This window comes from Ostrea edulis, chromosome 4, assembly GCF_947568905.1.
Source record: "Ostrea edulis chromosome 4, xbOstEdul1.1, whole genome shotgun sequence".
Lineage (NCBI taxonomy): Eukaryota > Metazoa > Mollusca > Bivalvia > Ostreida > Ostreidae > Ostrea > Ostrea edulis.
The window spans coordinates 74646684-74790862 of NC_079167.1; the positions used below are offsets into that span (position 1 = coordinate 74646684).

A 144179-nucleotide genomic window follows, 5' to 3' on the forward strand; every position below is an offset into this window, starting at 1 on the left:
TCGCACAGCTAATGTGCCGTGGATGGTCACCTGGTAGTGATTGCGCATGCATAAAAGATATGAAAACGAATACTGCAAGTAAACCCTAGATTTATATACAGACACGCCTGATAAAAAGAATTACAAATAGTACTGAATACAGTTATAAATCTGGATTGGTTTATGTGCAAACATTAATCATATGATACTTACTGTTTCCTAAAGGTGAAACAAGAGTACATTGGCCCTTATTCTATCTAATTCTTAAGTGCATGTGCAAAACTGTTATCTTTCAAACATATTTCAATAAATAACATTGTAATATTGTACCGATTTTTACGACTTTGTTGAGATTTCCTTGGAATTTCCAGGCGTTGACCTTCCTCACTTCTGGCGTCTTTGTTTCCTTCAGACGGAGTCTTCATTGTAGAATAGCTGGATAAAGAACACAAAAAGTTTACAATATTGCATTTTTTGATCCGTAATAGAAACATTGAACAATTGTAATTCTACACACTATTCATGTAGATTTTCGAAAGATGTGAATAGCTTTTTTTTTTTTTGGTTTTTGGGGGTTGTTGATTTTTAAGAAAAACTGATGAAATTCTCATCAGGTTTGCATTGTATTTTCATTATCCAAATTTACCATAACAAAATCTTGCATTTTGCAAATTACGACAATATGTGTACTTCTAAAGTACTAGGATAACCTCCGTATTTGGCGCTAAAACTTGTATATGAAAGGTAAGATAACGAACAGTGATCTACACTTGTACCTTCAAAAGTTTGCAGTTATCAGATCATAATATACGCTAGAATTTAAAAGTTTGAATCATAAATAACGAGCTAAATAAATATTATGTCACTTATTAATAAAGCCCTAAATTTTGCAAACTTTCCTTCATAGATAAGGGACCTCAAGTATCCGCATTGTTAAAACAAATCTTCCTTTAAAATATGAATGTACGTATTGCAGTAACTTTATAGAGCATGTTTAAATAACTCACACTTACCTATAGAGAATCAGCTGAATACTATGCTGCTAAAGGTTTCACGCGCAATATATATGTATGTTTGTTCGCTGCCGTTAATTAATCATAATCTACAAATGTCAAGTGAATGATTTCTTTATGGAATCCAGCCTCTTTCGTGAAGAGGTGCTTGCAATCAATGCATTAAAAGTCCATGCAGAAAAATAACTGGCATGTTGAGTAATAAAACTAGAGAAAATGTGGTCTATTTATTTAAGTAGACGTAATACATTTTTGTGAGATGTGAGGAAAATTTGCAAATTCTTGATTGCTCGTTATTCAATTTAGGTTTGGTAAAGTAGGAGTCTTGTGGGGTTTTGACTTCGATAACCAGGACACAATCGGGTCTTAGGTGTGCTGCGTTCATGGCATGACTGAGATTCATCCAAATCATCTGTAGGAGGTTACATCGTGTACTCCATCAAGTGGCATAAACATACGGAAAAGTTAGTATCCGGTTCTGTTACTTATTCATTCAGCCAACCCCTATGGTAAACTGGTTCCCCGCTGATTGGTGCTACGTACATGATAGAAGCGAGGTCAACAGGGTACCAGTTTACCCCTATGGCTGAGCCGACACTTTTGGAATATTTTCAGTACAACGTAAGTGGGGGTTTCTGTTCTTTCTAAATTCAACAAAGCAATGCTTCATCAATGAATTTTGTAGTGCCATCCTTATAATATGCATAACGGCGTAACCGTTGAACCGAACAAAGCATACAATGATCATTGGCGTGTCCGAAGTGACGGTAAATTAGAAATATTCTCTCTTTCATTTTTCTCTCTTTACTACCATTAACTACGACATACTGTTTCCTATCATATAGGGCCTAGCCTTGTCATTGATACATGTACCTTGTCAGAATGAATTGAAAATATAAGAAAAATATTAAAATCCCATATTAGACTCACCAAAACAAAAGTAAATACCATCTATCCTTCTGCGTTTAGTAAACCAGAAGTTATCAAAAAATTAAATAGGATACATGGGGTATATGTTTTGGTTAAGTAATCGGAGAATTAGATAGGTTACATGGGGGAATATGTTTTGGTTCCAAGTGACAATACTTGTAACAGCATTCTCTTTGTAAGGCTCATCATTACAACTGTATTTTAAACGAACTTGGCATTGATTCTACATTTGGTAATCCAACTTATTCTTCTCCTACTTCCAATTCAGATCATGAAATTCTTCAAAACCATGCTTCATTTTTAGACACATTTAATATCCCAGACATTGGGATAGATGAATATGAGTTTCCGTACCTATACTAAATCCATAAATTTCACCAAGAACCCTTACAAAAAAGATACATTGCTGCATTGCGTAATATCAAGCCCCTACCTTTGCTTCTCGAAAATATTAACATCTGTGAAGGAGAAAATTCAAACGTACTGTACCACAACATACTCTGAAGTTGAAATTAAAAATATGCTGGAGTTCCTCATTGACAATATCTTCGTAGTCTTTGGTGATCAGGTCTTTAAACCGGTTGTTGGAATTCCAATGGGCAAGGATTGTGCTCTTTTGTTACCTGATCTGCTTTTATATTCTTATGAAGGAGAATCTATTCTAAAAACTTCTACGTGAGAAGAACAAATCTCTTCTTGTGGCCTTCAATGCGACATTAAGATACACTTAGATATTTTATTGAAAGTAGACATTAACGGCAAACTGACAACTCAACTATATGACAAACAGGATGATTTCAGCTTCTCCATCGTCAACTTCCCATATTTATGTAGCAATATTCCATTATCACCTGCATATGGTGTTTATATCTCTCAACTGATTCGATACGCAAGAGCTTGTTCGGCGTGTAGTAAGTTTTTAATCGAGGCAGGATACTGACAAACAGGTTGATGGTACAGGGGTTTCAACAGTCTCGATTGAAGTCAGCATTTCGCAAATTCTATGGTCGTTTTAACGATTTAGTTCGTCAATACAACCTATCATTTGGGTCAAATGCTGTCTGACATGTTTCATACCGATTGTTAGGCCGTTCTTGGCACACTGATTTTGACTACGAATAAGTCCGTTTACCTGATCAGGATATAGGGCTCACGGCGGATGTGACCGGTCAACAGGAGAGGCTTAATCCTCCTAGGCACCTGATCCCACCTCTTGTGTATCCAGGGGATCGAATAAAGAATAGATTAGCAAATCCAAATCCGCTCATTTTGATCAGTAAAACTGATTTGTGTCATATGACGACAGCTAGAGGTTGGCATAAAATTGCAAAAATGCCATTTTCAATGATAATATCCACAAATTCAGGTGGTTTTCCTTTCAGAAAACATACAGTGCATACGTCGAGTAAATTCATATTCAAGTATGTTTTCCATCCTAAAATAATACACAATATATATCATTTTCATTTTGCTCGACAAATACGCACACCTTTTACTGAGCAATAATCTGTATGACATTTGACACTTTTCAGGCTTATTTTGAGATAAAGGCGGGAAATGTTTTATTCATGATGTCATAATGCTATCCATTTAGGAATATCATTCTGATTTTGTTGACATATATTTTACTTTCTTAAAATGCTGATTAAGATTAATTCCAGACACATTTTATAGAGAGAAATTTTTGGGCCTTTTCATGTATACAATCATACAATCTATGCTTGCTATAACGATTTAGTTTGCCAATACAACCTACCATGGAGTCAAATGCTGTCTGAGCTTTTTCATATCGATTGTTAGGCCGTTCTTGGCACACTGATTTTGACTACGGATACCTCCGTTTACCTGATCAAGATTAGTGTTCACAGCGGGTGTGACTGGTCGGCAGTGCATGCTTACTCCTCCTATGCACCCGATCCCATCCCTGGTATATCCAGGGATCCATGTTTGCCCAACTCTCTATTTCGTATTGCTTCTAGGAGTTATGAAATTGATCACTATTCGTTATCTTCACCTTTCATGATATCAAAATAACACTTTCCCTCCATTTTAATACTTCTATGCTCAAAAAGCTATTTTTACGCACTTTTTCTTGCAGGTAATATCGGGTTCAAGCTTTGATAAACTTTGTGTCTGATATCGGGATCAAACTTTGATAAACTTCTTGTGTCTGACATTGGGATCAAGCTTTGATATAAACTTCATGCATCTGATATCGGGATCAAGCTTTGATAAACTTTATGTATCTGATATCGGGATCAAGCTTTGATAAACTTTATATATCTGATATCGGGATCAAGCTTTGATAAACTTCTTGTGTCTGATATTGGGATCAAGCTTTGATAAACTTCATGCATCTGATATCGGGATCAAGCTTTGATAAACTTTATGTATCTGATATCGGGATCAAGCTTTGATAAACTTTATATATCTGATATCGGGATCAAGCTTTGATAATCTTCATGCATCTGATATCGGGATCAAGCTTTGATAAACTTCTTTTGTCTGATATTGGGATCAAGCTTTAATCAACTTCATGCATCTGATATTGGGATCAAGCTTTGATAAACTTCATGCATCTAATATCGGGATCAAAGCTTTGATAAACTTCATGTGTCTGATATCGGGATCAAGCTTTGATAAACTTCATGTATCTGATATCGGGATCAAGCTTTGATAAACTTCATGTGTCTGATATCGGGATCAAGCTTGGATAAATTTGATGTGTCTTATTTCGGAATCAAGCTTTGATTAACTTCATGTGTATGTCACCTTCCTCGAGATTGTTATTCAACTTTACTGCAAATAACCATTAATCACACGAAACTGCGATGAGCCACTACATTTTCCGTCGTGTATGCTGATTGTGTTTAGTTTTACTGGTGACTGATTTAAAGGGGCATGGACACGGTTGAGCTGAAATTTGTATTTTTCTATTTTATTATAAAAAGCGCTTAACTAAGGTATTTCTAATTGTCAACCAAAATTTGTATGTAATTTGTTGAGTTAGAAGTGAGATACAGTACTCCAAATTCTTCGTTATATAAACAAGGCTCGTGCCATGTTTTTGTTTACATATAGATTGCTTAATATAGAAATAGCTTGTTTAAAACAAAATAAAATGTGCTAAACACTAGAAACTATTAATCATATTCAGAATTAACTTGTAAATTGAAAAATCTGCTTTAAACGAACTTTTACTGGTATATCTAGCTTATATGTAAACAAAAACAGGGCACGAATCTTGTTTACATAACAAAGAATTGTGAGCTCTGTATCTCCCATGTACCTCGACAATTGACATTCAAATTTTTGCCTAAATTTGAAGCCCATCACCGGTCTTGGTGACGTCTCCATATGACTGAAAATTCTCGAGCAAGATGTTAAGCAAGATACAATCAATCAATCAAAAGTTATTAGCAAGTTTCAGACAGAATTTGCTGAACATTAGATTAAGCATTATAAACATTGAAAATTGAAAAATAAAATTTGAATTTTTTTAGCTCAAATCGTGTCCATGCCCCTTTGAAGAACTTTTCGTGTTTCTCGATAATCTGGGTCATCACGATGCATAATCGTAGTTGCGTATCTTACCATGGGTATCAAAGTTTGCGTAATTGTCAAAACTTACAGTTTTGCTGATGAGAAAGAATTAAAATTAACGGCGAAAACTGATACCCAACGAATAATGTTCAAACCACGGTTTCCTAATGTAATATCGATCAACACACCACTACATAATAATGATTACTTAGTGACAAAGTATTTAATCACACAATACATCTATTACAACAATTATAAATATACACTATGCAGTTTTATACCAATTTGTCTTTTTTATTTACATACACGTTGTATCGGTAGGCTTCGCCCTGGCCGTATGCGTGGCCTCGACATTTCCAGCGTGGTCTTTTTCGCAAACTCAACATTTCTCCGAGTGAAAGCACTCCAGTAAAATCCTTTAAAAGCAATTTCACAGTCACATAATGGTCCACTCAAGTCCTAACAATACTCACTTTATCATCAAATAGACACATATATCACCAAATGTTCTAGACAAACTTTCTTTTTACATTTGCAGAGAAAGCAAACCAGACCCCAACTCTATTCTAAATAGAAAACCTAAATCTAAATTACTTGCTTCAAGATATTTTCGACAATGATTTCATATTTTGAAACACAGACAACTAATCTAAAACATTTTCTGACACGACATACTGATGATGTTGGTAGTATAAATTACTGGCGGAAAACATTACCAAAATCTCGTATCTAGTTTCCAAAGAAGCATTAGCTGACTGTTTTGGTAGTTCTACGATCTTTCACAAAATTTAGCATGTCCCTAATTATTCACAGAAATAGATGGAATAAATCTTCAATTCCGAGTTAGTTACTACAAACCTGTCAAGGAATATAAAATTTGCAGCTAATCATAAATACAAATAAAAAATCTTTTCATTATCTTCCAGTGCGGTACATTACATAGCTCCAATAAAAATAATCAATACACCTGTGGCGAAAATGTGAACATTGAAATACATAAAACATCACCACAGTAGTACGTGATTGCAATGAAGAAAGACAAATTAAGATGAAGCTGATGCAATCTCTCTCTCTCTCTCTCTCTCTCTCTCTCTCTCTCTCTCTCATAAAGAGATTGAGAATACTCTACTAGTTTCTTCAATTGGAGGCTTTGTGATATTAGTTTTATAAACTTAATCCTCGATTATATATATATATATATATATATATACATGATTCAATATTTGTATTCACCTGAGGATGGGTGTTAAAATCCAGAAAGCGCTAGTGATTTAAATATATTTTGGAACTGCATATTTTCCGGCTTTTTTATTGAATTATTTTGACTGTGTGATATCAACTCTTTCTATTTGGATTATATATATATATATATATATATATATATATATATATAATTATATAACGCTTAACAGAGAAGAACGTATCAACCCGCCTCCACGAAACCACGTAGATGTTCAATATTTTGTGATGTATATTCAATAATAATGCAAGACTGACGACTTATTTAATGGTAATGATCTGTTATTGAAACTGAATGGACCAGGAAACCCTTTGCCAAAATGGTAAATTTCATGATCCCATGGTAGGCTTTTGGAGCCAGGGTGGGGCCAAAATCGTTAGAGTGATTAAATGTCTTTATCATTTGAAGGTAATTAATTTTGCTGATATCTTTTAGGAGAAAAGAAAGAGATGTGCCAAACTTTTGAATTTCGAACCCCAAAGTACTGCTTGTAGGACAGATTTTAAATAGTCATACAGTGTTATAAAACACTAGTGTATCATATTTTGCATAATTGGATACTTTTGTTATTTCCAATCAAAGAAAACTGTCTTTACTTTAATAGAACGCTGGTGCGTCATATTACCTAAAATGTAAGTATTGCTTATACATCACAAAATTAACGAACACACATCGCAAGATATAGAATATGCATGACAAGGTTATCGAATATACATAACAAAATATTGAACAAACATTACAATATATGAGCATAAACCCCAAATCGAACTTTCGTTTTACACGCCATACTGGACACTTAACAAACTTTAATTCGTACCAATAATTAATAACAATAAAATTTTGATGATGATAACGTTCACAATGTAAGTTCATCATACTTATATTTTGGATTTGGCGTCCTACAGGTTAAAATTCTCTTCTCTTTAATTCCCAGCGACGACTTGTGTTCTGTACTTCAAGTGCTATTAATACAAAATAACATAATAATTTATAACTTAATGTAAAAATGCTTGTCCTACAAGCCAATTTTAAATTCTTCACACATGTACATCCTGAAAGTTAAACTTAAATGCTTCACTCGTGTATGTCCTGCAAGACTAACTTAAATGCCTCATACATGAATGTCCTGTAAGCCAATCTTAAATTATTTTCGCAACACACAGATCGGGCATGTTAAAGTTAAAGACCGTGATTCGTTATCAGCACGATATCGCCAGAAAGGGAAATTTAATCTTATATTAGTCCTCATACAACCATTATATAAACGATCATGATTCGATATCGACACAATATCGTCAGTAAAGGTATGCGATTATTAGAGTGGTATTTATCAATACTGGTACGATATCATGTTTGGTGTGTTGATATCGTCGAAATAAAATCTACATCGTCTCTTGGACATAACTCTTTGGAAAGTGGGAGGACAGCCGGAGTTGACTTTAAAATTGTCTGGAAATTTGGATCAAGGAATTATTTTTAAAAATTGATGTTCTAAAGTATGGGTTGATCCTTCATTTCAATTCTCATGTCAAATTTACATTTGAAGTATAATTCACACTTCTACTAGCGGTATTTGAAAAAGGCTGGGAACCAGCCTATCTATAGATCATAAAAACGAACAAATTTGCCTGTAATGATGTCGAACAAATTGTGAGCTTAGCCCCTCCTCCACCCTATTGCTACGAAACTGCAGTTTGAATCACAGATAAAAAAAACCCCACCATATTTCAACAAAAGTATTATATTAGATGTGAATCCGATACACATGTAATTAACTTGTTCCGTTCATTGTCCATAGTGAAACAATAACAAGTTCATAATTGAACATGCGTTAGTTTGAATGATTTGGATAAAGTAACATTCGTGATCAATTAGACGAGATACATCTCTCATCAAAGCTCCTACACACGTTTGAAATAAAATTGGCACAGATATTTGGTTATATTGTTAGTCCCCTACCGACGAAGTCGAGGGGACTTTATGTTTGCGCTCCGTCCGTCTGTCCGTCCGTCAGTCCAGTTTTACGCACTTTTTTCTCTGTTCTTGCAGATATTTATTTTATATTTGGTATGTGGCTTTGCCATAACAAGTTACAGATTAAGTTCGAACTTCGTCTCGGTCCGTTGATTTTTCACTTAGTTATGGCCCTTGGACTTAGAAATCTTGGACTTAATATGGATTGATTCGCAGCGAACAAGAATTTCATATTACACAGAAAGCATATAATTCGTCTGTTTTTGATTTCGTGTATTATATGTTCCCGTATAGATACAATAGTTCATGTTACTGGTGCGTGAATATTGATGAGTGTGAATTATGCCCTCTTTTGTTTTGGAAAATGTGCTCTGCTTAAAGCATGTGATATTGATGTAATGAAGTTGTATTCGTGAACATAATTATTGTTCCGGGTATGCTACAACTCAAATTCAATAAATTAGTGAAAATGAAGAGTGTCCCACTTTGACAGTTAAAACGCCGTCCCTATTTGGCAAACGTGTGTCATGTTGTGTGCGTGCGTGTGTGTAAACTTGAGAACAACTCAAATGTAGAAGCCTCCTTCATTATCAATAAAAAGAAAAGTCTAGACATTTTTTGCCCCATTTCTTTCCGTGGATGTCTTTAAAAAAAAAAGGTACAAGACGTATTTGATCTAACAGAAGACTCATTATAAAGGATCTGTAGGTAAATGAGCAACGAGGGAAAAACCAGAAATGAAAATAAAGACAAAGATACTATATCGAACATTTGCATGATGATTCTATATGGCAATAGAATAAACAGCACGAATGTATCTTCATTCAAAGAAGTAAATCTATGAAAATACTATCAAGGAAAAATGAAATGCTTTTTGCAGCAAAGGTAAATAGCTATGTTTAACTTTCAAATAAAATTGTCATATACTTACGAAGTAAATCGAAGCGCCACGTACTAGGATATGCCATCAACATTTCCGTTTGAACTCCAATTTCCGATGTTGAAATGTGACCTACAATTATAACAGGAGTGAAACCCCAAACGAAAAATGCATTCACAAAATGTATTCATCATTTACTTTTAGTTTTCATATTGATACAAGCCAACGACGACCTTGTATACAATATTTGTACTATTTTCTCTTACCAAGGGATTTCGGTTCCGTCCGTTACCACACGGAAAATCCATGGCTTGAGAAGATGTGACTTCACGTAAGTATAACTCACATGGAAAAGACACAAAATACATCACGGATCTTGCATTCACTGCTCCTGAAATTTCTTAAAGACCACTCTTAATATATGCGCATTTATTTTTAAATTTGATTTTATAAAGATGCTGGAGGTCTTCATTGACAATATTCACCTACTGGTAGTCTTTCGTGATCAGCTCTTTCAAGAGTATGTCGGGATACACATGGGCGCAGCTCTGTTCTTAGCTGACCAGTTTTTTGTATTTGTATGAGGCAGAATTTATTCCTTACTGATCCCACCTCTGGTATACATGTATCTAGGGTCCGTGTTTGTCCAACTCTCTATTTTGTATTGCTTATATGAGGTATGAGATTGATCACTATTCTCTATCTTCACCTTTCATTCGAAAGCTTCTACATGAGAAGAAAAAATTGCACCTCGACATTAAGACATATAGACGTTTTATCTCATAACAATACTCATTTTTATTCACATGTCGATTCGATATATCGCTGTGACCTCGATATAAAATTAAAGATATCACAGAGTCTTCCATATATGGTTCATATTTAGATATTATATTGAACATAAATGTCAACGGCAAACGAACAACTGAACTTTATGACAAACGGGATGGTTTCAGCTTCTCTATCGTCAACTTTTCATATTTATGTAGCAATATTCCATTATTACCTGTATATGATGTTTATATCCCTATATGACTCTGAACTGATTTGATATGCGAGAGCATGTTCTGCGTATGATTAATATTGAAATTAAGCCAGGCTACTGATAAAAACGTTCATGTTACAGGGGTTTCAAGAATTTGGTTTAAATTCAGCATTTCGCAGATTTTATGGTTATTGATATGATCCAATTTTGATATACAGCTCTTCTCTAGGTCGAATGTTGTCTGAGGTGTTCCTTACCAATGATTAGGTTGTTTTTTTTTTTTACATACTGTTCAAGATACAGGGCTCAGCACAGGTGTATCCGGTCAACAGGAGATGTGTACTCCTCCTAGGCATGACCAAGGGTCCGTGTTTGACCTTCTCTTAATGTTGTATTCTTTATGAGATTGATTACTCGGTGTTATCATCACTTGTTCATTCATGTATTTTATAATTCAAATCTACACTTTCAATGTAAATAATGCATGCCTGACCGGCCCTTGAGTCTGTTACGACGGGATAAAATTCCGTGTGTGATTAGCATATAATGTATTTAGAATGAATACTTACTTGTCTTTGCCGTGTCACCTGAAGGTGAAGACTGCGTAGAGTTCGTTCTGAAATGTTAATTTAAACAAGGTGTTAAAAATGTAATATTTAAGATGTTCCATTTTACTACTTTACATTACATGAATTTATTCTTAATGTAAAACTTATACGGTACCAATTTGGATGCACCAGATGCGCATTTCGACAAATAATGTCTCTTCAGTGATGCTCAACCGAAATGTTTGAAATCCGAAATAACTATGAATTTTAGAGCTAAATATAGCCAAAAACAGCGTGCCAAAAAAGTGGAGCCAAATTCATCCAAGGATAAGAGCTATGCATGAGGGAGATAACCTTAATTTTGAAATGAATTTCTAAATTTTGTAACAGCAATTAAATATACATCCGTATTTTCAAGCTAGTAACGAAGTACTTAGCTACTGGGCTGTAGAGACCCTCGGGGACTAACAGTCCACCAGCAGAGGCCTCGACCCAGGGGTCATAATGTAAAACTTATACGGTACCAATTTTGATGCACCAGATGCGCATTTCGACAAGTAATGTCTCTTCAGTGATGCTCAACCGAAATATCATATTTAAAATTATGTGATACAATCGTTACGCTACGATAGGATTACACAAAATACGATTCTAGGATTACACAAGATAGGATAGGAGTACACAAGATAGGATAGGAGTACACAAGATAGGATAGGATTACACATGGTACGATAAGATTACACAAGATATAATAGGATTACACAAGATAGGATAGTGTTACACATGGTACGATAAGATTACACAAGATAGGATAGGAGTACACAAGATACAACTTAAGTTTGTGATTTTTGATTTTGTACAAATTATGAATAGTATTGAATTTACCGTTCACAGCACAGGTTAATTTGTACGTATGTGAAATTACTCATTAAAATGAAACGATTAAAAAGGATATGAGATTTTTAAAAATACATTCTCTATTATTTTTTTTTAGTGATGATGGTTGGCAGGGGAAAGTGGTTGTAGATTTTTTTTAAAATTTCACATGCAAACTTAGTTGAATTTTTGGTAGATAGCAGGACGCCCCCTCTCCCTCCTACTGCAGGAATCATTCTTGATATCTGAGTCATATTCGGCATCGGATGTCGATAATTGCACGAAACAACGGGTACTGTTTGTATTACGTACATTGATGGCATTTGCGCACATCTAATTATCTGAACTACTCACAAAAACACTTATGTAACCATAGTAATAAACTTTTCTAAAGGTCTATGCTATTTATTGTCGCTGATTTTAAAATGATAACTACATGTATGCTGTCATTTCTATAAAAATGATCCAAGATTTAAACGTCATATCTCCATAAAGTTTGGCTTCATTTGATTTGGTTGATAACCAATCCCAAAGGTAACAAGAAAAGGATGGGGATGAGTGTTAATTTATTGGTTTTTTACAGGGTTTGTTGTCACGGGTTTCTACACTAGTAGGTGTTTTTTGTAAATGTCATCAAATCAACGATTTTGCATTGTCCGATTAAAACAAATATCTATTAACACAACTTGGAATACATATTGTTTTGAATATGAATTCAAGTGTTGCTACAAAAGAATTAATTTACTTTTAATCCAAAATATTGCAACATTAGCTTCACATATTTATTTTTTCTTTCAGATTTTCGTTTCGTTTTCCTTACCGCGTTTTAACGACATCGTGTTGGTTTCCATTTTCGTTTTCGACTAGCCCCATCCAAACAAACTATGTACTTTCAAAGTTATTTGTTTTATATCAAAGTCCTGTATTAACTATTCATAGGAATGCAATAACAAACGTCTTTGTCAAAAATCCATGGAAGATTACACGTGGCTTGTACAATCTCGCTACATAGTACAGTACAGTGCTCAGATTTACCGAGTAATAAATCTATGCATAGATGTCGAATAGTTTAATTCATAAAAGGTTTATACATTTGTATTCTTTTTTACGATTTTGCATTTGAAATTACAAAAAAGCAATAAACGCATCATATTTCCAACCAAATCAAGAACATAGTTTCTTACTATACTTCAATATGATGATTCCATGCAACGCATTATCTGATTGGTCTATATAGTCACGTACAAGGGAGACTAAAACTTCCTATTTCCTAGTCTCGTTCAACCAGACATTCAGCTGTCTCCGCAAATCTTCGTCGGATATTTACGGAGAAAGCAGAGCGTCTGGTTGCACGAGACTAAATATTTCCCTCAAACAACATATTTCTTTCTGGAGCGTCGTGCATTTGCCCTGAATTTTACGTCAACAGCTGGTCAAGGTAAACGTAATTCATATGACGACATAATAAGTCCGAGTCATTTCAAGTACGTGAACTGTTAAGGTTCCTACGGCACGTATACAATATATGCGGGATTCTGATTCAAGGTTAAATCGCCTGACTTTAGCTAAAACATTTAAGTATTCAGCATTCAAGGAGAAAGGAAACACGAGAAATGACTACCATATCCCTTTATTTCGTAGACGGCGCAATGTTATCATTAGAGCGATCTCATTTACACACAGTGCATAATTGAGCAGGTCCCAATTTCATATGCATTTCTGAAGTCTTGTTTAAAGTAAGTTGTAGATGTCTAACGCCATTTTCTCAATTATGACGTGACACTCAACAAGCCTGGCTTTGCCATGGCGATATATGCATAAAGGATTTCAAATTGAAAAGTAATAGCACAAAGCATATATGTATTCTACCATTAAAAGAATCGGCCCATATACACAGGCACTCGACGTTTTAAATATCTTTGATAAAAAATGTCTTGCTATAAACGGTATATCACACCGTTATATATGTATATTGGTTTTCTTTTACACCAGCTGCATTAATTGCGATTTTTCGCGAAAAGTTTGGTATAATATAATAGTTAGACCCTGCCGTTTCGAAGCAAATCTTGTCAAGATCTTACCTCTCGAATCGTAATGGTAAACTGACATAAAGTCGATTTATCGGCTACAATCAACCGTCAAACATCGTATACTGCTTCTCAAATGCGAAATACCGGTGAAGGAAGTTGACTTAATTTTGGAATAGTAATTTTTCATTGTTCGATAAAATCAAAGATAGTAAATAATGAAATAAATTATTTTAAAAGAAGATAGTAAATAGCATAATTAACAGTAAATATGTTAGATAGAAAGGTAAGTCATCTACAACTCTATTCTATTGGTAAATACTTTTTTTACAACGTTAAACATGATAACTTCACTTATTCATGCATTTCTTGTATCAAAATTAGTTGAAGGTCAATGTCATACATAATAAAAGAAAGTTTACAATATACTGAATTAACAACCACACACGCATACATGTGGGCATACTCTCAAACGTTCACAGTGACACGTATACAGCCAAACGTCTATACTTCTCCAGTGATTTCAGAATAGGTGACAAAACGTAGAGGGATGGAGTCGAAGAAAAAGGGGGGGGGGGGTGTCGAGCATTTCCAATGTTGTTTTGACATTGCGATAGATTTACTAAACTTCCCGTGCCAGCCTGTCCCAAAAGCACTCATATATGCCAGATTTTCATTGTTTTCAGGGCTACACACTACCCTGCATTCAGTACCACTCTCTTTTCCCCCGTACAAGCAGCAGAGGGTAAATTAGAAAGGGAATTCTTATTTCCACAATTATGCCAACTTCCGTCCCCCTTACCTTGAATAGTTTCTTTACAGGAAGATAATTTTTATCATAGATAGGCCTATTTAAAACGTCGAGCGCCTGTGCTCATATTTTATAAACTCAGACCCCTTTGCACAGCTAATGTGCCGTGGATGGTCACCTGGTAGTGATTGCGCATGCATAAAAGATATGAAAACGAATACTGCAAGTAAACCCTAGATTTATATACAGACACGCCTGATAAAAAGAATTACAAATAGTACTGGATACAGTTATAAATCTGGATTGGTTTATGTGCAAACATTAATCATATGATACTTACTGTTTCCTAAAGGTGAAACAAGAGTACAGTGGCCCTTATTCTATCTAATTCTTAAGTGCATGTGCAAAACTGTTATCTTTCAAACATATTTCAATAAATAATATTACAATATTGTACCGATTTTTACGACTTTGTTGAGATATCCTTGGATTTTCCAGGCGTTGACCTTCCCCACTTTTGGAGTCTTTGTTTTCTGCAGATTGAGTCTTCATTGTAGAATAGCTGGATAAAGAACACGAAAAGTTTACAATATTGCATTTTTTTTAATCCGTAATAGAAACATTGAACAATTGTAATTCTACACACTATTCATGTAGATTTTCAAAAGATGTGAATAGGTTTTTTTTTGTTTTGTTGATTTTGTTGTTGATTTTTAAGAAAAACTGATGAAATTCTCATCAGGTTTGCATTGTATTTTCATTATCCAAATTCACTGTAAAAAAATCTTGCATTTTGCAAATTACGACAATATGTGTACTTCTAAAGCACTAGGATAACCTCCGTATTTGGCGCTAAAACTTGTATATGAAAGGTAAAGATAACGAACAGTGATCTACACTTGTACCTTCAAAAGTTTGCAGTTATCAGATCATAATATACGCTAGAATTTAAAAGTTTGAATCATAAATAACGAGCTAAATAAATATAATGTCACTCATTAATAAAGCCCCAAATTTTGCAAACTTTCCTTCATAGATAAGGGACCTCAAGTATCCGCATTGTTAAAAAAAAATCTTCCTTTAAAATATGAATGTACGTATTGCAGTAACTGTATAGAGCATGTTTAAATAACTCGCACTTACCTATAGAGAATCAGCTGAATACTATGCTGCTAAAGGTTTCACGCGCAATATATATGTATGTTTGTTCGCTGCCGTTAATTAAGCATACTCTGCAAATGTCAAGTGGATGATTTGTTTGTGGAATCCAGTCTCTTTCGTGAAGAGGTGCTTGCAATCAATGCACTAAAGGCCAATGCAGAAAAATAACTGGCATGTTGAGTAATAAAACTAGAGAAAATGTGGTCTATTTGTTTAGGTAGACGTAATACATTTTTGTGACAATTTGTATAGCAATTCTTAATACTCTCTATTGTTATAATGTGTTCAATTGAGAAAAAAAAGTCTGTTATCTGCTTCTCATTTAAATACATGTATATTGATAATATGACAGAGGAGTTTAAATTACACAAGGAGTATAATGATATTCTCTATGATTCCTACATACACCATTCTAACTGCCAATGCACAGATGTGAGGAAAATTTGCAATTCTTGCAATTGATTGCTCGTTATTCAATTTAGGTTTGGTGAAGTAGGAGTCTTGTAGGGTTTTGACTTCGATAACCAGGACACAACCGGGTCTTAGGTGTGCTGCGTATACGGCATAAACATCCGGAAAAGTTAGTATCCGGTTCTGTTACTTATTCATTCAACCAACCCCTATTGTAAACTGGTTCCCCGCTGATTGGTGCTACGTACATGATAGAAGCGAGGTCAACAGGGTACCAGTTTACCCCTATGGCTGAGCCGACACTTTTGGAATATTTTCAGTACAACGTAAGTGGGGGTTTCTGTTCTTTCTAAATTCAACAAAGCAATGCTTCATCAATGAATTTTGTAGTGCCATCCTTATAATATGCATAACGGCGTAACCGTTGAACCGAACAAAGCATACAATGATCATTGGCGTGTCCGAAGTGACGGTAAATTAGAAATATTCTCTCTTTCATTTTTCTCTCTTTACTACCATTAACTACGACATACTGTTTCCTATCATATAGGGCCTATCCTTGTCATTGATACATGTACCTAGTTAGAATGGATAAAAAATATAAGAGAAATATTAAAATCCCGTATTAGACACACCAAAACAAAAGTACATACCATCTATCCTTCTGTGTTTAGTAAACCAGAAGTGATCGAAGAATTAAATAGGATACATGGGGAATATGTTTTGGTTCCTAGTGACAATACTTGTAACAGCATTGTCTTTGTAAGGCTCATCATTACAACTGTATTTTAAACGAACTTGGCATTGATTCTACATTTGGTAATCCAACTTATTCTTCTCCTACTTCCAATTCAGATCATGAAATTCTTCAAAACCATGCTTCAGTTCTGGTGTGTCCAGGGGTCCGTGTTTGCCTAACTATCTATTTTGTATTGATTATATGAGTTCATCGTCGGAAACCCACCGTTGTTCGCTCTACGATTACCTACCGTGGGTAGCGAACTCTTAGATTATTTCTGTATGATTTTTGTACACCTTTATACCATCTTATTGCGCAGCCAGGCCCCAGTACTAGTCGCATTCACTTGCTTAAAGCAGTATTAAGTCTTCTTAAACGGGTATCCCATGCTTTTTTGAAAGGCAGAATACACACAAACCCTGACCGAGTAAAGGACCATTTTCGTAAATATCATTCATCCTATGATAAATTGAGTATGCGTTATGAGATTGATCACTGTTCGTTATCCCCACCTCTCATTGTGATTAGGTACCAAATTAATGCAGACTTCAGTTCATTCTATTTCAGGACCAAAAATGAAATGTTAGGGAAACCAGTGCCCACTTAAACGAAGATAAGTGAAGTTTAATTGACAGTTAATTCCTAGTTAACGTTAGGTAAATATGAGAGTTAATGGTGAATTACTGAGTCCACCTATCCCATTCATACTATTTTCAGAATATCTATAAAAAATAAAATTTAAATTCTAAATTCATTGAAAATCAATAATTGATTGAATTCCAAAATTGTATCATTGTTTTATGAACAGGTGAAGATGACGAAAAATGATCAATATCATAAATTCTAGAAAGAATAGAAAAATCAAGAGAAGGCAAGCACGAATCCCTGGACATATTAGAGGTGGGTTCAGGTGTCTAGGAGGAGTAAGCATTCCCTGCCCATCGGTCACATCCACCGTGAACCCCACATGTATATCTTGATCAGGTAAAAGGAGTCAAAATCAATATGTAAAGAACGACCTAAAAATTGGTACTAAACATATCAGACAGCCATTGACCCAGTGATAGATTGTATTAGTAAATGTAGGCCATTGACCCAGTGATAGATTGTATTAGTAAATGTAGGCCATTGACCCAGTGATAGATTGTATTAGTAAATCTAATCATTACGACGACCATATCATTTGCGGAATGCAAACCTTGCAACATCTATCAATTTGTCAGTATCCTGTCCCTACTCAAAAAGTCGTTCATACCGATTTATGCTCATTTACATTTGCAGTAAATTACATGCCCTAAAATAAACAGTTATCAGGATAGCGTAAAAACACACCCCGCACATCTGTCGATTAATTATCACCAAAACTCATCCCTACGTCTTCTTCGTAGTTATACAACTAGAAAAATGAACACCTGTCAATTAATAAACGACGCGCCGATCCTCTAATGTTAGCTTTATCAATAAACAACAAAACATATTAGTGGTTATAAATTAATAAACACAAATGTATAAAATTCATTAATGCAGCATTTATCACAAATGAATTTGGCTACTATACAACGCATTTTCTTTTGTGAATAGTATTGATTTGTTACGTAGCATACTCACGTATATAGAATGGGATGCTTAGACAGCAACTGGACAGTTGTTTTATCATGAAAAAATATAGAAATATATGAAAACAATTTCATTCACCTTAATCAGGACACGAAAGTTCTCCGAGCTGCATGGGCATGATAGACCGGAGTGGTGAGTTAGTTTTATGTATAAGCCTTAAAAAATGATATCGTTAGATTGAGATTTAACATTATTTTAAAACCCATTGTGTAAAAAATGGGGGGGGGGGGTAACAGAATGCATTAGGTATTATCTATGTTTTATATGTATCAATGTACACGCGTAATAGCATTTTTTTTTAAAATGAGGATTAAAAAACCCGAGAAGGGTCAGACCGCCTTTTGAGGGGTCCCTGGCGCGGTCGTAAAGACTAAAAAAACCCGTCGGGGAATGTCTTCTAAAATAATGGTCCCTGGCGCGGTAGTAAAGACCCGTAAACCACTCGAGGACGTCCCCCCTCATCGATGATTGGGCTATTAACGCTGATCCGGTCGGTACGAAACCTAGCTTTGTGCTGCTGTGTGCCTAGGTCTGACTAATTCTTCTCGTTTAAAAAGTAGTAAACCCACCTGCCTTCGGGCAGCAGGTCCAAAGTCCTGGTAAAGGGTGATGGCTACTTTGCCGGAATGGCCGACCGGAAGCGGAAGGACTGCTATCTTGGCGGAAGGGTCGCCATCTTGGACCTGGTTCAGGGGGCCAAGTTTATGCACACTCTACTACTTATATAAACACTGTATTCAATCACAAATAATCCCGTGGGGATCCGGGTTAGAATAGGTCCTCAATACCCCCTTGCTTGTCGTAAGAGGCCACTAAATGGGGCGGTCCCTCGGATGAGACCGCAAAATCTGAGGTACCATTTCACAGCAAGATCCCTTCCTGCTCAAAGGCCGTAAGCGCCGAGCATAGGCCTAAATTTTGCAGCCTTTCACCGGTATTAACATTAATAAGTACGGATTCACATACAATGTAGCTCTTTATGTTTCAATATTAGAATTTCAGGTCTGCGGCTTTACAAAAATGAGTTCAAATTAATAAAATTGATAACAAATCACAAAAATGAATTTTGTGATACAAAATTATCTTTCAGTGGACAGAAGTCACTTTTGTCATGACAAAATTCATAAAAATTTTATTTTGTATCACAAATGAATTTTGTATGCAAATTAGTTTTATTTGGAATCTGAAAACTTTTGTTAGACGAAATTGAATTCTGTCATAACAAAATCACTTTTGTCTTACAAAACTATGTTTTTATAAATTATAACTTCAAATACGTAATGACCAAAATAAATTTTGTTATATAAAATTATCTTTCAGTGGACAAAAATCATTTTTGTCATGACAAAAGTCATTTTTGTCATGACAGAATTCATTTTTTGTCACCTTTACTTGTAAGCTGCTCACCGATTGTTGAAACGCTTTCATTTAGCTTATTCTTTGGTAAAGGTTAGTCGGACTTGAAAGGTGTGATAGTAAACAAATATTTGTTGACTATATACACGTAAATATTACGCTTATGATAATTCATGTGCCATTGAAAGAAAAAATTCATATATTTTCAAATACTTCAATCCCGATTCTTTGTAATATTTACGTGTATATTCAACAAATATTTGTTTACTATCATACCTTCCCAGTGGCGGATTTAAGGGGGGGGGGGGCGCAGCCGGTCCCCCCCCCCCCTAACAATTTTGAATCGTGGTATCTTGTTTTGAAAAATGTACTAATTGATAAAAGAAGCAATAATTTCTTCCACTCCCGGAGAAATAAATGACAAAATCTGTTGATTTCTTTAATAACTTTATTGGGAGAACTTAATTTTTTTCCAAAAACCTTTACATTTACAATTTGCGTCATTTTATTCATTTCTCCTTATACAAAATGATAGAAAATAGTACAAATGACTAAATAGGAGACATATTTCAAGCCCTATTAAATCTGTAAAATCCAGGAGCTTCTGGGGGTTTTGCCCTCTGGGCCCCCTCCAGGACTTTACCCTGGACCCACTGGGGGGCCTCATGGCGGCCCCCAGACCCCCAGCCTCATAAAGTGACGCCAACGTAACCGCACTTCGTGGATCCGTCCCTGCTTCCAAGTCCGACGAACCTTTAACAAAGAATTAACCAAATGATAGTGTTTCAACCAATCGTTGAGCAGCTCACAAGTAAAGGTGACAAAAATGAATTCAGTCATGACAAAAATGACTTTTGTGTACAAAAATGATTTTTGTCATGACAAAATGAATTTTGTCCACTGAACGATAATTTTATATAACAAAATTTATTTTGGTCATTACGTTATTGAAGTTATGATTTATAAAAACATAGTTTTGTAAGACAAAAGTGATTTTGTTATGACAGAATTCAATTTCGTCTAACAAATTCAATTTTGTCTTACAAATTCAATTTTGTCTCACAAAACTGATTTTTGTCGAAACAAAATTGAGTTTTGTTACCTAATTTGCAAATTAGATAAAAGAGAAGTCAATTTTGCATGCAAATAAGTTTATATTTGAATACCTGATTGACAAATATGAATTTTGTCCAGACAAAAATGAATTTTGTCCAGACAAAAATGAATTTTGTCCAGACAAAAATGAATTTTGTCCAGACAAAAAAGAATTTTGTTCAGACAAAAATGATTTTTGTCCACTGAGAGAGACTTTTGTATAACAAAATTTATTTTTGTCATAACAAAAACGAAGTTATCATAAAACAAGTATGAATAACTACGGAAGCGTATTGCTGCCAATTGATATAATTTTTTGCTATGTCGTACGTACGAAATAATAAGTCGTACGAACGAGATACTAAGTCGTACTTACGACATAATAAGTCGTTAGAACGAGATACATAGTCGTAATACGAGATAATATATCGTAATAACGAGATAATATATCGTAATAACGAAATACTAAATCGTAATAACGAGATACTAAATCATACGAACGAAATGATAAGTCGTACGGACGATATAATAAGTCGTACGAACGAGGTAGTAAGTCGTAATAACGAGATAATAAGTCGTACAAACGAGATATTAAGTCGTTATAACGATATAATAAGTTGTACAAACGACATACACTAAGTCGGACGTACGAGATAATATGTGGTTTTAACGAGATAATAAGCATAAAAAATACACTCATAAACACTTTAGTCTTTTACATTTACTAAAAGCTACAGATTCAAAGAGTAGGGTTTTTACTATACCAGAACAGAGCAAGAATTTAGCATTGTCCTGACCTTCATTCCCTATGTCTCCAAAGAAAACTGAATACTTTTGAGACCATTATTTAAAGCTTTTGTAATTTCTCCAACTTTGATGGAGAGCTTGTTCATTGGAATTTTTATACAGTGCATAGCCATATAACCAAGAGGCAGCAGTAACTCTTGCTTTTCATAAAAGCTTGTATGATACTTAATGATTTAATATGAACTTGTTACCAATTCTAATTTTTATCAAGGTCAAGGTCCTAGAATTTGATTAGTCATATTTTAGATTGAAAACTTTTACATTGACAGAAAATATCAAGCTCATACTTGCTTTGCTTATGATCTTGCAACTGGGGCTTTATCAAGATTATAAAACTTTCTCAAGATATATTCCTGAAACTGACAATATGCTTGACACAAAGTACGATTATGTTCTGACAGAGTATTATGAATCTCAACGTGTCTAGGTCAAAGTAATGTAATTCAAATTATAGATTGTACTCATGGGAGTTGATCAAAGAAAACTAGGGCAATGCTTCTTGCTGAACAGGAACTAGGTCTTCATTAGGTTTGAGCTCATTTGAAGCTAAAAGCTTTTTGCGTCACCTGTTGTCTGGTGTCCATTTATTTATGTCTATCTGTTCATCTGTAAACTTTATAATTTTAAACATATTTAGAACCAATGGGCCAATTTTCAACCAAACCTGGCACAAAACATTCATACGTGTAGGTTGAGTGGAATCTAATTTATTCAACTGAAGTGCCACACTTCTGTCAAAAGAAAGATGTGCAGAGAACAGTAAAAATAGGTTGGTTCTCAAGAACAATTGGTCCATAATTTACAAGACATGCAGTGTCTTCATTATACCGTATCATGAAATATTAAGTTTGTATAAACCACGACCTCTGGGTCCTCTGTCAAAGTCCAAAGTCAATGAATAAGAGTTTCACTGAGAAATTAATTTGCGCTTCGTTTAAGAATTCCGAATGATCAAATGGACCTTTATTTAAAGATACTAAATATAACCCATATTATCCAAAAGAATAATAATTAAGAAGGTGTTGCACGTCTCATGTTAATTTCTCTCAAGAAAGATCGAAAATTTTAAGTTATTCAAATATATGATAAAACCAATTGGAACGTATGTCTTGATTCAATAATTTTTTAAAATAAGTTTAAAAGATTTGTATTGACAAAATTAGCCAAAATATTTCGAGTTTAAATCGAGCAATAAGCAATTTATATGATTTTTAGCGTTGAAATGGAGGGTTATCCCCGAATTTCAGAAAAACTGCCTCCGTGAAACAAAATAAATTTAGCATGAACATGTTCTTCGAGTTTTCCTCTAAAACACTGTCGCTTTGAAACTTTGTTTCACGAGGGCATTTTTTTTTTTTTGTAAATTTAAAAAAATTGAAACGACTTCACTGTTATTATTTTCAACTTCACCTGTACGTGAATTTTCCATACTAATGTAGGGTCTAATGCGTGGTTCAGTGGATAAGGTCGTCGACTCTAAAACACTATTTTTAAAACGACCAGGTTCGACTCCCTCACGAACACATTTTTTTTCATATTACGTTTTCCATCTAGATAAAAAAAAATTCTCAATTGAAACACGCTTCTAGTTTTTATAAATGTTTCATGTCAAATCTCTGTTTATTACCGTGTGCCGAGTTTGAATTAACTTCCAACCTGGACACTGTTTAGTTTTCTCAACAAACACGCCGAATACAGTATGCAATACCTGTGTTTTAATAGTCAAGGCTGTTAACGAGAACTTGTATGTTTTTCGGAATGAAAGTGGTTCCTTTTACGAAAAACTGTTGTGAACTTTGCAAAGCTTTGGAAGAAAACTTTTAAGGCCAAACAAGGTAAATAATCGTTAAACATTTTGAGTTGATATGTATTCCAGTAGCAAATTGCTATGTTGAATCAATTTTTACAGGTGCATGTACTTCGAATATCGTTGAACTTTATCAATGCGCATTAAACTTCCCACATTTTGTTTTGTGGCTAGAGTCATGTACAGTTGCCAATTGTTGGTTGTAGAAAATAATACATACGAGTATAAGAGCTTTTGGACCGTAGTAGTATAGAATATTAAATATTTGATTCACTCGTAACATGTAACCGTATACATTGTATCTGATATTCAGGAAAAAAGAAGACAATTTAATTTTCACGATTTCAAAAATTATCTTGAGACTACATGTATAATGTATTGACACATAAAATGTATTAGGCTTGTCCCTGGTACTGGGGAATCCTCTTTAAATATGAATGAAGGTCAGTTCTACGTCACGAGTGCTGGCACGGAGCTCTGATTAGGGAAAATTCCCGCTTCGGTGCAACACCCTCTTTTTTAAAAATGTATCTGATAATTATATATATATATATATATATATATATATATAATATATATATATATATATATATAATTATATATATAAATATATATATATATATATATATTATATATATATATATATATATATATATATAATATATAATTATATTTCTCTTCGTTCTTTTAACTTTCATAACTACATTGTATAATTATGACACGCACTATCATTTTACACCTCGTGTTAAAACTTCGCGTATCTTTATGTCATAATTACTTAAGACGCCATAGTGTAGGATATGCCTAAGACAGCTTTGGTTTACATTCAAAGTTTGTCTAAAATGACCTTAAAATTTCCCTAGATTTCAGATATGTCATAGGAACTTTTTGAAGAAGAATCTTAGGAATTTCTGTAAACATGGCTGTTGAGGCATCGTAGTGTGCAAGAAGTGAATTCGCTATATACAGGTCCCAAAACATTTCATGTATACTTTTTATAGGATTAGAAGCTATTATGTATGCAGGCAACCAGAAGAAACTCATTCTTTATTACATATACTAGTAAACACTTTTGTTACATTGTTTACAATGTGAAAAAACCTGGACGAGAGATAAATGAATACATGCAGGCTACAGATAACATTGAAGGTTTATGTTAATTCATGTAAACTTCCAGTGATTTTCAAGTTGAAATTATTAATATCTACTGTTTATGTAAAATCCGTATGGCTTCAATTTATCATAAGAGTCTACGTGCCATACAGAATCTGGTCCACTGCATAAGTATTTTCACCTCTGAAGTCTGTTTCGCTGTCTAGTTTCAACGCCCTCTGGATCAATAACTTGAAGCAACAATCGAACACTCTCCTGATTTACAACAAAACCATTCTTGATACACTTCAAGTGTAACAGTTTATAACCTTGTAACTGACCTGATTTGTCAACTTGTTCCGTTAAAACATAGCCACATCAAGAATATTCGAATTACCCTTGCGGCGAAACAAACCCACTTTTGCCAAAAGACGTCTCCAGCTTCTAATACTAATAACGATCCCATTACAAAAAGCTAGCGACTGCAAAATTTCTTTGTGGTTAAATCTTAACTTCAAATAAAACTTCACAAGCACGTCAACTGTTTCTACATCGTCCATACGTGTTGTTTAATGAAATTATGTCATTCATACGGCTTAATTATGTCGTAATAACGACTTATTATCTAGTTATTACGACTTAGCATCTCGTTATTACGACTTAGTATCTCGTTATTACGACTTTGTATCTCGTAATTACGATTTATTATCTCGTTATTACGATTTATTATGTCGTACGTACAACTTACATGTAGTATCTTGTTATTACGACTTACTATGCCGTTCATACGACTTATTATCTCGTCATTACGACTTACTATGTCGTTCGTACGTCTTATCATCTCGTCCGTACGACTTACTATCTCGTTCGTATGATTAGTATCTCGTTATTACGACTTAGTATCTCGTTATTACGACATACATGTATTATCTCGGTATTACGACTTAGTATCTCGTAATAACGACTTATTATTTCGTTCGTACAACTTAGTGTTTCTCGTACGTACGAGTTATTATCTCGTTCGTACGACTTATTATCTCGTAAATACAACTTATTATCTCGTTATAACGACTTATTATGTCGTACCTACAACTTAGTATGTGTCGTTTATACGACTTATTATCTCGTAATTACGACTTATTATGTCATTCGTACGACTTAGTATCTCGTACGTACGACATATTATCTCATAATAACGACTTATTATCTCGTAAATTAGACTTAGTATCTCGTTCGTACGATTTAGTATCTGGTACGTACGACATAGCAAAAAATTATATCAATTGGCAGAAATACGCTTCCGTAAATAACATATTTTTGTGAGACAATAATGATTTTGTTATGACAGAATTTAAATTTTGTATACACAAAATTGATTTTGATTACAAAAGCATCAAGTCCCAATCGGCGCCCCGTAAATAGTAACAGAGAATGACAAAACAACAAAAAATATACAGACTGTATTGTGTAGCAATCTATGTGAGCGGATCAAAGGATCTTATTTTAATCAGATTGAATAAATTCTACATTATCTAGCACTAAATTAAAATTACACTAAATCTACAAGTTAACGTATTTACACCACAGACTACAATCTCTGTGGTTTTAGGCGATATATATATATATATATATATATCTGTGTGTGTGTGTGTGGTCTAGAGGTTAGAGCGTTCGCCCCCATGCGGAAGGCAAGGGTTTCGAATCCCGGCTGCGACAAACCTAAGTCGTTAGAACGAGTAGTGACAGTTCCATCGCCACACGCCCGGCATCAGGTGTGAATGTCTCAGGTCCTCGGGAGATAACCTCAATAACGGATGTCCCGTGTCACAGTAGGTCTGGCACGCTAAGAATGGCCTTCACCGGTCTTGGTGACGTCTCCATATTAGTGAAAAACAAGATACAATGTATGAAAAAGTAGAGGACCAAGTATACTCCCTTGGGCTTCTCCAGCCTTAATGAATCCCATGTGATTTACTAACATACCGTTATAAGTACGACTTAATTGTTTCCTATCATAAAGGTAACTCCTAAACCAATTCTTCACGTATTCCAAATTTTCAAGCTTGCATAATCGCCACCTATACAAGACTTTGTCGAAAGCTTTACTTATGTCGAACTTCTTTGATGGTATACCTTAAACACTGCTCTAACTGATTGACCGTGAGTCATTAGACCTAAAGGCATACTAATGTGATGCAAGATTGATTCATTGTACATATCGAGAATTTTCGCTCATATGGAGACGTCATCACTGCCGGTGAAGGGCTGCAAACTTTAGGACTATGTTTGACGCTTACGGCCTTTGACCAGGGAGGGATCTTTATCATGCCACACCTGCTGTGACACGGGACCTCGGTTTCTTTGGTCGTCTCTTACGACAAGCAAGAGGGTATTGAGGACCTATTCTAACCCGGATCCCCACGGGACAATGTGATGTAAGAATGACATAGGTATGAATAAAACTGTATAAATATTTAAATGCACTTTCACATGCATTTACCATGAACGCTTGATAGATATATTGGCCTCTAATTACTGACTGTTGCTGTTGTGTTTTTAAATACAGGAATAACATTTATTGTTATACACACCTTCAGTTTTTCCTATATAAAACCAATACAATTTCGAACCATTTTAACTGTTCAAACAACTTTCTCACCAATGGGCTATTGACAGGTCAACAGTTTACGAACTGCTAACCGGGAAATAGTCTGCTCCATTTCTATTGGCTACGCAAGTGAGGTGATTTTCGGTGTGCTGCTTTGTTTACGTAATGGCGAGGTTGACTGATTTGACTGATGAAAATACAGAATTTATTAGATGTGACGGAAAACAGAAATTTGAAAAATGTTATTATTGTTTATTAATTAGGATATTGGGTATGTTTTCTTTTAAACTAGTGGATACGTTGATAATTTTTCGCAATTACTCTGAATTGTTAAAAGTTCAAAGTCAACAAACCATGTACATCTATTAAATCAACCTAAAAATAAAGGTACGTTAATTTTCCATTGGTTCTTAAGTTCTACTGCTTGGTTCAGTGGATAAGATCGTAGACTTGAAAGTGTAAAGATGTTTCCTTTTTAACGACCGGGTTCGAATCCCTCACGGACACACGATTTTTTTTCAATATTACATTTTCCATCTAGATTTTTTCTGAATTGAAACACACTTGCAAAGTGCCGAGTTCGAAATAAAATTCCAACCTAGACACTGTTTAGTTTGTGAATGGGAGTTGCAACAAACACCGCATGTGATACCTGTGTTTTGAAAGTCAAGGCTGTTAACGAGAATTCTTAGGTTTTAAAGCTTTGAAAGAAAAATGTCAAACAAGGTAAATAACTGTTAAAAAGTTTGAATGGATAAGACAATATGTATTCCAGTAGAAAATTGCTATGGTAATCAATGTTTTCATGTGAATGTACTCGGAGTTTTGTTGAACTTTATTAATGCGTATTAAACTTCCCATATTTTGTTTTGTGGTAAAAGTTATGTACAGATGGTTGTAGAAAATAATGCATACGAGTATATAAAAATACATCCATATCCCCACACTTAACGTGTGAGCTTACATAATGTTTCCCTATTCAATAGCCCTATGTTCTAATCGTAAAGACATTTCATGCAAACAGGGGTTGCATGATACTTAATATTAGTACCCTTTCTTACCATCCAGTCAGGGGCTGGTGGTGTATTATTGTGTTTAGCAGTCAGGGGCTGCAACTTCAATGCATTGTTATTATTCTGCAACTGTTAGATTTGTTTGCTTTGTTTTTATGGGGCGTTAACAAGCTAGCCAATATTTGTGTTTTCATATGCTCAACAAATTTTACTATCTTGTTAAGGTGGCGATGTAACGCCCCATAACATATTTTGTCCGATGTTAGGATCATGATTTTTCTAGTCCCTTCAGTGTACTAGTCCAAATATTTTTTCGGTTAGACGTAAATATTTCCATGTTGTACATATCTTATTCTGAATATGCATAATATGTTCTATGCAACCATTTTATTAGTTGGACTGTTAGCCTAGTTGCATGCTGTTTGATTGAGCATATTGTGTAATTTTATGCAACAGGCTATTATGTATATTTCTATTTGTTTATTGTCATTTATGTTCAATAAATGACCTATTTTATCTTTAGCCAAGAGTTCTCTTTATTGTATTTGGTTGGAGGCAGACAGACATAAAGAATATTAAATATTTGATACACTCGTAACCCTATACATTGTGTCTAATACTCAGAAAAATTAAAACAATTTAATTTTCACGATTTCAAAAATCATGTTTAGACTATGTACGGACACATAAAATATTTTAGGTTTGCCCTTAGTACTGGGGAATCCCACAGGTATATGTAAATGGCAAATACGTAATAAGGGAAATAGGAATGAATTTAAGTTCTACGTCACTGGTGTTTAAATACCAGGCACAAAGCCCTGATTAGGGAAAATTACCGCTTTTGTGCAACACCTTCTTTATGCAGTTCTTTTTGTCGAAGTGAATGTCGGTAATTTTGCAACAGAATTATACTGTTGCAGCAATTCCCCTTTAAAAAGCACAAAAGAAAACCGCTCTTTCAAGGAATGAGATATCAAATGGTCTCTAACATCCCAGTCAACAGTTGACAGCAATTATCATTACGCATGCACTGGAGGGATGCATATTTTGAAATGAACACTGAACGCACTGACTTACTTACATTCTTGACCTTGGATGACTTCCAAGGTTAACATATTGTCATAATTTTACACACAGGATAAATTCAAAGACAGCTCACGAAAAATCCCAAACTTCTGTCTAACAAACCTGAGTGAAACACATTTACAGTGTGTATTTTTATGTCAGTAGCATCAAGATTAAAGACCAAGTTGGTTCTCCAATATCCGTGTAATGCGACTTTCATATGATCACAGTAATGTTTGCTATCATATTTAACACGTATCATCACGTGTCTGGAAGCTCCTATATGTATTTCTAGTCACTCCAATTTGGAGGCTTTGGATTAACAATATGCAAAATTGCTGAATTTCTTCTTGCGGCATGTCCAAATTCCTCTAGTGTAACTAACTTCTCGTTGTCGGCGTCCATTTCTTCAAAGAATTCTTTAGCAATCTGATCGCCCGTTTTCCCACCTTCAAATGGACTACCCATCATTTTCTCATAAGCCTACAAAAGGAAAGTAGGTGTATCATTTTTCTATTAGTATAGCTGGGTCTACCACAATTAAAAGAAATAAAGCCCATTTCCACAGATAGTACACACGTGAACTCTAACCTCCAGCATTTCTCTGACCTCAGTGTAAGTGACCGTCCCACTGTTGTCTTTATCGTAAAACCTAAAGGCGGCCTGAATTCTATCTTCAAGATCGTCGCTGTCACACAGACAAATATACCGAACAAATTCGGCAAAGTCAACCTTCCCATTGCCGTCCTCGTCCGACAATCGGAACATCTCGTCCGCATATTCAGAGGAATTCCCTGGAAATACCTTTTTGTACACTTCCCTAAATTTTGTCTTCGTGAGTGCTTTATGCTTCCCACCACTCCATTCTCGAAACAAATCCTTTAGAGCACAGAGTTCTTGCATACTTATTTTGTGACGCTCTATCAATTTAACGTCCGTCACACTGTCTCTATGGCTGTGGTTTTGTCCCATTTTCGGTATATTTCTATATAAAAAAAACCGCGTACTTTCGTGTCATACGTTTGAGGAAGTAAAATGAAAAATAATAACTACAACAAGCGGGTATTACGGACTGATACTCCATGAATGAATCAATGATTGACTAATCAAGCAATGTGGTCTATTTTCTCCTCGGTAATTTGATATTGAAAGTTAATAATAATAAAAAAGAATTACACAAAACAAAAGAATTCCTTCACTAATTCCCTTTAACTAACACATCGCATGAATGACATCGGGCCCTCTGCGAGCTAAATCAACATGGAATTAAAATGACAAGGAAACGCATTCCTAAGACGAAGAAAACAATACCTGACATTGTGTTGATAAGCAGGAGGGATAGGGAAGACCGTCAGAAATTATTTATCATATCTGCTCAACCATCTTTACGAGTTAAGGCTTTGTGATCCACCATATTTCGTAGTTCAGTGGTATAGTGTTCGCTTCGTAACCGGGAGGTCTTGAGTTCGAAACCGCTCGTACATGAACCCTATATAACTAGATGCTGTCATAAGACAGTAATACCCGTACGTATATTGTACATAAATGCCTTTAGATATACGCTTCGTCCAATAGGCGGACCAGAGAAGGATTCCGAGATTGGAACCCACCCACCCCACTCTCTGGGACATCTTTGTAGTTTTTTAACACCATACTACTAATATTTGTATGCAATCCTTTTAATGTTATGTTCAAGTTAAGTTCAAGATTAACGTAGTTCCACCCTTCTGTGACGTCATAAGATTTCACATTTCATAAGAGTTCACAATGCTTATTAAGATTTATATAAGCATGACAGGAACATAAATTTTGTTGGAATCTTTTTCAACTGTTAGTGTAAAATATCTTGTTCACCATAAAATATTTCAAAAGTATAAGTTTTATATAAATAATCAGTTAATATGTTTGAAAATATTGAATCCAAGGGCAATAAGTCTGTTTTTATATAATCCTTAATTATGTCCATTATGTAAAAGGATCACGTGAAGGAAGGGGATAAGGAACGACGTGCGTACTCAATGTTGCGTTGCTTGTGGACACCCACACCTTGAAGTTTGACATTAGACCTTGACGGTCAACCTCCTAATACCGTGTTGGCAGAAAGTGAGATTTTCATCTTGACCCACTTTCAAGGTCATTCAAGGTCAACAATCCTGTTCCAGTGGATTCCGGGTCTTTACGACCGGTAGTCTTTGAGTGATGACTTTCGGACTGTCGTTTTCGGATTTCTGAGATTCTTCTCTCACAGAAATGGGTTGTGAAGTGAATTCGTCAGCGAATGTCACAGCTCCTTTAATATCATGTGACTGCTCCTAAAGATGTAGGTGGAGTTTAAGTGGCAAGCTTTATGATAGAAAACGTCATTTTCGGCCCTTATTTGTCCCCTGGGGCCAATATAAAAATTCCGAAACCTTCTTGCACATCTACAGAACATTACTATTCAGCTCCTAGAATATCATGTGACTACTCCTAAAGATGTAGATGGAGTTTTTAAGTGACAAGCTGTATGGTAGAAAACGTCATTTTCGGCCCCTATTTGCCCCTGGGGCCAATGTGAAAATTTCAAAACCTTATTTCATATCCACAGGACATTACTATTCAGCTCCTAGAATATCATTTGGAAATTGCTATAAATGGGAACACCGATTTAGTGCCAACAACAGGGACGGACGGACGGACCGGGGTAAAAACAATATACCCGAACTATATTTAGAAAGTGCGGGTATTATCATTGTGGAGTTTGACTTTAGAGAAAAATTGAGTGGGAAAATGACATGAACAGTTCCCGAATGATGAAAAAATACTTTAATATACTAGGTTATTTTCTAATTTCCTTGAAATTATGATATTGTCGTCAGTGATTATTCAAATCTGAGATATCTGCGTCATCATGCTCTTACTGAAACCATATTCATTATTTTACGCGATGAAATAACACAAAATTATATGCAAAGTTTGAATTATGAAATTACAATGTATCTAATATCATTAAGTCACTTAATCATTTTTAGTATTTCACGCGATGAAGTAAATAAACTTATATGCGCAAACTAAAGTTTGAAATGGGTGGTTGTCGAGAGGTTAGAGCGTTCGCCCAGCATGCGGTAGGCCGAGGTTCGAATCCCGGCCGCGACAGACCCAAGTCGTTAAAACGGGTAGTGACAGTTCCATCGCCAAACGCTCGGCATCAGGTATGAAAGTCACGGGTCCTCGGAGATGACCTTAAAAACGGATGCCCCGTGTCACAGCAATCTAATTAAAATTAGATGTTAGATCTTCCCATAGTCATGTAGCCATATTCCATTATCACCTGTTTATGGTGTCTATATATCTCAATTGATTCGATACGCAAAACCATGAGTTTCCAAACGTTCTCTGTCATGTCTGTAAACACGTGCTTTCTCCAACGGTAAATTATTGACCATCTACAGTAAGTACGATAATTTAACGCATGCATTCCGATATCTAGAAGCACGTGTTTACAGAAAACGTGTAAGATATTTGATTTTTATACGAAGCAATAGTGATAATGATAATGACATGCTGAGAGACGACCTACTTCTTACATATTACCTACATAAACATTTATGAATACATACATGAAGTTCTCAAAGATTTGAATAGTGTATATACAACTTAGATAGAAGTAAATCATGTAGCATAAGAAAATCCGAATCAGTTTTACCTCACATGAAATGAAAGCTCAAGAGAGTGATAAAAATAAGGTGGAGTCATTCAGACATCCTTTTCTCAAGAACCTAAAGAACCACTGGGACAGAAAAGCTAAAATTTACATGAAAGCTTTCTAACATAGTGGATCCGGAGATTCAAGTTTATCAGAATCATGACCCCTTGGGGTAGGGTGGGGTCACAATAGGGGATCAAAGTTTTACATTCCAATATATAGGGAATCACTAGGCCATAAGATTCAAGTGAAAGCTTCCTGATATAGAGTAGATTTAAAGTTTAGATCATGGCACCCGATGGTAGGGTGAGGCCACATTTGGGGATCAAAGTTTTACATGCTGATGGTAGAGGAATTTTTTTATCCAGAACCACTAGACCAATTTCCACCAAACTTCATACAAATCATCCTTAGGTGAAGGGGATTCATTGTGTCTCATGTGCAGTTACTCGTCTCAACAAAAGAATGTTACAATTATTGTATACTTGGTAAACTTCTGTAATCAGTGGAGTTTTTCGCAGGGAAAATAAGCCGAGGCACACTGACTACAGGGATTATCTGGAATCGGTATTATCTGTAAACATTTGCATCAAGCATTTACACTAAACACAAGACTTTCTGCTCTTGCCACCGTGATATCACATGAATCTATAAATTGCGCATCATGTTATTTAACAAACACTACACAATCCATATTTATGTTTACTCATCGATGAAATATAAATATCGCTGAACATTTGGGTTTTCATTTTTATTAGACAACCCTTGTATATACAATAAGTATATACATTGTATTTTATTATGCCACCCTTCAAAGAAGAAGGACATTGCTTTGCATCTACATGTATCGGTGGGTAGACCTCACGTTGTCCTCTCAATATCTTGAGAACCATTCACTTGATCGTAATGATATTTCATATGTGGGTTGGTTATGAAAAGAAGAGGACCCCTATTGTTTTTCAGGTTAAAGGTCAAGGGTCAATCTACTCTGGACATAGGAATATACTGTCCGCTCAATATCTTAAGAACCCATTGCTTGACAAACATCAAACTTGGTACACTGGTACATCTTCAGGAGTTGATGACCCCTATTGATTTTTAGGTCACATGGTCAATCCAATCTTGACATAGGAAGATATTGTTCTGCTCAATATTTTGAATTGATGATACAACTCTCAATTAAATGATGTGTGTGTATAACCCTTTTCAATTTTGCACCATGGGGGGCATATGTGTTTTATAAAAATCTCCTGTTACTACTTGCTATCCATTAGTGAAATGCGAAGATAACGAACAGTGATCAATCTCATAACTCCTATAAGCCATACAACATGGGAAGTTGGACGATCACGGTCCATTAGATGAGGAGTAGGCTTCATCTGCCGACCTGTCACACCCGCCCTGGGCCCTTTATCTTGATCAAGTAATCGTAGTGTTATCCGTAGTTAAAATCAGTGTGCCAAGAATGGTCTAAGATCGGTGTGAAACACGTCAGACAACATTTGACCTAATGATAGGTTGTATTGGCAAACTAGATCGTTATAACGACCACAGAATTTGATAAATGCTGAATTTAAACGAGACTGTTGAAACCCCTGCACCATCACTTTGTCAGTAGCCTGCCTCAATTAAAAAAAAATGCCCATACGCAGAACGAGCTCTTGCGTATCGAATAAGTTGAGAGATATAAACAGCATATGCATGTGATAATGGAATATTGCTACATGAATTTGGAAAGTTTAGGATGGAGAAGCTGAAATCATTCCGCTTGTCATAAAGTTGAGTTGTTGGTAAGCCGTTAATATCTATTTTCAATAAAATATCTACGTATTAAGCAGAAGTGGACGAGTCTGTGGTATCTTTTATTTTGAGCTCGCAGGGATATATCGAATCGACATATAAATGGAAATTGTTATTGTTAATACGTCGTCGATGTATTTAATGTCGAATTGAAGGCCACAGCAAGATATTTTTCTTTCGTAGAAGTTTTGTTTTTAATAAATTCTGCTTCATATGAATATAAAAACAGGTCAACTAACAATGGAGAACAATTCGTGCCCATGGTAATTCTAACAGAATGTTGGAAGACCTGATCACCAAAGACTACAAAGATATTGTCAATGAGGAACTCCGGCATATTTTGGAAAGAAATTTAACGAATTACAATGACACGTTGCAAAAATAGAAAAAGCACAGAAACGTGGCTATTTCGATACGTTTTTTCTTTTTTAAACAAATATGCTATGTAACGGTTTAGTGGTACCGTTTCCACGATTTTAAATATGCTATGTAACGGTTTAGTGGTACCGTTTCCACGATTTTAAATATGCTATGTAACGGTTTAGTGGTACCGTTTCCACGATTTTAAATATGCTATGTAACGGTTTAGTGGTACCGTTTCCACGATTTTAAATATGCTATGTAACGGTTTAGTGGTACCGTTTCCACGATTTTAAATATGCTATGTAACGGTTTAGTGGTACCGTTTCCACGATTTTAATTGTGAACTCCAGCAAAATAAGTATTTTTTCTTTATAAAAAAATTCACGTTCACATGATATTTATTTTTTAAGAAAAAACAAATTTAACTTTCAAACAATAATATCAGAGATCGGCTGCAGATAACTTAAACAATATACAAGAAAAACACAAATACATCGTATGCATTTTCATTCAATCAATGAAATTATCTTTGAATAGAACCTAACATTAACTTGTTAAGTTAATTTTCTAATAAATTCAAAATGATAATTCTTAACCGAAAAATAATCTTCATCTCCTTCCTCTTAGCGAAACAATACGGAAGTTTCCGCCAGCAGACGTTGACAAGCTTATATACTTTTCCCAATCCAACGGAGAACGTACTTTTAGAAAGCAACTAAATACGTGCAAAATCAATGGATAACGAATTTCGTTACAATAAAACGTAAAATATTCCTAATTCTTAAATTACACGAATAAATAACACAAGTTTAATTCAATTTTTGTAAAAGAAAGACTGAATTTTTACCTTATTGACATTTCAACATTTCTGTCTATTTTCACAATAGCCGCAGTGTCAAAATACATACCTAGGACGGATCTATAAAAACGAAGTCGGCAGTACTCCGTCATTGAAGTGAAAGTAACTTTGTAAGCACCTGACATGTGGAAAAGAATAGTCTGCAGCCAATAAAACAATACATCAAGCAAAATGAAGACATGCGTATATTCCCAAAATTATATTTCAATAAAATTAGTAAACTTAATGAATCTATGTTACGATGACAATGTTACAATGTTATCGCTTGTTAACATCGCAATGTGAACATTCAACTCATAGCCATCATAACCCCGTCATGTCAGAAATATACAAAATATTCATGAAAAAGTGAAGGTAAAGAACAGTGATTAATCTCATAATACTTATACAAAATTAACAGAAGGGCAAAGACGGACCCCTGGACATACCGGAGGTGGATCAGGTGCCTCGGAGGTGTAAGCATCCCCTGTTGACCAGTCACACCTGCCGTGACCCCAATAACTTGATCAAGCAAACGTAGTAATCCGTAGTCAAATTAAGTATGCAAAGACCAGTCAAACAAGTTGTATGAAACATTCCAGACAGCAATTCGACCAAGCGACATGTTATATTTGTAAATTAGATAGTTATAATGACCAAATTATTTGCGAAATGCTGACTTTAAACGAGACGTAACATCAAATTATCTGACAATAGCTTCCTCAATTTAAAATTCCAACAAAGGTAGAACACGCCTATCAACTCATCATGCTAAACAAATTCGGCGGTCTTTCGGAGAAGACTAAAAAAAAAACACGAGGCATTGTGTAACAGTAGGTGTGGCACAATAAAGATCACTTCCTGTCCAAAGGCCGTAAGCGCGGAGCATGGCGACGCTCAACATGAGAAGACGACGCAATGAACAATTCAAACAAAGTCATTGTGAACCAACAAACAGATAATCCTCTAGCACCTGATCTGGTGCTTCAAGGGGTCAGTGTCTGTCCTGATCCCAATTTTTTTTTTATTCTTGTAAGGATTATGAGGTTGATCACTTTTCGTTATCTTCGCCTAAAACATAATTGCGTAACAGAACACCAATGTGATTCTCTTTCCGGAAACGACCGTTAGTAATGGTCCGGTGATTTCAAAACTGATAAATTGTTAAATATATTTCCATTAATGGCGGTAACGTGGTAGCTAGGACAGCTAGGATGGAACTTGATTGTCTTGTCCATAGTAAGAGAATCATAGCAGAAATGTAAAATTTGGCGGTTGTTTTCTTCCAAATAAACTGCGAAGGAGGAGAAGGCGCTTAGAAGAAGTTGAAAGAATGGATGTAGACGACTGCCACGTATAAAATAATTTATTTTCAGTAAATCGCTATTGACTGAAAATTAAAAAATAAAATAAAATACATACTCACATCCTTTACATGGAATATTAATCGAGAGTTGAAATTTGCGTTAAAAACCATCTTTCATTTAAGATTGAACTTATACGAGGGCCTCGTAGCTATGATTAGTATTTAATATCAATATTTGTAAGGCTAATGCTGTTTTCTGTCGACTTTCCATGTAGATAGCTGTTCAACTGGTCATTTAAATTTTAAGTAAATAATGAGACAAAATTGTTTAGAGAAGATATGGAACCGGTAATTTCACGTTGCACGGTATTTAACGTTCATTAGTCGCCCCAGTTTGGAGGTTTTGGATTAACGATGCTTAAGATGGCAGAGTTCCGTCGTGCTGCTTGTTGAAATTCATTGAACGTTACAAACGTGTCACCGTCGGCATCCATTTCCTCGAAGAATTCCTTAGCTATCTGGGCTCCTGTTTTTCCTCCCTCTAGCGGAACACCCAACATACTTGTATAAGCCTACAACAGAAAAATCAACTAGATGTCACTTCACTGTAGAAATATAACCTTAGATTCAATGGAAAGACATACTTCAATTAACGAAATAAGACATGAACTTAAAAAGTACACACGTGTTTTGACAATGTCCATACCTCTAGCATGGTTCTAACTTCTGTTTGTGTTATTGTCTTGCTATTATCCTTATCATATAAAGCAAAAGCGATCTCGATTTTCTCTTCAATATCGTCACTATCACACATGCAAATGTTCTGAACAAACTCCATAAAGTCCACTTCTCCATTCCCGTCCATGTCAAACAATCGAAACATTTCGTCCGCATACTGTGCAGATTTTCCTGGAAACAACTCACTGTAGACTTCACGGAACTTTGCCTTTGTTAGGGCTTTATGTTTTCCGCCACAGCGCTCGCGGAACAGTTTCCTCAACGATTCCAGCTCACTCTTATTAATTTGATGACGTTGCATTAACTGCCTCTCCCTTTCCTTGTCTGCACTGCTGCTTTGTTGACCCATTGGAACGGAGAATGTGGAAACTAAAAGCAATTCTATCGATTAAAATTGAAGATCAATGATGAAACAGACGTCGCACTTGGGTCGAGGAATCATTACGAGTTGTTACATTAAATGACGCAACAATCAAAGAATTAATGAAGAATAAGAACCCGTAAGTTTTTCCCAAGTTAAATGACACCTCCTGTAAGTTAAAAAAAAGGCTTACAAAACCACAGAAAGGCATTCACGACATCTTACCTTTACTGAGTACACGAGGTCTGATACCATCCGAGGCTTCATATGACAATTTAAACCACCACTGTCTCCCTAGCGCTTGACATTTGTAAATATTTATCATACATTTTGATTCAATATAAGAACCCTCCAAGACAAGATCTGGCAATCTTGTTAATCTTTTGAGCACAAAGCATGGCTTCTTTTAAACTTGTTTGTGTTTAAAGTGGAGTTTAGAATGAAGGTCCCTGTCTCCTTAACAATTACCTTATGCAGTATATCAAGACTTTAAAAAAAAAAAATACGCACCTTTGCACGCTGACGAGTAACCGTGTTCTCTTATCGGAGAATCAATACCGATCGAGTAACATTTGAATTATTGAATGAAGTGCGTATAAATGTTTGTTTTTTAAATTTGTTAATTGCAGGCTGACATTTAGACCACTAGAATATATGAATAATAGGTGTAAAATAATTAAAATGTCTTCGAATTCCTACATTAAGTTCTACGGGAATATATTTGAAGTAGAACGTATGCATGGAGCCCCATGTGATATGTGATGGCAGTTTTGTGGAGTTTTATACTGGATCTTCCAATAGGACTTCACCACCACATTCTGAACACGATTCTCGGGGTAGGTGAGGGACCGAGGGATTCCTTAGCTAGATGTTATTTATAAAGCGTATACCTCTTAACATGCTGTCACTTGAAAAATTTAAAGTAGAGGTAAATTTAAATACCTCCCCAATCGATCCGTTAAATATTGCACAGTGATCTATACGACCCCGAGGTTCTTTAACATGGAGAATTCAATGTTTACAGGTTTGTACAACTTTAAAGAAAAAACTGTCTCCTTTTTCGACAATAATTTCTAGTTCAGTTATATACTGTATAATCTATAACAAAAATGTTTCATAAATGTTACTGAACGTAAAGTTATACTAAAATCTCCATTCGCACTTGCGAATAAAATGACTTCCGGGTTTAATCAATAGTTGATTTATTATAGATACATGTGCCAAATGAATAGACTTTAAATAAAATTCCAAAATGGGGAACAAAACAGCGCGTTTAAAACCGTCTGCAATTGAGGATTTACAAAAAAGTGGCGTGGATTTTTCACCTGATGAGATACAAGAGTGGTATGAGGAGTACCAGCGAAGCTGCCGGTACGGCCGATTTCTCACCGTCAAGGAGTTCAAGGACGTTTATTCAAGGATATTTGGTGGAGACGCTTCAGCTTTTGCAGAGCATGTATTCAGAACCTTCGACACGGACAAAAATAAAAGAGTGGACTTCAAAGAATTTCTGATTGGTTTGAGTGTGACGTCAAGCAGTGACGTTGACAAAAAATTACACTGGGCATTCCGCATGTACGATATAGACGGCAATGGCTTCATTGATAAATCGGAAATGCTGTCGATGATGAAGGTAAGTTAAGATGTTGCTTAAGAAATCTTGCTTACGTGTTTTTATTTGTGTAGCATGGTCATCTACATGTTGTATAATTTAGATTAACTTGTTGGAATCGAGCAATTCATGATTTGGAGATGGTATATATATAAAATTTAAGCCCCGTTCACATGGGCCCATTTATTCATATTTTACCCTTATGCAAAAATTTAATTCTGGTGTGTAAATTAACAAAATTTCGTTACGGCATTCACTAGAAAACCGTGTAAAGGCACACACAGAATTTGAGAATTGCTTGCAAAATCTTAATAAAATATATGCGATTTTGTTTTTAGAATATAGCTCCAATCAAATGCGCCTTTTTACATAAATTGCATCAGTTTCGTAAAACAAAAACAAAATAAAACACAATTACGTCTTATCGTATATTAGAAAGAGCTGTTAACTTCTGCTTTGTCAGTCACTTTAGATATTATAATATTTAAATGGAAAATAATTCATAAAATACCCTTCAGAGTGACAAAAGATAGCAAAATACAATTGTTTCAATACAGAATTATGAACCGAATCTTAGCTACAAACTCTTTTTTATTCAAAGTATTGCAATCATTGTCATTCTGAAGAGGAAACAATAGAACATATTCTGTGGGAATGTGATTTTTTACAATTATTCCTAGCAGAATTTGAGTATTTTTTAGAAGATAAGACTCATTTACAGATAGCTATTACAAAAAAATCTTTTATTCTTGGTTTTATTGAAAATAATAGTCTGATACAAAACACTATTGTCTTATGGCTTAAATACTATGTGTACACAGCAAGATGCACTGAGAAGTCCTTGAGTGTGCGTGCTGCAATTTCACAAATGAATTTTTTTTATGAAACTCAAAAATTTATTTCATATAAAAATGGTAAAAAGGAAAAGTTTGATGCCCAATGGAATCGATGGAACCTTCTGTTTTCTTAACTTCTCTCTCTTCCTCTTCTTCTTTCTCTCTCAAATCCTACATACCTTCAGCTCATATGCTTTGTTGTTTTTGTTTTTTAGTTTTTTGTTTTTTTGTTTTTGTTTTTGTTTTTTCCTTCTTCTCTGGATATAATATTATTGTATATCTGATATACCGGTATGTGCACAAAAACAAAAAATTATAAAAAAAAAAAAAAAAAAAAAAAATATTTTAAGTGGCATTTGAGGAAGAAATGAAAAACCTAAGGAAATTCCCATCTCCACTTTCATCTTTAAAATAAAAAAAATTATACGGTACCAATTTTGATGCACCAGATGCGCATTTCGACAAATAATGTCTCTTCAGTGATGCTCAACCGATATTTTTCAAATCCGAAATACCAGTAAACTTGTAAGCCCCAAGAGCTAGTTTAGGTTAAAAAAAAAAGTGCCAAAAAAGTGGAGTCAAATTCGTCAAAGGATAAGAGCTATGCATGAGGGAGATAATCCTTAATTTTGAAATGAATTTCTAAATTTTATCACAGCGATTAAATATACATCCGTATTTTCAAGCTAGTAACGAAGTACTTAGCTATTGGGCTGTAGAGACCCTCGGGGACTAACAGTCCAACAGCAGAGGCCTCGACCCAGGGGTCATAATATAAAACTTATACGGTACCAATTTTGATACACCAGATGCGCATTTCGACAAATAATGTCTCTTCAGTGATGCTCAACCGATATTTTTCAAATCCGAAATACCAGTAAACTTGTAAGCCCCAAGAGCTAGTTTAGGTTAAAAAAAAAAAGTGCCAAAAAGGTGGTCAAATTCGTCAAAGGATAAGAGCTATGCATGAGGGAGATAATCCTTAATTTTGAAATGAATTTCTAAATTTTATTACAGCGATTAAATATACATCCGTATTTTCAAGCTAGTAACGAAGTACTTAGCTATTGGGCTGTAGAGACCCTCGGGGACTAACAGTCCAACAGCAGAGGCCTCGACCCAGGGGTCATAATATAAAACTTATACGGTACCAATTTTGATGCACCAGATGCGCATTTCGACAAATAATGTCTCTTCAGTGATGCTCAACCGATATTTTTCAAATCCGAAATACCAGTAAACTTGTAAGCCCCAAGAGCTAGTTTAGGTTAAAAAAAAAAGTGCCAAAAAGGTGGTCAAATTCGTCAAAGGATAAGAGCTATGCATGAGGGAGATAATCCTTAATTTTGAAATGAATTTCTAAATTTTATTACAGCGATTAAATATACATCCGTATTTTCAAGCTAGTAACGAAGTACTTAGCTACTGGGCTATAGAGACCCTCGGGACTAACAGTCCAACAGCAGAGGCCTCGATCCAGGGTTCATAATATAAAACTTATACGGTACAATTTTGATGCACCAGATGCGCATTTCGACAAATAATGTCTCTTCAGTGATGCTCAACTGCATCAAAATGCATCGATATTGTATGGAAAAGACCAACTAAATACTGATTAACACACTGTTTACTATTACACGTGAACGCATTGCAAATATTTCATTAACACAAAAGAGGTAAAATTTGCACATGTGTAGAATTTATTCCTCCTAGTAAATGGGCGCATGTGAACGGGACTTATCAACTAAATTGCACAAAAATGCCCTACGAATTGAATATTGTACATGTATGCTTGTTGAAATCCACCTGTGACGTCATTCTTTCCCTCAAACGTTCCATTATTTTTCAGGAATGGAGAGTTTCAGACAGCTATCTGTACTTGGTGATGTTTTGTTGAGTTAGTTATATGATTTTGTATATGAACAAGTTCCCCCTAATCCCCCTATGTCATTATGGAGCTTTTTTTTTTTTAACAAAATGTAGATAATTTTCAAATTTAAGCCCAAAGTGCACAAAAGGGAGTCAAACCGAAAACGATAGGCAGAAGCACTATCCATTGAGCCACTGGGGACAAAGACAGCCTTGGAAAAATCAAACAATAAATGGTTCATATGACAAAACTCTATACTAGTATTACATATAATTCTGATATCTAATAGTATTTTCATAATTTATTGAAAATTTTTCCTACTATGAGTTACATAAAGTTATAGTTTGATTTAAACTGGGGTTGGATTTTTAGTAAATCAGTATTATCTCGGGGCCTCGGCTCCATTACTTTTAAGGAATGGAGAGGTACTCGAACATTAACTTATGCATGATTATTTTTCAAATGGCGATGATACTCTAGCAACTGTCTGGTTAGTATTCTATGATGTCGATTCAAATTTCTTTCTCGATGTCATGTTTTATGAAAGTTTTATAATTCAAAATAAAAACAAAATACAGGTAACTGCGGATACAGTTTTTCATCGTATACATCCTGTAAATTCAAAATGGGGCCGTGTATGAGTAATTTCAAATTAGATAGTTTTTTCAATATTACAGGTTGTGAATAAATAATTTCAAAACTGGATTGTTTTTCAATATTTCAGGCTGTGTATAAGATGACTCCATCTATAACGAAACCCGATGACGTCAACACCCCAGAGAAAATGACCCAGAAATTGTTTGAAAAGATTGACGCCAACGGAGATGGTAACATTTCTTGGAAGGAATTTTATGACGGTGCAACGAAAGATTCTTTAGTTCTAGCTATGCTACAACTGAATCCGGACTGAAGCCATTCCAACATTTTGTGATCATGTTTCTTCACGTAAGGAGGAAATATGAAGCCAAGAAATGTGTACTGTGTCCCATGTTTTGATTTGAGCAAACAAAATTGCTTAGTGAATTTGGAAATGCTAAATTTTTGACAGCTGTAGAGTATATAGAACCCACTTTAGAATCAATATTTTGCTTGCAAAATCTCCTCACTGTACATGCCCATCCCTTAAAAAAAAAAAAACTTTTTAAACACACTGCAGTGTCCTCCGTTTTCATTAATTAAGACTGCCACAGGAGCTGACATTTTTAATTGCTATGTTTATTTTGTAACTGACTTGCCCTTCATTCTGTTTACAATAAATATCATGCATCTGGTTATTGGTATTCCTACAATATATCTTCAAAACCCCATAAAGAGTAAAATTATATTACCATTGCTTCGTGATTAACAAGCATTCTGAGAGTATTACATAGCAATGAGATAAACTCTACCGGTTGCAAAAATTACTGTACCACAACACTATTCAAAGTTCATTACGTAGGTTATGGTAAAAGGAAAATTGGGGAACCAGGATAGGAAATCAACTACTATTCGAGTAGAGACTAGACCAGGAAAAAAGACAAATTTATGATCAGGTTTAGGTCTTCAACCAAGTCAATAAACTGTGACATGTAGGTGATCATGAATAATTTAGCTATATTGTTGTATTACTATGCTAGAAGTTTTAATGAGTGTAGTACTCTTATCTACAGAGATAAGAAACTTCGATGTAAACTAACAATTCCTGCTATTTTTCTAAGTCCAAGGGCCATAACTTAATGAAAAATCAACGTACCGAGACGAAATTGTAACACAGAACAGAAGAAAGTCTGGAAAACTGATAATTCATGCTATTTTGCTATGTCTAAAGGTCATAACTAAGTGAAAAATCAACCGACCGAGACGAAATTCGAATTTGATCTGTAACTTCTTATGGCAAAGCAACGTACCAAATATAAAAAATAAATATCTGCAAGAACAGAGGAAAAAAGTGCGGGAAAACTGGACTGACGGACAGAGCGCAAACCTATAAAGTCCCCTTCGACTTCGTCGATAGGGGACTAATAATGATAATAATATTAATAGAGGGTAACTTCAAAGTACCAACATACTATGCACGGTAACAATTCTTCAGTTTATAGTCTGGTCCCCGCCCTCGCCACTCATTGATTACCCAAAACGAGTGATCAATGAGTGGGGGCGGGGACCAGACTAGTCAGTTTACGGCTTATTTTGAAATGTCCATCTAATGTCATCTCATGATAAAATTCTCAGAGAGAAGGCCTGGATTTCTCGGCATAACCTTAAAGGGAAATGCAACCCAAAAGATTTTTACATGATAAATGATATTGATTTTGATTTGATTTGATGTTTTCCGCCACACTCAACAATGTTTCAGTTATATGGTGGCGCCCAGTTTTTTGGGGTGGAAGAGAGAACCCAGATACAATGCACCAGGGAAGAGACCACCGACCTTCCGAAAGTAAACTGGGAAACTTTCTCACTTACCGGCGCGAGCAGGATTCGAACCCGATGCTCTAACCACTCGGCCATGGAGGCCCCATATGATAAATGATAGGATTAATCATATGATAAAGATTTGTCATACAATTATGTTCATATATGGCCTATATAAGCTTCAGTACTAATTTGAAAACGTCAAAAATTGAAATTCCCGCGATCTATAGAGGCTGCCATGATGTGTAACTCTTTTGTATTCAAGACCACAAAAATCAATAATTTTGACGTCACACCGTCTGTTCCCGTTTTTATGAGACTTTAAAATCATCCACAGGTGCTTGGTTTTAAAAAAATACCCTCACTCGTTATTATAACAGAACTTATAATAACCGGTGAGGGTATTTTTTAAAAGGGCTTATTTTGGACTTTATGGGTAGGCAAGACGTTGTTGACATGCATTAAAAATATTTTCAACAAAAAATTAATTAAATCAACTCATTATTCAGAGGGGGGGGGGGGTGTCCTGAACCCAAGCACCTGCGAGATCATCAAAGATGTGCATGTGGTTGATCTTACGAATAAATAGGTTGATGCCTTCCTGGCAAGCAGTTAATTACACTAATGCGAAGGGGAGATGTGAAAAAACGTTATTTTTTCGAAATTCCTGACCCAACCAAGTCATTTGAAAAGAAACGACTACGTAAACTGTGGATCCATCATTTGCGTAATGACAAGTTGAGGTTCAAGACATTTGTATGAAGAACGTTTATCGTCTGCCTTGTCTGCGACTCGACTGAACGTCTTCTTTTCTCAATTTCTTCTTGCGAAAGAACAGGCTCAAATCTATACGGCTCCAAACTTAACTGTTCGTGACTTGTCATGTTTGCAGTGCTGCTGATGAAATAAACTGGAACAGACAGTGTGACGTCATAAATTAAACTTCAATGACCAGTCTCTTAGCGACGGGTAATTTAAAATACATGATAGATTAATATTGATTTAATTGTTCAGCAAGGATTTTTGTTGTTAAAGACTGTCAATTACGATATCACTAAGTGATACTTTACTCATAAAGGCAACTATGTGGTTAGGGTTGCCTTTCTCTTTTAGTCAAAACTTGGACTTAAATCTGTTCAAATAAAATAAAACTCAAACTTAAGTTTGAATTATTTTCTCAAGAAATTGAAACCTGTTCTCGTAATAATGAAATAATTGCTTAAAAAATATTCGTCTTTCGTACAATTATCTTAAACATATAACATACAAAAGGCGAGTATTAGTTAAAACAAGAGATGTTTGTAAAACACATCCCCCCCCCCCCAATGGTGCAAAATTGAAAAGGGTTATACATACACATCATTTAATTGATAGTAGTATCATCAATTCAAAATATTGAGCAGGCAATATCTTCCTATGTCAAGAGTAAATTGACCATGTGACCTAAAAATCAATAGGGGTCATCTACTCTTTATGCTGTACCAGTGTACCAAGTTTGGTGTCAATCAAGCAAATACTTCTTAAAATATAGGAGACAATATATTACTATGTCCAGTTCAACAATTGACTTTTGACCTCAAAATCAATATGGGTCATCTTCTCCTGAAGATGTACCAGTGTACTAAGTTTGATGTCTGTCAAGCAAAAGGGTTATCAAGATATTGAGTGGACAGTATATTACTATGTTCAGTTTGACCTTTGACCATGTGACCTCAAAATCAATAGGAGTCATCTCCTCCTGAATATACACCACTGTACTAAGTTTGATGTCTGTCAAGCAAAGGGTTCTCAAGATATTGAACGGACAGTATATTCCAATGTCCAAGTTGACCCTTGACCTTTGACTTCAAAACCAATAGGGGTCATCTTCCCCTGAATACGTACCAGTGTACAAAGTTTGATGTCTGTCAAGCAAAGGGTTCTCAAGATATTGAACAGACAGTATATTCCTATGTCCAGTTTGACCCTTGACCTTTGATCATGTGACCTCAAAATCAATAGGAGTCATCTTCTCCTGAAGATATACCAGTGTACTAAGTTTAATGTCTGTCAAGCAAAGGGTTCTCAAGATATTGAGCGGACATTATATTCCTATGTCCAGAGTATATTGACCCTTGACCTTTTGACCTGAAAAACACTAGGGGTCCTCTTCTACTCATAACCAACCCACATATGAAATATCATTATCATCAAGTGAATGGTTCTCAAGATATTGAGCGGACAACACATGGTCTACAGACCGACAGTTGCAAAACAATATGCCCCCTCTTTTTCAAAGAGGGGCATAAATATCACTACCCCAAGGGCTATGAAATCCTATTCCACCCATCTAAGCTAAATTCTTATATCCAGCAACATGAAGGTGAAGATAACGAACAGTGATCAATCTCATAACTCCTATAAGCAATACAAAATACAGGTAGGTAGTTTGGCAAATACACACCAGAGGTGGGATCAAGTGCCTAGGAGAAGTAAGCATCCCCTGTCGACCGGTCACACCCGCCGTGAGCCCGCTATCTTGATCAGGTAAACGGAGTTATCCGCAGTCAAAATCAGTGTGCCAAGAACGGCCTAACAATCGATATGAAACACGTCAGACAGCAATTGACCCAATAATATGTTGTATTGACGAACTAGATCGTTATAACGACCATAGAATTTACGAAATGCTGCCTTCAATCGAGACTGTTGAAACCCCTGTACCATCAACTTGTTTGTCAGTAGCTTACCTCGATTTAAAAACTGACTATACGCAGAACAAGCTCTTGCATATCGAATCAGTTGAGATATATAAACACCATATGCAGGTGATAATGGAATATTGCTACATAAATATGGGAAGTTTATTTATTAGCATTGTCCATTGTACAAATAGAAATTAAGTGCATCATAATATATACTTTTAAAGGTAAGGTGTACAATGGATACTCATACCAACCATTCATACTCCACTCAAATATTTTAAAAATAGGGATTATAAATTTTGATTAGTGCAAAATTTGTTAATTTTTCTAAGGTCATCTCAAATCTTTTAAAATCAACTTAGTGACATTTTTGGGCAAAAACACCTGAAACACCTTTTAAGCCAAATGGTCCTGGTCAAGCATATTTTGCTTTTAGGCCAAAACTTTGTAAGATCATTTGTGCACTTTGACAATTATTTCTAACTATTCGGGCTAATATAATGAAGAAGTATGGATGTTTCAATTTTCATTACCATTTAATACCAAAACCATATCTCCTTTGCTTGACCAAAAAAGCCCCCCCCCCCCCCCCACACACACACGGTAAGGTTTAGATATTCCACTGTTTAATCTGTGATTTTGGGGCGAAGTTGATCATTTTCCTTTAATGAACAGGTTCAGTGGTACGATAGATTTTTCATTTTCAAGACAAATAGAAATATAAATTGTTTGCCTAAGTGACCAGTAAAAAGAAGTAATGATTTAAATCAGATACTTGGAACAGTGTTGATGTTAACTTATGAAATTTTTATATTGTATACAAGATATCATCCAACCAACAGACATACTTTTAAACTTTCCTGGTTCAGATTTTGATATAATTTTTATTTTGTGAACATAAATCAATATTTGTCTAATCACAGGAACCGGTAATTTTGTCAGTAATGATAATAATGAGTCTATACCATACCACCCCCGTGTTTTTATTAGGTGGTGGTATGGTATAGACCCTGTTTATCATTACAGACAAAATGGTAATATATTTACAAGTGCACTCTACGTATTGTTCTCCACGGACAAGGGCGCATCCAGAAATTTTTTAAAGGATGGGTGGATTGCGACCCAAGTTTGTGCCTATTCCGCCCCAAAGAGGGGTGAATGTCTCAAACTGGTAAAATGACCAATTTTGTTTAATGCTATGGAAGTAAAGTGGAGTGACTACACTGTACAACCCTCTCGATCCGCCACTGATGAACAAGAACTACATTGCGGGGATGAGGAAGCACAGGGTTCATTTAGAATAATTGTAATGTTTAAGGAAATCTTCTTATGGGAGGAATTATATTTTTTCTCCCATGGGATTTTGGTGGGAGTGAAAATCCCCCCAAGTGGGAGTGAAAATCCCATGGGATTGTTTGATTTCAGGTGAAATATCTTATAAACTACAATAATTACAAGTGTAAATGTTGGTGCATGTCTTGTGAACATAAAATCCCATCTTTTTTGTAAAGGGTTTATTTGTATCCTTAATAAAAGGGTTGGCGAAACTCCGGACTTTTGTCGTGTCTAGAGTTAAATGTGTAGAGCAGTATAGGACATGCATGCTCTTCTCTGCCTGCTTGTCTCTTCTCTGCCTGCTTGTCTCTTCTCGATCTGCTTATCTCTTCTCTGCCTGCTTGTCTCTTCCCTGCCTGCTTGTCCCTTCTCTGCATGCTTGTCTCTTCTCGATCTGCTTATCTCTTCTCGATTTGCTTGTCTATTCTCGATTTGCTCGTCTATTCTCGATTTGCTTGTCTCTTCTCGATCTGCTTATCTCTTCTCGATTTGCTTGTCTATTCTCGATTTGCTCGTCTATTCTCGATTTGCTTGTCTCTTCTCGATTTGTTCGTCTATTCTCGATTTGCTTGTCTCTTCTCGATCTGCTTGTCTATTCTCGATCTGCTTGTATTTTCTTTATATGTTTGTCATTTCCACACGATCTGATTTACAAGCTTTGTACGAGATACAGTTAGCGTTTATAATGAAAGTGTCTTATAGTTACTGTAACGAGTATACCTTTATACATTGATGTTCATATTGGACGTACATTTAGCCACTTAGTTGCAATAATTGTTTGGGGGAGGGGTATTTCTAATCATGCATTCTAAACATATGCTGGCTTTCTTTACGTAAATAAAATGATATTTTAGGTTAATAGTCAATATATAGATTTACAACAAGATTTGTGAGGCTCTATTCTACTGTTTTTAACAATTTCGATTTATTCCAATTTCTTAATTCATAATATTTGTGCGCCATGTTTGATGTGCTGAAGTTGAACTTCCGGTTGTCAAGTTATTTGCGCATACACATATAAAGTAGTGTTTACATCAATGGACGAGTACGGAGGGGAAAACGATTTCGTCGGTATTAAAAAGGTTTAAATTTGATATTAAGTTTAAAAAAACGAACGAACGCAGAGTATAAATGTTTTCTGCCACCATATCATTTTCCTTTCTATGTCGGAATGGCTCGAGTAATTAAATTTTCGTGCTGTTTGTCAATGTTTAGGTTTTTCGGTAGATCAACTTACGAGATCTCATGATAACAAGCATGGCGGAGCAGACGAAGAATTTTGCATGTTGTATTTGATATTTAATGAAAAACACCTTTATTAGACATACCCAAGCGCAAAGTTGGTACTTTTTTAGTGTAAACAACATTGAAGACAAATACACGGAGCTTATTACAGGTTATTCATAAAACATGTTGCACCATTATGAAGATCCTATTGAATTGTAGCCCTCTCCCGAAAATGTCAGGGGGGGGGGGGTGGAGAGGGCTACATTATTGCAGCTAGTAGCCACTATTTCAATGTCCCAGTGTTATAGGAGAAAATGACAACTATAACGTGAATCAATGCGAGGATTCATCGCTCCATCTACATGTAATATGAAATCAGTACAAAAATGGAGACAAATGTTTGATGGTGGAGATAAGTTATAGGTAACTTAGAAAAGGTTATGCTGAAAAATGGAGATAACTTTTACACACATGCAAGTTATTTGTGGAACTTCAACAAGTCAATTCATAAATCCGTAGTTATGTGAATGCATTAGATGCACTAGCTCAATTACTTGTAATTAAACATTAGATTCTAGTATAAGTGCTATTTGTTCATGGTTTCATCAACAATAAAGAAAAATCTTTCTACTTTCCGTTGTATAATAAACGCAGTTATTGAATCAAGCATGATTGTCTCTCGACAAGCTCCGAGTTTGAATACAGTTAACATAAAAGCAATTACTATCAAATTCTTTGTGCATACAATTATAAAACATGAGAACAGTAACTAAGATTTCAACAAGTATGGATATTGTATAAATTACATTTAATATAGATGTGACATTGAATGTTATAATAGTTTACATTTCTGGGGGGTATGACACAAAACGTATTCACTATGTTCTAATTCCCATAAAACTTTCACCTGCTGAAAGAAAATGATCCCCATACCGATGCACGTGCACAATTCATCCATGGAAACACACAAAGTGAAATAAAAACATATACGGCACTTGGAGACTTGGATTGATTCATTTAACTGTGAGATGAAAAACGTTGTGCGAGGTGTACTTAATCACTTGCTCGTAGTCTAATGTCTTGCAATCTTTTGTTAGTTTTCCTGAGATAAACAAAAATCCCGACGACTGTGAAGATGACTCCCAATATCAGCATAGTAACTGCTATACCCACAGCAGAACCTAAAAGAAAATATTGATACAATTTACAGATGGATGTCACAAACATAATCTTTAATAAAAAAAAAAAAAAAAAAAAAAAAAAAAAACGGATACGGGAAAAAAATAAAACAACTTACTGGAAGACACATTTGAGGAGGAGGAAGATTTAGTTGAGAAGTACTGTTGAGGGTTGGAGACATAGCCTGTGCCATCAGGAAAATACTGTCCTACAAAGACGGTAGAAGGTTGTATATCAAGGGCGAATATTTCATAAGACAGACAGAACTGTATATTAACTTCCACATTTACACAACGTACATGTAACTAGCGGTTTTGTTCTCGTCATTTCAAATTTCAGAATCAAATGATTATTGATATTTGACTCAAATGTCGCAAAACGTAGAATAGAATTTAACAAGGTCCAATCCATCAAAGATAAAATAATCTCACTGCATTATTCGTTTCATTTACTTGTGTACATATCACAGGTGGCGCTAGGTGTTGCGGATACTTGACCAACGTTCTTCAATGAGGCCGTACTCAAACGACAAATGGACTTCAGATCACAATATGAAAAGGATGCACAACTTCCAGCCTCCATATCTACACAGTTTTTGGCGCATTGAGCCAAGGTCACGCCGGTGACTATTCGGTCGTTCACAAGCTGAATAGTATGGCGTGCCGTCTTTTGGAAATCTTCTGTGTAGTTCCCTACAATACATAGAATAAATGACCAATCTTCAAAATCAACAAATCCACTGCGTTTTAGTGCAGTGTGTAAGTGCATGTGTGTGTGTTAGTTTTTTAAAGATAGAATATGACGTACGTGAATAATGGTTGCACATGGGATTGGAAATAACATCAGCTTTAGGCACATCGAGAACGTGGGTTTTCCCAAGGAAACATGTGCCAATGTCGAAACAGAAGTCGAACGACTTGCAGTTGAAGCCCATGTAGTTGTCACAAAGTTTTGCACATTGGTTGGTGTCGAAGACTTGCTGGTAGATCACGTTGGAGGACGACAGGACGGTCTGGCCTGGGAGCTTGGTAAATTTACTCGTGTAGTCCCCTTTGTTATGGACACATTCAATCAATATGAATACCATGTGTGTATATTGCATAATACATAATACTGAAGAATTTTAAAAACTTAGAAAAATATTTTTGCAGAATTTCTTAATCTACAGCGAAACTCTTTTCATTCACACTTTGAAATTACAAAATCGTTAACATTAATGAAATAATTTATGACTTCTTTACTTATGTATAGGTCTGTTCCTTGGATGTTCTTGATGGCCCCTGGATGTTCGTCTGGGTGAAGATGAGAGAGAATACACGTGCCTGTTATCAGCTGATATTCGAAGGACTGACACACGAAGGAAGTCTGGTCCACACATGCCTGCGCGCAGTCGTCAATGGACTGGTGGGTAAAAACGGTGTCATCGAAATTAGGAACGTATCTATTGGGCATGCTTTTAAATGATTGCAATGAGGCAGCTGAAAATAGAGATCAAAATTAATTATAAATGCGATTGTAATTTCCAGTATCCAAACATAATTACAGTATAACTAACTTTAATTCTGTTAAAAAGACAAATCTTATCGATTCAAGTCTTGATTTTGCACGGATAAACTAATTACTGGCTGAGGGAGGGAGATCTTGGCTGTCCACCACATCATTGACGATATCCTGGGCGGTGTATACTTGACTCTGAAATTCAAGAAACTTGTGTAAGATACCCAAGATACTGAATAACAATAATATTTAAACACAGTATCATATAAATTGGCGTCCCGTTCAGGTTAGAATAGGTCTTCAGTACCCCTTGCTTGTCGTAAGAGGCGACTAAATGGGGCGGTCCTGCGGATGAGACTGCAAAAGCCGAGGTACGGTACCACAGCAGGTGTGGCACGATAAAGATCCCTCTCTGCTCAAAAGCCGTAAGCGCCGAGCATAGGCCTAAATTTTGCAACCCTTCACCGGTAATGGTGACGTCTCCTTATGAGTGAAATATTCTCGAAAGGGAAGTTAAAGAATATTCAATCAATCAATCATTTATATTGGCAATTTGCAAAACAAAATGTAAACACATATAAATTAAAGTCGTCAACAAATGTATATAAAATATATACTTTTTTACGACACCGTCGCCTCATTTCTCGTCCACATTAAAATGTTACTGTGGAAATAGAATTGACTACAATATAGCCTTAGTCATCTATAACCCAAAACTAATAACATGCACTATATCTGAAACGTGAAAGATCTCCAACAGTAATGTTATAATACTTCTGGAATGCAGTATTTCAAATCACGATGTTGAATGGTCTGTATGAAACCCTAATATTTTTTGTATTCTACAGAACATTCATCAAACTCGTGTTTTTCTTAATATCAGTTTCATTGGAGGTTTTTGTGTGTGTGTGTGTGTGTGTGTGTGTGTGTGTGTGTGTGTTTTGTTGTTTTTTTATAGCTGCTTTCGAATTCTATGAAGCTGTTACGTACATATCCTCAATACCCCCTGCTTGTCGTAAGAGGCGACTAAACAGGGCGGTCCTTCGGATGAGACCACAAAAACCGAGGCCCCGTGTCACAGCAGGCGTGGCAAGATAAAAATCCCTTGCACAGGGGCTGTAAGCGCCGAGCATAGACCTAAATTTTGCACCCTCTTACCGGAAATGGTGACGTCTCTATCTGAGTGAAAAATTCTTAAGCAGGACGTTAAACAATATACATGTACCATCAATAAACTGACTCTCCTATCGTTAAACAGGATAAAAAGTCTAGCCTTGAAACAAGCCGTGAAATGGGTGAGATAATAGATAACAATGTCCAACTCACGTTCTTGTCGTATTTGATGCTAACTTGGAAGAGCTTCTTGATCACACTGTTTCTGAGATTCTGCCAAGCGTCTAACAGTGGAACTTCAACATACGCATTGCTTCCCAACGTACCTACAGAGCGAATTATTAATGCATATACAAAGTACACAAAAACATCGAAACAATCAATCAAGAACTGAACGTTACATATACTTGGAGTACGTAAAGATTTATATATATTTAAAACCATCACAGTGTCCGGTATAAGATATTAAAAGAAATAGAATAAACAGTACACAAAGTTAAAATTTTAACGCAAGCGCTTACATTTTATAATCCTCAGGCGTTACATTTTAATCTATTTTATAAAATGAAAGCGCTTGCGTTAAAATTTTAACTTTTTGTACTGTTTATTCTATTTCTTTTAAGAATTATATATATATATATATATGTGTGTGTGTGTGTGTATGTATATATATTTAAAGCACTAAAAATGACCAACGACACGACCAATAGTGAATTGTCAAATTTTCAAGGACAACCTGTCCCTTCCTCAGGACGATAGAATATTTACATAGAAAAGAAAACTACAACTAAATTACAAAAGCTGATAACAAACTAAACGTCTACATATTAAAATTATTGAGTGTAATATGTGGCAATAGAAAAGTATGTTCCCATCGAGCGCCAAGTCCCGTTAGGATCCGGGTTAGAATAGGTCCTCAGTACCCCCTTGCTTGTCGTAAGAGGCGACTAAATGGGGCGGTCCTTAGGATAAGACCGCAAAAACCAAGGCCCCGTGTCGCAGCAGGTGACGATAAAGATCCCTCCCTTCTCAAAGGCCGTAAGCGCCGAGCATAGGCCTAAATTTTGCAGCCCTTCACCGACAGTGGTGACGTCTCCATATGAGTGAAATATTCTCGAGAGGGACGTTAAACAATATACAATCGAGCGCCAAGACAGATCTGAACTGCATTTTTAGTGCTTTTTATATCCTTTTTTATTTGACCTCATACATGTATCTACTATTAGATCCGACACTTTGGATGTTGAGTGTTGTTGGATTATAGTGATATATATATATATATATATATATATATATATATATATATACAGTGTATATATATTTAATTTAAAAGAATAAAATCGAAAATGATCACATAATAATCAAGTTCCTGCTAGGACTCTTCAGACAGTTTTTGTTGATGTTTCATTGTTACATGTTAAAATTATAGTTACATAGAGAGAGAGAGAGAGAGAGAGAGAGAGAGAGAGAGAGAGAACGGAAAAACGTAATTATATGATATCGGTATAAACACAGAACCTAGGAACCAGAACATTAAAAGAGATTTCGTAGAAGTTACCCAATTATTTCTAAATTATTCAGGTTGAAATAAGGAAGTGCCCAAAATTATATGTATAAGTACATACGGTCATAAAGGTCGCACTGCTGCGTGGAGCTGACCATGTGTCCGTCCGAGGTGTGGATCTTGCTGAGGGTACACACTTTAGACGTGGAACAGTATTCAAAGCTGTTACAGGTAAAGTTCGGATTGCTATTACAGAGATCTGCACACGTATCCGGGGTCCGAATGTTCTGTATCACTGCGTCATTATTGTATTGTACCACGTGACCTGGTATCTTCCGGTAGCGCTCTGTAAGGATAATACCATAGATACATATTGTCTTTGTAAGTAGACGAAAATGAAGTTTGTAAGATGAAAGGAAATATGTTCACCTTCATTTCTAGAGAGAAAATTTTAAGTGAATTTTTACTGTGAAACTAAAATCGATATAAAATAAGGAAACATTGTACACAAAGACAACCAATGATCAGTTCCATGTATTTCATTCCAATAAAATTATTTTATCATATGAGTAAAACTGCGTGTACGTTACATGTAGAGAGATAGCTTCAACCACGTACGTAGTACAGGGGCTCTGTCCAGGAGGGTGGCGATGAAATAAGCATTGCCAGACTCCATATGGAAACTTGGCTTGGCTATTCTAAGGGGAGTAACTCCTGCTGCATTGGCTGCCACTGAGATTGACTGATAGAGGAAGATATCTTTGTAGGTTCTGACTGTGGCGTCAAACGTTCCTTAAAGCAAATAGTCAATGGTTAAATTATCGCAAAATCCGAATGTATTCGTGACTAAAAATAACATGTTGCAACACATGTAAATCCGACCATGACATTCCTTAACTACTATAAAAGGACGCATTTTACTGACCATAAAAAGTCACTTTGAATCCCATTTTCTTGTCGACAGAGTAACATGTGCTGACGTCATAGCTGTTAATGGCGGGTTCTTCAGGATCGTAGTTATAAATACTGTACGTCACAGAGTAGTGAATCTATAAAGAATATATCCACTCGGTTATACACAATGCAATATTACAAACTCAACTGCTTCGATACGCAAGAGCTTGTTCTGCGTATGGTCAGTTTTTAAATCGAGGCAGGCTACTGAAAAACAAGTTGATGGTCTGATCATTCGATTAATATCGCAGTCCGCAATAGTGTCAGTTTACAGTGTACTTTCGGATACCATTTCTTTATTCATACACAATCTGCGAATCCTTATCCGCTCATATTTAAATTTCTAAGGACACGGTACGTTTGGGGCCAAATTTGGCCCCGTGTTCAAATTAAAAGATATCCCTCAAAGTTCTTTAATAAGGTATATGTTTTTATAAAATGACTATCATATGTCCGTAAGAAGCTTTATTTTCATATAATACATACATTAATACAGTATAGTTTACGATAACGTTGTGCTATTTTGACGTTACGTTATGCGACGTCATGAACAAGAAGGCTACATGTCTTATTATTTTGGCAAAAATAAAAGTGCACTGGTACGGCACGGTATGCAATAACGAGAGGGTATGTTACATACAGTGGCATAAGTGGCGAAGGTATGCACAGTGTAACAATAATTTTTGGTACACAGCGTCGTCATTCGTGCAACGCTTTGCAACCGATTGCGGTGACTGTACCTTTTTAGGCCGATTCCGGGACCGTCTCGTTATTACATAGCGTGCCGTATCAGTGGACTGTGATTATTATTTGAAAAGTTTAATTGACTCACTCCGAAAGTTTTTATGAATTGTAAATGATTCAATGTGACGGGTGCTACGATTTGAATGACCATTTGTGTAACGGTATTTAGTAATGATAGAGTAACCCATATTCAATTAATTTTATCATTCAGCACATGTTTGTGTCTTTACATTTGGATTAAATTGCATTGTTTAAATATGAATTAAATGAATATCAGTTGTATGTATGGTGATTGGGTACATGAAACTATACTTATGTGTATATACACACCATGTTCACCCCCCCCCCCCCCCCCAAGAACACTAAAGGTGTATTCAGCTCAGCGAAGACACTAAACGATGCCACATTGGATACAGTGAAAAGAACATGAAATTCATTCAAAGTAATGTGAGAAGAAATATTAAAATGTTTTGGAATTAAAAAAAAAAAAACCACACATGATATTGGGATTGAAAATGTACAGCACACGTATTCAACACTATCACAATGAAAAGAATATAACTAAAAATAATCTTGCGGGATTTTAAGATTCAAGATTTTAGCATATGCACGTGTATCTATTTAAAAAAAATATATCATAAATACTTCTTTATATACAGCACATCTTTCAATGCATTGGTATTTTCGCAATTGAAACAGTTTGAATTATAAATCAGTATTATCGTCTCATACCGCGTCCGAAGTCTGCATGGGAGAGGATCGTACCTTAAGTCAGCCCCCCCCCCCCCCCCTTCTTGCTACATGCCTGATTTAGTCCTGTTCGGTCAGTTTCTAATGATGAATGAAGTAGTGACAGTTTAAATTGTACAAAAGTAAATTCTTTTATGACAATTCACTACCATATATAATACCGTCAGTCAAAGGTTTGTATTATCCAGCAGTTTGTTGTCACCCCCCCCCCCCCCCCCACCACAAATTAGGATTTTGAAGACCATGTTGGCTTTTTGTTTCAATTTTACAAGTATTATTTTTAGACAAAGTGAAATCCACTTCTCCGGCTCCCCCTTGAAAAAACAATCCTATGTGTCTATAATAAAATAGCTAATATACTTACATTCACGAAAGGGTAACACGTTACGAATACTGGGGTAATTGGAAAATTATAAGAATACAAATGCTGCAGATATAGACTTAGGCCTATATATAGTCGTTTCGCACGACGGCATATGCACTGTAATGTTCAATGCTATTGATATCCTTTAAATTAAAAGTAGATAAGAATTATATTGAAATATCTCTACTTTAAATTTAAAAAAAAATATCTTTGTTTACTTAATATCTTAATATTGGTCGTTTCCATTACACTACCGGCTGAGGTAACGTAGTATGTAAGTTGACTAAATGATCTATCAACCCATTGTGACGTCACTTTTGAGAATTAAGTGACGTCTGTCACTTTTGAGAAGTGACGTCTATATACCGAAATACATGTATAAATCGGCCTCGTGCTCTGCCACGCATTTAGCTATGTAGATTAATAAGAAAAAGTAGCATTTTGTATTTGGCAAAATGTTTCATATAATGCAATTTCCATTGATTAAAAGTAATTGATATCAAAGTATTCCAAACCAGTGTAAATGTCGCTTAGTTACAGGGACGGAAGTAAGATGGCATGATTAATATAATACACAACACAAGGGAAGACATGTAAATATCGTATCGTGACATTGCCCCTTTAGATTGATGTTAGGAATTTTATCATTTAATGCGGTGTTAGACGAATATATTTTCTTTTGTAATCAAAATATAGGTAAACTTATGTAACAACACCTATATAACAACATCCATAAACATGACGTGTATTTCCATGCTGTAAAAACGCTAAAAATATGAACGTAAAATAAGAAATAAGTATGGTCCGCAAAATATCACCATCGTATTTTTTTTTATGTGAAATGCTTACACATAGATCTTTTACGTGTGAAAATTTTAAAGTGGTGATATTATGCGGACCTATTCAAATATCTTTAAAAGTGGTTAAATTTTATGAAATTTTCCGGAAATTTGTGTTCCGTACGTATTTTGGCTACGTCAATGTAGTAGAAATGTAACACATTTTCAAAGTTTCGTTTTAATTTTGAGACAAGTGTATCTCCGTCAGTATTTTGCAATGTAGAAGTTTGATTCAACATGTACTTCATTTTTGAATAATTCAGGGGGCCAAATACGATACCAAACGAACTTAGTTCTTTGAAAAAGATACCAATTATAGAATCGTATATTGCCATCTACTTGCAAACATAGTTCAAGTAAAAGTTTTCTAATCTGTCCGTCGTGCACTTTTCACGTTTTCATGTATGTTGCAGGATAACCTCCGAGGTCGAGAAATATAAATGCAAGGTGAAGAAGTGATCAATCTCATAACTCCTATAAGCAATACAAAATAGATAGTTGGACAAACACGGACCTCTGGACACACCAGAGGTGGGATCAGGTGCCTAGGAGGAGTAAGCATCCCCTGTTGACCGGTCACACGCGCCGTGAGCCCTATATCCTGATCAGGTAAACGGAGTTATCCGCAGTCAAAATCAGTGTGCCAAGAACGGCTTAACAATCGGTATGAAACACATCAGATAGCATTTGACCCAATGCGAGGTTGTATTGACAAACTAGATCGTTATAACGACCATAGAATTTCCGAAATGCTGACTTCAATCGAGACTGTTGAAACCCCTGTACCATCAACTTGTTTGTCAGTAGCTTACTTCGATTTAAAAACTGACTATACGCAGAACAAGCTCTTGCATATCGAATGAGTTTAGATATATAAACACCATAATGCAGGTGATAATGGAATATTGCTACATAGATATGGGAAGTTGACGATGGAGAAACTGAAATCTCTCCGTTTGTCATACAGTTGAGTTGTCAGTTTGCCGTTAATGTCTACTTTCAATAAAATATCTAAGTATGAAGCAGAAGTGGACGACTCTGTGGTGTCCTTTATTTCGAGCTCACAGGGATATATCAAATCGACATATGAATGAAAGCTATTATTGTTAATAGACAAAACGTCATCGATATATCTAAATGTCGAATTGAAGGCCACAGCGAGATATTTTTTCTTCTCGCGTAGAAGTTTTTGAATAAATTCTGCTTCTTATGAATATAGAAACAGGTCAGCTAACAAAGGAGCACAATTCGTGGCCATGGGAATTCCAACAGACTTTTGGAAGCCCTGATTACCAAAGACCACGAAGATATTGTCAATGAGGAACTCTAGCATATTTTTTTATTTCAACTTCAGAGTACTTGTGCGTGGAATCAGGGTGGTGTTTAACAAAGTAAGTTTTATAATGACTGATCACTAGATATGAATATTTCCGTTTTCCGTTTTCGTTGAAGAAGCAACTGTTTATGATGTCAAAAAGTCTAGTCTTTAATTTAGCGTGAGGAATGGTCGTGTATAGTATTGAAAAGTCATAGGTTTTAATGTTATTGATTTGGGAAAAAGTCTGCGATTTCAAGTTTACTGAAAGTTCTTTAGAATTGTTTTAGAATCCACATTTGATTAACACCACTTCTGGCATATGTAGTCGCACAGTAAGTTTGAAGTTTCTCCTTCACAGCTGTTAATATTTTCGTGAGAAACAAAGATAGGGGCTTGGTAGAGCACTTACTGGATCCAGCAATGTATCTTTGTTTGTAAGGGTTTTTATGTAGTTTAGGAATCCAGTAAAGGTACGGTAACTCATATTCATTCGACCCATTGACTGGGATATTAAATGTGTCTAAAACTGAAGCATGGTTTTGAAGAATTTCATCTTTTGAAAGGGCAGTTGGAGTATAAGTATGATTACCAAAAGTGGAATTAATGCCAAGTTCGTTTAAAATACAGTTGTAATAATGAGCCTTACAAACAAAGACAATGTTGTTACTAGCTCTGTCAACTGGAACCAAAACATATTCCTCATGTAACCTATTTAATTCTTTTATCACTTCTGGTTTACTAAACACAGAAGGATAGATGGTACGTACTTGTGTTTTCATATGTCTAATGCGGGATTTTAATATCCCTCTTATGCTTTTAACCCATTCTGACAATGTATCGAGTTCTTTTTCATATTTAGCCCATCGTCTAGCATAATCTTCGACAGAACTCATAATAGAGATGAAGTTCTGTCGCCAATTAAAAGACCGAGGTTCTCTGTATTTAGGACCTTTTAGAATAAGTGATTTGAGGTCCTCGTTGTAATATGTAATATTCTTTTTCAACACTCACGTCACTCAGTCTGGTAATTGCCGTAACTTATGCAAGGAATGGTAATTACTGACACCATAATTTAGTATATTAATAAGTTATACTCTTACAACAGTAATTTTACGCTAGACAGGGTTATTTCTTATCTACAAGCTGAGCACGGTACATAATGATACTCTAACGGGAAATACTGATTATTACTCCATTAGGTACAATACTTACTGCTACTCACACTAAACATGACACGGATACTTCTTCCACTCACCTGGGGCACGTCATTTACTGACCCTCCAAGTGGGAACGATGATTACTGATACTCAGAATGGGAACGATAGTTACTGATAGTTCTTCAGGGCTCGGTTAGGACTCGGTAATCATCATATTCATACAGGACGATGTAATTACTGATAATTCTATAGAGCGCGGTAATTATCATATCCATACAGGATGAGGTAATTATTGATATTTCTACGGGGCATGATAACTATATTCATACTGGACGAGGTAATTTTTGATACTTCTACTGGGCATGGTAATTATCATATTCATACAGCACGAGGTAATTACTGATACTTCTACAAGGTATGATAATCATATGCATACAGGACGAGGTAATTATTGATATTTCTACCGGGCACCGTAATCATATTTATACTGGACGAGGTAATTACTTATACTTCTACAGGTCACGGTAATTATCATATTCATACTGGATGAGGCAATTATTGATATTTCTACAGTACACGGTAATTATATTCATACAGGGCGAGGTAATTACTGATACTCACACTGGGAATGTTGACATTCAGTTGAATAGGAATATCACTTGCTTGAGATACCACCATCCCATCATTGTTCAGTTGTATTTGATTTTTCTGTAGTACAAACATAAAATGTGATGATGGATTGAAAAGTCGAAATAAAATTCACTATGTTACAAAATGTAATATTGAAGATAAAGTAAGTTTTGTCATTTCATTTCCACTATCGATGAATTGTAAACATAGTATCATGAATATATATTGATTTTTAGGGTCTCTCATACTTCCCCTAACCCAGTGGGGAAAAAATTATAATACTCTTCTTTATAATTCAATTTGAATGGATTAAAAGAAAATGAGATTAAATAAAGATGAATTAACAATAGGAAGTAAAGAACAAAAGAAAATAGTTACCGACATAAGTAGACAACAAGATCAAAAGAAAACGAAATACCGAGAGGAAGTAGACATCAAGATCAAAAGAAAACGAAATACGGAGAGGAAGTAGACAACAAGATCAAAAGAAAACGAAATACCGAGAGGAAGTGGAAAACAAAATCAAAAGAAAACGAAATACCGAGAGGAAGTAGACAACAAGATCAAAAGAAAACGAAATACCGAGAGGAAGTAGACAACAAGATCAAAGAAAACGAAATACCGAGAGGAAGTAGACAACAAGATCAAAGGAAAACCAAAAGAAAACGAAATACCGAGAGGAAGTAGACAACAAGATCAAAAGAAAACGAAATACCGAGAGGAAGTAGAAAACAAGATCAAAAGAAAACGAAATACCGAGAGGAAGTACAGAACAAAAGAAAACGAAATACCGAGAGGAAGTAGAACTCTAAGGTGGCGTTGATTGCTACTCCACTCATCATAAAGTCCGATCTCTTTCTGATGAAGACGTCACATTGCTGACCACGGGCGTATCTCTGCAACAGAACAGATTCTGAGATAACTTTTGTTTCCTTTGTGAGTTGTGAAATTCATGTAATCTCATATGAGGATCATCCATGCATTATTCGTAGAGAAAAAATAAATATAATAATTGTTTTACTCAAATGATGAAAAAGTTCCTGAAATTACAAGTGCAATATGGTATTTGAACGATGAATTAAAGAAGATTAATTAATACATTTTAACTATCAATGGCGCTATACTAGCGTCGCCTACTGTCAAAGCGTGCGTACAAAAGAGAATAACGGTGGTACCTGTCCGGCGTATGTGTAATTGTTGTCAATGTAAAAGAGATCTTGTGGACTCTTCATTTTGAGGACAAACTGTTGCTGATTGGAGGCCACGCTGACATTGATAGATGCGTCGAAGGAAGCGTTCATGATGGGTATAATTGTACAGTTAGCCATAATCCGATCAATGGCATAGGCAACACCTAATAACATTCAAAATGGTACATTATATATTATACTTTATTATTCCCTATTAAATTATTCCCTATTGTGTTCTAGATAAAGCTACCGGTCGCGGTACCTCAGTGGCGGAGCGTTCACTTCGTAACCCGGAAGTCGTGAGTTCGAGCCCAACTCCTGTCATGGCCACATGAAACCTAAGACATTATAAACATAGGTTATGATAACTCCTTCGCAAAACGTTCGGTATTTAGAAGTGAGAATCATGTGTATTTCGGATATGACCTTAGAAATGGAGGTCCCGTTTAGGAACCATCACTTCTACGGCCCTGAGCGATAAATTTAGGTCTAAATTTATTGTACTTCACTTCCAGCTGGTGACGTTTCAATATGGTTGAAAAATTATCGACGGGACATAAAGAAAAACAATCAATTATTATCGATATAGCTACTTAAGTACCCCCCCCCCCCCCCTCCCGTCCTCGGTGATTCAAATTTTTGTAACGAGTTAAAAACTGTTTCTTTTCAAGATTTGAAAACATTATCATTCATTCATTTCGGAAGTGAATGAAATTGAAACTTACAGTAAGATGTTTTTACCCTATATATATTCCATATTCAATATACATTTAATAACTACCCGTACTGTGCTTTATTTGTACAGTCTACTTCATCTATTTAGAAATAGCTTATATTGAATTATCTGTTATATTGAAGTAAAGATAAATCTCCAATAAAATTATGTACATAGTTTAACATCGGTTACATTGAACTGTGGATACAATGAACAATTCTTGTTGGTCCCCTGAATTTCAATATTTCCAGAGTAGAGTGTATATCATTAAGCTTCCCATTCTAGAATTTTTCACTCGTAGTAGATGTCACCAGCTTTCGTTCAGGTGCCACTTTAGACTTTTGCGGTATGACGCTTACGCCTGTAGCAAGGATGGTACTTTATCGTGTCAACGCCTACCATGACAAATGACCTCTGTTTTAACGTCATATCCGAAAGATCCGTGACTTTCAATTCTAATGACGGGAACTTGGTGAAGGAACAGTCACTCAGACGTCTTGAGTTTGACGCGGCGACAAGATTGAGATTCGAACCCGTACCTCCTTTGAGCGTCCTAACCACCAAGCTACCGCCACTGGTTCCACATTTACCTGTATTAAAATCATGAACTTCCGTGGCTGCATCTGTATTGTAGTAAGGTGCGGCGTTGTTATGTGGCCGGAAATCATACCGTACTAATCTCAGACTTTTGTCGTACCACACCTTAGGAAATGAGCTCAATATTACATATAGCCGAGGAAATGAGCTTAGTATTACATAAAACACTGCAGTACGTATACTCTGTTGTCCCGTATACAACATTGCATCTATTCAAAGGACATTAAATATCACAAAATGTTGGAAATCGTTTGAATATACACCGTTTTCTTACATCAGCTGTGGTGGAGATTCCAGACTTGGGAACAATCTCCTCTCTGTAGATGAATGCCTGCGTTATCTGTGGTGGAGGACGAACCTGTTTCCGGTTGGTACATACTACCATGGAGGGCGTCTATCGGGGAAAATGGACATTACTTTGTAAAGTTATGGCAAAGAATTAAGATTTTGACATTTACAGTACACCCTCTACTCATTTCTAATAATTACATGACTAAATATTAATCCTACACATTCTGGTATCTACTATCTTAGGAAGTATGTGAAATTACTTCGAAAACGGTTGTATCGTCCGGAAGTCCCACACGGAATTCTGTGTAATCGTACACGTGGTGGAACTTGTGTTGTTGTCCATTGCCCTTTGTTCTGAAGCCGAAAATTTCCGCCCTGACTGGAACTTGAGAAATTCCAGAGGGAGTGTTCCATTTAGGATCTATAAAAGTAGGAAAATTCGACTCGAGAATTATACATGTGTATATTCAATCAAACTTTCTCCTTGTGCAAACTAATTCTCTTTAGATATGCAAAATTATGAATGATTAATATTGTTTTAATTGTAATGAATGATTGGTATTACTATTTTGATTATTGTGCATTCTGCAGTAATTATTGTTAAAGACCATAAATAGCAAAAAATTTAACGGCAATGCTTTTATTCTGAGGAGCTGAGTTTACTTGTGAAGTAAAAGTCCAGTGTGAATGTGGAATTGACCATAGGCCAATTCAAACACGTCCTCCAGTAGTCACAGAGAATGCCACGGACTGTCGTCTGACCCATGTACGTCTAAAACAGCAACGCTTTACGATGGATTGTAATCATCTTTCATTGTACTGACTGAGATGATTTCAGACAATACAATGTATTCTTATTACGTATAGAAACAGGTACAGAGTGATTAGTATTTTATATTAATTATGAGATTAAAAACAAAAATAACTGAGGACTGAATTATGTGTTACCTGTCCTTGATTGGTGGCGAACTGTAGGGCGTCCAGCGTGTTGAAGACATGGAGATGGTTGGAGAGTTTTATGTTCCCAAAGAATACATTATTCGTGTCATTTTGAAGGTTGTGGGTTTCACAGCTCAAGTCCGCTAACAGAGAAGAAAAAGAAACATACATTTTGTCTGTTCTGACGAATATTTTAACCAAGAAAGATATTCAAGTCTGTAATTGTAAAAGGCGGTTAAGGCGAACACGATTATAATGAATTCAACCTTACAGCGAAAGGATTTTTATTTCCTGTTAGTACATATTATATAGGGCTCACGGCGGGTGTGACCGGTCGACAGGGGATGCTTACTCCTCTTAGGAACTTAAAGTAATTCCACCCTCCTGTGATGTCATCAGATTTTGCAAAGTCAATGATTTATTTAGATTTATGCATGATAGGAACATACATTTTGTTGGAGTCTTTTCTGATAGGTATTGTAAAAATCTTATTAAAAATAAACTATTTCAAAAGTCTAAGTTATAGATGAATAATCAATGATAATTTTCAAAATATTGAATCCAAGGGCAATAACTCTATTTTTATTGATTTCTTTATCAAGTCTATTATGCGATAGATTTCCTTTATTTGTACATACATTTTGTATGTTTTTGTGAAGATAGTTTCATGAAATTGTTATGAATGCTATTATATCGTCATAACCAGTTTGTATGACATTTTGATAACGCTGTTTAGGGAAAACTTCAATTTTCTGACGGTGATATATGATTCTGTTTATGTACATGTACGTCTTGCATCTTAAAAAGTGTGATGACCTAGGTATTTTATTTGATAATTTATTAGTTTTAACTCTAGTGAATGGAAATAAATACACTTTTTAAACTTGTATTAGATAAAACTGCGAGTATGGAGTTACCTTAATGGATATAACGAATTACATTTATAACAAATCAAAATTGTTCGTTCCCAACACTTCGATATAAGCATGTTTTATTACTTCAGTCCCACACTGGTGAAAGAAGTATTTTAAATCAGCTATTAAGGTTCTTAATAACATGACACCAGAATATATGAAGTTCAGAACGTTTTTAATTTTATCAGCCAAGTTAGTTCCAGAACAAGAAGTAGCGATAGTGACATTTTATATTTACCAAAAGTTCGAACTGAATATTATAAACGGTCTTTTAAGGTATCCTTCACAATTTTATGGAATCAGTTGCCCAAGTCTGTCAGAAGCTGTGGTTCTATTACACCTTTTAAATCAGCATATTTGCAGCATTATTTCTCAAATAAGTGATATGTAGGTATGATATGTATGTATGCATATGTATGTGTGTGTATATGTATGTATGTGTGTATGTATGTATATATATATATATATATATATATATATATATATATATATATATATATAAAATATATATATGTGTGTGTGTGTGTTTATTTTCCCCCCAGTGATATCGTGTGTGTATTTTATGTATATATTTTATATTATGTTATATCTATTTTTTTATTCTCTCATTTACCTGTCTGTGAATATGTTTTATACAGGACCACAATGTAAACTAGTCATTTGTACTAATTGTGCTATCCTGTCTAAATAAAAGAATTTATTATTATTATTATTATTATTATTATTATGTGACTCTCGATAACTCGAAGTTCAAGGGACCTTGATAAAACTTATTAAAAATAAACTATTTCAAAAGTCTAAGTTATAGATGAATAATCAATGATAAGTTTCAAAATATTGAATCCAAGGGCAATAACTCTATTTTTATTTAAAAAGAGATCGAAATTCGGAAATTGAAGGTCCGCCGGTATGGTTAAGATTTTACAGTAACCGGAAATGTATACCAACAAGATCATATGATATCGTTTTGACATGTTTTCCTTCATATTCGTCAGGTACTTTGATATCAAAATAAAAAACCTTATTTTGTATTAATAAAAACATTTCAAAGTTTATGTATTTATTTGTTCTTTAATCATGCTTAGATAGGCATACAAAACCAAGTTCAGATGACGGTTTACTATCGCAAACTAAACAGAGCACAATGTTATGTCACTTTACCCAAAACAAAAATTCTATCGAACGAGTAAAACGATGTTTTAGATTAACTTTACACAAAGAACAAACTCGAGAAATTTAACAGTCTATAGATCTCTAAATTATGTAAAAGAAAACAAACTTACTCTTTCGTTGTCACGTCAAAACAAATTCTATATTTCATTCATAGTTGGATTATATATAATTTTAATCATCACGACTCGAAACCCCAGTGCAAGGTGTAAACTGACCAATTAGCCAATTATATACTTAAGTGTGTCACCTCCACAAAGAAGCACCGGCGATGTTTCAACTATGTAAACACCTAATTACACCTCCGGCATTCAACAAAATCCAGGTAAGGCCCAAGCGGAAATTATTACACGCTTGTGTAACGGTGGGCATATGCTACCACCACTTCGAGAGATCGAGAGTGAAAAACAATGAAATGTGTTTTACGGGACCCAACTTCACTTCGAGAGATCGAACTTTCAAGAGATCGATAGTAAATTTGCTTTCTTATATAGAGAAAAAATCGGGACCATGATTTCACTTTGAGAGATCAAAGTTCGAGCCATCGAGAGGCACCTGTATTTGAACTATGCTTTATTTTAATCATTAAATGATTTAAGTGTTGCATGAGCAAATACGAATATACAATCAATATTACTGCAGTATTAAATGTATTCCCCAATGATGTATCTTAAAAAGTGGAAAGTCTCTTTTACACAGTACATTTCTGAGGACTTGACGAAACAGTCTCTTTTATAAAGAGTACATTTCTGAGGACGTGACGAAACAGTCTCTTTTACACACAGTACATTTCTGAGGACCTGACTAACCACCTTAATTAAAACTCACGGTTGACGTAGAAAAGTTCGTTTGTGTTGTAGTCGTAAATCAATTTGAAGACATCGCCGGACAGCAGCATGAAGAGGGCAGCTCTGTTGTTGTTGTAGTCGTAATATTCCTCCGCGGACACAGTCGTGTTTGTCTCAATAATTGCAGCCTCGATCTTTGTGGTGAAAGCATTGACCCCATTTAATGAAGGCATAGGAGGAGCTGAAGATCGAAAATCACATATCGATTAAGTATATACAATGTATTGTTTTCATGTGTTATCATGATATTATGTTGTATGTAATATTGTACTGAAAAACCCCGGATTATAACCATGCAGTCCATTATCATTAGGACCAACAGTCAACATCGAGTGGCATGTTGACCTGCTGCCGTCACATTTCATTTCAATTAAACGATTAGCAGATTAAAATGTGAATTTTACAGATAAAAGTGTAAATTGTATAGATGAAAGTGTAAATTTTACAGATTAAGTGTAAATTTACTGATTAAAGTGTGGAAAATAAATCTTAAAAATTGTCAATTAAACAAGAAACTGCTTTCTTTGTTGATTCATCGGGTGATGAAGGTAGCTAACATTAATGAAAAAATGCATGACCCACCCATGTAAGCGGGTTATGCAAATTTTTTATGCAATGATTGCTACCTTCATCACACGATGAAACAACAAAGAAAGACATTGTATTGTTTATATTTACATGTATTTTTTGAAAAATATAAACAAGAATTAAGCTCTAAAATATCAAATGGTTGACCCATTTTTTACGTTAAACGGGATAGCCAATGCATCCTTTGACCTTGATGACGCTCCATATTTGGTAATGAATATGCAGACAGGTGGTGCTAGAAAACTGGATCGAACTAGTTTGCAACAAACATTTATTCAATGTATGATGAAAGCGATGTCAATTTCAAAAGAAATATAAGAAACGATTCAGTGAATAATATTGTGGCATTGATGCGCTTCCGTAAAAAGCATCATATTAACCACTAAAATAAATATATATAACCACCAAACAGCGACTTAAATAAATCTATATAATCACCAAACAACAAAAATATATATAATTCCTGAACAACAGCTACAGAAAAATGCCCATTATCTTTGGATCGACGTTTAGCTGGGCCCTTACTCAGTACTACTAAACAAAATGCTTGAGCAATGCAACAAGCTTTTATTTTGAATATGAAACATTATATATCATTTTTTAAGTTGAATTACTTACCCCAGTTCATAAAATCAATCCGTAATAGCTCCTAGTGACTGAAAATTGTAAAACCGTCTGCACTTTCACTTATCGCAGCCATTTTAACCGGCGTCACTAGCTACCCAAATCAACTAGATTATTATTTGTCTGTTAGTGTGGTTTGGATGAAAATAGCTATTGATATAATAAGAGCTTAATACTTATGTAGCATAATGAATTAGTATTCCTTTCATCCTTTGTTTTTTTGGGGGGGTTTTTTTGGTAAATTGTGGCACCGGTCAAAAGGACTGATAAGTGAGAGTGCAAACGGATTTACAATTTTCAGTGATTGGAGCTATTACGGACTTCAATTTATGTATTGGGGTAGGAAATTCAACTTAAATAATATCTAATGTTATAAATTCAATGCACAAACATTCTGGTGAGTTGTACTGAGCCAGGGCCCAGCTAAAAGTCGACCTATAGATAATGGGACATTTTTCTGAATTAATTTCTGCATGTCTTAGGAAGTATACGGAATTTCTGGATGAACTTTGGTAGTAATATAGATAGATTATGCGTGATTATATAGAATACAAAGTAGATTTGTAAACCATTTGATTTGTTTGGGTGTTTTTTTCATCGGCAAACTTACGTACTCTATACTTATGGGTTCTATACATTTTCTTGTTGATAGTAAATTCGAAACCAAGCGATTTAATTGGCTGTGATTTGAACTCACTGATTTAGACGAAGTGCAGGTAGGTTGCTTTTTGACTCTAGGTGTGTAAGAGAAGATATTGTTACAGAGAGGGCGTGGAAACCAGCCTCGCTCATGGCTGTGATGGATGTTGCCCGGAAACAACAGGTATCGTCATCATAAAGTAAATAGGTCTATAATTCTGCCTCCATTGCTTCGCTTCCAATATTAAATCCATCGTATGAATTCACCATATTACAGAAGTCGGTATGTTTAATGTTTCTGAATATGGCAATTATTAATATTAGGGGATGCTTACTCCTCCTATATACCTGATCCCACCTCCGGTGTGCCCAGGGGTCCGTGTTTGCCCAACTCTTAATTTTGTATTCTTTAAAGAAATAATGACATTGATCGCTGTTCGTTATCTTCACTTTTCTCCGTTTACCTGACCAAGGCACAGGGCTCGTGCGGGGTGTGACCGGGCAAAGGGTATACTTACTCCTCATAGTCACCTGATCTCGCCTCTGGTATTACTAAGGTCCATGTTTGCCCTTCTCATAATTTGTATTCTTTGTGGGCTTTATGATATTGATTGATTGAACATTGTCTAACGTCCCTCTCGAAAATTTTTCACTCATATGGAGACGTCACCATTGCCGGTGAAGGGCTGCAAAATTTAGGCCTATGCTCGGCGCTTATGGCCATTGAGCAGGGAGGGATCTTTATTTTGTGTACTAATACAATTTGTAGTTTATCTAAGGATAAATAATGTACGATTGAATAAATCACTAATTTGGTAAAAGATGTTTTGTGTCACCAAGGGTAACACTACACTGCATTTAATTCATACAACAAAATTTGTATTTAATAAATGGAACGTCTTTCAGCCAATCGATTAATCAATCCTGTAAAACAACGTTTTGATAGATAAAATATCGTCTTACGATTGGGGGCTTGTGTAACACCAGGAGCTCTCACACCCACATGACAGGTATAAAGACTGGGGTCATCTGACGTCACGAACGTGACGAGGAACAGCAGTGACACTAGAACTTCGAGTTTCATCTGAGTAGAAAAAGAAATTGATATTAGAGAAGTTTAAGTTTCGTCACAAGCGGTAGATTCAAATGCCGAATTTCCAATGCTGGTTTACCAAAACGAGGTCATGTAAGGAATTTTTTCAGTTTATTCGTCATTTTACTCAGATTATATCCATGGAACGAACATAATGTGGAGTTATCAATGGAGTCAAGATTTACCACGGCATACAAATGTAAAAGAGGACAACAGTTTCTGCTCTTATCTACCGATTTTGTAACGATAAAAGATGCACCCGTAAACAAACTTCAAATTACTTACAAAGCACATTTAACAGAAACATATCGCGAAAATTAAAAACCTGAATTGTTTCGTTGGGTGGGGTTTAGGAAGGAAAATGAAAAATAAAATCCTACCTTGCCCTGGTGATTTAGGGTATTGTCACTGAGATATAACTAGTAGCTGGGAGGATAGAGAGGAGTGAACTATGGTCCCATTTAGCGGGTTTATCAGAGTATGCTGATAGCAACCCGTCACGAAACGCCCGTCTTCTATCTGTAAACATAGGCACACAATGTATTTTACTTAACGGCCATTGATAAATCAAATGTATTTACGGTAGAATTTCATATTAAAGCTTATACAGATGATTTTACCTATACAACACATGATTATGGTGCTTATTTTCTTATGAAGACACCGGGAGTCCCTTGTCATTATATATTACAATACAGAATCACTCAGTTACTTATTGTAGAATTACTTCTCTGTGACTAACAACTCTAAATATTTAACGAATGACATAATTACAAGAGTAATTGACTTTGCTCTGATCAGCTAAGCTAAGAACCAGTTTAATTGAACACTAAGGGTATAGTACATGTACGAAGGCCCAGAAGGTTCATTCGACGTTCGAAATACAAGATTCGAATTCCGAGATTTGGAATTCGATTCTCGAACGTCAACATCCAAATTAACCAATCAAAATATAGGTTACAATACATGATGTAAAAGAGACAACAAATTTAAATCAAACTCATCAAATGTAAACGATCGCCATCTTTATTGTAAGATTATAAGATTTGAGGTTATCTAAATTTGAAAATGGGGTACAACCATATTTCCTTACTTATCGAATAATATCAGTCATATACACGGTAAGTTTACCGTTAAAATCGAACTAATCTTAACTAAAGCCAATTTCGTTATTATTTTCGTTGCTTTTCTTGAAATTTATATATTTTTTCTTCATAGTAACCGTCTTTTCAATGCATCTGGATTTTCACAAACATGTTTCTGCCTGTGTTGTGACAGTTTATGGTATAAATTCGGTCATTCATTGCAATTTTTAAGTATAGAATGATGTTAAACAGGTATTGAACTATTTCATTAAATCGATACTTCATACTTTGGTCATTTCTACGGCTTTAACATAAAGATAATACAACGGCGTACAGCTACCTTAAAAAGTGGGGATGGGGAAATCCAATTTGAAAACAAATTTTATTTAATTATTTAATTAAAGATAAAGGGGAGAGGGATGGATTCCTTGATAAATAGGCATCCAACCAAAGGAAGAGGAAGACATTGCATTGAACTTCTATTATTCAGCGTCGTTTCAAAGGGAGGAAGTGCTGTCTAACCTTCAACTCGTTGGGGTCTTCTACCCCATCATGATTAAGCGTCTGTACAAGTTTCATAAATGCATTACTTGTTGTCATATTCATGTGAATGTTTGATTGAACAATGTGATAAGGCTAATATTTCCAAAATTTCGGCTTGAGCATCACTGAAGAGACATTATTTGTCGAAATGCGCATCTGGTGCATCAAAATTGGTACCGTATAAGTTTTGCATGCTACCTGTATTTTGTCTGTATTAACAGGCAACATCAACAGTAGAGTCAGCTGTTCCACACCCTTCTTATGATTAATCATTGGACACTATTTTGACAATATGCAAATGTAGGTGAACGGAAACGATTATCGATTAGTATAACTAACTTTTCTTTTTTTCCAAAACAAGACCAAAAAAAAAAAAAAAAAAAAAAAAAAAATACAGCTTCGGGGAAAAGCAGGGAAACTATTTTTCTTCATCCAGCTGTCTCTCTTAATATCTCCCCCTTTATCTTCAATATTTATTATATGAAATAAAAGCAAATATTGAAGTGGTTGTGGAGCTACGCCGTTGAACAACAAAGAAATATATTCTTGTCCAGTAATTATATCAGAAAAACTAGGGAATGCTGCCGATGTAATTTTTTTTATTATTATTAGAAAGCATGGTTGAATTTCAACAAGACATAGAAAGCACACTGTGTGCACAACACAAACGTGTAGGTTTAGATAAAAGAAACTAAAAAGCAATGTATTTGATTTGCTCTCGGTTACGTTCCAAGTTTATGTAACCTCGAAACTCTAATTTTAAAATAAAGATGGCGATCGTTTACATTTTCTGAATTTGATAAAAATGTGTTGTCGCTTTTAAATTTATTGTGACCTACATTTTGATTGATTAAGGTTATTGAAGTTCGAATTCCAAATCTCGAATGCTGAATGAGCCTGCTGCGCTCTCGTAGTATATACATGTACATGTAAAAAGGCTAAGATCCACAGGCAATGATCTACGAATGCATGTAAGTATCCTCCCTGTGTTCTAAGCATTTCCCCTAAGAATATCTTAAATTGCCAGTGTCATTGGTTCCCATTTCTGTAACAATTGCGGTAAATGTGTGAAGTTTCCGTTAAATTTAACAACTATCAATATTTCATTAAAGTTACTCATACATGTATAAGACATGAATATATATATATATATATATATATATATATATATATATATATATATATATACGACGTGTATTTTAATAGGTGATGTCCCGAGCACTTATAAAATTCGATCGCTTTAATCACCCGTGCTATCTAACTTCGTTATCTTCTGATACCTTATACAACTAGGGGGAGACATTTGTTGTATTGTACAAGTTCATAGTTCAGACATCCTGAAATCGACTACACTGCTACACCGCCCCAGTCCTAATCATGTCGGTGAGTAACCGCGCCTTAATCTAACTCCTTTTCTTATTTTAAACTGTTTACATTGATGCAGGCGGGTAAAATACTTTGAATATTGAAAATACAATGAAATAACTGAATGTGCTGATAGCGTATCTGTATTAATCTGTGCTGTCACAGGTACATGTACATGTAAAATTTGACAGGGTAATATAATTTGATGTTGATTGACAAATAAATATGATATATGGAAGAATTACCCCATTCTAAAATTTTCGCATTCGTCTTACGGTTTTGGTACCATTACGTAAATTTTGGAGCTGCATGTAATATCAGTCTGGTTTCTAGAATTCCCTGACTAGGAACAGTTTAGCATGCGTGTCCGCTCCTCTCTTACCCCCTGAGCTCTTTCCTTTGCAAAAATGTTCACGCAGTTTACAAGACAGTCGTCTAAATCTCATACGCACACCAGTCTCATGACACGAATGGTCTCGGACGTAATTTAGAATGAAAAAATTAAAACACGTATGTTTTAAATGAGTTTAACAAGAATATTAACATTTCATAGATGGGTTGTGAATTGATCGATTACGACAAAATGAAGAAGATATCTCTAATTAATTGAATTTTGTTGCCTTAATCTAAAACATATTGTGTACAATAACTTTGATCAATGGAAAAGTACACGTAACACTGACAATGGCCGTTCTAAGGTATTTTGTGGGAGTGGTCCTTCTGTCTTCGTTATATTTTCCTTGGTTTTCACAGAGCGGGTCTGTGTCAGTATGTTTGGTGGTGCTGTTTTCTATAATGTATGGAATCCACTGCCAACCCAGCAATCTTTACACCTGTACTCCTCAGCCAGGTGTCCGACCGACCCAGCCCACAGGTAATGTACGGCAACAGATACAATGTACAACCTTCACAAATAATTGTTAAAATTCTGAAAGACCTTCACATTTTTCTTTGCAAACTTAGTATATGTTCAAAAACCGAGACAACCAAATGTCGTTTCTTTTCCATGCACATAGAGCCCCCATTTCCAGTCATACCCAACACTTTTTCCACCAAACTGGAGGCTATCATCGCGGACGGAAACATGACCGTTTCTGCGGAGGAATATTTCGACTTCAACAACAACCGGGCAGCGTTGTTCATGCTGCAAGGGGACGACATCAGCAAACTCATATTCGACTACAGCACGGAGGAACTGTTTTATGTCTATCGTATGTATAAAAAGGGTGTAGTCTATAAATATTTTTTTCCGACGATTAAACACAGATGGGTCTGTTTATTCAGTGACTTTTTCCGTGTTCATTTAGTTATATTTTAATCACTGAAATGTTAGCATTCATTCTGGGAATGTCGATGTTGAGTCGGAAACCATTATGAGTGAGCGGACAGCCACTTAACAAAATATCCCACCCCGAGAACGGACACCGGGGTGCAAAGAAAGTCGTGCAATAATTACTCGACTTCATGATTTGTTTCGACATTGCCTACTGAAAAGTACTAAATAAAGTTTTCAGTCCTGAATATGCTGACTAGCTGGTAAATTACAATATGGCAGCAGTCTTTTAAGGTGTTGGTTTTATACTGTTTAATGTCCATCTTGAAAATTTTTCACTCATATGGAGGCGTCACCATTGCCGATGAAGGACTGTAAAATTTAGGCCAATGCTCGTTGCTTAAGGCCTTTGAGCAGGGAGGCATCTTTATCCTACCACACCTGATGTGACACAGGGCCTCGGGTATTGCGCTCTCATCCCCATTTAGTCGCCTCTTACGACAGGCAAATGGTAATGAGGACCTATTCTAACCCGGATCCTCACGGGACAGCAATCTTTTAAAGTGAACCGTTCGTTGTCATTCTTTATACATGTATTAGGTTAGTGAAAAGAATCAGGAAAGAAAAAGATGAGAGGGGTATCAATTGTAAGAAAACAGTTTTGATAGGAGAGTAATTAACACTGAATTTCAGCTAACCAGTCTTGTAAGACCACTAACCTGACTGTCGATGACAATAACCTGTTGTTTGGAAATGTTCATATGGAGGGTGGACTGCATGTGTTCAGCACTAATGGCGCCCTGCACTTCTCGAAAAAATACGGACAGGTGAGGTGAAAGGGTTCAATTACTAGTAAATTGCACGTTGTCGTTCCATTTCATCATTCGATTTTAAGTAAAAGTTTCAGAATTATTTTAGGACTGTACATAATGATATTGACTGGAGGGATGGGTCATGCTTATACAGTGTATTAAATTCATTGGATATTAATTCACATCAGAATAAACAGAATGAGGCAACTGGCTCACAGATTCACGAGCAATGTGGTGTCTTTTCACATGTAGATGTACATCAGCTATGTTTTACCAATAATGCATAGCATGTATGTAGAATATCACAAGTAATACGTGTGGAATCACATATAGGTGACGAACGTGTGGTATATCCATACTGAATTTAGGATTTGGTACCGGTGTTTGATTTATAAATAATGTTGTGACTAATATAAATAATGTGATTGAATTTTAAGTAATGTGGTGTCCCTTTGATAAATAATGTGGTGTATGGTTTATAAGTACTGTGGTGTCTGAATAATGTGGTGTCTGATTTATATGTAATGTGGTGTATAATTTATAAGTAATGTGGTGTCTGATTTATAGATAATGTGGTGTCTGATTTATAAGTACTGTGGGGTCTAACTTATAAGTATAATTTATAAGTAATGTGGTGTCTGATTTATAAGTACTGTGCTGTCTGATTTATAGATAATGTGGTATCTGATTTTTATATAATGTGGTCTCTGATTGTTAAGATAATGTGGTGTCTGATTTATAGATAATGTGGTGTCTGATTTTTATATAATGTGGTGTCTGATTTTTATATAATGTGGTGTCTGATAATTAAGATAATGTGGTGTCTGATTTTTAGATTATGTGGTGTCTGATTTATAGATAATGTGGTGTCTGATTTATAGATAATGTGATGTCTGATTTATAGATAATGTAGTGTCTGATTTTTAAATAATATGGTGTATGATTTATAATTACTGTGGTGTCTGATTCACAAATGATATGGTGTTTGTTTATGAATAATGTGATGAATAATTGTTAAATAATGTGGTGTCTGATTTATAGATAATGTGGAGTCTGATTTATAGATAATTTGGTCTCTGATTTATAGATAAAGTAGTGTTTGATTCCCAAATAAATTAAAATAATGTGGTATCTGATTTATAAGTACTGTGGTATCTGATTTATAAATAATGTGGTGTTTGATTTATAAGTAATGTGGTATCTGATTTGTAAATAATGTGTTGTCTGATTTATAGATAATGTGGTGTCTGATTTATAGATAATGTGGTGTCTATTTTTAGATAATATGGTGTCTGATTGTCTATCTGATTTATAAGTAATGTGGTGTCTGATTTTTTAAATAATGTGGTGCATGATTTTTGAACAGACATACATGGGTAAGAAGGTGATTCGAGGAATAAATTGCGACTATTGGAGAACCTGCCTCACATGGGCCCCTCTCAGCTCTACATTCACCCTAGACTATTACTTCACAGGTAAACCATTATTGTATCTCACACAGGTAAAGTATACATGTAACAGTAACACATGGAAACTATGAATGATAACACAGGGAAACTATAAATGTAATAACAGGTAAACTATGAATGTGATAACACAGGTAAAGTATGAATGTAATATGAAGGTAAAGTATAAATGTAATAACAGGTAGTATAAATGTAATAACAGGTAGTATAAATGTAATAACAGGTAGTATAAATGTAATAACAGGTAAATTATGAATGTAATAACAGGTAGTATAAATGTAATAACAGGTAAATTATGAATGTAATAACAGGTAAACTCTGAATGTGATAACACAGGTAAAGTATGAATGTAATATGAAGGTAAAGTATAAATGTTATAACAGGTAGTATAAATGTAATAACAGGTAAATTATGAATGTAATAACAGGTAAAATATGAATGTTATAACAGGTTAACTATGAATGTAATATAAGGTAAACCATGAATGTAATAAGAGGTAAACCTTGAATGTAATAACAGGTAAACTATGAATGTGAGAACACAGGTAAACTCTGAATGTAATAACACAGGTAAACTATGAATGTAAACAATACCCTGGTAGATTTTCAGAGACTAGCATAAGAAATCAAATTTATCGATGTAAAACAGTAACTTCTAATTATCGATTTGAAGAAAATACATCAATATATATTTTCATGGAAGATTTGGGTCACATGTAATTCCGAATTTAAATAAGCAACAAAAGTGTTTATGATAGCTAGTATCGAACACTTCTCCAGGACATCTGAACGTGTGCTTCTTATGTATATTCTTTGAATTAGTCGGAGATCGATGAAATGTCTTCATTTCAATATATTGAAAATAAATCTGGTCTACTCAATTCTATATTGGAGTAAATTTGGAAAGGAAAATATAGGAAAACCTCTTTCATTTTGTTCTTAAATAAAAACGAACAAACAACTAGAAGAACTCTCAGGATATTAGTGCGGGGCTACAATGTTGCGTGAGAAATATTTAAAAACTTGTCTTTTGAGTAATAGCAGAGTGATTCAGCTAAATATTTTAGCCCTTGAACCTCTTGCTCTGAAAACAGATCAGTCTTGGCTGTCGTCATCTGGTTACGCACAAGTTCCTGTCCGTGCTGAAATATTTGGAATGCAAAAACAAGATGGGGCATCTCCTCGAACGTTCCACCACATTTACGACTACACAGACTTTACAACCACCCTCGATCCACAGACCACAGTGTTTGAGGTAAGGTTGATCAAACTATCTGAAATATTTTGGAATATGTGAAGAAAGCGATTCAAGTTTAGAAAATGTAAAACTGTTATTATTATTATTATTATTTACAGTATTTATATAGCGCATTATATAATTTTTTTAAAAAATAGTCTAAGCGATTTACATTAAAACAACAATAAACTACAATTAAAAATTGAACATAATTATCTAAAACAGTGTTAAAAAAAAATAAAAACAAATATTCGTTTCATTAAAAGAATATGAATTATAGAAAAGTTATAACCCAAGCCTGATATGAAATATAGATTTAGATCTTTACCAGTGTCTTGGAGACTTTAAACAAGTGATTTACCCTTCTCTTCCGTGGGTTTTATAGTGGGATCACAATTTACATGTTGTCATACACCCCTCCCCCGCTAGAGTCTTCTTTGACTACAATAATTAAAACAATGTGTATTGTCGTATCCTTCACTAGTCACGCAAAAGTATTGAAAAGTTGTAAAATTAAAAAAAAAGAGGTATAACGCTCTTGCTGACAAAACGGTCGACTCAGAAATCTAAAGGGAAAACACCGGTTTCCAATAATAGATTGGCGTGTTATTTTTGAATGTAAGGTCAACGTTTTTAATGTTTCGTTAACCAAGAAAAATAACTGCCACAGTTTAGCATTACTGACATTTATATGAGTCGTTCTTTAATCAATAAACCATGTTCCTAATAAACAATATTTTCATAGGTGCATTCATATCACACAACAACCCTTTTACATGGCATTAATAAGCTCACTATCTTTTTCCTGACATGGCTGCAGCACCTTTAATAGATTTCATCAGTTCATTTGCCTTTGGTTGATAATTCGAGTGTTTAGTTTTGCCTAAACATCATATGACAGTTGCTACATGGGTTTTTATATTTACTCTTGAGAAGTCAAACTGTATAGCAGTTCTTTTCCTCCCTTGACTTATTTTTACTTATTACATGCTGTGCATTTGTGCCCCTTTTTCTTGTACTTTGTTTTGCTTTTCCGTCAGTCCCATTACGGTTTGAAAATCATGAGTGTACACACAGGAACAGGAACAGGTTAGTGTAAACAAACGGAACTACAGTGATCTCGGAATAAATTCCTTTTCTTTAAGTCGTAACTTGCAAATATTGAAAGTTATGATAAAAATGACTAATATTTGTTAAAATATATGTATTACATTTAAATAATACACATCCCTCCTCAAGAAAACGACCCCCCCCCCCCAAAAAAAAATGAAAGCAAAAAAAAACAAAAAATAGATTGGGAAAATATTGGACTTAAACTCGGAATGCGTGCTTTAAGTTTAAGATTACCGAGCACCTAAAACACTAGGCCACCCAGGCATGTAAGTTTACAGGTTTAACGTTTGACAGGCTGCTAAATCTCAAGGTAAATTTTGAGAACGATTTTGGTCATATTTTAGCCATTTTCAACAAGAGGGCCACTTTAAACCACATTTCCTCAAATGGACTTATGTACAGCCATACTCAAGTAAAACAATTTCAGTGTTTTATTTCTGGTTTAGGGTGGTCTTTTGCAACAGCTTGCAATTTTTTAGGCCCATTACGTTACATCTCCTATATACTCTATATAATCACGGTGATGTTTATGCTTATCAAATAAAGATACTATCAACATATAGATATCTTTATTGAGTAATTTAAGTAAACACAAGTAAAAACTGACATTGTATAGGAGAATATTTGTAAAAAATGATCTTCATGAAAAAAATATTTCTGTTGGCGAAATTGCATACCAAGTGCGCTATACTTCTTTTGATACGTGTACATTATGGCATTTACCTTAAATATTATAGCTTACATAGTTGTTGGCTAATCTTTCATACCATAAATGCATTGTTTATTTGCCCAACTCTCTATTTTGTATTCCTTATAGAAGTTATGAGACTGATCACTGTTCGTTATCTTCATCTTTATTGCAGGGCCTCCGTGGCCGAATAGTTAGAGCATCGCGCTCAAAATCACACGGCCTTTCACCTCTGTCGGCGCGGGTTCTAATCCCGCTCTCGCCGGTGAGAAAGTTTGCCAGCTTACTTTCGGATGATCGGTGGTCTCTTCCCAGGTACATTGTATCTGGGTTCTCTCTTCCACCAATGAAAAACTGGGCGCCACCAGATAACCTATTGGAGTTTTACTGACCATGATCAATGCATTCACACGAAAAAATATACTAATATTACGAATTGATTATACGTACATGTATATCTAACTGGTTGATTCAAACGTACGGTATCTAACAACCTCATTCAACTTGAGCAGTGTGGGGTCTTGAGCGTGCCACACCATTTTATGTCATCTCCAAGGACCCATGACATTCACACCTGATGCCGAGCTTTTGGCGATGGAACTGTCACTACCAGTTTTAACGACTTAGGTGTGTCGCGGCCGGAATTCGAACCCCGACCTTCCGCATGCAGGGCGAACGCTCTACCTCTAGACCACCACGGCAGTTAGAATAAAAAAAACCTCCGTTTGGGGTACATAATAACACAATACACAAACCCCATGACTAGCGAATATGATTTATGTAGCTATCCATGCTACTTGCGAGTATGGTAAATATTATAGCTAATGATGCTGATTCTGAGTGATTTAAATCTATTAGCTATCCATGCTACGTGCGAGTATGATAAATATTATAGCTAATGATGCTGATTCTGAGTGATTCAAATCTACAAGTTTTACATCTACAGTATTAGCTATCCATGATACGTGTTAATGTGATTTTAATCTTATAGCTATCCACGATACTTGTTAATGTGATATACATCTATTAGTTATTCATGATACTTGTCAATATGATTTATAATATCTATAACCTATTCATGACACTTGCTATTATTAATCATATAATCATTCATAGATTAACTAGTATGATTTATAAAGCTATTCATGATACGGCGGTGTGATTTATACAGCTATTCATGATACGGCGGTGTGATTTATACGGCTATTCATGATACGGCAGTGTGATTGATACGGCTATTCGTGATACGGCGATGTGATTGATACGGCTATTCATGATACGGCGGTGTGATTGATACGGCTATTCGTGATACGGTGGTGTGATTGATACGGCTATTCGTGATACGACGGTGTGATTGATACAGCTATTCATGATACGGCGATGTGATTGATACGGCTATTCATGATACTGCGGTGTGATTGATACGGCTATTCGTGATACGACGGTGTGATCGATACGACTATTCGTGATACGGTGGTGTGATCAATACGACTATTCGTGATACGGCGGTGTGATCGATACGGCTATTCGTGATACGACGGTGTGATTGATACGGCTATTCGTGATACGACGGTGTGATTGATACAGCTATTCATGATACGGCGGTGTGATCGATACGGCTATTCGTGATACGGCGGTGTGATCGATACGGCTATTCGTGATACGACGGTGTGATTGATACGGCTATTCATGATACGGCAGTGTGATTGATACGGCTATTCATGATACGGCTATTCATGATACGGCAGTGTGATTGATACGGCTATTCGTGATACGGCGGTGTGATCGATACGGCTATTCATGATACGGCGGTGTGATTGATACGGCTATTCATGATACGGCAGTGTGATTGATACGGCTATTCATGATACGGCGGTGTGATTGATACGGCTATTCATGATACGGCGGTGTGATCGATACGGCTATTCATGATACGGCGGTGTGATTGATACGGCTATTCATGATACGGCAGTGTGATTGATACGGCTATTCATGATACGGCGGTGTGATTGATACGGCTATTCGTGATACGGCAGTGTGATTGATACGGCTATTCGTGATACGGCGATGTGATCGATACGGCTATTCATGATACGGCGGTGTGATTGATACGGCTATTCATGATACTGCAGCTAGTATGCTTAATAAGTTATAGTTATCCACTCCTTCCGACGATGATATACATAACATGAAAAAGTGAAGATGACAAATAGTGATTAATCTCATAAATCCTATAAGAAATAAAAAAGTTAATATTTGGGCAAATACGGACCCCTGGACATATAAACGGAGTAATCCTAGATCAATATAACGACCATATAATTTGCGAAATGTTGACTTTAAACGAGACTGTTGAAACCCTGTAACATCCGCCTGTTTGAAGTTGTTTGTCAGTAATCTGCCTCGATTTAAAAACTTATCATACGCAGAACAAGCTCTTGCGTAACGAGTCATCATACATTTTTTGTAGGTGGAAGTTGCAACGTGTCAAGTCATGGGGAAATAGCTAATATTATTAGTCATTCCTTTTGCCATCCGGGTGTTAAATTGTCTATTCTGTTTCTTTCTGGGGGTAGGTTAAAACTGTCTATTCTGTTTCTTTCTGGGGGTAGGTTAAAATTGTCTATTCTGTTTCTTTCTGGGGGTAGGTTAAAATGGTCTATTCTGTTTCTTTCTGGGGGTAGGTTAAAACTGTCTATTCAGTGTTTCTTTCTGGGGTTAGGTTTCACTATTAGGAAAGTGTCACCAAAACATGATGCACGATTGCAAACTACCCATATAGAGGAAAAGTAAACAGTTCTAAATATACATGTCATTTCAGACTCCACATTTTATTACCTGTACCAACCGCAGCCAGGTAAGAGGGGTACCATCCTTACCATCCGCCTTCTACTACAGGGAAGAAATTGTTTCATCAGCGGGATCCTCCAAGAACGCTGACGTGAGTTGTATTTCCTTTGTTACTTGAAAGGATGGGAATTTAGACTTCCTTCCAACCCACACATTTTTCGTTTCAATATTCAAAACAAAATTCGTTACATATACAATATCACTGTACGTCTTTTCGTGCTGGATGCTGTTGCTTCGCTTCTAGTCTTCTGATTGGGTGTAAACTTTTGAATCGGAAGAGCACATGTTTGTAAGGGGAAAAATGGACAGCTAATCAAAAGTTTTGTTTGGTTTTTGGTTATCAGTCGTATTCTATTTCCTTTGTAATGCAGGTATGGTTTGATTCTTCATATAAGTTGATGCGGTTGGATTATCGCCCTTCGTATGGGGTTCCACCCTACTACAGTAATGACACCATTACGGAAATTCACGACTACACCATAGGTATGGTTTATTGATTATTTAGGGTTTGACGCTGACTGGGCAATATTTCAGCCATTTTACGGCGGGCATATGTATGGAATTGAAAACGTACATGTGTATAACGTTGGTTATATACGATTTGATTACATAGGTATGAAATTAAAACCTAGGTAAACAATCTTTTGTGTTTTCATAGTACAGTAACAGTGCCTAATAGTTACTGGTAGGTCCTACAGAACATGTTCTCGCGTATCGAATCGGGTTTTTTTAAAAATCATAATAAGAATTCATCATGTTGAAAATATATCTACAGTGTATATGTGCAATATTGTGATCAGAGTTCAATGATAATATGATATATGGTATTTGACAATAGAATAAAACCAAATAGTTACTGTTTATGATATAAATGCTACTAACGATATAATACAGCCTCTAGCTGCGCATGGAAATTATGCAAACAAAATGTCAGATTAATTTCTATGATGTATATCTCAAATGTATTATAAAGTTTAAAAATTGTAGACTTTTTATTAATCGTACAACAAGAGTACCGCGAACAGTACAAAATTAGTCTGTCGTCATCAAAAAGTACAACAAGAGTACCGCGAACAGTACAAAATTAGTCTGTCGTCATCAAAAAGTACAACAAGAGTACCGCGAACAGTACAAAATTAGTCTGTCGTCATCAAAAAGTACAACAAGAGTACCGCGAACAGTACAAAATTAGTCTGTCGTCATCAAAAAGTACAACAAGAGTACCGCGAACAGTACAAAATTAGTCTGTCGTCATCAAAAAGTACAACAAGAGTACCGCGAACAGTACAAAATTAGTCTGTCGTCATCAAAAAGTACAACAAGAGTACCGCGAACAGTACAAAATTAGTCTGTCGTCATCAAAAAGTACAACAAGAGTACCGCGAACAGTACAAAATTAGTCTGTCGTCATCAAAAAGTACAACAAGAGTACCGCGAACAGTACAAAATTAGTCTGTCGTCATCAAAACGTACTATTATATCAATCGTAATGTTGAGTAATAATAACTTTTAAATATGCGAAGTATAAACCCTGATGGAAAGCAGAAAGAACGTCACACAAGCAAATTATCAAAGAACCGTAACTTTAGAGAACAGGATGTACAACTATCTTGGTATCATGTAACATGGTTGCCAAGTTACAAATCTATCTACATGTACATACTATCATATATATCTATCTACATGTACATGTAAATACTATCATATACATGTATATCTATCTACATGTAAATACTATCATATATATCTATCTACATGTACATGTACATACTATCATATATATCTATCTACATGTACATGTAAATACTATCATATACATGTATATCTATCTACATGTAAATACTATCATATATATCTATCTACAGGTCCATGTAAATACTATTATATATATATCTATCTACATGTACATACTATCATATATATCTATCTACAGGTACATGTAAATACTATCATATAAATTTTCATTACCTGTGAATCACTGAATTACATGTATTTCCAAATGTACATAAAATCAATAATATCCAAAGGTTGGCTAATTTCTGAAACCTGCAATTTCCACAAATATGAAACGATAATCAAAATCAAGCAATATGTACGTTTCTGATATTGATACAAGCACTGTGAAATAATAAGGTTACGAAGATAGATCAATCTAATGTTAATCTTATAAAGAATGCAAGTCTTAATCTTGTACAGAATGCAAATCCAAGAGTACGGGAAGCACGACTTAGCTTAGTAATAGTGAGGGGAGAGGACACACAGATTATGTACATGTACCCTCTATACAGAATTTTCCTAAATACTGGCATTAGTTCTGGTGGCCAAGAGCTTAGAGCGTTCGCCCCGCATGCGGTAGGCCGGGGTTCGAATCCCGGCCGCGACAGACCCAAGTCGTTAAAACGGGTAGTGATAGTTCCATCGCCAAACGCTCGGCATCAGGTGTGAATATCACGAGTCCTCGGAGATGACCTTAAAAACGGATGTCCCGTGTCACAGTAGGTGTGGCACGCTAAAGAACCCTCACTGTTCAATGACCGTAAGCGCCGAGCATAGGTCTAAATTTGAAGCCCTTCACCGGTCTTGGTTACGTCTCTATATGAGTGAAATATTCTCGAGCGAGACGTTAAGCAAGATACAATCAATTAATCAATCACCAACTTGTATATTACATGACAAAGAAAATCCAAACCCAACCAAAACACTGTAAAATACACGTATCAACACTTCGCGGAAGTTACGTCCCTTGTCTGCCATCTCCCGGTTAAAAAAAATTATTTCCCTACGTTGGCCTTTTGTAATTTTACTATCTGTAGCTTTGACATCTATTATTTTTCCATCAATTGCAGATTGGGTAACTTATTAACTTGTATGAAAACTTGATAATTAGCTAAAATTCAAAGTAATAACGTTTTGCATTTGGTAAGGTAAAGAACGAAAACTTGGTTTTTCACCGATTGACCTTTGGCTGACCCCGCAAAGGGACGTAACTCGCGGCGAAGTGTCGATGCGTGTATTAGAATCTCCATACTGAAAAACGAAGAGAGGAGTTAGCCGTACAAACTATGTACCCGAATATAGAAGCTGATTTCACCTAAAGATTAAGAACTTTATCAAAGGGAGATAGGCCGAAGCAAAAGTACACTATATAGCTTTCCACAAGGATGATCTCAAAAGGCGAAAGCAAAAAGGAAAACGGGGGGAATCCAGGCAGGGAGACTGATTTAAAAACAAAATTTTGATATCAATGATAAATTTTGAATATGAAGTTAACTAGAAGTACATTTATTGCGGTTTCATACTACTTCGTTAAAATGATTTCGTCATTTCCTTCTAAGGTGTGGGCTACGCCATTGATAAAGTGATGCAGAATTGCTCCATCATCCCGATACAGAACAATTCATTTGACGCTACCGTGACAACCAACGTATCGACAGGTGCCACCAAACAACAGTTCATACTGAAAATGAAGAATCCCGGCGATTTATTTTACCTCGATAATAACTACACTTACACGGGCAGGGTGAGTAGCGCGATGTTCTGTGATAGGAGGGTACAGCTGTTCTTGTAACAATGGGATATTTTATTTCTCCGAATTTTTCGTTCATTATTACCTTTTTTATACCTACCTGTATATATCTTATGTTAACCAGGGAGTAAGACAAGACAAATACTTACTGCAAATAACAACAAGACAGGTGAAATTAATTCAACTGTACATTTCTCCAATAAATGAGTGATTACAAGCATGCATGTTAATCATCTGTAAAAATCATATTCCATCATAGACAGAGATACAGTTGTTACATTATAGACATGTCTAGAGATACGGTTGTGATGTAATTGTAAATGTCTAAAAATAAAGCATGATAAAAAAAAAAAAAAAAGAAAGAAAGAAATACGGTTGTTACATTATAGACAGAGATACGGTTGTTACATTATAGACAGAGATACGGTTGTTACATTATAGACAGAGATACGGTTGTTACATTATAGACAGAGATACGGTTGTTACATTATAGACAGAGATACGGTTGTTACATTATAGACAGAGATACGGTTGTTACATTATAGACAGAGATACGGTTGTTACATTATAGACAGAGATACGGTTGTTACATTATAGACAGAGATACGGTTGTTACATTATAGACAGAGATACGGTTGTTACATTATAGACAGAGATACGGTTGTTACATTATAGACAGAGATACGGTTGTTACATTATAGACAGAGATACGGTTGTTACATTATAGACAGAGATACGGTTGTTACATTATAGACAGAGATACGGTTGTTACATTATAGACAGAGATACGGTTGTTACATTATAGACAGAGATACGGTTGTTACATTATAGACAGAGATACGGTTGTTACATTATAGACAGAGATACGGTTGTTACATTATAGACAGAGATACGGTTGTTACAGTATAGACAGAGATACGGTTGTTACAGTATAGACAGAGATACGGTTGTTACAGTATAGACAGAGATACGGTTGTTACATTATAGACAGAGATACGGTTGTTACATTATAGACAGAGATACGGTTGTTACAGTATAGACAGAGATACGGTTGTTACATTATAGACAGAGATACGGTTGTTACATTATAGACAGAGATACGGTTGTTACATTATAGACAGAGATACGGTTGTTACATTATAGACAGAGATACGGTTGTTACATTATAGACAGAGATACGGTTGTTACATTATAGACAGAGATACGGTTGTTACATTATAGACAGAGATACGGTTGTTACATTATATACAGAGATACGGTTGTTACATTTTTAAATTTTAGCGCAAAACTCGTGGCTTGAACTGTGACGTGTTCATTCGCACGAGAGACGACTATCCGTTGGGTCCTTTCAAAGTTCATGCGATACTGGAATTTTATTTCCTTGCCGTAAGTACTAGAATTCATATTAATCAAAATAAATTTAATGTACAAATGTATCCATACATTTCCCAAAGTATTTCAATTCAAATATCATTCTGTGTCTCCTATATATAGAATGAATATATTAACAAACTGAACTAGTGTTCATTTGCACTCTCACAGATTAACGAGATAGAAACTAATGATGCTGGAGCTCTGACGAAGTCATCAAAAGATGTCCCCGTTCAGCTTGATGTCTCCATTCCAGGGGTTAGGGGTTACATTATCATTGTTTCTATTAATCTATTTTCTATGAGTTAAATTTAATATATAAAGATGTTTGAAAAAGTGTAACACCTTGTTGTATAGCGGCGGATCTGGACTAGGGTTATAGTGGTTACACGTCTCGTTTTGTTGAAATTATCTAACTAAAAGAAATCATTTTGTGCCGTTTTGGGATTTACAACTTCCTTCCCCCCTGTGGGCGGAAATAGTAACATTTCTGGTTTCAACCGACTTTTTACAATTTTTCTGGATCCGCTCCTTTTGTATATATAGACACATTTAGTACATTTAAGGAGGAATTATTGCAGATATGTAAAAGCAAACATTTTTATTTATGAAAGAATCTTCATAAACGATGAGACAATATGACTAGTTGCATGTTAGATGCGAGAAATGAAGATCCAGATAAAAAATGTCGGTATTCTATACTAGTGTCCACAAGGAAAACCCACATTATCTAAAGTTTATTTCTCTATGTCTCCCTTTTCAAATGACATTGCATAACAACGTTTTATTTAATCTTTTATTTCATTTAGGAGTCTTTAACCTTGACTTATAACATATTTAATTTTGACCCTGAGGATCCACAAATCACAAACTTCGACGTCAGTTCCTGTTTTACAGATGATCAAAAGATTACATTCAAACTTACATATTTTGGTACGTTATCTGATCTGTTAAAATTGTTATCAATATAACTAACGTGTAGCGAGGTTTTAACTTAAAACCACAGGCAATTGCATCGCTTGGGGTCGAATTTACTATATAAAGAGTACTCTTTATATAGTAAATTCGACCCCAAGCGATGCAATTGCCTGTGCTTAAAACATGGCTGATTGAATATTTCAGGAAACTTTGATAAGAGTGTGATTTCCTACAAGCAGATCTTTTTATTCCAATCCATTACGAGTGTAGCACGTGCTGCTGGCGTCACGCCGTTGAGAGTCTCCAATCCAACCATGTACATGCAGCAGTCGCAAGCTTATTTCGTGGCAACGCTACTGGATAAAGCACCGGCAATAAGTAACCCCAGCCTGTTGTATTTACGTGATTTTCTTAGGATAATTAAACACAAAAAACCCAACAACCATAAACTCTCTTTAGAGATGCTAAAGTCAAAATGTTCATGCTTGACTTCTGTTTGTTTTCAGTGAAATATCAAAAGATTCCTGGAAAAGTTGTGCAGTTCAACAATGACGCTGTTTTCCAAGGATTCACTTCCGCTTCCGATTGCGCAGATACTTGTCAATCCTTTGGGAACTGGACTTGTAATAGTTTTGAATATTGTCCATCATCGCAATCCTGTACTTTAAGTAAAATCCACACAGCCGACGGCACTGTGACCGATTCCCATCAGAGTTGCGACCTATATGATCGTATGTTTTAAAGATGCAAATTAAATTATCAGTAATCCCTTTTTAAAAAATCCCCATTATGTTCCTTCCTAACATGACAATCTGATTTTGTCATACAATATTGAATTCAGACAGTTAAAATGATTTATTGTAATGTTGTTTGGTTGTAGGCACAATCGGTACCGCTAATTTCGCAGAAGTGCCACTTACAACTGCATGGAACAACCTCAGGAATTCAGTTGTGAAGAAAACATTCCAAATTAAAGTTCAATTCGATAAGAATGTAAGTTATACCACTAAGTGTTCACGACTACAGGAGAAAATCAGATATTTAGTCCTTAATTTTCATAAAACACTTATATAATGACGTCACTTATTTAGGTGCAGACGTATACAGCTCAGTCTATCAGCAATAATATTCTGAGTAACCCGGATCAATCAACGGTCTCCAGTAAGCGTCGTTTTATAATTAAGTGACGTACATGTAATAAAATAAATCTGCCTGCTTTTCATAATGAAAATTAAAAAAAAAAAAAATTTTAAATGTTCTGAATTTTTCTTTTGTCAGCCACAGTTATGAGTAACTTCAAGGTGATGACAAATAAATTTGTCCAGAATTTTGACACGGACATTTTATCACAAGTCTCAGTGGACGATTGTGCACGGGCATGCATGACGTCATTGAGTTTTGTATGTAACTCGTTTGAGTATCAGTACGCTACTAGTTACTGTCTACTGTCAACTCTCCATCCTGACGAAAAACCATCATCCATCAAAATGAACATTGGAGTGGATCTCTTCATTCGTAAGCCTAACTAACAGTCTATACTTGTATATGTGTTCCATGCCTCATTACTGCAAATGTTATAGAATTTTCATGAATCATGTAAAAAGCAACTTCACCCTCATATGACGTCATAAGGTTTTTTTTTTAAATATTAAAATGTGCACGATAGAAATATGTCTTCTTTTTTTAAAATAAATTTTATTTAATGGGTACAATAAAACATATATGGTAAACTATTTGATAAAGACAAAGTCTTTACTTTGTATAAATAATCAATTATCTATATTTAAAAATGTGTCAAAGGCAGTAACTCCTATGCTGGTATTTTTTTTATTGTGCAATGTATGTTTATTATATGTGATTTATAGAATAGAAGTTTTTTGAGACTTTTTGTCATTTTAACCAGTCTTTTTGTATTCTTATTATACTGTTTAACAAAAATATGTTCTACTGTTTATGTATAACTGACATCATTAAAAAAGTAGCTTATATATTTCTTTGATTATTAATTAAATTAAACTGCATTAAATAGAAAATAATAGATATTTTTTATGAACTCATAATAGTGTGATAATGAAACTGCCTTAAGACAATTTAGTTTGACAAACATTGAAAATGAGATATAGATTATTTTTCTAACACATTCGTTTGCTTTAGGTGACTACTCCAACAAATTTGTCGAAACCCCGGGTACCACGGTATTATCGACTTCCAATGCAGTTTATCAACAGATTTTCGACACCAACCAGTGCGCCAAATTCTGTGTTGACTACCAGGGATTTAGCTGCAAATCTTTCGATTTTTGCCCAGATATAGGGACTTGCTTTCTAGGCAAATCACACGTTTATGATGTTCCTAAGGCGCAGATAAAAGTTAGCCCTATGTGCAATCACTGGTCGAGTAAGTTTTTCAATCTGGTGAAGTAAGTTTTCTCTTCTATCAGAAAAGCACGGAAATATCACCTGATGATTGTGCTTGCATGTTAATGGTGGGTTTGTGTTTTTGGCTTTAGGGAAATACATCGACGACTTCAAACAAACTCAGATTAATGTGAATATCAAAATGGTGAACGACCGGGTAATAACTGGAATAAGTGTGAACCAATGCGCGAAATCCTGTGTAGATATGGAGGGCGGAAGCTGCGCGTCGTTTGCATATTGTGATACACGGCTCGAGTGCAGACTGAGTACACAAGCTCTGAGTAACATAGGTCAGGTTGGACCGGCGGCTGTGGCCACATGCAGCGTCTACAGTCGTAAGTACTAATTGTACATATCTACCCGAATTTTTAGTATACGGTACAAAGTGCAGACAAAAACACACTTTGGTTAATGAATACATATATCTTACAGGAAAATCCTTCCCTGATGGCACGCCATACATTGCTAACCCCCAGAAGTACTATGGAGACTTAGCATCAGCGTCTTCCACTGGCGGTGTTTCTAAGGGTACGATTGCATTTGATTACAGCAGAGTTACGGTCTTAAATACTTGCACAACAGTATTTGAATTGAAAATACAAATCAAGCAACAAATAAATACCGAGCTAACTTCAATTATTTGTTTATATACTAATAACAAACTGTTCCGAACTGGAATCTTCTTCATAAAAGCTCTCTATTTCTAGCTCACGTGACTTGGAAGATGACGTTTCTATGTTCTTTCAGTTTTGTTTGTTTATTTCCAATTTGAGATGTAAGGACGTCACCAGCTATAGATGAGGTATCACAATTTGTAATCTCCGTGTGGCACTCACGGCCACAGCAGTGCGGGTTCTTTATCGTGCTCGCGGCCGCAGCAGTGCGGGTTCTGTATCGTGCTCACTGTCGCAGCAGTGCGGGTTCTGTATTATCGTGCTCACGACCGCAGCAGTGCGGGTTCTGTATCGTGCTCACGGCCGAAGCAGTGCGGGTTCTGTATCGTGCTCACGGCCGCAGCAGTGCGGGTTCTTTATCGTGCTCACGGCCGCAGCAGTGCGGGTTCTTTATCGTGCTCACAGCCGCAGCAGTGCGGGTTCTTTATCGTGTTCACAGCCGTAGCAGTGCGGGTTCTTTATCGTGCTCATAGCCGCAGCAGTGAGGGTTCCTTATCGTGCCAACGATCAGGGCCGTAAATTAACCTTCAATTTGGAGGAGGCAGGAAATTAGGCGGGGGTCTGGACGCTGAGCACATTTTGTGCACACTGAACACGTTTCGTGCAAAATCCTTGATTCTAGGGCCTTCTAAGATGTTACTTGACTAACTCATTCTAAAAGAAAGATTTGGAATGCTTTTTAAGGGAGGTATCATGTTCTTAGTTATTGGAAACAACATAAATTCTAATGAACTTTAAATTTAAATTTTTTTTGGCTCAAAAGTTGAGGAGGCAGCTGCCTCCTCCGCCTCCATGTAATTTACGGCCCTGACGATTACCGCGACACGGGACCTCCGTTTTCAGGATCATATCCGTATTTCGTAATGTACATGTACTAAGTGCAAGGTCGTAGATACTTTTCATGATATTTTTAATACGGATTACTTTGTTTACCTGATCAAGACAGATGACTCACGGTGGATGTTAGTGGTCAACAGGGGGTGCTTAATTCTAGGCACCTGATCCCACCTCTAGTGTTTCTGAGGGTTTGTGTTCAAACTAATAACGATTGTGACTGACAATGCGTGTCTCCTATTAATTAGCCTTTCAACCAAATTCGAGCAAAAACGCGGAACGGAACGGAAAATATTGTTTGCAATAATGTTATGAGGAGGTCAACATTTTGCAAAATAAAAGGTTTATCGTGAACAAGGGAAACAGAAATTACACAGAGAACAGGAAGTCATCCACAATATTCACCGTTTCATATACTTCATACATATACTAATGCATGAAATGTGAACATAACGAACAGTGATCAATCTCATAATTCCTATAAGCATATTTATTTCAAAATTAGTAATATACCATGAAAAATATTAATAAAGAAAAATAATAGAATAAAATAGTCATACTAAAAAAGACTTGAATTTTCAAATTTTATATCCAATGAATACCCCCCCCCCCCCCTCAAACAAAAGACAACATTGTAAAAGATAAAATAATTTATTCAACAATTTCCCCCAAACATAGCCTTTCTTAAATCGAACTTGCTTTTATTCGTAATTTAGTTCTACACCTGGTATAATACATATTATATGTAATTATGTTTCGCATGAAAGGCGAATACAACGAACAGTGATCAATCTCATAACTCCTATAAGCAATACAAAATAGATAGTTTGGCAAACACGGACCCCTGGACACACCAGAGGTGGGATCAGGTGCCTAGGAGGAGTAAGCATCCCCTGTCGACCGGTCACACCCGCCGTTTTAAATCTTAAAGCAAATGCGTCCGGTGTGTTTAAAAGGTACCTCATTTGGGATAAAGTTATGTGAAAGTTCGTACAATTAGTATATCGACATCCTACGGATTAGTGTTGAACCCGAAGAGATACAACGAGAAAGATAGATTAAAACAGATTAACAGAACCAACGAAAACTACGGTGAATTTTATGATCCATAGTATGAGGAATTAACAGATATGAAATAGCTAAAATACTAACAGACAATTTATGCCTGAATGGAATTAAAAGATCGTCTCATTATTAATCTAAACATTTGGTCATGGTAGCGCAGTGGATAGAACGTTCGCCTCGTGATCGAGAGGTTACGAGTAGGTGCCCCGCTCATGTCATAGCTGCGTCAAACAAAACGTATAAATGGGTAATGATTGCTCCTTCGTCAAACGTCCGGCGTTTACAAGTGAGAACCACAGGTCTTTCGGATATGACATAAGAAAGGAAAGCCCTGTTTCGCAGCAGGCGTTGTTGCGTCAAAGAACCCTCAATGCTACGGGCCATAAGCGCTAAGCGTAGGTGTAAATGTACAGTTGACGACGTCTCAAAAAGAATGAAAAGTTTTCAAAGGTGACTATGTTCAAAATTATGTATGGATGTACAACTGCAAAGCACAATTATGACAGAGATGACATGTACGCTACAGAGGCTTAAAGTCTTCAATATTGCAGGCGTCGTTTAATCACGGAGAAAGATAGACCGTGTATTATTATACGCCCGTCTTAAGACGGGGCGTATCATGGTATGGCGTTCATGTCCGTCCGTCTGTCCGTCCGTCTGTTAGCTTTTTCGTGTCCGACCCGTAACTTAAATACTACAAGGCCTAGAATCATCAAACTTTGTCTGTAGATACATCTTGGGTAGAAGGTGTGTCGCACATTAAAACCAGGTCACTGTGACTTTCATTAAGAAGATATGGCCATATATGGCAAAAACTTGTCCGGCTTATAACTTGAAAACTATTAGACCTAGAATCACCAAAATTGGTCAACTAATGCATCTTAGGTAGAAGGTGTGTCGCATCCTACTTTAAGGTCACTGTGACATTTAATTAAGGTGATATAAAAAAAAATGTTTTAATGGATACAATCTATACTGTTAACAATATGTGACGGGCGTATCATGTGCCGTGGCGGTGCACTTTATTTACAACTAGTCTGGAAGCTTGTTGTAGAGATAATCTACACAAAGGGATGTCTTGATCTGTAGTAGAAATTACCACAGGAGAGCGGGGAAGTTTCACTCTAAAGCCAAATTTCCGGAGGAAGTCTCACTCCATACCCCCCTCCCCTCCACCGGAAGTCTGAGTGGAATTTCCCAGAGGCTCTCTGCCCCCACATTAGAAAGTCTCTCCGGGATAGCCTCGCTTTAGATCAGAAATCTGGCATTGAGGAGAGATCTAAGTTTTGATACAATGTCCAACATTTTTTTTTACAATTTCGTACGAGTGCTTTCCCCGAGTATAGGGATACATAAATGTATTACGCTATACCCGGTTCATAACGTCAATACAAAGCATATATAGAAAAACAATTAATATATCTTAGATTTATTAAGCGCCAATTAATGATTATTTCCTTAAAACTGAAAAATTATATAATTGTACAATAATTTTATTCAAATACCTGGTACCCCTCGTGTCATTTTTCGTGTCGTTTTTCGCAAGCAATATGGAATCGTGATGAAAGGTGAAGATAACGAACGGTGATCAATCTCACATATATCAAAGTGCATTCAATGATTGCATGTATATTTATTCATGTAGATATGAAAATCTCCCCTTGTCCTTGACTTCTTAATGCCAGATTGTCTTTAGAAAAACAGTCTTCATTTATCATTACATGCTTTGTTATGTACATCATGACCCAATATTGCGGTTAAAAATTACAGAGGAGACAAGAGTACAAAGTATTGTATAATCTAATATTTTTTTTCAGTCATTAAACTTAATTCTTGGGGAAATCATTAACTGTCACTTCATTACAACAACCTGTGGTAAAATTATCTTTTCCTAGTATTAATGATGAAATATTGTGGACTGCACCATACTGTGTCCTTATCCTAGTTTTCAAGGGAGCAAATCATTCGCGCAAATTGTGGAAAAAAAGTAAATCATGACTGGTATATAATCGTTTTTAAAAAAGAAAACGGGGTATGGTTTATTTTTATAAATAGTATACAATTACCGTCTTATGATGTAAATTTCCTCAATCCTTACCCATGTTCGTGATATCTCCCTAAGATATATTTATAGTATAAGACGTTGCTGTCTGTTTAAGAACAGGTACGTTGTGGTTCTCTCACCTTTTCATTAGCTCACCTGAGCTGAAAGCTCAAGTGAGCTATTCTGATCGCTTGTTGACCGTCCGTCTGTCAACTTTTTACATTTTCGACTTTTTCTCCAGAACCACTGGGCCAATTTCAACCAAACTTGGCCACAAGCATCCTTGGATAAAGGGCTTTCAAATTTGTTCAAATGAAGGGCCCATTCAAAGGGGAGATAATCACAAAAATAGGGTGAGGTCATTTAAAAATCCCTTTCTCAAGAACCACTGGGCCAGAAGAGCTGAAATTTACATGAACGCTTCCTGACATAGTGCAGATTCAAGTGTGTTCAAATCATGGTTGAATGGGGCCACAATAGGGGATCAAATTTTTACATACAAATATATCGGATAAATCTTGAAAGATCTTCTCAAGAACCACATACCCGGAAAAGCTGATATTTACATGACAGCTTCCTAACATATTGCAGATTCAAGTTTGTTCAAATCATGGGCCCCGGGGGTTGGATGGGGCCACAAGGGGTTGATCAAAGTTTTGCATGCAAATAAAGGGAACATCTTTAAAAATCTTCTTCTCAAGAACCATTGGGCCAAAGAAGTTGACATTTACATGAAAGCTTCCTGACATAGTGTAGGTTCAAGTTTGCAAAAATCATGGCATCCAGGGGTAGGTTGGGGCCATAATACGGACTAAGGGTTTACATGCAAATATATATGGAAATTCTTCAGATATGGGCCAAGGTGACCGATGTGGCCCATGGGCCTCTTGTTGTCTTTACTTTCGTTATCATTAAGACTTGACTATTTTATCAAAACAAAATAATTTCTAGTACTATTATCTTTATTGTTATAGGTGGCGCTGCAGGGATAGCCATCGTGATGATTATAGTTGGTGTCCTTTTGACGGGTCTTGTCCTTTTCTTATATGTCAAATTCTCCAACAAAGGAGGGGACGAAATGACAATCAAATTTTCCCGCCAAGTGGATGAAGAATAAATACCCTCATTCTCTCGTCAAATTTCATCTCCATTGGGGTACAAAGAGGGTTCACACTTTGGTAGAAGTCTTTCCAGTTTATTTTTATATGACACTGTGTGACTGGATGTGTTACCGTCAGCGAATTTGATCAGTCTGTGTTTTATGTTTCAGTGGAATTTCACTACTGTATGAGAGGTTATGGACGTGCGAGTGATGAACACATTTCCTATGATGAATTGCTTATTGTCGAACATAATGTTTTCGATATACATATGTTCTGTCTATATTTTAAACCTTACATTTAATATATTTGTCTTTTAAGAAAAAAGATTTCTGTATACCAACAAATGGTTGAATAATTGAAATATTATATCTATAAAGAAGTGATTCAAATCGGCCATTAAAATTTTTAAATCAACAGTTTTGTTGAATTCGTCATAAAGTTGTAAATACTGTATGCTGAAGCCATATTTCTATCATTTCCTGATAAAAAGAGAACAATTCAAACACGTATTGTATTGTATTGTTTATTGGCTTTAAGCCTTACGGCTCATCAGCATAATACATATTCAATTACAAAGTATAAACAAAAAAGATGTATACAGTATGAAAAGTGGATTGAATATTAGAGGATGGACATACATGAAGAGAGTCAAGTTTACATAAACAAGAAACCAACAAAAACCAGCATATACATTAGACGATAGTTTGGCTAGATCGTAAGAGTAAAGCACTTTTTAAAAATTTACCCAGATTACAGAGTTGTTTTCTATTATGAATTGACATCAATTGTACCAGTTTAAATATAGAAGCATGCGACCAATACTTCTTTTTTATATATGCAGATCTGAGGTTTTTGTACAACGGACATATTAAAATAAAATGATATTCGTCCTCAACTTCGTTCAGATTACAAAATTCACACAATCGATCTTGTCTTGCTGTGCCATTATATCTACCTTGTTCAATTCTAAGCTGGTGAGCAGACAATCTAAATTTTGCTAAAAGATTAATAAGATTTTCCGGAATAGATTTTGTCAAGTAAAATTGAATGGTAGCATTATCAATAAGGTGTCTATACAGAATACATTTGGGTGAATTATCAAAAAATTCATCTCGTTACTGCATGAAGTTGTCAGTTAAACGCTGTTTGAGACATTCTAGAAATAAAACTTCATTATTAACATAGTGGTTAAACCATACATCACCAAATCCTTTCGATAATAATAAATGCTTAACTTGGCAGCGCCAATTACAGTTCTTGTGATTGCAAATCAACATGTCATCATATATAGATTGAAGAATACAATTGTCGGTTTTGATAACTTTCAACCAATATTTAACAATTTTTATCATACGTAAATTATACATTAGCACACGACCAAGTTCCCCGTAAACCATATAATTTGGAGTGCACTTCTTTACATGTAAAATTCGCTTACAAAAGTCCACATATACCTTTTCAACATCGTTACCTGGGTTAAAATCCCAAATTTCGCTACCATAATTCAAAACACTTGAAACATAAGTATCAAATACATGACGTTTTGTTACAATATTCAGTGACAGATTATCACAAAGTCGAAGGATATGGTACATGCATTTTCTACCCTGCTCGGCGATAATACACCGAGACTTTAAAAATTTACCATTAAAATTTAAAGTAAGACCAAGATAATTAAAGCTGTCAACAACTTCTAGTTCGCTACCATTGTAAAACCATTTGCTGGCGGTATTTAATTTCCCTCCGTTACGAAAGACAAGAACTTTTGTTTTTTGAATGTTAACCTTTAGGTCCCATTCATTACAATAAACTGATAAAGTATTTAACATGTTTTGTAATCCTGTGGCTGATTCAGAAAAAAGTACAGTATCATCAGCGTACATTAGCAAAAACAGTGATATATCTTTAAAGTCAATTCCATCACATAAGCTATTAATAAATACATTCTCAAAATCATTCACATAGAGAGAGAACAAAAAGGGGGACAACCCCTCACCTTGCATTAATCCGTTTGTACATGCGAAGAAGTTCGATAATTGGGATTGAAATCTTACACAGGATTTTAAGTTACTATATAGTGATTTGATGATTGTAAGTAGTTTACCAGTGATGCCACAGCGTGATAATTTAAAAAATAACTTCTTTCGATTAACATTATCGAACGCCCTTTGATAATCAACAAAACAGCAAAATAACTTATTTTTGCGTGATAACGTTCTACTAATGAGACTTTGTAATGCAAATATAGCGTCTGTAGTGCCAAAACCTGGTTTGAAACCAAACTGAGCACCTGACACAGAATTATTCCCGTAAGACCACTTTAACAACCTATCATTTAAAACAGAAGTAAATATTTTTGCCAAACAACTCACCAGAGTTATGCCTCTATAGTTATTAGTGTCGTTAGCATTTCCTTTCTTAAAAGATGGGAAAATAATTCCCTCAGACCAACATGTTGGAAATGTGCCATGATTAAAGATAATATTGAATAGACGTGACAACAATGGAGTAAAAATAACTCGAAATTTACAAAAGTATTCATTTAACAAGTTATCAATGCCCGGTAATTTAGCAGCTTTCGTTTTCTTTAATACATTACAAACTTCATTACATGATATTGGAACATCTAGCTCCTCGAAAATGCAACTTTGAGCTCGGTCCACATATGTATTATTGTTATCTCCATCATTGGTACAGACAGACTTGAAATGCTCAAAAAAATTATTCAAAGACAACTCTGTAGGTGGAGACTGTGAATTCTTCTTAAAGGCTTTGTAAAATTGCCTAGGATTATTCCTACGTAACAGACTAAGTCGGTTCCCTTCTGACCTTAAATACGTACGTCTGACTTGTCGTTCATAACGTTTGTACATGTATTCACCTTTAGCTTCAACCAGATTACATCTGTTTTCCGGGCTACGCTCAGAATAAAAAATGTACATAAAATGACGATAAGTGTTGTACAGGTGTTTACATTTTTCGTGAAACCAAGGTTTATCCTTGCCAGTAGGACACGTATTACGCAATTTGTTAAGTAAAGTCATGAGCGATTGATATCACAAACGTAAGACACGCAGTGGTCCGTTGATCATTATAACCCCCCGCAACAAGTTGTGGGGGGGGGTATACTGGAATCGGGTTGTCCGTCTGTCTGTCCGTCCGTCCGTCTGTAGACGCAATGGTTTCCGGGCTCTAAAGCATTATCCTTTCCACCTATCGTCACCATATCATATATATGGACTACCCATGGGATGAAGATGTTCCCTATCGATTTTGGGATCAAAAGGTCAAAGGTCAAGTGCACTGGACATCGAAGTAGCAATATGGTTTCCGGGCTCTAAAGCGTTATCCTTTCCACCTACAGTCACCATATCATACATATGGACTACCCATGGGATGAAGATGTTCCCTATCGATTTTGGGGTCAAAAGGTCATAGGACACACGCACTGGACATCGAAGTAGCAATATGGTTCGGTTTGTCATGCCATTTGTTTTTTATACTCAGAAAAGAGGTAGTTTATACCTATTACCAACACCCTTTGGGAGATTGGGGTAAGCGGGGGGTATTCTTAGTGAGCATTGCTCACAGTACCTCTTGTTTTCTTTGCTGAGAAAATTTGCCGCAGTTAAGGGGCCACTGAGGATGAGGATAAGATTGTGGAAATAATTGATGATGACATGCAGTTACAATATTATAGAATGAGCATGATTTTACATGGATATTTTCTCAAATTAATAATCTTTTCATTGAACTAAAATTCACCCTGCTAATCAAGATCACGGTGAAGAGGCAATGCTTACTCCTGTTAAACACTTGGTCCAACGTCTTGCATGTTCAGATGTCCGTGTTTGTACTTCTTTCTTATAGGATCACTGTTCGTTTCTTCACTTTTACATATTTTGCCTGAATAATAAAATTTTTGTATGATTGAATGTACAATGTTTGACGTCCTTCTCGAGAATCTTTCACTTATATAGAGACGTCACCACTGCCGGTGAAGGGCTCGTCGTTTATAGCCATTGAGCAAGGAGGGATCTTTATCGTGGTACACCTCCTGTGACACTGGACGTCGGTTTTTGCGGTCTCGTGTGAAGGACCGCCCCATTTAGTCATCTCTTACGACAAGCAAGGGGTACTGAGGATATATTCTAACTCGGATCCCCCATGGGACAAGTTTTCTATGTAAGTAGTCATACAGTCGTTGGACAAAAAGTATTCGTCGCTGACGTCAAAATTGTCACTGCATGCTTTTTTGATATCGTGCTATTTATAGAAAAATTATCGGGTGCGTGAATTTCGCAGAAAAATACGCCACAACATGCCAATGCCAAGTATTAACAATTATGATCTGATGTCCAAACAACGCACGGAAACATTTCCTCTCGCAAATCAGAGGACATTCCATTTGCCGTAAGAAGGTCATTTACGCTTACCAAACAGAGAAGCAGAACTTGGAAGGTTATTAGGTATACCTAGGACAGCTATCGTCAGTATTATAAAACAAGAGGCCTTAAGGCCTTATCGGTCACCTGAGTATTAGTTGAAAGTATCACTAGGTCCAAGGGCTATAAATTCTAGAAAAAATTCCTGTTCTTCATATGTAAGCTAAATTCTAATATTCAGCAACAGTGTAAAACAAGATGTGTTCTTGAAACTTAAATGTTCCTGAAAATGCCTATACCGATGAAAGACTTCACATTTAACATGAACACGATACGACTAATTTGGACCCATGCTAGAGTTAAAACTCCGGGCATTCGAAATCCACAATTTTGGTACATTCTTTTTCTGCTTTTCCTAAATATGCATTTAGTTTTTACACCGTATCGGCAAACTTGAAAGAAGTCTTTCGAATGGTAAAGACAATAATCACTGTAATAATTTTGGCTCTATTTTGGAACCTAATTCCTTACACCCCGAATCACGAAATTTTCAATTTTTTTAAAGGACCACCCAGTTCATCTAAATAATTATTTAGTTTCAATTTAATATCAATTACAGTATTAAAGTAAATTATCGTTCAATGTTTTACACCATATATACCAAGTTTGGCATCGTCCTGGAAACAGAACCCTTACCTCGTAGATCATGCAATTTACAATTTTCGTAGAGGCCTCCTTGCTCTACATGACTATGAAAAGGTGAAGATCAAAGCGATCACTCTCATAACTTCTGTAAGGAATACTAAATAAATTGTTTGGCAAATATGAGCCCCTGGATATACCAAAGGTGGGATCCGCTGCTTAGGAGAAGTAAATATCCCCTGTCAACTTGTCACACCCGTCGTGAGCCTTATATCTTGATCGAGTAAATGGAGTAATCCGCAGTCAACATTAGTTTGTAAAGAATGGCCCAACAGTTGGTATGAAACACGTCAGACAGCATTTGACCCAATGACAGGTTGTAATAGCAAACTAAATCGTTATAAACACCATAAATTATGCTAAATGCTTATTTTAAACAAGACTGTTGAATCAACAACCCATGTAACATCAAGTTGTTTGTCAGTAGCCTGCTTTCGTATCGAATAGGTTGAGAGACATAAAGCCATATGTAGGTAATAAATGAATATTGCTACATAAATATGGGAAGTTGATAATCAAGAAGCTGAAGTTCGTCATAAAGTTGAGTTGTCATTTTGCTGTTAACATCTAGTTTCATTAAAATATCTAAATACAAAGCGGATATGGAATACTCTGTGGTGTCGTTTAAATCTAATTCACAGGGATATATCGAATCAATATGTGAACGAAAGTATTAAGTTGAATGCCACAACAATATTGTTTCCTTCCATGTAAAACCTTTTGAATGACTTATGCCTCATGAGAATATAAAAACAGGTCGACTAATAAAGGAACACAATTTCTGCCCATGGGAATACCAACATACTGATGGAAGGCTTGATCTTCAAAGACCAGGTACAATGTAGATATTGTCAATGAGAAACTCCTCTTTTTAATATCAACTTCAGAGTAAAATCAGAGTGATGTTTAACAAAGTAATTTTTAAATGACTGATCACAAAATATGAATATTTCCGTGTTAGCTTTTTATTGATAAAACAGCTCTATATGATGTCTAAAAGCATAATCGCTAATTCATCGTGAGGGATGGTCGTGTAGAGTGTTGAAAAGTCATGTACGTTTTGATGCCGTTGATTTGGGAAAGTTTTGTGATTTCACTAAAAATCCCAGTTTTCCTGAATCCTCCATAATATCTATATAGACATAATCTTTCTTTTTGTCTCATTTAGAGAATGAGATAAAGGGGAAAAAAGTTAATCTGCATTGATTGAAAAATATTCTTTCATAATAAAGTTAGTTGTCCATGTCGTTCTGAGGGGTAGGAAACCCATACTTCCACATGTAGCTCCTGGGTTGGAGCATAATCAGACGATCGTCAGCTAGGATGAGGGACAGCAGCAAACAGCCTACCGCCAAAAGTACAATGGACACCGAAGGACCCCATCGTCTTAGAATTTAATAGATCTTTGGATACAGAACTCAACACATTGCCTTTTAATATCTTTTCAATTGTCTTCCTTTCCGGATACATATCATGGCAACTGTTTGTCACCGTGATTGGTAACTTAGCAACTTGAACGGCACGAGGTATACAAACAGTTCAAACTGAGCTGATAAACACACAAGGAATTAAATAATGTTTGTATACATTGAATCATTACTTGGAGATTTCCATTTCTAAAGCCTAACCGTTAGCAAGATCTCTGTAGGCCATAACAGTCACCTGGGTGTCACATGATCCTTAAGTTAAGGGAAAATAGTAAAAGCGTGTATCTTTTGTAATGAAAGTAACATTTTCGAAAAGTTTGTATTTGTGAAAGTTATTTAATGCTAGTACATTTCACTTTCAAGATAAGTCTCTCTAATGGGTTCAACAATTTACATTGAAATGTACATGGAGGATACCTTGATATCGTCTTGAAAACTACGGTACGCATTTGTCATAATAAACTATTTGGTCATGACGGAAAAATGTAGCTGTCAGACCTTAAATCGTGTGGTTATTTCATATTAAGTGCAATGTTTGGGTAAAACTCCTCAAGGCTAAGGGTCATTTTATTTTCTCTTTTAGGGCAACAACTTAACGATTTATCAAAGTTCCAGATATAAGAAAGCACCTTCATGTAGTACCCAAAAAGTAAGTATCCAGAAAGAATAATAATGAAATAATCATTTCTAATCAATTGTAAAAAAAAAATATATATATATATATGCTTGACTCTTTTTAAAACACACCCAATTCATAATTCTAAAAACAAAAAAGCTTTTATGATTTCCACACCATCAATATACACTGTACTTCATACTAGCTTGAAAATACGTATGTATATTTAATTGCTGGGATAAAATTTAGAAATTCACTTCAAAATTAAGGATTATTTCCCTCATGCATAGCTCTATCCTTGGACAAATTTGGTTCCAGTTTTTGGCACTCTAGTTTTCCTTTTAGCTCTTGAAAGTTTATCATTTCTAATTTCCAAAATTTTGGCTTGGGTGTCACTGGGGGACATTATTTGTCGAAATGCGCATTTGGTGCATCAAAATTGGTATACCGTATAAGTTTTACTGAAAACATCCCGATTGTGAACAGATTATTCGATCATTCCCAGGACGCACTGTTTTGAAGATGTGATTTACCATAAATTTTTCGTGATTACTACGAGTACGTGGTAACTGGTTACAGTTTGAATACACAAGAAAAAATGCACTGTACTTCTTTATTTTCTTAAAGCGATCAACGAACAAACCACGAAAAAAAATCAAATAATTTTGTGTCAAACTTTAAATGGCGTATAATGACTAGACAGACATGTTAAAATGAGAATAACATTGCAAAAAATAGGAAATGATATCTTGCATGTATATGTCTTTGGCTATGCCAGTATGAAATCTTGTATCACAGATGAGTGAATCCTTTTGAGCGTCATATAGACACATATCCTTTAAAATATGTTCCCTATGAAAAAATTTGGGATATTGGGAAAGATTGAATGGTGTTCGAGTCCAGTGAAGTGATCGCAGCTTCGAAGAATGGCAATGTCTGCGCATCCGTAAAACTGCTCCTGCATGCCGCGACCCATTCCACATCCACCTCCGTCACAGCCCCAACTGTTACCTGCAAACGATTGATCAGTCATATATTCAGTATCTATATGACATTCATGTAATGCAAATGAATTTTTAAAAAAAAACTTAAGATAAATCGAAAGATCAATACTTTTGTTTGCTTACATAATATTAACAAGAAAATTACAACAATATTCGACAAATTCAAGCAGATGAAAACTAAAATTTCTTTCGAAATTACAATTTTCAAAAGAGATTTAGTGGTTCGCGGCGAATGTGATCTGAAAAAGGGGAATAGTGGAAAATAATTAAGCTATATCTGAAACATATATTGTTTGACAATGTACTGACGGTCAGTTTGGAGACATCGAGTCATCCTGCACTTTTTGAAATGGATAATAACAGTGTGTTAAGAATTCTTAACTTATATATAGTTGAATGGAATTTTTTTAATTGCAATAATGTGGTATTGAGTGGCGACATTTCCCCGCCCCTCCGATTTAACGTACAGTAACACAGATGTTTTACTACATGATCTAAATATAAGAAGTTGTTATATTATGAGATGGATTTTTACATTTCATGATACATCTGTATAAATGAATATTACTGGGTTCGTAAGGAGTAAATGGTAAAGCGTGAGGTATGTACCGGGAAAATAATAATTTGAATATAGACATAATTTAGGTCAATCGTGGATTTCATATTGAAAATTGATATAATACACAATAGTTCATTTGATTTCCCAAATTCATCCCTAGATTAATTACGAAGTTTTCATATTGAAAAATTATAAAATACACAATAGTTAATTTAAGTTCCCAAATCCACCCCTAGATTAACTACCTGACCTTGATTTACCCTTCAAACTGAAACCTTATTCGTGGTGGAGTGGACAGTGATTGTACTTTACCAAGACCATCTCCAGGTCATTTCCCACATGTTTTACTCTATTTTTGTCATTTTATTGTTATATTACAATTTTATTTTTATTTTTTACAAAGTTCAGAATATACTTGAATTTACTTATTAGAAGTTTTTCGTTCAACGTTTTCCCCAATAAATTTGAAGTAAAAAAAACTTTTTACCGCTTAGGGTAAATGACATGTACGTTTGCTATCTTCATGAACAATGTATTCTCTGTAGGTTTGGAAATTCATTAGCATAATGTTATGATGTAGTAATTGAGAAACGTAACCGAGACCCTCTAACCAGACACCCGACATTATTAGAATGCGCTGTCTGTATACAGCATATAAAATCATAGCAGCAAGTGGAATCAACAGAAAATAGTATGAATTCTTAAGATTTATGTGCAATGCTATCAAAATTAATATAATATATACAATCATGGCGGAATGAATTTTAATTTTCACTTTTAGGACTTTTTTTATCAAACGAATTCTTTTTTTTTTTTTTTTTAAATCTAAACTGTTTATTATTCAATGTTTGGCCTTTACCTCTCTATTCTGTTTACATCATTTTGATGTCACAGCAAGAATGAAAAGTACAGGTGTATCTATTAATAGGAACTGGTGTTTTCCTCTTTAAATGTCAGGAGGTACGCTAGCTCTATGATAGGTAAGGGGGAGTGTAGTTATTACCTGTGTTGTACTTCCATTGCAGCACACACTGAGTACACAGAACTGTAGCCGGAACTTGCAGCTGAAGATTGATCACACCGTAGACACCGTCTCGGACGTTATATCTCGTGGTGTTGTCCGAAAATCTCAGAAGGTTCCCGTCTAAACAGGACTGTGATATCGGAGTACTTGTGTCGTTATGTTCACACAGTCTGAATTCGAAATAACCCAGATGATTGGCTGTTAATTCGACCTTAATGGTCACTGTTTGTCCAGATGAATTGTAAGGATAACATTTGGAAATGATGCCCGTGGCGTATTTTCCGCCAGCCTCGTTTTCACGTGGTTTCTGTTGGTAAGGGTCCCCACATACACCACACTTCCCTCCGTTATGACCCCATTGATTCTATAGAGAAAAAACAAGATGCTTGTAGAGAAACATACAGTTGTACCCTGACTCTAGTCGATTACCGTGTTTGACGTTTGTCTGAAAACGTCACCTCTACTTTCGCCATGACATTTTAAATTCATTGAACATAAAAGAAACAAGTTAGTAGCTTGTACAGTTTACGGGTTATAACCTAGTGTGATGTTGAGGAAATACAGACGAATAGATAGACCAAAATCAATATCTAACAAAACTGTGGTATTTTAACTTATATCATGATGAATATGGAAATAATTAAGATAACAACCAGTGACTAAAACTCATAAGACTACTTGATTTTTGTTAAACATTAGAATAATTTGAGAAAACATGGATATATCCAAGAAGAATGGCTCCTCCACCACAGCACATGCATGCACCAATCAATGCCATTTTACATTATTGAAATAAAAATGCACAAATCAACTCTGGTAACAAAAAGAAAATGAAAACTACGAACTCTGATTATCACGAATTTTCAATACGAAAATAAATAGTACAAGTTAACAGATTCCGTATACCGAAAAATTAGATTCGCAGAAAAATTCCCATGTTTTTACCAAAGTCGTAATGTATATACCGTAATTTGATTATGAAACACGTCAGATCGTATACGCATTGAATTTGCAAAAGAGATCATTATAGGGGCTATAGAAGTTGCGAAATGTTGACTTTAAAAGAGTCTGTTGAAAAAACCTAAATACCATCTACTTATTTCTCAGTAGTCTCCTTCGATTTGCCCAGAACATACTTTCACGTATCGAATTAAATGCGAGATATACACATGTATGTAAGTGAGAATGGAATACAATATCTCTAGATTTTTTGGAGGCATTATACTTTCTCATTTGATTATGTGTAGAACAGTCTTATTTATACATTCTCTTTAGATTTCATTTTCATTACATCAGTTGCAAGGTTATTTGCCTCTTCATCAGAAGTGAGGATAACGAACAGCGATCAATCTCATAAAGCCTATAAGCAATACAAAAGAGTTAGTTGGGCAAAAATAAAATTATATTGTTACTGGTATATTAATTCCAGTCTTCCTGAATATCCCATTTGATATATAGACCTGTTGTTGTTGTTTTGTTTTATTTATTTTTTTGATTTCGAGGATAAAAAAGGGAAAAAAGTCAAACTGCATTGATTAAAAAACATATCCTACCCATTTTCCTCCACACCAGAGCTGCATGTCCATGTTGTTCCTGGGGGTAGGAAACCCGTATCTCCACATGGAGCTTCTGGACGGAGGCATGATCAGACGACCGTGAGCTAAGATGAGGGACGGCAGCAAACATCCTACCGCCAAAAGTACAAGTACACCAAGGGAATCCATCGTCTTAGAATCTAACAGGTCTTTGGATACAGAACTCAACACATTGCCTTTTATACTTTTTTAATTCTCTTCCGTGCCGGATCCGTTACATGGCAACTGTTTGGTAACATGATTCGGGTAACGGATGGATTTGAAAGGCACGCGGAATTTTACAAATATTAGTTCAAACTGAGCTGATAAACACAATGAATTAAACAATGTTTGTATACATTGAATCATTGTTTGGGGATTTTGTTAAAAAAAAAACCAACTATCCAAATAAGAGGACCGTAGACCGTAACAGTCACCTGAGTATTAGCTTCACACAATGAACAGGTACATGTACTGTATGATGATATCAACTGGACATCGTCAGTGTATATCAGCAAACAAGGAATCTAAATCTGCTGATGTTTTCTTCCCATTCTGTTGGAAGGGTGACTTAAATTTTGGGGTGGGTCGAATGACCATGCATCAAGATAATTACCCACTTCCTAGTTATGAGAAACCTTCGTGTAAAATATAAGCTTCTAATGAATTTCCATTACAAGCTAGGGCATGTGAAAAGTATAATCAGACATCAAAATCACTTTTTAGTAAGGAAATGTCATAACAATAGTTTGTCAGGTATGATCTTATAATGTCGCTTCATTACAAAACTACTTCCAAAATTCATTTACTAATTAAACAAGCATTCTGAGAGTATTCATGGCAATATATAGTCCCCTACCGGTTGCAAAAATTACTGTACCACAACAATATTCAAAGTTCATTATGTAGGTTACAGCAAAAGGGAAACTCGGGAAACCAGGATAGGAATGGTTGGAAATTAACTACTATTCAAATAGAGACTAGACCAGGGAGAAAAAACGGTGATGACTAGATGGTATCCCTCAAAAGCAGGTGACCCACGAGTTACTTGCCCCTGATCATAGATGGAACGATAAGTCGTACGTCGAATAATATTTCGTAAAGAAATGTGTTTACGATGAAGAAGGCAAAGAAAATTGTTGGGATTTTTTTTTACTAATTAAGATTACTAATTAAACCCTAATTAGCTGAACTATTAAAAATGTAAGAAATAAATAAAGCAATGAACGCAATATGGAGAGAAATACGATTTGATAGAAAGTGTACAGAGTATTATTTAATTAACATAATTAATCAAACCCTAATTCTCTCAGATGTTAAAAACAGTAAGAAATTTGATATAAAAAACTGTAAGGGGCGAGATCAAAAGATTGATTTCGGATAAAAATCTAAATTCAAATAGTTAGGGGGAGGAGGGGGGGGGTGTTAAAACTTCTGTAAGTTTCTCTCATCCGACATCGATTACACATTAGTCGAAAAAGGAGAAAGACAAGTGACTGTTAAAACTACATGACGATATTACATTTTAATGAACATTTGATAGTTTTAATCTACACTTTCATTTGTGAATAAACAGAAGATAGGGTATACAGAGTTATTTATACTCGTTTGTTCTTACTTGTTAATCGATTATAGTTTAAACACTCATCATATCTAGTTTAGGGGGTCGTTTTGGGGGCGGAGGGGGGGGCATAAAAACTTTGTGAATTTAGTTTTTTTGTCAGACATTGAACTTTCGATCTCGCCCCTAGGAAGTAGATAAAACAGCGAATGCAACATGGAAAAAAATAATATTTAATAAGAAGTCTTATTAAAAGCAAAACTGATGATATCTAGCGGTGGTCAAAGTAACATATCTTTAGAAATTATTTTTGAAAGTACAGAACGGTATTTTTGATCAAAAGTTAATCATAGAAATTATTTTAATTAACCCCCCCCCCCTCATTCAGTACACAAAATCAACTCAAAACTTTCATTCAACATTATAACTCACTAAAAAGACCATTCCTCAAAACCTGCTTTTGGATATCGAGTTAATTATTAAGACCAAACTAACTCTAGATCCAGGGCGATATAAACACCTACTTTTGAGGGATACCAGATAAGCTTTGCCACCCAGCGAGGCCTATGCTAGCCCTGCCTTTCAGGGATACCAAGTTACTTAATAGGGCTCAACTAGCCCGGGTTCCCGGGCCCTAAAGTCACCTACTTTTGAGGGATACCAGATACGCTTTACCACCCAGCAAGCCCTATGCTAGACCTGCCTTTCAGGGATACCAAGTTAATTATCAATGCTCAACTAGCCCGGGTAACCGGGCGATCTAAACACCTACTTTTGAGGGATACCAGATAAGCTTTACCACCCAGCGAGCCCTATGCTAGACCTGCCTTTCAGGGATACTGAGTTAATTATCAAGGCTCAACTAACCCGGGTTCCTGGGCCCTAAAATCACCTACTTTTGAGGGATACCAGATAAGCTTTACCACCCAGCGAGCCCTATGCTAGACCTGCCTTTCAGGGATACCAAGTTGATTTATAGGGCTCAACTAGCCCGGGTTCCCGGGCGATCTAAACACCTACTTTTGAGGGATACCAGACAAGCTTTGCCACCCAGCGAGCCCTATGCTAGACCTGCCTTTCAGGGATACCGAGTTAATTATCAAGGCTCAACTAGCCCGGGTTCCCGGGCCCTAAAGTCACCTACTTTTGAGGGATACCAGATAAGCTTTACCATCCAGCGAGACCTATGCTAGACCTGCCTTTCAGGGATACCGAGTTAATTATCAAGGCTCAACTAGCCCGGGTTCCCGGGCCCTAAAGTCACCTACTTTTGAGGGATACCAGATAAGCTTTACCATCCAGCGAGACCTATGCTAGACCTGCCTTTCAGGGATACCGAGTTAATTATCAAGGCTCAACTAGCCCGGGTTCCCGGGCCCTAAAGTCACCTACTTTTGAGGGATACCAGATAAGCTTTACCACCCAGCGAGCCCTATGCTAGACCTGCCTTTCAGGGATACTGAGTTAATTATCAAGGATCAACTAGCCCGGGTAACCGGGCGATCTAAACACCTACTTTTGAGGGATACCAGATAAGCTTTACCACCCAGCGAGCCCTATGCTAGACCTGCCTTTCAGGGATACCGAGTTAATTATCAAGGCTCAACTAGCCCGGGTTTTGAGGGATACCAGATAAGCTTTACCACCCAGTGAGACCTATGCTAGACCTGCCTTTCAAGGATACCGAGTTAACTATCAATGCTGAACTAGCCCGGGTAACCGGGCGATCTAAACACCTACTTTTGAGGGATACCAGATAAACTTTACCACCCAGCGAGCCCTATTCCAGACCTGCCTTTCTGGGATATCAAGTTAATTATCAAGGCTCAACTAGCCCGGGTAACTGGGCGATCAAAACACCTACTTTTGTGGGATACCAGATAAGCTTTACCACCAAGCGAGCCCTATGCTAGACCTGCCTTTCAGGGATACCGAGTTAATTATCAAGGCTCAACTAGCCCGGGTTCCCGGGCCCTAAAGTCATCTTCTTTTGAGGGATACCAGATAAGCTTTACCATCCAGCGAGACCTATGCTAGACCTGCCTTTCAGGGATACCGAGTTAATTATCAAGGCTCAGCTAGCCCGGGTTCCCGGGCCCTAAAGTCATCTACTTTTGAGGGATACCAGATAAGCTTTACCACCCAGCGAGCCCTATGCTAGACCTGCCTTTCAGGGATACCGAGTTCCGGGCGATCTAAACACCTACTTTTGAGGGATACCAGATAAGCTTTACCACCCAGCGAGCCCTATGCTAGACCTGCCTTTCAGGGATACCAAGTTGATTTATAGGGCTCAACTAGCCCGGGTTCCCGGGCGATCTAAACACCTACTTTTGAGGGATACCAGATAAGCTTTACCACCCAGCGAACCCTATGCTAGACCTGCCTTTCAGGGATACCAAGTTGATTTATAGGGCTCAACTAGCCCGGGTTCCCGGGCGATCTAAACACCTACTTTTGAGGGATACCAGACAAGCTTTACCACCCAGCGAACCCTATGCTAGACCTGCCTTTCAGGGATACCGAGTTAATTATCAAGGCTCAACTAGCCCGGGTTCCCGGGCCCTAAAGTCACCTACTTTTGAGGGATACCAGATAAGCTTTACCACCCAGCGAGCCCTATGCCAGACCTGCCTTTCAGGGATATCAAGTTAATTATCAAGGATCAACTAGCCCGAGTAACTGGGCGATCTAAACACCTACTTTTGAGGGATACCAGATAAGCTTTACCACCCAGCGAGCCCTATGCTAGACCTGCCTTTCAGGGATACCGAGTTCATTAATAAGGCTCAACTAGCCCGGGTTCCCGGGCGATCAAAACACCTACTTTTGATGGATACCAAATAAGCTTTACCACCCAGCGAGCCCTATGCTAGACCTGCCTTTCAGGGATACCAAGTTAATTATCAAGGCTCAACTAGCCCGGGTAACCGGGCGATCGAAACACCTACTTTTGAGGGATACCAGATAAGCTTTACCCTAACCCTAACCCTAACCCTAAACCTAACCCTAACCCTAACCCTAATTATGATGTTCTTAAACCTAACCCTAATTGCCCGCCTAATTAAAGAATCAAGTCCCGTGGATAGAGTAATCAAGGTGTGGGCACAGCGTGGGTGTTAGATCCTCAGGAAATCGCCAAGTTTTAACGTGCCCCAACCCCCGGGACGCTAGGGTTTTTTTTTTTGACAAAGTTATGGCAAAATCCCTAAAAAGGCAAAAAATGCCCTTACACTCTGATTTCCCATAAAGGATCAGATAAAACTAATTAGGGGTTGAATAGGGGGTCAAAATTAAGGGCTAACCCTCTGGGAAGGGATAGCCCAGCACCCCTAGAAATATGGCTCAAAGGGACCCAGGAATGAGGATGGTCTGAGGGGTATACCCAGCTTACCCTATAATAATGTCTAAGTATAAAAGTACTTCATTTTTGGGGGTTAATAGTATGTTTTTCTTTATCCTTGGATTTTTACTGAGATTTTTACCCTGGTCCGAGGGGCAATGGTTGAAAACATACCCTCCCAAAATTGCAGCCCGATCCCCCAACTTGGGGGGTGGGGATGGACTTTGAATTTTTAAAAAGTTTTTTTAAGCCAAGACTGGCCCTAAAATCTCATATCGGTGGCCAGTTCGAGCCTTTTTTTCAACCCCCACCCCGGGTGCTAAGCGCCCCCCTCAAAGATTTTTTCTGGGTGGGGTAATAAAGAGTGGACCCTGCCCTACGGATCTGGCAAGTTTCGCGCCTGAAATCAGCCTAGAAAGGGGATAGGATGATGTTTTACTAAGGTAGCCACTTGCCCTTAAAGTACAGGGCTCGCCCTAAAAGGGTTTTTCCAGGGTTGTGCCCCTTTAGAAAAGGGGATTAGACCCATTCTTTTGACCCCAAAGGACCCCCAACATTTCAGGTCGGCTCCTAAAAGGATATTACAGAAGAAGTCAAAGGCGACGGGTGACACTCCAGTTACTTCCCGGAGGCCTTGGGGGGTGGTCTTGGCCCCTAGCCCCTATTTTCAACCATGGGGCAATAGAGTGGGGCCAGGTCATGTTTGGGTGCAAAGGGGTCTTCGACAGCCCCAAAGACTTGGGCTCAGTGAAGAATCAAAGTCGCCGACTCGCCCCAAAAGGGTGGGGTTAGGATGGGGGTCAGACGGACCCTTTGCCCTTGACCCAAGCCCCTGATTTTTGGGACCCGAATTGCACAATCCTTTCTAGGTTGGCCCTGTAAAGGTCAACAAGATCCCTCAAAGGAACTTGGAGATAGCGTCTTTCAAAAATGGCCCATTTTCGCCATTTTGGCCATTGGGGGACTTCAGTCCTGACCTCATATCTCCGCTACCCTGTACGACTCGAAGCTGTTCTTTTGGGATCTCAGAGGGGAGGTTTGGGGTCCCATTTCACGTGAATGGTGATTCCTTAGCACTAAGGTTTCTAGGACATCCGGCCCTTCAAAAAAGTGGAAAAAAGTGAAAAAATCGACTTGGGCCCCACTTGACCCCTGATTTCAAGGGGCCAAATTTCCCCCATGGGAGTCGAGGGCGGTCCCTTAAGAGGTCCCTCGCGAAAATTGAAACCCTCCAACCCCCTTGATCTTAGGGCAACGACTCTTAGAAAAAAGTTCGAAAATGGAAAACATGGGGTCCATTGGGGAGTTGTTGTCACCAAACCTTTTGAGGATAGACAATGCCTTTCTAGGATTGGGTAAAACATAGATGGGGCTCAAAAGGGGCGAAAACTCAGTCTCCTTGCACGCTCGGGTTTAGAGTTACGCCCCCTCAAAAATTACCCAAAATTCGAAGGTCACCATATGGGCCCTTCGACCCCAAGGGGCCAACAGACCCCATGAGGGGCGACTCCCATCCCTATTAAGGGTCCTCCGGTAATTTGAGCTCTCTAGCCCCATCAGTTCTGGACCCTCGAAAAAATGATTTTGAGGTGATGACCGGGAAGGGACAAAATTCCGACTTTTCAAAGAAAAAGGGGCTCACTGGCCCTCTTAGGCCCCATCCCAAATTGGGGCCCGCTAGCCTCATCGACCCCAGCGCTACACGTCTACCAGTGAAGGGTGACCCATTTTTCAACTCCGGCCCCAAGGGGGCAAACTGGCCCCAGAACCCTCGAAGGCGACCCCTCTCAAGGTCCCTCCCGAACTTTGAGTCTTCTGGTCCCACAAGTTTGGCAGTGACCCCTCTTTTAAAAAGGCTGTTATTCAGGTAGCCAAAATGACCCTAAAAGGTAGCCAAAATGGCACTTAAACAAAAACGTAAACAATCCCAGAAGTTTGAGAGTGAGCCATTTTTTCAGATTGCGGATCTTCTGGTAGCCAAAACGGCCCTTAAAAATCCCCAACTTTCGATTGGTCATATCTCGGGACCGAAAGTACCTAGGGACCTCATTATTTGGCCCTGGATCCCTCGAAGGGCCTTTGGTTGATCCCCGGAAGAACAGGTCCGTAAAGGGGCCGGCAATAGTTTGGGGTCACCCTCTTCAAAGGGTCATGCCGGGATAAGGTTTTTAGTCGTTTGCCCGAAATCGACCGCATGGGGCCATACAGTGGGGCCCAATAATATTAGACCCTTAAAAGATATGGGGCTGACCCCATCAAGTGGGGCTCAGTCAGCAGTCTAAAAATTCTTAACCACCCTTTGGGGACCCCTGACCCCAAGGGGGCAAATTTGCACCACAGGGGCAGAGAATGGACCCCTTTTATACCCAGCCCCAATTGGGGTCCTCTAGCCCCATCAACCCCAGAGCTACAAGTCCTCGAGTAAAGGGTGTCACCCTGAAACACTTGGGCCCCAAGGGGGCAAATGAGCCCCATGGGGCTCCAAGCCGCTCTCCTCGAAGGCCCTTGCCCAAATTTGGGTCCCCTAGCCCCACCCACTCTCGAGCCCCATAACTTGCAAAAAGGGTCGAAATCGGCAAAGGGGGGCTCTGTTGGAGGGTTCATATCTCGGGACAGGAAGTACCTAGGGACCCCATTTTTTGGCCCTGGACCCCTCGAAGGGTTTTCCGTCGACATCCCGAAGAACAGGTCCTTAGAGGGGCCGGCAAAAGTTTGGAGTCACCCTCTTAAAAGGGTCATGCCGGGGTAGGGTTTTTAGCCTTTTGCCCCAAATCGACCTCATGGGGCCATACAGTGGGGCCCCATAATATTAGCCCCTCAAAAAATTGGGGGCTGACCCCATCAAGTGGGGCTCAGTCGGCAGTCTAAAAGCGTCGCTTATACCTCTGTCAACGTTTGGAATCACGTGATAATATAATCACATGATATAAACAATTATTCTCGTTCCCTTTCCCTTTAAAAGTAGCGCACAGAACACTGGGTTGAGAATGACGCACTATGTCGAGTGCACGAGAGATTCGAGGCGTTCCGATTGTGTTGGGACCTAGGTAAACTGGTACCCTGTTGATCTCACTTCTCTCGTGTGTAGCACCAATCAGTAGGGAACCAGTTTAGGACCTAAGGTAGTCTCGTGCAACCAGACGCTCGGCTCGACGAGCAGAGATTTTTGTTGCAGATTTGCCGAGACAGCCGAGTGTCTGGTTGTACGAGACTAGACCTAGGTCGGGTATGACGTAACAATGGAAGCCGGGAGCGGTATGACGTAGGAATGCAAAAGCGTACACACTCCCCGTCGAGGCCTCACTGCGTCACCTATGTATAGACCTCTCCTATGTGACGCAGTACAATATACAGATTTGTATATTGTGAGTGCGCGATTATCACGCGGGCAAATAACACTAAAGAAGTAGTTCGTAGTTAAAGCTTGAAAATATTGACATTAAGAGCATATATATAAAAGTATGGATTTTATTTTAAGAGCTTGTCTACGAGAAAACCATGCAAACTGTGATGGAAGCAAGGTTGTCAGATCAACAACATATTTTGAGTGTAATAAAGTACATCAATATCAAATACTTTGGCATATTTTTTTCGGGGGTGTAGTCATTGGATAGGGATTTGCAGCCATGTTACTAAAAATAGCACTTTTGTTCTGACAAAAGGGTAAAATTATGTATATTTTACCCTATCTATTTAAAAATTCTAACAGGTTATTGAAAATGGATTTTTAAAAATTGACACAGTTTATAAAACAACTGGATATGCATATTCATATTGTTTAGTGGGAATCTAAAATTTTACTTCCGTTTAAGTGCACAAAGCTCACAAATTTGGCACGATTCCAGATTTCGATAAATTACAGAAAATTATAACTTTTGAATCAACTAGTATTCAAAAAGTAACGCTTTGATTTATTCAAAATTACTTTCATCTTATAGAGAAGAAGTATATTTACGATATACCAAAAATCTGTCTTTGGACTCTCGATTATAGTAAATATATTAACACTTCAAGTTGGGCATATTTTCTTGCTTGTAGAGCTTTTATTCTGGTAGCCACCTAAACCTGTTTGCCATGCATGGTCCTTGTTATCTTATTAAGTCTTATATAATTTTATCATTTCACATCAGATGACCAGAAGTATGTATCAATCATTTTTTGTTGCTATGGGTCCTGGTTGCCATGGTGACAAATTGCAAAATTTGAAAAAATAACGTTTTTAAAAAAATAATATGCATCGTATGAATAGTTGTAATTCAACAAAATTGATATTTGTGTACTTTAAAAATGCAATTTTTAAAAACAAATTTCATGCCAATTTATATTATGCTATATATAATGAATTCTTTATTTAGACAGGATAGCACGATTAGTACAAATGACTAGTTTACATTGTGGTCCTACAGAGACTTAAATATACCACAAGCAATTGGATCATATTTCTTCATAGATTTGCTTTTCCCATGGATACAATAAGGATAAATCTATTTTTTTTAAAATCTGACTGGTTATTGAAAACATTCTGAAATAACCAAACTCAATCGCAAATACTAAGCCAGACAGCAATGTAACTTTTGAAAAGTTGTATGAGAGTCACAATATTGATATTCTAAAACAAATAAACTTGTTGCCATAGTAACATTTAGACCAATTTAAAGACTGACGTGCTTTAAGTTCAAAGGTTAAACTTGTGTGTGAAGACAGAACTTAATAAATATCCACAGTATAATACCCCAAATCTTTATCTTTTCCTCGGGACAGTTAACACGTCATATGAAGTTGTCAGGTACAATATATTAGATAAACGTACTTTGTGGTTAGGAATTTTTAGATGTCATCAAACTTTAACAAATGAAGTACTCAGAAAAAAATTGAGCAGCAACCCTTAAACAATTAAATAACATGCTTAATATATACATATAAACAAGAGTTGTCAGATGACTGTACCTAACCATTTGTTCAAAAGGTTAAAAGTTTTTGAAAAATAGGTCAATGTCCAAGGTCGACGTTGACAGTTCTGGTAACAAAAGAAATGGCATCTATGTTTGAAACATCAAAGATCTATCACTCTTGGTTCAAAAGATAAAACCAAGATAGAGTTTTTGAGCAGTACGTCAAAGTTCAAGGCAAAGGTCGTTAGGTCAAACCAAAACAAAGCTCTCTTCATGAGGCATCTATATATGTAAACTATCAAAGCCTTATCCCTATTGGTTCAAAAGACATAGCCCAGGTTGAAGTTTTTTAAAAAATAGGTCAAGGTCACAAGGTCGAAAGTCTTGGTACCACATAAAAGGTCTCTTCACGGGGAATCAATAAGGGATATATCAAAACCCTACCCCCTTGGTTTAGAAGATATAACCCAGGTTAAAATGTTTCCTTAAAGTGGCGTCGACGCCAACACTGGGGTCATTACAATACATGTAGCTCTCCGGATAGTCGTCCCGGTGAGCTAAAAGGAATGTGCATGTTCTTTTCTTGTCTTTCTTTTGTTTTTTATTCTTACATGTAGCGTATTATTCTACATTCTAAATCCATGCGAAAGGGTTCGAAGCAGCCATATTCAATACCGGAAATTAATGATTATAAACATTATATTGAGAGGAGAGGGGTGGTAATGGTAAAATGCTCTTAGATAGTGAATGATCTTGTTAAAATCATAAAATAATCAATAATGTTGAATATATCTAAATACAGAAATATTCTTTGCATTCGCACTCCACTCCCAACACCATTACACGTACAAATGAAATATAGCTTAAATACCAACTGACAGTAATCACATAAATTGCACCGAAGATGAAAGTCAGATAATAATAACGTCCGAATTCGCACAAAAGTAAAGAAGTTCGCTTGTAATAATTGGAAATATAATTTGTAATGAAATGTACTGTTTATACCTGACCCGACTGGTATATTCTGTCCTGTCTAAACACATACAGTGTAGCTAGGTGGAGAGGCCCCGTAGTTGGCACTCATCGCCAGGGCGGAGGGTGTGGGCGGGTGGCAAATTTTTTATAGAACCCCCCACCTCCCTAAAATTACTTTTAACACAACCCGAAGCTCAAAATCCTTGATAATGATAATAATGGGGGGGGGGGTCCAAGGATTTAATTCATCAGTATAAGCTTCCATTTCAATTGTTTATTGATTGCCATAAAAAAGTAGAGGGGGGGGGGCTGATTTAGCTAAAGAGACCTGATCGAAATAATCTTCGGTTTCCCTGTCAGATAAATGATTTTTCCAAATTTTTCCCCGATCAATTTCTCATGATGAACAAAGTATAGTGATGATCCAAACTCTACCTACATCAATGACTTTAAGAAACTATATTAGCATATACATATACGTAATACCATCAGTTTACAATATCTATATATTTGTTGTTGGTAAATAGAGAAAGGTGTAAATTTTCGCATGTTGAATCGTAAGCTATGATTAAGCATCAAGTATGTCATATTGTTACATTGAGCACTGAAGAAGAAAGATACCGAGCAAACTGTTACAGTATACATTCTTTGAGTTCACTTTATGCATTTTTATTTCACCCTTTTCTTATTTTGTCCTGTCCTCATTACTTAGTGCATATATATGTAAACTAATAAAAAAAAATTGTCATCAATCATGATGATAAATACATTTTGCAAATTCGGGGAGGGGGGGGGGGGGCTGCACTAGATCCTCACATGCTCCATCTGGACTGACTATAGATGCATATTTTCTTTGATTTCCTCCATATAACATCTAAGCATTCTCGGTTAATGCATGAATTATCAAGGAAAGAACGCTTTCAATTCTTCAATGACAAAATGCCTGACCACTGGTACTAGTTTGCAGTATAACAGGACGAAGTACCGGATACTTTTTAAACCCTGCCAATATTTAGAAATTTCTGGATTACATTTACAGATACTGTTATGTCTTTCACTGATATCACATAAACATGATGTGCAAATTCTCAAATCCCATTTCAAGTTGGAATCATAACATTCCATAATATTGCTATCATTTTTACCTTCTACGTATGAAGAGTGCATCAAAGGGGAGGTAATTCCAGCAACAGGTCTATTTCATTAAAAGACCCCCTTTTTCATATAAAATAGTAGATTACTGGGATTTATTTATTAGAAAATGTTCAATCTATAAATAAAATTAAATTTCCAAACAATTTATGCATCTAATATCACAAATTTTAAATCTTTAATCTTTTAAAAGATAATTTTAAATGCTTAAAAATATTCATTTTTGTCAGTTTTTAAATTTTAATTGCAAATGAACGGCCAAAAGTCCAAAGTACAATTTCTTATATTTTACAGACAAGGATTTCATATCAAAGTATTATACACTTTTAAAGAAATTTAAGCGTTACTTTTGCAGCAACACGTATTTTAAATTGACCATATAACACAAAATGAAAAAAGTTTGGCACAATACCAAATTACAGGCTCCATGTAATCTCTATATGGACACTTATGATGTCAAACATGATTTCTCCATAAGTGGTTTACATGGAAATATCATAAAAAAATCCATTCTTTTCATAAGCCTTCAGAATTGATTTGCATTTTTGAAAAAATAAAACCCTAATATTTAAGGATTTTTCTTGTGTTCAAAGACTAATCCACGTGTAAATACAGAATGCGCTGTTACTAAAAATAGAAACGACCTATCAATAAATTGACCTCAAATTATAATTATTCCAACCATATACTCCAATGATATAAATGATTAGAAATGATATTGATGACCACCATTTCCTTCATTCTTATATATTTGCATGGTTTTCTCGCAGACAAGCTCTTAAATATAAAATGATCAAAAGATCATTAAAGAGAAGGGAGACTCTGTTCAAATTATAGTGTAAAGTAATAAACTTGTTGTTTACGTTCTTGATTTGAACTATTTACGTTTGACGTTATGGTTCTTTTTTCGTCATTCTACAGTGACGTCACACAGTATACAATCGCTATCCCATAATGCCTAACTGGAAGAATTTGGTTTGTGAGCAAACGAACTCTGGCGGAAGTTTGAAGAGCGATATGACGTTAAGTCGAGCATGACGTAACAATGGGAGTTATTAGCTTTACGTCGGGAAAATAACGTTAGGAAAATTGAAATAGCAGAGAACACAATGACGTAACAATTGCAGTGATATGTGATATAGGTGTAATGGTATTTTGTAGTATGGGTGGTGGTATGTGGAGTATGGACAGTGTAATAATATGTGGTGTATAGGTTGTAGTTGATAGTGTATGGGTGGTGTACACCACATACAAATTGTGCCACCACTCATACACCACATACCACCACCCATACAATCACCTATATCACCTCCTATACATACGTGGTACCACTGGCACACTTATTATTAACACATTTAAACACTACGCCGACTTCATCGATTTTTCCCTTGTCATTGCTACGTCATTGCGCTCTTGGCTTTCTCAATTTTTTCTGCGTTATCATTACAACATAGCGCTCCCAACTTCTATTGTTACGTCATATCCGACTTGACGTCACAGGTTGTATTTTTATATCATACCCTAAACTGGTTCCCCGCTGATTTGCAAGAGAAGCGAGGTCAACAGGGTACCATTTCATATCATACCCGACCAAGTTCATCCCAATCGTAACTACTCGGCTATTTCCGCAACCGCAAATGAACCTCATATGTGGATCGACGCCGTCAGAGTCTGTTACCATGTGTACAGAAATGCAACTACGACGTCACAGGCGTACGTTACAATATGAAACGCGAGCTTTCAAATGCATTTAAGATATCATACATGTCTAAGGTATTCTACCACTATTATTTTTATGTTCCCCAAACAAAGTTTGGGAACATATTGTTTTTACTCTGTTTCTTATTAAGGTCTTCCGTCTCCAACGGAAGACCTTCTAGTGATTCTACTGTTTATTATTAAGGTCTTCCGTCTCCAACGGAAGACCTTCTAGTTATTATTAAGGTCTTCCGTCTCCTGTGGAAGCCCTTACTATTATTGTTCGCGTTCTTCTTCTTCATTAAGGTCTTCCGTCTCCTGCGGAAGACCTTACTATTATTGTTCGCGTTCTTCTTCATTATTATTATTATTATTATTATTTTCCTTGGTAGTACACGCGTTTTTCTCAGCCATTTCTCGATCGATTTTCACGAAATTTTCAGGAAAGATGTCTTTTGGTGACGAGACTTTGCTTGCAAAATTTCGTGCTTGACGTCACTTCCGGTCAGGAGTTATCTCTCTTTTAGTGACTTTTTGAAGGGCCTTGTTGTCCACACATCTCCTCCGTTAGTTTTGAAGCTAGAGTCTTGAAATTTCTACACAAGATAGAGTAAACATTTTAGAAGATTTGTGGGGGATTCGATTTTACCGGAGGCGATTTGCCTAAACGCTCGCCTGGACCTGAAAAAATGGATGCCAAAATTTTTCGCCGATTTCGGCGATTTTTGACCTTTGATCTCCAATATCTTTTTTCTTGCAAATATTTTGTTAAGACATGTAGAACAAAAGTTGTGCACATTTACGAGATCTTTTCGAAAATATCATGATTTAGGGGCTAGCCCCTTAAATTAGGGATCTAGAAGGGCTCAAAGTCTAGATCAAATATCTCAAAAATCGTTAATATTTTGGTATAAGTCAAATAACAAAAAATGTTCATCTCAACTATCGAAATCTATTCAGATAAAAATTTAGGTCATATGTTACATAATAAGGGATTTTAAGGGCCAAAACCATACATTTTTTACCCCTTGTATCTCGAAAACGACAAATATTTTGAAAAGCAATAAAGAACAAAAGTTGTTCAGAATGATGATCTGAACAATATGCATATTTCGTTTTTACCCTATGTGGCCCCGTTAGGGAGCTACAGTTTGGCCCCTAAAAATTACTTCTAGAAATAACTCGAGAACGGTAAAGAATTTCTAAATACTTGTTGAACAAAAAATGTTTGAAATGTCATGACCTTTCTTACGATATCAAGCAAAAGGGGCTGACCCTTTAAATTAGGGGCCCAGAAGGGTCCAAAGGTTTATGAGAATATCTCAGAAACTATTAATATTTTGTAATAAGTCATTGAAGCGGAAATGTTCATCTAAACGAGCTTGTTCTTATCAAATCAAAAAGTAGGTCATATGTTACGTAATAAGGGATTTTAAGGGCCAAAATCATAAATAATTGACGCCTCATATCTTGAAAACGACAAATATTTTGAAAAGCATTATTGAACAAAAGTTGTTCACAATGATAATCTAAACAATATGTACATTTCGTTTTTTCCCTATGTGGCCCCGTTAGGGAGCTACAGTTTGGCCCCTAAATATTTCTTGTAGAGATAACTCGAGAACGGTAAAGAATTTCTCAATACTTGTTGAGCAAAAAATGTTTAAAATGACAAGGCCTTTCTTACGATATCAAGCAAAACGGGCTGGCCCTTTAAATTAGGGGTTCAGAAGGGTCCAAATGTTTTTGAGAATATCTCAGAAACTATTAATATTTTATAATAAGTTGTAGAAGCGGAAATGTTCATCTCAACGAGCTTGATCTTATCAAATCAAAAAGTAGGTCATATGTTACGTAATTAGAGATTTTAAGGGCCAAAATCGTAAATATTTGACGCCTCATATCTTTAAAACGACATATTTTTTGAAAAGCATTATTGAACAAAAGTTGTTCAATGTGTCATAACCTATCCATCAATATCAAAAAATGGGTCTGTGGGCCTCATGGCTCGCCTGTAGAGTCGATTTTTGTCGATATCAGTCGATTTCAAAAACTTGTAACTGGTAAATATTTTGTAAGGACATATTGAACAAAAGTTGTTCAGTTTATCGAGATCTATCGATTGATATCAAGAAATAGGTCTATGGTCATAATGGCTCGCCTGTAGAGTCGATTTTTTGTCCATATCGGTCGATCTCAATAACTTTTTACAGGTAAATATTTTGTAAAGACATATAGAACTAAAGTTGTTGAGTCTATAGAGGGCTAACAAATGACATCAAGAAATAGGCCCGCGGGCCTTATGGCTCGCCTGGAGAGTCGAATTTCAAACGAATTTCACCGCAACTTTGCTTCAGAAGCTTATGATATGAAAAATTGATTATATCTAAAGTGTCTTAAAGTCGGAAACTAAATTGGGACTCATTTGTCTTTTTTTTTTTTTTTTTTAACTCCGAGTGCATCAACAAATCGGACGGAAGACCTACTCGTTGCTCGCAACGAGATCGTGTCTAGTTATTATTATTATTATTTTTTTTCCCCTTTTGTCTCCGAGACCGTTGGATGGATTTTCTTGAAACTTTCACAGGTTATAGGGAACGATGGTACCTCGAGGCATTTTTTTCATTTTTTCAAAATTCACTTCCGTTCGTCAGATACGTCCGATTTTCCGGTTTTTGAAAGAAACTTTGTCCGGGGGTAAACTTGAAAACCACTAAAGATAATCGAATGAAACTTTCAGGGATGATAGATCTATTTTCTCTATGGTGCATTCACGTAATATTTTTTGTCGCCGTCACTTCCGGTCGTCACCGGAAGTGATCAAATAAATCATCAATTTCAAACTTTTTTCTTTCAAATTGAAACCTACTTTGGTTTACTATATCTCGTTCTAATTCTCAAAAAATGTTGACCCCACCGGAAGTTGAATCTCCAACTTCCGGTTATATCAAAGAAAGACTATTCATTCTCTCATTTTTCAGTGCCATAAATCTCGGTCATGAAACTAGTTAATGAGTTGAGTTTTACATATATTATAGTCACTATAAATGTTTAGAGTAACGTCAAATATTTTTGTAAAATTCACTTCCGGTCGGCAAATACGGCTTATTAGCTGTTTTCGTTGTCAATCGTTTTTCTCAGAAACAGTAAAAGATAGAGTCACCAAAATTTCAGAGTTAATAAATCTCACTTTGTAGGCGTGCAGTAGGGGTGTAAGAATGTCGGCCGTCACTTCCGGTCGTCACCGGAAGTGATTAATAATTCATAAATTTCAAACTTTTTTCTTTCAAATTAAAACCTATATCGGTTTATTAGGTCTCGTTCTAATTCTCAAAAACTATTGACTCCACCGGAAGTTGAATCTCCAACTTCCGGTTATAGGAAAGAAAAACTATTCAGTCTCTCATTTTTCAGTACCATAAATCTCGGTCATAAAACAAGTTAATGATTTGAATTTTACATATGTTATAGACATTATAAATGTCTAGTGTAAATTGAAATATTTTTGTAAAATTCACTTCCTGTCGTGAGATATGGGGTGGACATATTCAAACCTTGTTTTTTCAGTTTCTCAATAATGAATATAGATAGATGCTTGAAACTTGTAGAGTTGATCAACTAACATTAGTCCATTGTACACATACATTCAATTTTTTCGTCCGTCACTTCCGGTCTATACCGGAAGTATTTGAAAAATGTCGATTTTCCGATTTCTTCCAGTGATTTCTCAGAGATGGTGGATAGATTTTCTTGAAATTTTCAGGAATAATGTCTTATGAAATGACCTTGCTATAATTATTTTTGTTTTTACAACATTCACTTCCGGTCGGAAAATATGGCCGATTTTCTGTTTCTCAAAAGGAATTTTGTCCAGCATTTTTCTTGGAAAAGGTAAAATATAGGTTCATCAAATATTCAGGGATGATCATTCTCCGTTTGCAAGCGTGCAGCAGGGGGTTGAACATGTCGACCGTCACTTCCTGTCGTCACCGGAAGTGATGGAAAGAATGGCAAATTTCAAACTTTTTCCTTTAAATTCAAACTTATACTAGTTTATCAACTCTCTTTCAAAGTGTCAAAAGAATATTGACTCTGTCGGTAGTCAAAACGACTACTTCCGGTTTGTGGTTTAAAATATCTTTTTACTTTTCGTCTCTTTGTTCCCATAAATCTCGCTTATATTTGAAGTCTTTCATATGATTTTCACATGTCTTAATAAAAGTATCAACTTCTAAAGTTTTGATAATTTTGTTTTTCAAAATTGACTTCCGGTCGGTAGTAACCTACTACTTTTTCTTTCTCTAGTCTACTTCTTTTTGTTGAGAACTCTTTCAGATAGAGACGTGAAATTTTCAGGGAATATCGACAGTAAAGAGTCGCTGTCATTTATAGGAAAACGCATCTGAATAGTACTTCCGGTCATCACCAGAAGTTACGAGAAATGAGTAAAAAATTCGATAATACATTTCTCATTCATTGTTAAGGCACATTTTCTGATATATTTAAATGGTTTTCGTAGGAACAGAAAGCTCTTTACCGGAAGTGATCTAACGGAAGACCTACTCATTACTAGTAATGAGTTTCTAGTTATTATTATTATTATTATTCTTTTTCTCCGGTACTTTTTTGTCCGGTAGTGTTCTCAGAAACTACAAAAGGGATCGATATGAAACTTTCCAGGATGATAGTATAGCGTTTGTAGATGTGCATAGTGATAGTCATTTTGTTTGCACGTGCATGCACGCGCGCGCACGTGCATTGCAATTTTGGTACAAAAAATGGAAAATCAGAATATTGAAGGAAGCGATATAAAACCTAAATAGGATGATAGTATATCATTTGTACATATGAAAAATAATAGTTATTTTGCCAGCACGCGCACGCATGCGCGTGCACGCGCATTACAAAATCTGTACGCTAACTTTGGAATCAGTCTAACTTTTTTGTTGTTCATTGAAATGGCTTGAAATTCATATCATAAGTAGATATTGAGACCCTTAACTGATTTGCATGGTCAAAATTACCAATTTGCACGCGCATGCACGTGCGCTTCATTTTGATTGGATAATGCTAAAACGTATGTAACTATCTTATTTATGAAGCGAATGAGATGATATTCACAACATATGTAGACAATATGTGTATCTATATGTTGGTGTAACAAAAAATGCCAACGCACACGCGCATGCGCGTACAACTTTTTTAAATGTTCAATTTTTAAAGGACGATAACGTTTTTGTTTTTCATCAAATTCTATTCATATTAGGGGTTTAGATGTATCTTGGTACTCCTTACAAATTGCTGTGGTTAGAATTACTGCTTAGCACATGCATGCACGTGTGCTGATTTCTGATTGGACGATTTTAAAATCGCTATAACTTCCTTATATTTGGTGGAAACGTTATGAAATTCATACTGTGGGTATATGATACAAATGCCTGTTGAACGACATCAACAGAAATTCGGAATCATACATGCGTGCGCGTGTATGCACGTGCAACTTTTTATTTCATTTCTTGGTACTGAAATGACCATATTGAACGTACTACATGTAATTAAAGGCTAAAATAAAATGATTTTTTCCTATAGATTCACAAGAACATCACTTTTTAATTGGGGGAGGTTTGGGGAACATCTGTAACGGTCCCCGTTACAATTAGAACTAGTTATTATTCTTTTTCTCCGGTACTTTTTTGTCCGGTAGTGTTCTCAGAAACTACAAAAGGGATCGATATGAAACTTTCCAGGATGATAGTATAGCGTTTGTAGATGTGCATAGTGATAGTCATTTTGTCTGCACGTGCATGCACGCGCGCGCACGTGCACTGCAATTTTGGTACAAAAAATGGAAAATCAGAATATTAAAGGGATCGATATGAAACCTAAATATGATGGTAGCATATCATTTGTAGATATCAAAAATGATATTTATTTTGTCTGCACGCGCACGAATGTGCGTGCACGTGCATTACAAAATTTGTACTCTAACTTTGGAATCAGTCTAACTTTTTTGTTCTTCATTGAAATGGCTTGATATTCATATCATAGGTAGATATTGAGACCCTTAACTGATTTGCATGGTCAAAATTACCAATTTGCACGCGCATGCACGTACGCTTCATTTTGATTGGATAGTACTAAAACGTCTGTAACTATCTTATTTATGAAGCGAATGAGATGATATTCACAACATACGTAGACAATATGTGTATCTATATTTTGGTGTAACAAAAAATGCCAACGCACACGCGCATGCGCGTGCAACGTTTTTCAAATGTTCAATATTTAAAGAACGATAACGTTTTTGTTTTTCATCAAATTCTATTGATATTAGGGATTTAGATGTGTCTTGGTACTCCTTACAAATTGCTGTGGTTAGAATTACTGCTTAGCACATGCATGCACGTGTGCTGATTTCTGATTGGACGATTTTAAAATCGCTATAACTTCCTTATATTTGGTGGAAACGTTATGAAATTCATACTGTGGGTATATGATACAAATGCCTGTTGAACGACATCAACAAAAATTCAGAATCGTACACGCGTGCGCGTGTATGCACGTGCAACGCTTTCTTTCATTTCTTGGTACTGAAATGACCATATTGAACGTACTACATGTAATTAAAGGCTAAAATAAAATGATTTTTTCCTATAGATTCACAAGGACATCAGTTTTTAATTGGTGGAGGTTTGGGGAACATCTGTAACGGTCCCCGTTACAATTAGAACTAGTTTACTTTTATGTTTATGTATTGGAGTGAATAAGACGTTAATGATACCAAAACTGAATCTCTGGTGAAAATATAAATAATACATTATACAAGGATTCTGTTTTGGCCTTTTAACCTAATCCACAGGCGCGCTTCCGGCGAAGAAATGCATCAATTTGATGCAATTCTTGCGCCGATCCACGTCCGAGTCTTTTTACCGGTTACGGAAAAAGGCGAGCGCGTGATCCGATTGAGTCCATCCTTGACATTTTACGTTATAGCGCTAATGGCTTATATTGTTACATCATCACTTGACCTTTGACCCACCTCTCAATTCTGTTTATACTTACAAGGAATGTGATATTGCAGAAAAGAAGGATCAATTAAATACACATAACTCTCAATTAGATTTTTCACCCAAGATTTATAATAAATCATTTCTTTTTATGGTAATGTTGGTATATCAGTAACAATTCTGATTACATATAGTTGCAATGTCTCAAGCTCTCTCAATGCAATGATACATGCTTTTGTCCAAAATATGATGATATATCTTGAGTATATATTTGTATACAGATAAAAATATTATTATTATCTTACCTTCACTCAATGGACTTATTGATTAAACTGCAAAATCAAAATAAATGAGGAGCCTTTCTTTTATACTGCAGTCGGAGAGAGAGGGGGAGAAAAAGAAAGGGAGAGAGAGAGGGATGGATAGAGAGATAAAGAGGTGAGAATGAGAGAGAGAGAGATAAAGAGGAGAGGGTAGAGGGTAGAGAGTGAAGGGAGAGAGGAGAAGGGTGGTACAGAGAGAGAGGAGGAAGAAGACAGGAGACATGGAGAGAGAGGAGGAGGAAGGGTGGGGAGAGAGAGGGGCAAGAGAGAAAGGGAAAGACAGGCATGGAGGCATTGAGTAGGGAGAGATAGATTAGACCGAGAGAGAGTGAGAGGAAAGGTGGGAGGAGGTAGAGATACAAGAGAGCGAGAGAAAGAAAAACAGTAACAACTAACACCCAATATCATATGTGCACACATTCATTTACAAATTATCATAGCTGATGAGCTTAATCAGTCTATCAAAAAATAAAATTCCATACTAAATGTTGTTTTAATTTGATCTAGTCAATGCAACATGGTGATTATTTCATAACGTTTAAGGATGTCCATGGAGATTTTTTTATCATTACAGTGTAGCGTCATTTCCATTACAGTACGAAGTGTTTCTCATTTACTAGTATTATACATCTTAGTTCCATAGTAATAACTATGCTAGGCGCGAAAAACGTTATTGTAATAGCTTCATTTGTGCACAATAGTCCCCAAAGGCAGCTTAGTAAAACAGCATAGGAATTGGCTTAGCTGTCCAAGGATTACTAACTCCGTATCTCTAAAAGGCAGATCTTATGAATCAATCTTTGTATAGGAAATCAAAAATACTATCCTTAAAAGGCAGATTAGTACCGTAGCCTAAAAATCGTACTACACTCGTCGTTATGCGTTGTTGATTAACTCAGTATCCCTGAAAGGCAGGTTTACCATAGGGCTCGCTGGGTGGCAAAGCTTATCTGGTATCCCTCAAAAGTAGGTGTTTAGATCCCCAGGAACCCGGGCTAGTAGAGCCCTATAAATTTACTTGGTATCCCTGAAAGGTAGGTAAGATATAGGGCTCGCTGGGTGGCAAAGCTTATCTGGTATCCCTCAAAAGTAGGTGACTTTAGCGCCCATGACCTTGGGCTAGTTGAGCGTCGATAATTAAATCGGTATCCCTGAAAGGCAGGTCTGTTATAGGGTTCGTTGGGCGGCAAAGCTTATCTGGTATCCCTCAAAATTAGGTGACTTTAGCGCCTGGGAACTTGGGCTAGTTGAGCGTCGATAATTAACTCGGTATCTCTGAAAGGCAGGTCAGATATAGGGCTCGCTGAGTGGCAAAGCTTATCTGGTATCCCTCAAAAGTAGGTGACTTTAGCGCCCGGGACCTTGGGCTAGTTGAGCGTGGGTAATTAAATCGGTATCCCTGAAAGGCAGGTGTGATAAAGGGCTCGTTGGGTGGCAAATCTTTTCTGGTATCCCTCAAAAGTAGGTAATTTTAGCGCCTGGGAACTTGGGCTAGTTGAGCATCGATAATTAAGTCGGTATCCCTGACTGGCAGGTCTGATATAGGGCTCGCTGGGTGGCAAAGCTTATCTGGTATCCCTCAAAGGTAGGTAATTTTAGCGCCTGGGAACTTGGGCTAGTTGAGCGTCGATAATTAACTCGGTATCCCTGAAAGGCAGGACAGATATTGGGCTCGCTGAGTGGCAAAGCTTATCTGGTATCCCTCAAAAGTAGGTGACTTTAGCGCCCGGGACCTTGGGCTAGTTAAGCATCGATAATTAAGTCGGTATCCCTGAAAGGCAGGTCTGATATAAGGCTCGTTGGGCGGCAAAGCTTATCTGGTATCCCTCAAAAGTAGGTGACTTAAGCGCCCGGGAACTTGGGCTAGTTGAGCATCGATAATTAACCCGGTATCCCTGAAAGGCAGGTCAGATATAGGGCTCGTTGGGCGGCAAAGCTTATCTGGTATCCCTCAAAAGTAGTTGACTTTAGCGCCCGGGACCTTGGGCTAGTTGAAAGTGGATAATTAAATCGGTATCTCTGAAAGGCAGGTCTGATATAGGGTTCGTTGGGTGGCAAAGCTTATCTGGTATCCCTCAAAAGTAGGTGACTTTAGCGCCTGGGAACTTGGGCTAGTTGAGCATCGATAATTAAGTCGGTATCCCTGAAAGCAGGTCTGATATAGGGTTCGCCGTTGGGTGGCAAAGCTTATCTGGTATCCCTCAAAAGTAGGTGACTGTAGCGCCTGGGAACTTGGGCTAGTTGAGCGTCGATAATTAAGTCGGTATCCCTGAAAGGCAGGTCTGATATAGGGCTCGTTGGGCGGCAAAGCTTATCTGGTATCCCTCAAAAGTAGGTGACCTTAGCTCCCGGGACCTTGGGCTAGTTGAGTATCGATAATTAAGTCGGTATCCCTGAAAGGCAGGTCTGATATAGGGCTCGTTGGGTGGCAAAGCTTATCTGGTATCCCTCAAAAGTAGGTGACTGTAGCGCCTGGGAACTTGGGCTAGTTGAGCGTCGATAGTTAACTCGGTATCCCTGAAAGGCAGGTCTGATATAGGGCTCGTTGGGCGGCAAAGCTTATCTGGTATCCTTCAAAAGTAGGTGACTTTAGCGCCCGGGACGTTGGGCTAGTTGAGCGTCGATAATTAACTCGGTATCCCTGAAAAGGCAGGTCTGTTATAGTGCTCGTTGGGTGGCAAAGCTTATCTGGTATCCCTCAAAGGTAGGTGACTTTAGCGCCCGGGAACTTGGGCTAGTTAAGCATCGATAATTAAGTCGGTATCCCTGAAAGGCAGGTCTGATATAAGGCTCGTTGGGCGGCAAAGCTTATCTGGTATCCCTCAAAAGTAGGTGACTTAAGCGCCTGGGAACTTGGGCTAGTTGAGCGTCGATAATTAAATCGGTATCCCTGAAAGGCAGGTCTGATATAGGGTTCGTTGGGTGGCAAAGCTTATCTGGTATCCCTCAAAGGTAGGTGACTTTAGCGCCTGGGAACTTGGGCTAGTTGAGCGTCGATAATTAAGTCGGTATCCCTGAAAGGCAGGTCTGATATAGGGCTCGCTGGGTGGCAAAGCTTATCTGGTATCCCTCAAAAGTAGGTGACTTTAGCGCCTGGGAACTTTGGCTAGTTGAGCGTTGATAATTAACTCGGTATCCCTGAAAGGTAGGTCTGATATAGGGCTCGTTGGGCGGTAAAGCTTATCTGGTATCCCTCAAAAGTAGGTGACTTTAGAGCCCGGGACCTTGGGCTAGTTGAGCGTCGATAATTAAGTCGGTATCCCTGAAAGGCAGGTCTGATATAGGGTTCGCCGTTGGGTGGCAAAGCTTATCTGGTATCCCTCAAAAGTAGGTGACTGTAGCGCCTGGGAACTTGGGCTAGTTGAGCGTTGATAATTAAGTCGGTATCCCTGAAAGGCAGGTCTTATATAGGGCTCGTTGGGCGGCACAGCTTATCTGGTATCCCTCAAAAGTAGGTGACTTTAGCTCCCGGGAACTTGAGCTAGTTGAGCGTCGATAATTAACTCGATATGCCTGAAAGGCAGGACAGATATTGGGCTCGCTGAGTGGCAAAGCTTATCTGGTATCCCTCAAAAGTAGGTGACTTTAGCGCCCGGGACCTTGGGCTAGTTGAGCGTCGATAATTAACTCGGTATCCCTGAAAGGCAGGTCAGATATAGGGCTCGCTGGGTGGCAAAGCTTATCTGGTATCCCTCAAAAGTAGGTGACTTTAGCTCCCGGGACCTTGGGCTAGTTGAGCGTCGATAATTAAGTCGGTATCCCTGAAAGGCAGGTCTGATATAGGCCTCGCTGGGTGGCAAAGCTTATCTGGTATCCCTCAAAAGTAGGTGACTGTAGCGCCCGGGAACTCGGGGCTAGTTGAGCCTTGATAATTAACTCGGTATCCCTGAAAGGCAGGTCGGATATGGAGCTCGCTGGGTGGCAAAGAGTATCTGTTACCCTTCAAAAGTAGTTGTATATATCGCTCATGAACACGGGCTTGTTGAGCCTTGATAATTAACTAGGTATCCCTTAAAAGTTTTATTCACATAGTTTTTACGACCCCCTCCCCTTGAAATAGATGTGATGAATGTTAAAATTAATCGATTAACAAGTAAGAACAAACGAGTATAAATAACACTGTATACTATATCTACTGTTTACTCACAAAAAAAGTGTGTATTGAAATTATCAAATGCTTATTAAAATGTAATATCGTCATGTGAGGAAAAAGAGGGAAAAGATGTTACAATTGTCTTTTTTCCTTTTTCGACTGTGTAATCGATGTCGGATGAGAGAAACTTACAGAAGACCCCTCTTAACTATTTGAATTTAGATTTGTGTCCGAAATCAATCATTTGATATCGCCCCTTACAGTTTTTTATATCTAATTTCTTACTGTTTTTAACATCTGAGAGAATTAGGATCTGATTAATTATATTAATTAGCTAATACATGTACTCTGTACAATTTCTATCAAATCTTATTTCTCTCCATATTGCCTTCATTGCTTTATTCATTTCTTACATTTTTAATAGCTCAGCTAATTAGGGTTTAATTAGTAATCTTAATTAGTAAAAAGTCCCAACAATTTTCTTTGCCTTCTTCATCGTAAACATATTTCTATACGAAATATCATTCGAGGTACGACTTATCTTTCTATCTATGATCAGGGGCAAGTAACTCGTGGGTCACCTGCTTTTGAGGGATACCATCTAGTCATAACCGGGGGAAAACAAATTAATAATCAGGTTTAGGTCTTTAACCAAGTCAATAAACTGGGAAATATTATAGCTGATCGTGAATAATTTTGTTACATTGTTGTATTACTATGCTAGATGTTTTAATGAGTGTAGTACTCTTATCTACAGAGATAAGAAACTTGGATGTAAACTAACAATCCATGCTACCTTTTTATGGAGGGTAATCGAGTTCAAAAATCCAAGCATGTAAACTTGTTAATTGAAACATGCAACCGTGTTAATTTCTGTTTCAACTATGTATGTTTGCAACTCAGGGGGTGTACGTTATGTTTCTCAGAAATGTAAACCTCAGTGTTGTACTCTTCATTTGTGTCATCGTTTGATTTCTGATTTTACATTTCTCTTTATAAAAATGAATCATTGTTTCTTAAATTATACGCGGTCATCCCTACAGTATTTCCGTTGGTATACTTTGTATTTACATAGCTGTACCTTACAACATCGCATCTTACACGTTACAAGTCAACAAATGTCAAGTTTACATGTTTGTCGAATTTCGATATGACCATATATGGAAAGACAACGGAAATCCATGATTTCTACCGAGAACCGAAAGAAAATCAATGTGCTACACGGGTAATCTCAGCGAGATTCGTCGAGGCTGGATATTTGGACTGACGCCTCTTCCGAATCTCAGACCAGTGTCACATAAAGTGATTCGGGAAATCTTGCCTGAACTTCGGCCGCTTGTTGCGATTAAAATGGGTTAAATTGAATTTCTTGTCCGCTTCAACTTTTCGCCTTAGACCTCCTATTAACTCCCTATCACAATGAAACATCCATTTTTTTTTACCTTTACAAGGTGTAAATCCCACTGTAATCCAAGTTGGCTATTTTCGAAGCCATTGCAAACGGCCACCATTTCATATTTTACCTTCTCAACACTGAAGAGTTCCGATAGTTTAGGACGCCTTCAAATAGATTGATTAAACATTACACAGTTTTCTTTTTATTGCTTTTAATTTTTATGCTTAAATGCTTTGTAAAAAGTAATTGTCAACCAGTAAGTTCTGTATTTTCAATCATAGTACAAATTGTCATGAAGTAGTATATCGGAACTCTCCAGTGTTGAGAAGGTAAAATATGAAATGGTTGCCGTTTGGAATGGCTTCGAAAATAGCTAACTTGAATTACTGTGGGATTTATACCTTGTAAAGGTAAGAAATGCATGTTTCATTGTGATAGGGAGTTAATAGGATGTCTAAGGCGAAAAGTTGAAGCGGACAAGAAATTCAATTTAACCCATTTTAATCGCAACAAGCGGCCGAAGTTCAGGCAAGATTTCCCGAATCACTTTATGTGACACTGGTCTGAGATTCGGAAGAGGCGTCAGTCCAAATATCCAGCCTCGACGAATCTCGCTGAGATTACTACACGGGCAGAACACAAGCGGTATTCTCGCTAAATTGTACGTACTTGGGTGAAACGTCACCAATGAACAATATATTTCCGGAATATATGTTAACGTATTTTTAAAAATTCGAAAAATTAATCATAATAAAGTCATATCTATTAGATCTAAACTACATATCTAATTACATAACGAATTTTACGAGGTACAACTGGACTGAAATTACATGTTAGTTTGGTAGGCTATTTTTTTCTTCAATCATATCTAGGGCTAAAATAAATCAAAATACGTATATATTTTTTCATTATAATATGTAGCAATATGTAAGGAAATAGTAGTCAGAAATTTAACTCAACTTAAGTTTTGTTGCACAAAGAATGACAACGAGTATCGGCCACATGACGTGGCTTTTCTGAAAAGGGGGTGGGATTGGGGGCAGAGGAGAAGTCGTCTAAAATTCTTGACAATCTATCAAAAAAGGGGGACCCCCCCCCCCCCCCCCAAGAACTCCATAAAATATTTTGTCTATTCCAAACTAACAGCCTAAGGGAGGGGGAGGGGCTTAGTCCTTCAATTCATTACAATGTACATGTAGTTGGGAGGGGGGGGGTCATCCAATATACCTTACTTTCTATGTGAAAATAACTTTGCACGTAAAAATAATGGAAAATCAATTTTAACGTGCCTGAGTATAAGATGGACGAAATCATGGATACCAAATGTGATTATCCACTCAAACAACTTCTTTGAGACTTTATCTCCCACAAAATTTATAAAGAGGAACACTTTAACAGAGACGGGATGCCCTTCATTGATTGTGGAAAAAACTCTTTCTACCACATTATTCTTTCAGCCTTTTGACTGGCCCTGTGACGTGCAGTACCACATGACCTCTGTCTTCCTGCTATAAACAGCCCATAATTGTATATTAATAAATAATGTTTTCAATTTTCATAAATATTTTATTCTAAAAAAGAACGTTTATATCTGAATCTTTTAGGCATGTTTGATTAGATATCCATATCATACACCAAATCACAGCGAAATTTGGACTCTAGAATCCTTTATTTGCAAAGAAAACATTTTTGTTTTATCATTCAGGGACGAATCACTAAAAATCATATAAAATAATTGAGAGCTTGTTTCACTCTTTCGATGGTGAGATCACACTTCATAAGAGGTGTTTTAACAAGCCATTAAATAAAATTTTAGTGTAATGAGCTATCTTAACCGGTGCAAAATATGTGTACTAGCATGTTGGATAGTTTTATCCATACATAAACGTTACATGTCTGTGCACATGCACATCAAGAAAGTATATGTTTATTATTAGGCGTTGGTGTAAATCCATTCTTCGTAACCTTATAGATCATTTTCTGTGTGTAATCACAGGTGCTTGAGGACAGGACTTCCTTATTATGATCGGTGATATGACATTTTTAAAAACGGTTTCTATGCGAGATGTGTGTATTCCATTGAAATAGATAAACTCTGAAGTTACATATTTTATCAAAAATACGTCCGAAATACCCAAGGAATTGAACATTTAAAAATAAAAGAAGGGGGGTACCGGAAGTCCTGTCCACAAGCACCTGTGTGTGTAATGCGTAACGTCGAGAACTTGAGACTGTGACACATGTCGATTTGTCTTTTGATATAAAAATTTAGCAAATTCGAGATGCAAATCCGTTGTTAATTTTGGCGCATGCGCAATAGCTTAGTCCTACAAATGGGGAATTCTTTCGTTTTTCGGTAATAATCGTGGATTTCCGTTGTCTTTCCATATATGGTCATATTGAAATTCGACAAACATGTAAACTTGACATTTGTTGACTTGTAACGTGTAAGATGCGATGTTGTAAGGTACAGCTATGTAAATACTAAGTCTACCAACGGAAATACTGTAGGGATGACCGCGTATAATTTAAGAAACAATGATGCATTTTTACAAAGAGAAATATAAAATCAGAAATCAAACGATGACACAAATGAAGAGTACAACACTGAGGTATACATTTCTGAGAAACATAACTTACACCCCCTGAGTTACAAACATACATAGTTGAAACTGAGAAATTAACACTGTTGCATGTATCGATTAACAAGGTTACATGCTTGGATTTTTGAACACGATTACCCTCCATACCTTTTTAAGTCCAAGGGCCATAACTTAATGGAAAATCAACTGCCCGAGACGAAATTCAAAATTGATCTGTAACTTATTATGGCAAAGCAATGTACCAAATATCAAATGAATATCTGCAAGCACAACCAAAAAAGTCCGGAAAACTGATAATTCATGCTATTTTTCTAAGTTCAAGGGCCATAACTAAGTGAAAAATCAACGGACCGGAACTAAATTCAAATTTGACCTGTAACATGTTATGGCAAAGCAATGTACCAAATATCAAATGAATATCTGCAAAAACAGAGAGAGAAAAGCGTGGAAAACTGAACTGACAGACAGATGGACGGAGCGCAAACCTAAAGTCCCCTTCGACTTCGTCGGTAGGGGACTAATAAGCAACTTTATGGTCAATTGCGAGTCTCTGAATTCTCAATTTCTCCTTTACAAACTTATCACCGGGACACATTATTTCTAATTTCATTTTAATAACATTGATTTCAATGATCCTAGTTGAAGGTCCTTGATGGAACAAATTGCCTGGTAGTAAGCGGCCTTAGGCTCAATATAACCTTCATATATCTTTTCCAGTACTAGCTTCAGTGTACACAATTTTATTATAGATTTGGATAATCCCGAGCTTTCTCACTGGCTGAAATCAAACAAAACAGAAAAATAGAACATAATATTCACCCCCACGTGTCTTCGACGTGAATATAGCATTTGATTTTTCCATTATCCTACCAAAATTAAAAAGGGAATTCCCAAATATTTGGTCACGCAATGAAAACTCTCGTTTGGGTCACTGCATGATATTCACTTCGCCTTACAGGCTCGGTGAATGTTGCAAAGTGTTAGCGTTAGATTTTAAAAATTTAATAAAATTAATGTATAACCAACTTCTTTCATCATGACCTTGATTAAGGTCAAGACACTTGTATATCATCTGGTAATGAGAAAATTTTGCCCAAAGCATGGATTTGATGTTCAGGAAGGATTTTTTTCTTGAAGATACAATGTATTTTCAGCTCTCAATCGATAAATGTGATGCCACAAAGAAGTACAAAATGGTACATAGGGGGGGGGGGGGACTTGAAAAAATAAATGAAGATTTAATGATTATTAATTGCTGACTTTGGGTCCTACGCTATTGTGTTCATTTACCATAGGCCAATAGGCATACCTCCTAGTGAGAAATGGGTTGTCCAATCAACCGTCGAGACACTTGAAAGAGTGACCGCCAAAGATTAGATGGGCACCCCATAGGATACTTTTCATGGTACCCCTTGCGAGATCCCCAACCATAACCAACCAAATGCCTATTTTAGTCCACTCAAACAATCACAACTGGTCGCGACCAATCATTTCATTTCTAGGGGTACTTACCTGTAAGTCTGACCACAATAGCTTTACTTTTGAAAAACAAATTGTCTGCAGAATACCTTGATAGCCTTTTGAAAACTACAGTACTATTCTCCATAGCATATTATTGGTCAGGACAGTAAAATCTAGCGGTCAGGCCTTAGATATTGTAGTTATTTCACAATGTGTGGAATTCTCTAAAACTAATTTTATCATCTGATTCCAAGTAACAAGTACATGTGATAAGAGAGCATCTGGTGCTCAGTTGTACCCTTTGGCTTGTACGGGGTCAACCTTAAACTACGAATGCATGGGAAAACAGGTGAGCATGATGGGTTTTCTTTTCGAAGATGCGCGCGCGTGTGTACGTACGTACGTATGTATGTATGTGTGTGGTCATCATGATTTATCAATATAATGATTTCACTCAGTTGAAAATGCATCTGTTTACAGAAGACTTACTGTTGCTAATCATCAATGTTGTACAAAAACTGTATACTGTTTAATTGGGGATTAACGCCGTTTTGTCAATATTGCAGTCATTTTACTGCGATAAACTATTGAAATATACATGCATGTTTAGTATTGAAAGAATTTTGGAGTTTCCCTGACGACTCTTGTAGACGTTCCAAGGAGGGTATCAATAGATTGTAGAGAGAAATAATTGTGTTTGTCCTTGTTTGAAAACTATACTCAATAATGAAAATTTTTATGCTTATTTTTTACACTGGAAATGTAGTTAAGAATATCAAAGAAGTGGAAATGAACCTCTCCAACGTTTGTGGAATTTGTTCGTCCCCAGGACGTGCTATATAAACCTCTGATTCATTGTCATGCATTTCCCTCAAGTTGCTTCGAGGTTACGAGTACACGGTAATTTGTTACCTTTGTTCAGTTTAAATAAACACGATCAAATACACTGTTTTAAGACGGAAGATGTTTTCAATAGTTGGAATTAGCGATTGATAAGAAGGGAGCACAGACGCTTACTGTTAGGATCCACACATCTTCTCATCTACTCCATACATCCATTTTTAATGTGCAAGATATATTTCCTGAAAGTTTGTGGAGTTTTCCCCCATCATGTCTTCTTTTTAATTCCCAATGTCATTTTGCACTTTTATCAAAGATCCAAGTTACACAGTTTTACTATCTATACATTTGATCCAATAGATTTGTAAGTTGAAGAGGTTCGCCTCGGAGTTTGTAGTGTTGTCAATTGTTTGACATTTGTATTTTGATAAATTGTATATCGTTGACTTCTACATTGAAAAGGAATTAGAAAATTTAAAAAGAAAAGCTGGGGTTACTGTTACTGTTATTAAATTACGGTGTGTTAAACTTTAAAGGACACATCTCATGTTTTCAAAGTATACAATATTACATGCATTTTGTCTTCTTTATGCTTATAGTAATTAATTCTAATAGTTCGTTCGCCGAAATTTTGCGATAATTAACCACAATACAGACTTAAATCTAAGCCCCGATTTCAAAAAGTCAAGTTAATTAGGTAGGTAGTCACGTGGTACAGTGACGTCACATGCGCCCTTCGGATTGTGAAAGTACTGCGAGATATTATTAAAAACTCAACTTTTAGGGGCCTAATTCATTTACCATGGGCAACATTTAAATCGATGTTGACAAATTGTCCGAGTTTTATATGTGTTCGCCACCAGTGCACACATATAACGATGTAAATACCCAAATATAGCGAGTAAAGCGTGTATGAAATCGGCAAAATTGTGAGTAAATAATGTTTATATGGGTAGCTGTCTACAAACTGTTTTGGGGATGTTATTCCTTTATACATCTGTAATTGGCGCTGTTTTTCTAAAATAAACAGTGCAATCATTATTTATATTTGGATTAGACAAATTATGATACGTTAAATTGTTGACAACTAGGCCCCTATGCCAAGCTATTGTCACGCGTGCATTTCGGAAAGAAAGAAAAAGACAACGCACACACAAATCAATAAAAATATTCAAATTTAGAGTGGTAATCACATTATTTTATTTTGATAAAGCAATCTTATTAATATTTTTGAATTGTGATCTGCACGTCTTTAGGAAGTACGAAGTGGAAGAACGGCGTTATAGCCTACTGACGCACTCAAGATGCTACGAGTTCAATAAAGAAATAATTTTATAATTCATTTTAAAGTTAGGAAATAAAATATTCTATTATTTGTATAATTAAAAGTTCAATTATTTTGTATCTTTATTTTTTGTTGTTGTAAATCTACCAGTTGGTAGAAGTTACATTGTATCGTCAATATATGTTGTTACAAGGTGAAGGTCAGTTGATCCGAGTGTGTATTGAATTTGAAGAGCAAATCAGAATGTATGCTATAGGCCTAACAGTGCTTATAGCTTCGATATATCCATTTTTTCGCAGTTTATCAGGGTCTCTGTCCAAGCGATGTTTGAAAAGGTGACTGGGTGTGTTTTTTAAGGTAAAGTTCTTGTTCCAACAAAAAAATTATCCACGTCTTTTTTCTCGTACCTTCCTTCGAAAAATTGAAAAATACTCAGTCTAAATCCTTTCTACCGACAACTAGTACACTCGAGCACGGTACAAAACATCTTAATGCATTATTATTTACAAGCCGTTAACGTGACAATTGGTTTTTTGTCGATTAAATCTAATCTGTTTATGAAATGGCTAATAGATGTTTTCAAACCCGAGGGCGCATATGACGTCACACAAAATGGCGCGTAAACTAGCGAAAGAAAATATGCATATCGCAAGATTTGAATTTCATCGCTTTCAAACTCGAAAACTACGCAAAATATTTCATTTAAAACACATTTAAAGTAGTTTTAGGCATAAAAAGAGTTAATTTTGATGAAAAAATGAAAAAGTTTAGAAACATGCGTTGTGTCCTTTAATCTTTTGTCACGTTATTTACGGTTTATTCGCATAAACTCGATTTGTCTGATGGCATCAACACAGCATTGGGATCAGACAAACACAGACCCCTGGACACACCAGAGGTGGGATCAGACAAACACAGACCCCTGGACACACCATGTTAACCAGGGAGTAAGACAAGACAAATACTTACTGCAAATCATAGTCGTAAAACAATTAACAATACATAGTTGTCTTTGGTCAAGACATTAAAGCCTACTTGGGGATTTGGCACAGCACTAGGTGAAACGGCTTTAAAAGTGGTGATTTATTACTCGTGTCAGCATTTCATTTGATATAGCTGGTAGTCCTTACTGAGCGGGAACAGCTCAAGATACGTTGATTAATTGCTTTTGCAGACGCACAATGGGAGGTGTCATTTCCTAGTAATATGGAAAATGTAAATTTTGTCATCAACTGTAATCGGTACAGGGTGTCAGCGGAACATTACAGAATCAGGCGATTGTGAGAGACGGTTCAGGTTATACCACTGGTTTGATAACATTCATTCGTTGTATTCAATACATGCTGTAAGTGTTCATCTGATGTAAGTGTAATCACATGCGAAGTTATGACATTTCTCGTGCACCTGAGCCAGCTCTGGCCGTTCATATTTACATTAACACAGATTATTATGATATTAGGGTAGATACTTCTGCCTCTATTTGCAATTATATAGGTATATTTACTAGCATTATGTTAGGAAAAAGGAATAAACCCCAGCAGCCCAAAACAAGTCAGGCAAAAAGACCACGACGTGGACAGAACAAAACAGGAGGGCCTACCAATGATGCTGTGACAATTGATGCCACTCAAAGCTCCTTCCTTGCCAGCATTA

At 36.3% G+C, this 144179-nt stretch overlaps 6 protein-coding genes across 9 annotated transcripts; 2 read left to right on the top strand and 4 right to left on the bottom strand.

Annotated features, from left to right (window-relative positions):
• Positions 1 to 28237: 28237 nt before the first annotated feature.
• Positions 28238 to 30667, bottom strand: LOC130054316 (hippocalcin-like protein 4). Its single transcript, XM_056163773.1, has 2 exons — positions 30109 to 30667; positions 28238 to 30000 (listed from the first exon to the last, which is right to left on the bottom strand). Exons 1-2 carry the CDS (start codon positions 30487 to 30489, stop codon positions 29809 to 29811), a joined length of 573 nt encoding a protein of 190 aa, XP_056019748.1. The 5' UTR covers positions 30490 to 30667; the 3' UTR covers positions 28238 to 29808.
• A 5190-nt stretch (positions 30668 to 35857) lies between these two features.
• Positions 35858 to 39040, bottom strand: LOC130054317 (visinin-like protein 1). The gene is made up of 3 exons (XM_056163774.1): positions 38834 to 39040; positions 38216 to 38616; positions 35858 to 38081 (listed from the first exon to the last, which is right to left on the bottom strand). Exons 1-3 carry the CDS (start codon positions 38931 to 38933, stop codon positions 37890 to 37892), a joined length of 693 nt encoding a protein of 230 aa, XP_056019749.1. The 5' UTR covers positions 38934 to 39040; the 3' UTR covers positions 35858 to 37889.
• An 89-nt stretch (positions 39041 to 39129) lies between these two features.
• Positions 39130 to 44198, top strand: LOC130054318 (neurocalcin-delta-like). 2 transcript variants are annotated; one of them, XM_056163776.1, is made up of 3 exons: positions 39130 to 39632; positions 39820 to 40241; positions 43651 to 44198. In XM_056163776.1, exons 2-3 carry the CDS (start codon positions 39861 to 39863, stop codon positions 43834 to 43836), a joined length of 567 nt encoding a protein of 188 aa, XP_056019751.1. In that variant the 5' UTR covers positions 39130 to 39632; positions 39820 to 39860; the 3' UTR covers positions 43837 to 44198. The 2 variants fall into 2 exon arrangements, with proteins under 2 accessions (XP_056019751.1, XP_056019752.1); XM_056163777.1 differs by having other exon boundaries at positions 39188 to 39444.
• A 7157-nt stretch (positions 44199 to 51355) lies between these two features.
• LOC130054319 (uncharacterized) lies at positions 51356 to 72690 on the bottom strand. Its single transcript, XM_056163778.1, has 21 exons — positions 72604 to 72690; positions 72094 to 72214; positions 69260 to 69460; positions 66357 to 66490; positions 66072 to 66180; positions 65669 to 65829; positions 65392 to 65511; positions 65111 to 65222; positions 63791 to 63969; positions 63407 to 63511; positions 62607 to 62693; positions 56785 to 56908; positions 56478 to 56651; positions 55981 to 56205; positions 54569 to 54681; positions 53368 to 53437; positions 52987 to 53223; positions 52553 to 52795; positions 52198 to 52437; positions 51864 to 51953; positions 51356 to 51747 (listed from the first exon to the last, which is right to left on the bottom strand). The coding sequence occupies exons 2-21, from the start codon at positions 72212 to 72214 to the stop codon at positions 51620 to 51622; spliced, it is 2973 nt and encodes a 990-aa protein (XP_056019753.1). The 5' UTR covers positions 72604 to 72690; the 3' UTR covers positions 51356 to 51619.
• A 2057-nt stretch (positions 72691 to 74747) lies between these two features.
• On the top strand, positions 74748 to 99022 carry LOC125671708 (uncharacterized). Of its 3 annotated transcripts, XM_056163781.1 has the most exons (22): positions 74770 to 74822; positions 75145 to 75234; positions 75970 to 76090; positions 76233 to 76427; positions 77183 to 77316; positions 78668 to 78776; positions 79861 to 80021; positions 84626 to 84745; positions 85026 to 85137; positions 87990 to 88174; positions 89462 to 89566; positions 89723 to 89809; positions 90361 to 90484; positions 90674 to 90847; positions 90976 to 91200; positions 91350 to 91462; positions 91561 to 91630; positions 91748 to 91984; positions 92624 to 92866; positions 92979 to 93221; positions 93319 to 93414; positions 98478 to 99022. In XM_056163781.1, exons 2-22 carry the CDS (start codon positions 75229 to 75231, stop codon positions 98618 to 98620), a joined length of 3003 nt encoding a protein of 1000 aa, XP_056019756.1. In that variant the 5' UTR covers positions 74770 to 74822; positions 75145 to 75228; the 3' UTR covers positions 98621 to 99022. The 3 variants fall into 3 exon arrangements, with proteins under 3 accessions (XP_056019754.1, XP_056019756.1, XP_056019755.1); XM_056163779.1 differs by lacking the exon at positions 98478 to 99022 and having other exon boundaries at positions 74748 to 74822; positions 75058 to 75234; positions 93319 to 93608; XM_056163780.1 differs by lacking the exon at positions 74770 to 74822 and having other exon boundaries at positions 75098 to 75234.
• Positions 99023 to 106335: 7313 nt separating this feature from the next.
• LOC125672300 (uncharacterized) lies at positions 106336 to 110082 on the bottom strand. Its single transcript, XM_048908518.2, has 3 exons — positions 109877 to 110082; positions 108303 to 108687; positions 106336 to 106747 (listed from the first exon to the last, which is right to left on the bottom strand). Exons 1-3 carry the CDS (start codon positions 110045 to 110047, stop codon positions 106575 to 106577), a joined length of 729 nt encoding a protein of 242 aa, XP_048764475.2. The 5' UTR covers positions 110048 to 110082; the 3' UTR covers positions 106336 to 106574.
• Between the last annotated feature and the right edge of the window lie 34097 nt (positions 110083 to 144179).

What these genes read in the sequence shown, in the direction of transcription:
- LOC130054316 (XM_056163773.1), bottom strand. Translation starts at nt 30,489, where the DNA reads ATGGGACAAAACCACAGCCATAGAGACAGTGTGACGGACGTTAAATTG. An exon ending in AGGTCAGAGAAATGCTGGAG is followed by an intron (nt 30,001 to 30,108) that starts GTTAGAGTTCAC and finishes TTCCTTTTGTAG; the next exon opens with GCTTATGAGAAAATGATGGG.
- LOC130054317 (XM_056163774.1), bottom strand. Translation starts at nt 38,933, where the DNA reads ATGATAAATATTTACAAATGTCAAGCGCTAGGGAGACAGTGGTGGTTT. An exon ending in ACCTCGTGTACTCAGTAAAG is followed by an intron (nt 38,617 to 38,833) that starts GTAAGATGTCGT and finishes AATTGCTTTTAG; the next exon opens with TTTCCACATTCTCCGTTCCA. An exon ending in AAGTTAGAACCATGCTAGAG is followed by an intron (nt 38,082 to 38,215) that starts GTATGGACATTG and finishes TTTCTGTTGTAG; the next exon opens with GCTTATACAAGTATGTTGGG.
- LOC130054318 (XM_056163776.1), top strand. Translation starts at nt 39,861, where the DNA reads ATGGGGAACAAAACAGCGCGTTTAAAACCGTCTGCAATTGAGGATTTA. An exon ending in AAATGCTGTCGATGATGAAG is followed by an intron (nt 40,242 to 43,650) that starts GTAAGTTAAGAT and finishes TCAATATTTCAG; the next exon opens with GCTGTGTATAAGATGACTCC.
- LOC130054319 (XM_056163778.1), bottom strand. Translation starts at nt 72,214, where the DNA reads ATGAAACTCGAAGTTCTAGTGTCACTGCTGTTCCTCGTCACGTTCGTG. An exon ending in AGTTCATGATTTTAATACAG is followed by an intron (nt 63,970 to 65,110) that starts GTAAATGTGGAA and finishes GAATGTTATTAG; the next exon opens with GTGTTGCCTATGCCATTGAT. An exon ending in CTCCTCAAATGTGTCTTCCA is followed by an intron (nt 51,748 to 51,863) that starts GTAAGTTGTTTT and finishes ATTTTCTTTTAG; the next exon opens with GTTCTGCTGTGGGTATAGCA.
- LOC125671708 (XM_056163779.1), top strand. An exon ending in AATTCACGACTACACCATAG is followed by an intron (nt 85,138 to 87,989) that starts GTATGGTTTATT and finishes TTTCCTTCTAAG; the next exon opens with GTGTGGGCTACGCCATTGAT. An exon ending in GAGTTGCGACCTATATGATC is followed by an intron (nt 91,201 to 91,349) that starts GTATGTTTTAAA and finishes GTTTGGTTGTAG; the next exon opens with GCACAATCGGTACCGCTAAT.
- LOC125672300 (XM_048908518.2), bottom strand. Translation starts at nt 110,047, where the DNA reads ATGGATTCCCTTGGTGTACTTGTACTTTTGGCGGTAGGATGTTTGCTG. An exon ending in TCTGGTGTGGAGGAAAATGG is followed by an intron (nt 108,688 to 109,876) that starts GTAGGATATGTT and finishes TTTTCTCTATAG; the next exon opens with AATCAATGGGGTCATAACGG. An exon ending in GCAATGGAAGTACAACACAG is followed by an intron (nt 106,748 to 108,302) that starts GTAATAACTACA and finishes AATCGTTTGCAG; the next exon opens with GTAACAGTTGGGGCTGTGAC.